The sequence below is a fragment of the Phoenix dactylifera genome, chromosome 8 (assembly GCF_009389715.1).
Source record: "Phoenix dactylifera cultivar Barhee BC4 chromosome 8, palm_55x_up_171113_PBpolish2nd_filt_p, whole genome shotgun sequence".
NCBI lineage: Eukaryota > Viridiplantae > Streptophyta > Magnoliopsida > Arecales > Arecaceae > Phoenix > Phoenix dactylifera.
This window is the reverse complement of record NC_052399.1, coordinates 11,941,717-12,085,895: the sequence shown is the minus strand read 5'-3', so window position 1 is coordinate 12,085,895 and position 144,179 is coordinate 11,941,717. Positions and strand designations below refer to the sequence as shown.

Below are 144,179 nucleotides of genomic sequence, written 5' to 3'. Positions count from 1 at the left end.
GCCATCTTGAGTTATTAATTTATTTTTTTAAAAACAGATTATCATAATGTTAAAACAAATAAGAGTTTGTTGTACTCATAGTTCTTGCAACTTGTATTTAATGGGCTAGTGGCCACAAAAGAGTAATTATCTTAGCCACCATTTATAATGTAAGAATCTAATAAAAGATTATATGAGATCTATATATCAAATAAAAAGTGACCCATGAATGATATTGATAGTTTATATAAGTCAAGTATCATGTGGAAACCTTTTTTATTTTTTTATTTAAAAAATAAAATAATTATCACCTCTAGCTTCTTTTTGAGATCTAGAAATGACTATGCTAATTTATTATGAATTTAATGAAATGAACCTAGATCCTTATTATTTCCATTATTGTGATCATTTGACTAAAATATAAATTTAGCATATTTTCCTAAAGGAAAGGTATGGTTACTGAAAATAATAATATTTTTTCCAAAACTAATGTTATTCTTTCACCATTTGACCAAGTAGAAATATCACCTTAGTAACGGGAAATGGGAATAAAATAGGATGAAATTCTAACATGGGTTGAAGCTTGACCAAAAGGAACCTACCTAATCCTTAAGGAACTTCACCCCATGATTTTAGACAAGGGGAATGTATGCAACGTTTCTTCTAGATGAAAAAATCAACATAGTTCGCATGTCCTTAAAATGATAGTGCAAGCTTATAATCATTGTGCAAACAAAATAAAAAGTAAGAATTAAATGATCTAGTTTCTCCATCATATATGCTCAATTAAGATAAATTCTTCTTGGATATAATTAGATTCTCTGAATCTTGTCATGTACATATCTTTTTTTGGCTAAAAAGAGTATGGTCATGGATCATCTACGATTTTGCTTTACCATACCATTATGCATTTTAATTCAAACTAGCCTTTTTTCAATTGTTTAACAGAGAGACTTATTGCCCATCAACACAACTCCACCGTCAACTGATTCATATGTGAAGAATCAATCCTTATAGAGACATATGTGATATATAGAAGCAAACCAGTCCAAAATGCATTCATCCTTCGATCTAACTCCATAGGTTACTAAGGGAACACTTTCAACATCATGAGAATTACCTCTACTACACTAGTATTGCTTTTCTAATCCTTTTGTTGCTAGATTTTCAATTTATAACCATTGGTCTTAATATTCGCTGGCTTATGACAGTAATGACAAGTCGAACTAGTATGTTTGGACTTCGATCTAAACTTTTGTCACTACTATCTGAGCTCGTTTCATTATAAGTTCCTCTAGCAACCAAGCCTTCTACCCGAACTTATAGTACTCCCATCTATGTGCTTCTCAATTAATTTTTCATAAGTAATGATGCTTTAACGTCCCCATAGAGAAGGTATCTCTAACTTAGAGGAAGGTTTCTCAAAAATACTTATATGAAAGAGGTAAAAAACACAACAAAGAAGAGCTTGATCTTCATCTTCAATTTGGACATCAATATTCTTCAAATCTATAACAAGGGAATTAAACTCGGAAAGATCAGATTTAATGAGTGTAACTACCGCCATATGCAGTATAAACAAGCATTGCTTCAAATATAGCTAGTTGGTGAGATATTTTGTCATATACAAGAACTTCAACTCGAGCCACAAAACCAACATCCATTTTCTCATTAGAGACTTTCTAAAAAACTTCATCAGATGTGCACAACTGAATCATAATTAAGGCTCTTTCATCCATATATTCTTTCTGCTCATCCGTCAAAATACTGGGAATTCTTTCTTTTCGAAGCACTACTTCTACAACCTTTGTTGTATCAAGATGGAACGCATCTTAATCTACCATAAGCCAAACTTATTAAAAGGATCGAACTTTTCATTTTCAAATTTTGTCAATAACTCAAGACCCAATTGAATAAGTTAGGACTTTGAAACCACTTTGTTAGCACATATCCGGTAAATCTAGATACCAAGGGCTCTTAAACAACAAAGACAAAAAAATCAAAAAGATAGAGATAAAGAAAACACAACATATGTAGATTTACATAGTTTAGCCATGAGCCTACATCCACGGATAAGGATGGAGTAGAGATTTCACAATAATCAAAAGGATGAAGTGCATGCATCTCAATCACTTTGTGACCACCACAAACCTCGCAAAAAGTTTCCAATCAGTTTTTTTTCTCTCTCCAAATTTATCAAGCGAAATCTTGGAGCAAGGAGAATCAAGAAATTCAAGGTACACTTAATAAATCTGTAATAAACTGAGTTGCATAGTCTTAATTTATACTAGTGATGACCATCCTTATACAATTCAGGCTGCATTCCTCTTCTAGTTAAAGAAATGCATGGCTTTTTAGAAATAAATGTGACTAGTAGAAATAATCATGAAAAAGCTAAAATCCTACAAGAGGTAGAACTAGAACTTAACTTCTCTATAAACTTTGCTTTCAACCATTCTGCCTAATTCTTTCCAGATTGGGGATATACTAGGACAATCTTTCTTAAAAAATTTTTTTGCTTTGGCTAGCCATTTTATTGGTCCAAGCGATGAAATTTAGTCTCGATTGCTCGGTATGCCGCACCATTAGAGGGTGGCTCCATGGTGTAGAACCTAAAAAGATACTCGATTTCAAAAAAAGAGCACCTTAATTGGGTATCGTACGGTTTGGCACATGATTTTGGCTTCTCAATATGGTGCATTTTGCTTCTAGACTCTATCCAGTCCTTTCTGTAGTAGCCAAAATGGTCCATATCAAGTCTAATGATCCTTCTAGATTACTGACAAGGGCTAGAAAACCCTAAACTCCACCAACTATAGGACCCCCACCTCTTCCCCATAAGACTACACCTTGAATTGCCTTCCTTCTCCTTCTTCTTTGTTTTTTGTTTTTTTTGAGGTTTTGCCACTATCAATGTGGTAGCGGCTAGTCAGTCCTTGTGGAAGATAAGGTAAACATCAACTCCACCACTTTGATTTTATCTCTCCTCACATGCCCCATCGACAAGAACCACCACCATCCTGGAGTTTGGCAAAGAATCGCTAAAAGTCAAGTCGAGACCACCACTCCTCTATTTGGCTATTGACCATATATTTCTTTGATTTTGTTTTTGTATTGATATGATCATGCTAGACCTCAGATTGAGGCATCTTAGAATCTAGGGTTTTCTGGTAGAGCCTGGTCATCGGCTATTGAAGCTGAGTCTTAAATCGCCATTAGAGTCAAGTCTTGTTTTTCCATATTCTTTTTTACCTTTTCCTTTCTATTCAGCCATGCTACTATTGCTTGTTATCAATCAGTTGATTGTGACAACCAACACCCCCACCTACCATGATTGGCTTCCTACAGGAATGTCTGGCATTGTCGACGCTTTTCAATGCATTTGTCAATGTAAAAAAGTGTCGCAAGTCAGATTTCTGACATTTTCTAAAGCATCGCAAAAGAGTCGGTAATGCTACCGTAAAAAAATAATTTTATGATGCTTTTGGTTCGCGTCATGAGTTATAATAAATGATACTTATAAGCGTCACTAATTGCCAATGCTTTTACAAAGCGACAGCACTAAAGCGTCTTATATTAGCGACGCTTATTTGCGCCGCTAATTAACGACACAAATTAGCGTCGCCAATGTATGTTTTAACGATGATTTAAAGTATCGTTGATATGAAAATATGACAACACTGTAAACTATTTTTAAAAAAAATATTTAAAAAAATGTAAAATTTTGTATACAAATATATACACCAAACACAAACATAACAGAAGTCATATAACAACACATGTAATATACATAGAAATAAAAAATATTTATATTGTCAAATATGATTACATTTACATTGTCAAACATGATTCAGAGTTAATTTATAACCCAATGTGCTTCAGAAAACATAAAGATATACACATAAAACTCCTAAAAATATGTCTAAGGGCTATCAGGGGTCCAATATGGCAACATCATCAACATCTTTATGACTACTAAAAGTATCAAAAACCTACAAAAAAAGATAGAAACTTTATAAGTTGAGAATACAAAAATCACAAAGTATTATAAATCATTAAGCTCACACAAAAATATATATAATAATTATGTAAAATATTCAAATAGATGTAGTTATTTATCTAAGGAGAGACAAACCTATGCAACAAGGATTCAATTATGTTAAGATGAGCCTCCAAATATTGTATTTCTGTCTGATGGCTCTGTCTCATCTACTCCATCTCCGTCTTTAGACTACGAACCTCTGCAATGCCACTACTATGTCTAGCATTTTGGATATATCTATTTATTGAGACAACTAAGTAGGGATAACTCCAATACCATAGCCCCTCACTCAATTATAATGCTATGGTCCCATCAATTTGGCAAATACCTGAGTTTCGACACAAATGGTCTGACCAGATGATGATGACACCTCGACATGCTCTACAATAAGGGATGTGGCCCTATCTTATATTTTTTAAAAAAAGGTCACATATTAATGTTTGATAAATTATTGCAAAAATCGATCATCCTGTAAAACTCCACCTCACCAGGCTTCTTTTCATGCTCTTCTGTCAACAACAAAAAGTATATGTTATATGATACATCATCCATGATACGTGATATATGATAGAATGTACACGGTTCATGATACATATTATATAATTCATGATACACATTATAGGATACATGATACATGATACATGATACATAGTTCAATATGAATATTAAAATTTCAATTTGAATTAAAGAGGTCAAAGAGTTTTAATAAGACTCATAAGTATTATGATACATGGTACACGATATATGATATATAGTTTCATTAAGAAGCATAAGTGTTTCAATATAAACCAAAGAATAATTGCCTGAGAAGAGTTTCACTATATGTGTTTCATTGAGTAGTTTGAAATATGACAGAGTTTCAAAAAAATATATGAATTCACCTCCATGCCTCGCATAATTCTTAGATCTTGATGTGTGAGGAACTGCCTGAGATGCTTGTGCAGCTCTACCAATATCGAAATATGTCTGACAAAAAAGTAAACAATGTAATATAATCGATATATATTTGCAATCTATATTAATAATAAATACAATATAAGATATTGAGAGAGTATACACAATATGTCCTCTCTTGAAAAATTAGTAGTGAACAAACTTTCTCCACTGATGAGGGTATACATCAGGAGGACAATTACAAGCAACTTCCTCCTCTATCATACCCTCGCCTTTGTAGTCCATCTTTGACTTCCCTTTATTTTCTTTCTATTTGCAGTTGAAGAACTTTAGCACCTAGTCATACTCTCTAGAGAGAGCATAAACTTACTCTACACCAAAGTAAAGAGCATTATAACAATATTAAATCAAAAATTATAATTATGATAGTTAACAAATTGACATATAATATCAAATTTAATTTCTTACTTGTACAACTCGTAGAAGCTCAACTTTATATGAAAGAAGCATATCATTCCATTTAGCATAGTTGAGCAGACACAACTAACCTTTCTACGCAATCGATCCTATAAAACTTGCTAATATGCTTCTATCCCTCTTGATGGGCTATCCAGTTCATTACATCAAATGACAATCTTCTGACCCTCACAAAACTACCACACATTTCTTGCTTGATGGGCCCCATCTCATCCTCACTCTCCCCTATTCATCTATAAAAAACACATAAAAAGAAAAATCATATTCAAAACTATTAAATATGCATTAAATAAATTAAAGTTAAATATAATAGAATATTTAGATCATAATAAAAAATAAAATATAATTTTTTAATTAAATTATCCTAGATCTGCAAGTTATCCATAATAACCTCCTTGCTTGGGTAATCAACAGGAGGCTCATGCTGGGATTGGAGCTCATGCTACCGGAGCTCATCGGGCTATTGGGGTAGAGATGGGCACTGGGCCGGGCCGCCCATGGCCCGGCACGGCCCGGCACGAAGCGGTGCCTAGCACGGCCCATTAAAGGGGGCCGGGCTGGGTTACCACTTTCTGGCCCGCGGGCCGAGCCCGGCACGGCCCATAAGGGCCTGGGCTGGCACGGCCCGCGAGCCAAGCACGGCACGGCCCGCGAGCCAGCCCGGCACGGCCCATAAGGGCCTGGGCCCGGCACGGCCCGCGGGCCAGCCCAGAACGGCCCATAAGGGCCTGAACCGGGCCTGGGCCGGGCCAGGCACGGCCCGTCCCCCTTAAAATAAATAAAAATAATTTTTTTAATAAATTAATAAATATTGAAAACTAAGAATTTATTAATATAAAGCCACCTTAATGGTGGGGGGTTTGACACAGACCCCTACCAGTTTATTAATTTAAATCAAAATGGTACATGAAGAGAGGTTTGGAACTTGGTCTGACCTCCAGAATACAATAAGAAAGGAGAAAAAATAGAGATGACTCACTTTAACAATTAAAAAAATAAAAATGTACAATTATAAAAAATTAAAAAATCTTACTAATCATCAATGATTCAGTATTCACTATTCAGTAGTATTTGTATCATCATCATCAGAGGATGTTGTATTATGTCCATCTTTATCTTGAAGTCTCGCCTCAGCATCCAACCAATCTTTGAAGCAGAGAAGCATCTCAACCGTTTCGCCAGTCATTCTACTTCTCTTTTCGTCAAGAACACGCCGACCTGCACTAGAAGCGGATTCCGATGCTACTGTGGACATCGGCACAGCTAAAATATCGCGTGCAATTGCAGACATAACAGGATATTGATTTTTAACACTCTTCCACCAAGATAATACATCTAGACTCTCTATTTGATTTTCATCATATGCAGACTGAAGATCATTTCATAAATAAAATTCTAGTTCACTACTTAAAGATGAAGAAGATGAAGATGAACTTGAAGCATGTGTGTGTTTTTTCTGTGCAATGAATGAAAAAATAGATGACGAACGAGAACTACTAGAAGAAGAAATAGAGCTTTGTACGGAGAATCTAGATCCACGAATTTTTTCATCATATATAGCATAAATATCATAAAGAAGTTGTTTTACCTCAATTTTAGCAGGTTCAGGATCTTGAATCATATTTTCACAGTATGCATCAAGTAAAATTAGCACGCCATTCAATTTAACTCTTGGATCAAATACAGCAGCTAAGTTATGCATAGGACATATCTTGTCCCAATACTCATTCCATTTAGATTCCATTTGTTCAATAATAGGCATTAAAACATCATCATATCTATGTTCTGCAAATTTTTGACTAATTATATATGCTTGTTGTAAAAATGAACATGAAGTTGGATAATAAATACCAGAAAGAACATTAGTAGCATTATAAAAACTAAGCAAAAAATCTTCCAAAATTTTTCCTTTATTCCAATCAGTTTCAGTCAATGGAAAGCCTAATCCACAATCATTAATATATGCACTTAATAAGTTTTTATATGGGTATGCATCATGTATCATGCTATATGTTGAGTTCCAACGAGTAATTACATCAAGTTTAAATTTTTTAAAATATTTACCATAATTTATACATAGTTTCTTAAATTCTTGAAGTCTTGATCTTGAAGCATGAATAAAAGAAACTGTATTTCTAATTTTTGAAATCACATCTTGAATCATGCCCATGCCAGCTTGAACAGAAAGATTTAAGATATGACATGCACATCTAATATGCAATAAATTTCCATTTAACATGGGATGCAATGAGTCCTTTAATAATGTAACAGCAGAATTATTATTAGATGCATTATCAAAAGTGTTACGGGGGAACTTAGCCACCATGCCCCACGTGACCGGCACGCGCGCCCAGGAAGACTACGGCTGCCCCTTGATCCAGCAATCCGACCTCGGGTCGGCAATCTCTTGACAACAACAGACTGTTCTCCTGAGGCACGCCGCGGCCCCCTGCTCCACTACTCCCTGCAACGGCCGAATCCGGCGCTGCCCCACGATCCTCTGTAACAACCGTACAAAGCGGAGCTCCACTATGCCCTGCCATGGACGTACCCGGCGCTGCCCCACGACGCCCTGTAACGGCCACGTCAGTGGCAACCCCATCGTGCCACACGATGACCAATCCCCAGAAAAACCCCCCAGCCTGATATATATGGGGCTGGGGGGGAAGGGGGAGGGTAAGCAAGATTCTCCATAGCATCATCTTACCTGCTACCTCTCCTTCTCCTTCGATTCCCTCTAACTTGATCGTCGGAGGGCCCCCACTACCCCAGTGGTGGTGCGAGGCTTGCTTGCAGGTTTTCCGGCGGAAGGTGGAGCGTAACCAAAGCAATTCAAAGGGAACCCCGTTCACACCGCTGTGCCAATCGTTCTCGGTTTGGACCCCCAGCAACAGTTGGCGCTAGAGGAAGGGCCCGGATCTCAGAGCGATCGTAATGGCACGGCGAGGTGGTCGTGGAGCTTCCAATGCTTCCGGTCGCGGGGCCTCTCGCGCCACTGGCCGGGAGGCCGCTGCATCTCCAACACGCTCTCAGCAACACTCCACCGCCCCACCGCCCATTCAGATGGTCGAAGCCGCCCAGTTCGACCAGCTAACCCAGCAGGTTCGCACCCTCGCGGAGGTGGTGCAGAATCTGCAGGGTGCGATGTCCCGGGCGCCGCAGCGGGCTCAGGAGCCGCCGCTGCCTGAGCGTTCGCCTGTCCTCCTCAACCCACGCTCCTTCCTCTCCCATGGGGAGGAGCGCCGGCGCGAGGAGAATTCTCGAGCACGCTCCATTCTGCCGGGACCTTCCCACCGGAGCTGCGCGGGGTACGAGAGGCGGGCCCGGGCGCGTTCCCAGACCCCCCAGTCCTCGAGGAACCCGCGCTCCAGTCGGTCCCCCTCTCGCCGCTCCTTGTCTCCCACCCACCGGTCGCGCTCCCTGGACCGGCGGGTGGACGATCTCCACCGACAACTCCAGGTCCTGAAGGGCCATTCCAAAGATCCCTTCGCCGACTTAGAGATCTCCTCCCAGCCGGCGCTCGCCTCGAGGATCCTGCGGACCCCGAATCCGCCGGGGTTCAAAATGCCGGCGATCGAGCCCTATGACGGGGCGGCGGATCCGCGGGATCACGTCGAGAGTTTCAGGACCCTTATGCTCCTCCACGGAGCATCAGATCCCCTTCTTTGCAAGGCTTTGCCGGCAACCCTCCGCGGCCCGGCGAGGGCATGGTTCGCCGGGCTGGAGGCTGACTCAATCCGGTCCTTCGACCAGTTCACTCGCCTCTTCATCACTCATTTCGCCGTCAGTAGCCGGCGGCGACTGGTCTCCGACTCCCTCTTTGATGTCCGGCAAAACGAGGGAGAAAGCCTGCGGGATTATCTTACCCGCTTCAACAGGGCTACGCTGGAGGTCCGGAACCTGAGTCAGGAGGTAGCTCTTTCAGCCCTGAAGCGTGGCTTCCGAAAGGGCAGACTCACCTTCTCCCTGGACAAACGCCTGCCGCGGAGCTTCCCAGAGCTGTTGTCCCGGGCGAACCAGTATGCGGACGCCGAGGAGGCGGCCGCCCACCGGAGCAAGGAGGCCTCCTCGGCGGCCGCCCACCGGAGCAAGGAGGCCGCCGAGATCCCTCAAAAGCTTGGGAAGAAAAGGCGGAAAGAGGCACGCCAGAGGAGGAGCCCGACGCCTCAGCGTCGGCGCAGAAGCCCGTCGCCGGCGAAGAACCACGGCGCCCCACGCCCTCGTTCTCCGCCCCGACGTTTTCACCGGTACACCCCTCTCCTAACTCCCCGGGCCCAGATCCTTATGGAGGTCAAGGGGCGGGAGGACCTCCCGGCCCCGAGACAGATGCGGAGGATCCCTGGAAAGAGGCCCTCCCGGGCATACTGTGAGTACCACCGAGACCACGGCCACGACACGGAGGACTGCTTCCAGCTTCGGGACGAGATCGAGGCTCTCATCCGCTGGGGGCGTCTCGGTCGATATGTGAGCGACCGACGTCCCCCCGCAGACCCGCGTCCGGCCGACCCGGCCCCTCCGGAGCCTCGGGAGCAGAATTGACCCGTTGCGGGCGTAATCCACACTATCACTGGGGGCTGCCCCCGGCCCGTGAGGAAAGCAGGGGGCTCGACGGAAGCGTTAGGGGCGGCCGTCGCAAAGAGGCAGAGGGTCGGCAATGTAATCACCTTTTGTGATGAGGATGTAAAGGGGGTTCAGACCCCCCACGATGACGCCATGGTGATCTCCCTCACTATGGCAAACTATGATGTAAGGCGTGTTCTTGTGGATAGTGAAAGCTCAGCTGATATCTTGTTTTACGAGGCCTTCCAAAAGATGGGCTTGTCCAGACAATTGTTGCACAAAATATCCACCCCCCTCATAGGATTCACCGGTGACGCTGTCCCGGCGGAAGGTGTCATTGAGCTGCCTGTGACTGCGGGCGTCGCACCCGCAGAAGCCACGGTGCGACTCGGGTTCTTGGTCGTCCGTGTTCCCTCGGCCTACAACGCTATCCTCGGACGACCCGGACTGAACGCCCTTCGCGCGGTGGTCTCTACGTACCACTTGCTCATGCGGTTCCCCACGGCGGTCGGGATCGGGGAGGTCCGAGGCGACCAACCGACCGCACGGCAATGTTTCCTAGCGACCCTCAAAGGGAAGAAGCCCGCAGAAGCCCTAAGCGTCGAGTTCCTTGATGCCAGAGACGAGGTGGCCTTGCGGCAGGGGGAGCCGGCCGAGGGTGTGGTCGAAGTTCCCCTCGAGGAAGGCCGCCGGGATCGGGTGGTCCGGGTCGGCGCCAATCTCGACCCGGGAGCTCGGGCCCGGTTGGTGGAATTCCTCCGAGCCAATGCCGATGTATTTGCCTGGTCGGCAGCCGATGTACCTGGGATCGACCCGGAGGTCATTTCTCACGCCCTCAACGTCGACCCGACCCACCGGCCAGTGAAGCAGAAGAAGAGACACTGTGCCCCGGATCGGATCCGGGTGGTCGACCAGGAGGTAGACAAACTCTTGGAGGCAGGATTCATAAGGGAGGTGAGTTACCCCGAGTGGCTGGCAAATGTTGTACTTGTCCGGAAGGCGAGCGGGAAGTGGAGGATGTGCGTCGACTATACCGACCTGAACAAGGCGTGCCCTAAGGATAGCTTCCCGCTTCCGCGGATAGACCAACTGGTCGACGCGACTTCCGGATATCAGCTGCTGTCTTTCATGGACGCCTTCTCCGGTTACAATCAGATAATGATGGCCCCACAGGACGAGGAGAAAACTGCCTTTATAACGGACCGGGGGCTGTACTGCTACAAGGTAATGCCCTTCGGTCTGAAGAACGCTGGCGCCACTTACCAGCGCCTCGTCAATAAAATCTTCAAAGAGCAAATCAGCCGGAACATGGAGGTGTACGTGGACGATATGCTGGTGAAGAGCCGCCAGGCAGACCAGCACATCGTGGATCTGGAGGAGACTTTCACCACCTTACGGAAGTTTCGCATGAAGCTGAACCCAGCGAAGTGCGCCTTTGGCGCTTCGGCCGGGAGGTTCCTTGGTTTCATTGTCAACCAGCGGGGTATCGAAGCCAACCCGGACAAAATCAAGGCCATCCAAGGTATGTCCCCTCCGACCAAAGTAAAGGAAGTTCAGGAGCTCGCTGGAAGGGTCGCCGCGCTCGGACGATTTGTGGCAAAATCGGCCGAACGCTGCCAACCATTCTTCAAGGTGTTAAAATGCCCAAAAGACTTCCTCTGGACTGCCGAATGTCAAGCAGCATTCGACCAGCTCAAGGAATACCTGGCGTCTCCTCCCCTACTGTCCAAGCCGCAAGAAGGGGAGATGCTCTACCTCTATCTGGCGGTCTCCCCAACCGCGGTCAGTGCGGTGCTGGTTCGGAAAGAGGCAAAGCTCCAGAAGCCTGTGTACTACATCAGCCGGGTCCTACGGGACGCCGAGACGCGGTATACGAAGGCTGAAAAGATCGCCTTCGCGCTGCTGACCGCGACCAGGAGGCTCCGCCCCTATTTCCAGGCCCATTCTGTCACCCTCTTAACTGATCAACCGTTACGACAGATCCTCAGCAACCCCGAGAATACGGGACGGCTAGTGAAGTGGGCAGTAGAACTCGGAGAATTCGACATCCGCTACTAGCCTCGACCCGCCATCAAGGCCCAGGTGCTCGCGGACTTCCTCGCTGAGTGCATGGTGCAGGAGGCGGAACCTAGACCGCCGGAAACGCCCAGCCTCGACCTCCCGACCTGGACGCTTCACATCGATGGGTCGTCGAACCCCGAGGGTGGAGGGGCCGGGTTGGTCCTTACCAGTCCTGATGGAGTGATAGCCGAGTATGCCTTGAGGTTTGGATTTCCAGTTACCAACAACGAGGCGGAATACGAGGCCCTAGTTGCAGGACTCAAACTCACTGGGGAGCTCGGCATCCGGCGTTTGAAGGTCTTCACCGACTCCCAGCTGGTGGTCGGGCAGGTCCGTGGGGAGTTCGAGGCCCGGAGCCCGACCATGCAGAACTACGTCCGGAAGGTGCAAGCACTCATTCCCGACCTCGGCAGTGTCGACATCCAGCAGGTCCCCAGAAGCGAAAATGCCAGGGCCGACAGATTGTCCCGCTTGGTGGGCGCAGAGGCACACAACTTGTCGAGGGCAATCTACCTGGAGACCCTGGATGTCCCGAGCATCGGCGAGGCTGGAGCGGTGATGGCGATTGATCCGGAGCCGTCTTGGATGGACCCGCTCGTCGCCTACCTCGCCGAAGGGATCCTCCCTGAAGACGAAGATCAAGCTCGGCGACTTGTCAGGAAGTCCGCCCACTACGTACTATATGAAGGGAGGCTGTATCGGACCTCGTTTACCGCCCCCCTCTTAAGGTGCCTCCGCCCCTCGGAGGCGGCCTACGTCCTCGGCGAAGTCCATGAGGGCGTCTGCGGATCGCACTTGGGGGCTAGGTCCTTGGCGCACAAGATCATGAGGCAAGGCTATTATTGGCCTACCTTGTTGGAGGACTCAAAGGATCACGTACGGAAATGCGACGCCTGCCAGCACCACGCCAACGTCCAGAGAGCCCCTTCTGTCCCCTTGGCACCAATCACCGCACCCTGGCCCTTCGCACAGTGGGGAATGGATATCCTCGGACCATTCCCCGTCGCTTCCGCCCAGCGGAAATTCTTGATTGTTGCAATCGACTACTTCACCAAGTGGGTGGAGGCAGAGCCGCTGGCCACTATCACGGAGGCGCAAGTCCGGAAGTTCGTGAAGAAAAACATCATTGTCCGATTTGGGGTACCCCGGGTCCTCATCTCGGATAATGGTCAACAGTTCGACAACAAGCATTTCCGTGACTTCTGCGAGGAATTCGGGATCGAGCATCGGTTCACATCTGTGTCGCATCCCCAAATCAACGGTGAGGCCGAGGTGACAAACCGGACAATCCTCCAAGGAATTAAGGCACGAATCGGTCGGACGGGGCAAGCTTGGGTCGAAGAACTCGAGAACGTCCTTTGGGCGTATCGGACCACGCATCGGACCCCTACCGGGGAGACGCCTTTCAGCCTAACCTATGGCACGGAAGCGGTTGTCCCCGTGGAGCTCGGACTCCCCTCGCCCCGGGTGGCTACGCACCGACCCGAGGCCAATTCGGAGCAACTCCGAGGAAACTTGGACCTCTTGGAAGAAGCGAGGGAAATGGCGCAGGTTCGGATGGCGATGTATCAGCGGAGGGTGGCCCGATATTATAACTCCAAGGTCCGACCAAAACTTTTCAGAATCGGAGATCTGGTGCTAAGGCGAGCCAAAGCATCTCAACCCGCGGAAGGTGGGAAGCTGGCGCCAAATTGGGAAGGCCCGTATAGGGTTCGCTGGGTAAACCGACCTGGCTCCTACCAGTTGGAGGCCCTAGATGGTCGAGAAATTCCAAGGAGCTGGAATTCCGCTAACCTACGAGTGTATTACCAGTAGAAAGACAAAGCCAGAAAGACAGTTCAAAAAATGTATAGTCCTTTTCATTTCAATAATTCCTGGTCACAATGGCGTGTTCGTGTGATTACAAAGAATTCCCAGAGGGGGATTGGGGAGTAAAGAAAGTAAGGAAGAGGTGGGGACTCCGTAGAGTTGAAGATCCGGGATCCCGAACCCTCCACCCGAAGCAGCTGCAATCCCACCGGGCGTGGGTGCTTCTCCCCGGAGGCGCCATCGACGCCTCACGCAAAAGACGAAGAGCCGGCGCGGACGAAGAAGAAGTGGACGAAGAAGGAGTTCACACTGCTCCTAGAGGAACGCCACCTCCAAAGGATATTCCGGCCCTCCCCAAGAGAAGGGGAGGGAAGGAACACAAGGGAGAAGAGCGCGAGGAGGCGCGATCCCGGATGAAGCGTCTGGCGCAGAGCTCAATCGGGAGGTGGGACGGAAAAGAGGGGGGATGTGATCCCGGATGAAACGCCTAGAGCGGAGTTCCACCTGAGAGAATCTCCCCGTTGATCCCAGATGAAACGGCTAGTTGGCGGAAGTCGCGAGGGGCGCACCTCCCGTTCTTCCGGCAGGGGCTTCCCAGCCACGCACCGGAGAGGAGGTCCACGATCCATGGCAACCTGAACAGCTCCGGCTTGGCAGGCTCCACCGCACCTGCACTTATATTTATAGCCAAACTGTGGCCCCCCGGTCGTTCCGATGCGGGTGGCTCCAATAAATGCGGGCGCATCGAATCCGGAGCCGTTCCGGCTCTCGAGGCGTATCCTCCCACGACCTCCTAAGCATCGTTCTCCTTAATTGCATTCTTCATGCAGGACACTCCGGGCGGCGTGTATCCCACGGCACACGTATCTCCGCACGCGCCCAGGCCGCATCCGCCTCGAAGAACGTGCGTATCGCGGCCGCTTAACTGGCACTCTTCGCAAGCAGCAACTGGCCGATCTGATTTCCCAGGTAATGCCTCAATTAGCATTTAATAGCCTTCTGGTGTTCCCCAGGCGACGCGTCGAGAGGAGGAGAAATACGATCGCAGCTGGCCACGGAGAAACCCCGTCGAGCGGCAAGTGATAGGCGCGCGACCAACGAGCGGAATTCTCCGAAGCTCGGCCTTTGGATGCCAGGCTAACCCGATGATCATCCCGGGAGCAGACTAGCCTGAAGCCCCGACCGGTCGCCTCGGCTTGCGCCAGCCTTGGCCGACCAACGAGCGGAATTCCCCGAGGCTCGGCCCTCGGATGCCAGGCTAACCCGATGATCATCCCGGGAGCAGACTAGCCTGAAGCCCCGACCGGTCGCCTCGGCTTGCGCCAGCCTTGGCCGACCAACGAGCGGAATTCCTCGAGGCTTGGCCCTCGGATCCCAGGCTAACCCGATGATCATCCCGGGAGCAGACTAGCCTGAAGCCCCGACCGGTCGCCTCGGCTTGCGCCAGCCTTGGCGACCAACGAGCGGAATTCCCCGAGGCTCTGTCCTCGGATGCCAGGCTAACCCGATGATCATCCCGGGAGCAGACTAGCCTGAAGCCCCGACCGGTCGCCTCGGCTTGCGCCAGCCTTGGCCGACCAACGAGCGGAATTCTCCGAGGCTCGGCCCTCGGATGCCAGGCTAACCCGATGATCATCCCGGGAGCAGACTAGCCTGAAGCCCCGACCGGTCGCCTCGGCTTGCGCCAGCCTTGGCCGACCAACGAGCGGAATTCCCCGAGGCTTGGCCCTCGGATGCCAGGCTAACCCGATGATCATCCCGGGAGCAGACTAGCCTGAAGCCCCGACCGGTCGCCTCGGCTTGCGCCAGCCTTGGCCGACCAACGAGCGGAATTCCCCGAGGCTCGGTCCTCGGATGCCAGGCTAACCCGATGATCATCCCGGGAGCAGACTAGCCTGAAGCCCCGACCGGTCGCCTCGGCTTGCGCCAGCCTTGGCCGACCAACGAGCGGAATTCCCCGAGGCTCGGCCCTCGGATGCCAGGCTAACCCGATGATCATCCCGGGAGCAGACTAGCCTGAAGCCCCGACCGATCGCCTCGGCTTGCGCCAGCCTTGGCCGACCAACGAGCGGAATTCCCCGAGGCTCAGCCCTCGGATGCCAGGCTAACCCGATGATCATCCCGGGAGCAGACTAGCCTGAAGCCCCGACCGGTCGCCTCGGCTTGCGCCAGCCTTGGCCGACCAACGAGCGGAATTCCTCGAGGCTCAGTCCTCGGATGCCAGGCTAACCCGATGATCATCCCGGGAGCAGACTAGCCTGAAGCCCCGACCGGTCGCCTCGGCTTGCGCCAGCCTTGGCCGACCAACGAGCGGAATTCTCCGAGGCTCAGTCCTCGGATGCCAGGCTAACCCGATGATCATCCCGGGAGCAGACTAGCCTGAAGCCCCGACCGGTCGCCTCGGCTTGCGCCAGCCTTGGCCGACCAACGAGCGGAATTCCCCGAGGCTCGGCTTTCGGATGCCTGGCCTAGCGCCGGAAGAATTTCCTGAGGCCTAACCCTCGGATGCCTGGCCTAGCGCCGGAAGAATTTCCTGAGGCCTAACCCTCGGATGCCTGGCCTAGCGCCGGAAGAATTTCCTGAGGCCTAACCCTCAGATGCCTGGCCTAGCGCCGGAAGAATTTCCTGAGGCCTAACCCTCGGATGCCTGGCCTAGCGCCGGAGGAATTTCCTGAGGCCTAACCCTCGGATGCCTGGCCTAGCGCCGGAAGAATTTCCTGAGGCCTAACCTTCGGATGTCTGGCCTAGCGCCGGAAAAATTTCCTGAGGCCTAACCCTCGGATGCCTGGCCTAGCGCCGGAAGGATTTCCTGAGGCCTAACCCTCGGATGCCTGGCCTAGTGCCAGAGGAACTTCAAGAGTCAGGAGTCGGCGAGACGCTATCAAGAGTTAAAAAGAGGAAGGATGAAAGTGAAATGAGGAAACACTTTGTTTGCATTAACTTTCGTTGCATCAGGGCCGAGACCCATACAACATGGCAAAACGCCAACATACAAAGAAAAGAACAAAGAAAAAGTACAGAGGGTCAGCTTGGAGGAACCCCTGGATCGGGAACGGCGAGCACGTCCGCGAAGGATAGGGAGACGGTTGGAGAACCGGCAGGCAATGGCATCGGAGGGGAGTCGAGGAGGGAGACCCCACTCAGGTCAATTCCGGGGTATTTAGTGGACACCCTTGCCAGGCCTTCATCGAAGCCTAAGGCAAAGGAGTCGGACCCCGCATCCGACATGTCACGGATGAACTCGGCGGACTGACGATAGGCCTGTACCGCCTGACGCCCGATTTCTGCGCTCTTCTCGGCCAGTGCCGCCTCCGCTCGCTCCGTAATCTGAGCTTTCGCTTCCATGACCTTCGCCACAATCCGCTCGTCCGCCTCGGAGGAGACCCTCAGCAGATCGGCCCGAGCCTCCATGTGCTTCGCCTCGGCAGCGACGCGAGCAGCCTCAGCCTCCTCCAGGCGCGAATGAAGCTCCTGGTTGCTCGCACGAGTCCCCTCCAAGGCCGACTCCAATTCGGCCATCTTGGCTTCAAGAGATCGGGTTCGGTTGCGGGCGTTGTCGGCCGACTGCTGGGCCTTCTCCCACCTCTCCCGGAAGTCGGCAGCCTTCCGGGACTGCTTTTCGGCTCGCTCCTCCGCCTTCCTGATCTCGCTTTCGAGACCCGAGGCAACCTTGAGTTGCTCCTGAGCCTCCAACAGTTGCCTCTCGAGGGCGGCGAAGTCGAGTGCCCGCTCTTCGGCCACCTGGAGCCTCGTCTCGAGGTCCCTGGTCGTTCTCCCCGCCGCAGCCTGGCCTCCCTCCTCTACAGCTTTCAGTCGGCTCTCGGCCTTCGCCAGGAGCCTCGCCTGTTCCTCGTGGCTCTTCTCCAGACGGATCATGTACTGGGCGAGCTAAGAGACAGGAAAAATGAGAGCGTCAGACGGGGATCAATAGAGCCTATAAATGACGAAAGCGACCAAAAGAACACTCACCGACATGAGGCAGACGCAGCTGGCAGCTCCGACTTCAGGGATCCTCATCTGCCGGACCTGCCTACGGTCACCCTCCAGCAGCACCGTCTCGATGAGGTTTCGGGCGCCGGCAAAAGTGAAGGCCGACCCCGACTTCGCCCCGGAGCCGGACGGTGGTTCTGCGGCCTTATCCTTACCCATTGCTTGAGGGAGAGTCATGCCGACCGTGCTCGGGGCGGGGGCCGCGCCAGAAATTGACAGGGTCCCGCTCGGCCGAGGCCTCGGCGCGCCCCTCCTCGTATCATCCGAGGCCGACCGAGTCGAAGGCCGGGCTGGGGACCGACCGCGTCCGACCCGGCCGTCTCGGGCGCGCCCGGATGACACCTCCGAAAAAGCGGTAGTCTCATAACCGGAGGGCTGATACGGCGTCAACTGTCGGTCCGAGCCCGCGGCGTCCCCCTGATCGGTGGGCCCGGACCCGTCTGTCGGCGTCGGAGTCGCCTGCTGGCGGGGCTTCTTCGCCGGTGGGACCCCGCTCGGAGGAGTCCGTTTCTTCCTCCAGACCGCTTCCAGTAGGGACGCCCTACTAACAGCCATTGCCCTGTCCGACTGCATGACGTCGTCGATTTCTGCAAAAAGAACGAGATGGTTAGAAACTGAGAAGCTGATGGAAAGAAGAAACGAAAGAGGAGAAAAGAGCTAAAAAAGAAGAAGTGATGGCGGGCTCACGGTTGGCGGGGACCGAGCTCAGACCGACGTTCACCAAGGCATCCTCGGAAATAAGGCGAGCCACCGGGGGGAGCCGGCCCTCGGCAACCAACCCCCTCAAAACGGCGACGCCATCGGACTCCTCCCTTGACAACCTCGATAGGCCGATCGGGGACTTCATCGGCGTCTCCCAGGTTGTCCCGATTCCCCAAGAGGGATCTACGTCGATGAAAAAGAAACGCTCCTTCCAGCCATGAATGGAGGAAGGAGCCTCCTTGACGAGGCCGCACCCTCGCCGCGCCGCAAAGCACCACCACCCTCTGTCCCGGGGGTGGCCGTTCAGGCCGTAGCATTCCCAAAAGACATTCAGGGTGGCGGGAACCTCGTGCATGCGGCAGAGAACCTGGAAGGCCGTCAGGGTACGCCATGAGTTCGGCACCAGTTGCGTCGGCGCCACTCTTAAACCTCGAAGCACCTGCACGACTAAGTCCGAGGGGGAAAAGCGGAACCCAGCCCGAAGGATGTCCTCATTAATGGCGACCTTCCCTGGAGGAGGATGGGACATCCTCTCCTCAGGCCCCGGGAGCGTAACGTTGCAGGCTTCGGGAAGGTGGTACCGGGCCACGAACCTATCTAGGTCTTCGGGGACCAGCTCCGACTGAATGCGGTCCGCTCTTACTTCGTCCATCCCTAACGGCCAGAGAATCTACGGTCAGGACGGGGTCAAGAGGGGAGAAGGGACCAGAACGACTGGGGTACACTAATACGAAAGGAGAAAGTACGGAGAGCCCTAAATTGAAGAGTGGGGCAACTCACCGGAAGGGAAGGAAGAACGGCTCCGAGAGCGTCAAAGGAGGAGTGAACGAACAGTCCGACAGCAACGGCAACAGCACAAGGGAGAAACTCGAGGATGCCTGTGAAGAGAAAGGCGGACGGGGGAGGGCCCCCGGTTAAATAGGCAGAAAGGCGGGTGACGCCTCGGTGACGCCAGAGGACGCCTGGCTACCGGAGGATCGTTCTCGCCCCAAAGGCGAATCGATGCCATTAAGGAAGGATGTCCGCCGAAATCCGCAGACCGCCAGATCAGCGACAACCGCCATACGCCATAAAAAAAGAGCGGGGAGCTCGGAGCGCGCGCGCCTTTCCGAGGGATGGCGGCAATCTCGAAGCATCACTCCCTTCACCCGTTCCCCTCCTGGTTCCAGGCTCGGAAGTGGGGGGCTACTGTTACGGGGGAACTTAGCCACCATGCCCCACGTGACCGGCACGCGCGCCCAGGAAGACTACGGCTGCCCCTTGATCCAGCAATCAGACCTCGGGTCGGATATCTTCGGCTCCGCAGTCCGACCCCGAGTCGGCTGCCCCTTGATCCAGCAGTCCGACCCCGAGTCGGTTGCCCCTTGATCCAGCAATCCGACCTCGGGTCGGCAATCTCTTGATAACAACAGACTGTTCTCCTGAGGCACGCCGCGGCCCCCTGCTCCACTACTCCCTGCAACGGCCGAATCCAGCGCTGCCCCACGATCCCCTGTAACAACCGTACAAAGCGGAGCTCCACTACGCCCTGCCATGGCCGTACCCGGCGCTGCCCCACGACGCCCTATAACGGCCACGTCAGTGGCAACCCCATCGTGCCACACGATGACCAATCTCCAGAAAAACCCCCCCAGCCTGATATATATGGGGCTGGGGGGGAAGGGGGAGGGTAAGCAAGATTCTCCATAGCATCATCTTACCTGCTACCTCTCCTTCTCCTTCGATTCCCTCTAACTTGATCGTCGGAGGGCCCCCACTACCCCAGTGGTGGTGCGAGGCTTGCTTGCAGGTTTTCCGGCGGAAGGTGGAGCGCAACCAAAGCAATTCAAAGGGAACCCCGTTCACACCGCTGTGCCAATCGTTCTCGGTTTGAACCCCCAGCAACAAAAAGTAATAGACATAATTTTATCATTAATATTATATGAACATACAGTTTGATAAATGGCATTTGAAATTTGTTGCCCAGAATGTGGAAAATCAAAAGCACGAAAAGCAAGAATACATTTATTTAATTGCCAATCATTATCAATATAATGAGCAGTAATGGCAATAAAATAATTACTACCTACAGATGCTGACCAAATATCAGAAGTTAATGAAATTTTTACATTTAAAGTAGAGAGTGTTTCAATTAAAGTTTGTCTCATTGCTAAAAAGTTAGTCATAGCTACTCTTCTAAATGTATACCTACTAGTTCTTTTGTAAGCAGGTTGTAGGTTTAATTGAACATATTCTTCAAAATTAAAAGATTCACATAAACTAAAAGATAATTCATCCTTAACTATCCATTTTACAAGTGCTTTTCTTTGATTTTCATGATTATATGCAAAATTACCTACAAGTGATCCCCCTTGTATATTAAGGGTACTTTGAGCATGAGAATCATGCATCCTATGACTCTCTTGATGTCTTTTTAAATGGCCTGTTCTCCCACTACTACTACAACTATAAAGTTTGGCACATTTTTTACATTTTGTTTTCCAGACTCCATCAACCATAATTCTATCAAATTCATTCCATACAGCACTAGTCCTCTTACGAGAAAAGGTTTGATCTTCACTCGGTTCACTAGTTCTAGAGGAACTAGGAACATAGGGTTGGGGATTAGTTACTTCTTCCTCAGAAACAGGAGGAATGCCAAAATGACTTTCCTCAAAAGATGACATATCTAAATTGATGAATGCAAAAATAAAAACTAACCACAATGAGGAATTGAGTAGAGGGTCAGAGGGCAGAGATAGAGCCGAGATTCTAAGCTTCCTCTTGTGCTCTCAACAGGAGTGACCTTCTCTTCTCAACAGGAACCTCCTCTTGTGTAGCACTTGAACACTTGCTAAATGCAAACTAAAAATTAAATTGCTAGAAGAGCACTTTAGAAGAGAGAAATAGTAGTAGTAGAGAAGGAGAGAATAGTTGGTTTGGTGTGGTGAGAATGAGGGAGGAAAGGGGTATTTATAGGACTCCAAAAAAAAATTCCCAAAATACCCCTCAAATTAGTCGTTTTTGGACTGTTGGGAGGGGTATTTTGGGAAAAAATCAAAAATAGCCATTGGAAACGGCTATTTTCTTCCCCCTGCCAGACGGGCCGTGCCTGTCCAAACGGGCCGTGCCAGGCACGGCCCGTAACGGGCAGAATTTTTCTGCCAGACGGGCCGTGCTTGGACCTGTTACGGGTCGTGCCTGGCACGGCCCGTCTGGCAGCCCGTAATGGGCCGTGCCTGGCACGGCCCGTCTCGTGCCGTGCCGGGCCCGGCCCGCCAATCCACGGGCCTAGGGCCGGGCCGGGCTTGGGTTTTTGGCTGAGCCAGGCACGAAGCGGGCCGGGCCAGGCACGGCCCGTTTAGTCCGTGGCCCGGTGGGCCTGGGCCGGGCCGGCACGGCCCGATGCCCATGACTATATTGGGGCTCGTGGGGCTGCTAGGACTACGTGCTACCAGAGCTCATCGGGCTATTGGGGCTCGTGGGGCTGCTGGGACTATAGGGATTAAATGGAAGATGATCGAGCCTAACAATGTTGAAACTCCACATCTTTGAATTGTTGCTCTCAACGCATGATGTTACCTAGCATGCATAAAAAAAAATCAATATCAATTAAATAAAATTCAATATTAAATGGATTGCTAATAAGAAATAATATTTATTAACTGAATATGATAAGAGAAGACAATAATTCATACAATGTATATATCATAAATATTGTTTACCATTAAGAATCAAGCATTATTATTCTCTCCTTCAGCATCCATCCTAACCAAACTCATTGTAGCATTTAGTTCATCAGTTAGCACAGCATTATAAGGTATACATTGAGTATAAGTCTCATCATCCTCTTATTCCAACCCTTTTACCATATTATACAAGTTTCTAGATTCAGTCTTAATTATAACAGCCCATTCTTTATGTTTTGAGTCTTGCACAAAACATACTTGTCAAGCTTGAGATAAAAAAATGAATGGGTCAGCATCTTTTAATAACACCAGTATGTGTCAACCTTAAAAAATTTAGAAATGGAAACCCATTTGTATCTTGCCTCAAACCTCTAGGTGAGTTTATATCCACCCAATCACAACAGAATAATACTATCTTAAACCTTTCATAATAATCCGACTCATAAATATCTGTAAGGGCACCATAATAAGTTTTTCCATTTGCTTCCATCATAACTCCATTTTTTTCGGATATTTCTAAATTTCTCATGCGCTTTAGTATGGAATTAAAACCATTTATGATAAACCCATTATATCTATTGACAATATTGTTTGGACCTCGAGCAATGGCTATTAATTCATCAGAATAATTTCTCTCCATCATCGTTGGTATCGAGAAAACATAATTCAACTAATGATTAAATATTCACTGTTAATGTCTACCGAAATTAAAACAAACTAATGTGTTAAATGTTTAACCTATTTAAAAAGCCATTCAGAAAATAACTCAACTAACCATTGTTGCTCAATCCTTGAGTTAAGATGAATGTTATGGTTGACTTGTCGCTGAGCAACTAAAAATTTTCTGCACAATCAAAAAATCATTGGTTAAGAATATTATATATGATATGACATTAAATTAAATTATCTTATAACCATACTAATCTGCAATACTCGGATATTATGTCACTATGAAGTAAAATATAATGATGTGCTTGTGCCATCAATTTTTGGTCAAGAACAACACTTTCAACCTTCTCCAGAATGCTTCCACTGGATGAGAACTTGTAAACTTCTACATTCTATACAATGTGACAATTTCTTTGAGGTCGATTGAATGCAGTCTCTACACTTTGAAGATATCTTAAACAAAATATCAAACACTCCTTAGTAATATATCCTTCAGCAATCGAACCCTTGGAATAGGCTTGATTGCATATATAATCCTTTAAGTTTACAAGATACCTTACATAGAGTTTAGCAAACTAACCTCTCAATAGGATATATCCATCGGTAGTAAATCGGTCCACCAAGTTTAGCTTCTGAATCAAAGTGAATGAGTAGATGAGCCATAATAGTAAAAAAATTCAGGAGGAAAGATATTTTTTATATGGCAAAGTATTAGTGCAACATTAGACTCCAAGTGATCATGCTCTTGAGGATCAAGAACGTTGGAACATAATATCTTAAAAAATGATGATAATTGAAAAACAATGCAAGAACTTGTTTTGGCATTGACGATCTTAAAGCCAGTAGAAAGATATCTTGCATCAAAATATAATCTTCATGACTTTTAAGATTTGAAAGTTTTTACTGTTTGAGATTGACACATCGTGAAATATTTGATGCATACCCATTAAAAACCTTCATATTTTTCAGAACTGATAGAAAAAAGATTTTCTCTCTAGTAGATACTGTGTAACATGTAGGTGGTGTATAAATTTTATCATTGGCAAGTCCTTTCGAATGAAGCTTTTGTCTTATACCCATGTCTTTCAAATCAAAATGTACTTTTAAGTTATCTTTGATATTTCCATCAAGATTTAACAATGGTCCAATCCAGTTATCATAAACATTCTTCTCTATATGCATGACATCAAGATTATGCCGAAGAAGATTGTACTCTCAATATGATAAATCAAAGAAAATACTCTTTTTTTATAACTGTGTAACAGCTCTTTGTGTAGATGCTACCATTATGTCATCATCATTTTTCTATCCATATACAATGTCATTATTCTCAAAAAAGATGTCAACATCCTCAAAAACCCCTGCATCAAGATTGCTAGTAGTGATCTCCTCTATTAACCCATCATTCATTAAGCTTCCAACATCCTCCCTTCCTCTTTTTTTTGAACATTTGGAGACCTTACAATAACTGTAATTGACGCCAAGCATTTGTCTAAGAACTTCAGTTCTAGTTAGTGGAATAAGGATAGATCGCAACTCTATAGTACCATCAAACAGATCACTATGAAATTGAAATATATGGTTTGCTTCTAACCATCGACAATGGCTCATATAATAGAATTTTTCTCCAAATTTTAACCAATATGATTGAGCTGAATCCCCACAAGAAGGACATGCAATGTAACCTTTAGTGCTCCATCTGGATAAATTAGGATATGCAGAAAAATCATTGATAGTCCAAATAAGAGATGCCCGCAATTTGAATGTTTGGCTAGTGAAATCATGAAATGCATCAAGACCCTTCTATAACATTACCTGGATCCTTATCACTTGGAACAACTATTAATAAAATAAGTAAAGACTAGTTCATACACATCCATAGTGACAAAGTACAAGGAATCAAAACAATCGGCCAAGTATTGTATGTAGAACTCATCGTTCAAAATAAATTGAACCCATCAGTAGCTAAACCCAGCCTTAACATTGCGAACATCAGAAGTAAAATTGTGATGCCTATCATCAAATAATTTTATGCTTAACTATCTACTGGGTGTCTTAACATTCTATCATTTGTATGACATTCGTCATGCCATCTCATCGATGAAGTTGTTTTTTATGATGCATATATTTTTTTCAATCTAGGTATGAGAGGAAATTACCACAAAACCTTGGCCAATTTTTTCTTAGTACATGTAACATCCACTTTATTCAACAAATCATGCTCATCTTCTTCATATTTTTTCCATCGTGAAGATCCACGCATATGGCATAACTCTTAGTTAATATTTTTACTATGGTATAAAGTACAGTCATTCGAACAACTATGTATCTTCTTATATCTAAGATCTAATTTTTTTACTAGTTTTTTGGCTTCATAAAAAGATGATGGCAAAGTAACACCTTCCAAAAAAGCATCCTTCAATAATTGAACCAGCTTAGTAAAAAACTTACTTGACCACTCATTCAAATATTTCAAATAGAATAAATGCATAAGAATTTTTTTTTAAAAAAAAATTTACAATCTGGATATACTTCTTGAACCTCATCTTTTTTCAAGTTATGGTACCGAGCTGTCTCATCATTAGATAAATATATAGATTCCTCAACATGCATAGAATCAGTAAATGTACGTTCATCATCTATTGTAGCTGCTTCTTATCCTCCACTAAAATCTGTTAAATTTTTAATATCATGTCTAAGTCTCTAAGTAAGCCTCTTATATTATTTTCTTCTATAAATTTTTTTTCATATTACTGGATCTAAAACTAAAGGTGTGTTCTATATAGGAGGGTTGGTTACATGGAGATGGAAACATTAACTCTCCATGAAATATCCATTCATTATAATCTTTTAGAAATTCATTCCACACCAAATATTCATCAATAACTTTTGGAGTGAGAGAAAAATAATTTACATATTTTCAACGTGGACATAAAATATTTCTACATATTAGCTTTCTCAAAAGCAAATTTAATAAAATTCTAAACTCCATCCAAATATTTTTTTGCTGGATCTCAACTTATTTATCTAATTTTTGTTCATTCTATTAGAATATTGATTGAATTGCAACTTATCTAAAAAAGATAAATAAAATTAAATATTTAATATTACATTCCATAAAAATTTATAAGGAAAAGAACTTAGCAAATAACATACACTTTATAAACTTTGATTTTAGTATGTGTATTAAATTCTCGACGCATGAGCCATTAAATTGGTAAAAGATGAGAGGACAAAAATTTTTGTTCTTATCAACACATGCCAGCCACATAATACAAGTATCTACTATTTAACATAATTCAACATATTGGGATGTATCCATATCATGCAATAATAATGGTTTTTTACAAGTGATTTCAAATACTCTATCAAGAATAAATTTGATTTCTGATACATATCTGCTTAAACAATTGCTCGTGGTATGTGTACACTAAACAACTCACTACTTCTATTTCTCAAAAAAAAACTCGTTGCTCCTAAAATCCCCCAATTGTTACCGTTATTGTGATATTCCGTACAATTGAGTTCTGCTCAACTTGGGAAGCTAATTCATTAGATATGTAATTTGATCATTCTTGGAAAGCAACTCTCAATAATAGTTCTGGATTTAAGTAAGCCACAAAGTGGCCCCTAATGTAGTTGATTTTTTTTTTAAATAATGTTGATGAGAAGATGATTGTAAGTAATTAGGTAAAGAAGAAATCATTGATTTGTTCAAAGAAGCTGACTTTAATATGGCTATTGAAACTCTTACATGATTAATCTCATTTGAACACTCGCTGGTAAAGCAAATATGCAGTTTAATCATCTTGGATTACGTAGGACTACAACTAACCATTTCATCTTTCTTGTATTCTTCCAAAAAGCAAAAGAACAACAGTAAATATTACAAGTGCCTAATAGTTTCATCAACTCAAAAATGATAAAATTAATTGCAACAGAACCAAAGTGGCTTAACAAATTTCTTATTGCAATGATTTTTCTTAGCAGTGGAGCATCAAGAAACAAAAACAAGAACTTTGCAATCCAATATAATCATAGACAGAAAGAAAGGAACTGCTTGTGCAGATTAGCAGTGAAAGTAGCACGGAGTCCATTGACCAAACATTCCATAAAGAAATTATAGAAAGTGAAATTCTCGAAACAAAACAAACATATGGACGACTCATCTGATGGATCTCAAATAAATGGGGGGAAATTCAGCAAAAAATAAGAGAACGGGGTGATATCTAAAACACGACTCAAAAAAAGTCAAATCAAGAATCACCATTGAGGAATCGAGTGCAATCCACGAGGAAAATCGAGATCTCGATGGCACTATCCTCAAAGATCTGTCATGCATAAAAAAAACCATTTGGGGATTATTAGGTCATCATGCAAATATACCACCAGACGAAAAATCAATAGAGCTGACCTGAGATCCATGGGGCGGCAACAACGTCATCGACGGAGGAGGATAGTCGGCCGAAGTTTTGAAGAACACTGCTGACTGGTGGTGGCTACGGGCGAGAAGGAGGAGGAGGATGAGGAGAGCTTGCGAAGGAGGAGAATGAGGCCAGTGGAGAGGCAATGGTGGGTCGGGCAGCAGTGGAGAGGCTCTTTGGAGGAGGAGCTCGGCTTGCGGTTGTGTGAGACAAACGGGGATGATAGTGGGTCGGGTAGGGATTTGGGGGGATATATGGTTTCCAGCAATGCTTATAAGTGTCGTCATGTTATTGGCTTCTGACGATACTTATTCGTATCATCTTATCTCTCTAATCCACCATCAATGCCGATAAACTATCTCCGATGCATATATGCGTGTCGGCTAATTCTTGGCTTTCGATGATGCTTGACAAAAAGTATTGGTAAAACTCTGTAATCTATTTCTGACATTTTTAAGCGTTGTAATATACCGATGCTACCCAAAAGTATTGGCAAATTTTAGCACAGTAACCATATTACCGATACTTCGTTCTAGCTTTGGTAGATTATAATCAGAATTTTTCATCTTTCTGTAGTGGCCCCCTTCTTCCCTTTTCATAAGAGGCCAATGAGACTTCTATTCCATCACCTTTTCTCTCCCATTACTGCTCTCTTCTCCTTTTTGTCTCTCTTATTCTCTCTTTCTCTCTCTCACTCTCTCTAGATGGGTGGACTTGTGAGGGTCCCTCCCTTGTGATCTTGGTCGACTCAGGCAAAGGATCCTAAATTGCTCTAGTGGCATGTGGTGTGTCGGACCCCATATGCCCCTTGTCGGGCATCCCTGGATCCCCCATCATCAACCTTTGTTATGTATCATTACCCTCGTGTGACTCTCATTTCGAGATTTGACTGATTGGATTACTTGATTAGACTAACTTGGACCACCAAATGCTGCCATTCAGCCAGTTATGTTCTCTTCTTTCAACTCTTTCTCCTATTTTTTCTACTCAGTACCCTTTCTAATTATCATACTTGATTCTAAGTACGGGTGCAATCATCTAGACTAAAAGAAATCCAGCAAGGGGCTATTGCACTATAGTTTGTAAATCGATGTTTTGCAAGGAAAATTTCCCAATATATTTGGATTTATATGTGTACTAGCAAGGTAAGTAATGATCCATCTTTCATGATTTTTTTAGTTAATTAATATAAATTTTGACATCAAATAAACTAAAATCAATTTACATGCAATTTATGGATTTTATGAAACTGTGTTTTGAGTAGAAAATAATTTTATAATTTGAAATCAATATTTTTATTATGGAATATTATGCATGTTATTTATAGATTTTGTATGAAATATGTATTTTTTGATTGGAATATGATATATATTATTCTGTAAAAAGAGCTTTGGTATATTTTGCATTTCGCCAATGGAGGTTAAAATATTAATACTTTGATTATTTCATGACTTGATTACTAAGTGCCCTCTCCATAAGGGTTAAATGAGGTATAGACCTTGCCACAAGGATAAGATAGTCATAGTCAAAAAGTTGTTGAGTTGAACATGATATTTTCAAATTGGACTTATGAATATAAATATAATTATTTGAGCAATACTGAATGTTTTGGATTTGTTATTATCGGTAAGAATACTTATTTAATTTATTACATGGATTATCTGGTTAAGATATTTATTATTTACTAGGTTGTTCATGTCATTACCCAGTCTCTTCTTTCTTTATAGATTTTGAGAATTAGTAATTGAGGTACTACTATAGGTGTATGATTAGAAGCAAAAACTGATTGTACCGATGTAAGTTAAAATTGGTATTACATTCATAGTTTAATATTGGATATATTTTTTAGGTTTCTTGTTTTGCTTTAGTATTTGAAGAATAGTTGATGCATGACTCTTGAGAACAAAATTCTAGACATATCTTGTTAATTTGAATTTATCAATTATTAAAATTTGGATATTTCTCGTATTCTTGTGAGAAAAGTGTTCTATGTTGCCACATCCTTATCTTCCAATTTTGAGTCAAGGATTGGCAAAATGATTACTAATCTTTTGGATAATGGGGATGGAAAACTGGTGGAAAAATATATAGTATTTCATTTTTCTCGAAAAAAGTTAAGGGAATTGGGGGGGGGGGAATAGAAGCAGGCTAGTTTTTTCTTCTTTTTATTGAAGCTAACTAGCTTCAAGGTTTGGAGACCAATCATGTAATGCCGACCTCCAGAACTTTTTCATTATATACAACAAGGGGTGCAGATGGGTTGGGTTGGACCGGGTCATGAGCGACCTCGACCTAACTTGGTTCCTCATTTGGGTCCTAATATTCGACCCAGACCCAACCCAATAAAAGATTAAGTTGGGCATTGGGTCGGTTCCACGACTAAAATTTTTGACCCAATGAGTCATTCAGATCGGGTCGGGTCTATGTATAACCTGATCCCAATCCAAAATATTCAGATCCAGATTAGGCCTGGGTCACATATATAGAGTTCTAAAATGAAAAAGTTATATTTGGACAAAAGAAAATTCTAAGTCATCATAAGATATGATTATCTCTTTAGAAATATGTTATAACATATTTAGCATGATAGGTTTCTTTTTTCCAACAAGACTCAGAAAATAACTTAAAAGAATTCCAAATGTTGAGCATTCTCTATAAATTATATAAATTAGTATGTTTAAAGATGTCTAAAAGACTGAAATAAAGTATAGATAGAATGCCAAGTCAATCACAATATTAATCTATAATTTAAATATCAAATTTCAGTCTAGCATGTGCAATGCGAGAAGGGAGCTGCACTTTTTCTTTTTTTTTTCTTTTTTTTTCTTTTTTTTTGCGCGCATGAACTTCGGTCCAAATTAGCTGGGCCTGGTCCACTTGACCAGCCCAGGTATAAAAATTGGCCCAGAATAGAGAAAAAACTGAAGACGCATGCGCTCGGCATAGTCATGGGCATCGGGCCGTGCCGGGCCGGCCCGGCCCGGCCCAGGCCCACCGGGCCACGGACTAAACGGGTCGTGCCTGGCCCGGCCCGCTCAGTCAAAAACCCAAGCCCGGCCCGGCCCGGCACGGCCCGCTCAACCAAAAACCCAAGCCCGGCCCGGCCCTAGGCCTGTGGATTGGCGGGCTGGGCCCGGCACGGCACGAGACGGGCCGGGCCCGGCACGGCCCATCACGGGCTGCCAGACGGGCCGTGCCAGGCACGGCCCGTAATGGGTCCAAACAGGCCGTGCCTGGCATGGCCCGTCTGGCAGAAAAATTCTGCCCGTTACAGGCCGTGCCTGGCACGGCCCGTTTGGACCCGTTACGGGCCGTGCCTGGCACGGCCCATCTGGCAGGGGGGGAGAAAATAGCCGTTTCCAACTGCTATTTTTTGGTTTTTTTCTCAAAATACCCCTCCCAACAGTCCAAAAACGGCTAATTTGAGGGGTATTTTGGGGAAAAAATTTTGGAGCCTATAAATACCCCTTTCCTCCCTCATTCTCACCACACCAAACCAACTATTCTCTCTTTCTCTACTACTACTATTTCTCTCTTCTAAAGTGCTCTTCTAGCAATTTAATTTTTAGTTTGCATTTAGCAAGTGTTCAAGTGCTACACAAGAGGAGGTTCCTGTTGAGAAGAGAAGGTCACTCCTGTTGAGAGCACAAGAGGAAGCTCAGAATCTCGGCTCTACCTCTGCCCTCTGACCCTCTACTCAATTCCTCCTTGTGGTTAGTTTTTATTTTTTGCATTCATCAATTTAGATACGTCATCTTTTGAGAAAAGTCATTTTGGCATTCCTCCTGTTTCTGAGGGAGAAGAAACTAATCCCCAACCCCATGTTCCTAGTTCCTCTAGAACTAGTGAACCGAGTGAAGATCAAACCTCTTCTCGTAAGAGGACTAGTGCTGTATGGAATGAATTTGATAGAATTATGGTTGATGGAGTCTGGAAAGCAAAATGTAAAAAATGTGCCAAACTTTATAGTTGTAGTAGTAGTGGGGAAACAGGCCATTTAAAAAGACATCAAGAGAGTCATAGGATGCATGATTCTCATGCTCAAAGTACCCTTAATATACAAGGGGGATCACTTGTAGGTAATTTTGCATATAATCATAAAAATCAAAGAAAAGCACTTGTAAAATGGATAGTTAAGGATGAATTACCTTTTAGTTTATGTGAATCTTTTAATTTTGAAGAATATGTTCAATTAAACCTACAACCTGCTTACAAAAGAACTAGTAGGCGTACATTTAGAAGAGTAGCTATGACTAACTTTTTAGCAATGAGATAAACTTTAATTGAAACACTCTCTACTTTAAATGTAAAAATTTCATTAACTTCTGATATTTGGTCAGCATCTGTAGGTAGTAATTGTTTTATTGCCATTACTGCTCATTATATTGATAATGATTGGCAATTAAATAAATGTATTCTTGTTTTTCGTGCTTTTGATTTTCCACATTCTGGGCAACAACTTTCAAATGCCATTTATCAAACTGTATGTTCATATAATATTAATGATAAAATTATATCTATTACTTTTGATAATGCATCTAATAATAATTCTGCTGTTACATTATTAAATGACTCATTGCATCCCATGTTAAATGAAAATTTATTGCATATTAGATGTGCATGTCATATCTTAAATCTTTCTGTTCAAGCTGGCATGGGCATGATTCAAGATGTGATTTCAAAAATTAGAAATGCAGTTCCTTTTATTCATGCTTCAAGATCAAGACTTCAAGAATTTAAGAAACTATATATAAATCATGATAAACGTTTTAAAAAATTTAAACTTAATGTAATTACTCGTTGGAACTCAACATATAGCATGATACATGATGCATACCCATATAAAAACTTATTAAGTGCATATATTATGATCGTGGATTAGGCTTTACATTGACTGAAACTGATTGGAATAAAAAAAAAAATTTGAAAGATTTTTTGCTTAGTTTTTATAATGCTACTAATGTTCTTTCTGGTATTTATTATCCAACTTCATGTTCATTTTTACAACAAGCATATATAATTAGTCAAAAATTTGCAGAACATAGATATGATGATGTTTTAATGCCTATTATTGAACAAATGGAATCTAAATGGAATGAGTATTGGGACAAGATATGTCCTATGCATAACTTAGCTGTTGTATTTGATTCAAGAGTTAAATTGAATGGCGTGCTAATTTTACTTGATGCATACTGTGAAAATATGATTCAAGATCCTGAACCTGCTAAAATTGAGGTAAAACAACTTCTTTATGATATTTATGCTATATATGATGAAAAAATTCGTGGATCTAGATTCTCCGTACAAAGCTCTATTGCTTTTTCTAGTAGTTCTCGTTCGTCATCTATTTTTTCATTCATTGCACAGAAAAAACACACACATGCTTCAAGTTCATCTTCATCTTCTTCATCTTTAAGTAGTGAACTAGAATTTTATTTACGAAATGATCTTCAGTCTGCATATGATGAAAATCAAATAGAGAGTCTAGATGTATTATCTTGGTGGAAGAGTGTTAAAAATCAATATCCTGTTATTTCTGCAATTGCACGCGATATTTTAGCTGTGCCGATGTCCACAGTAGCATCGGAATCCGCTTTTAGTGCGGGTCGGCGTGTTCTTGACGAAAAGAGAAGTAGGATGACTGGCGAAACGGTTGAGATGCTTCTCTGCTTCAAAGATTGGTTGGATGCTGAGGCGAGACTTCAAGATAAAGGTAGACATAATACAACATCCTCTGATGATGATGATACAAACACTACTGAATAGTGAATACTGAATCACTGATGATTAGTAAGATTTCTTAATTTTTTATAATTGTATATTTTTATTTTTTTAATTGTTAAAGTGAATCATCTCTATTTTTTCTCCTTTCTTATTGTATTCTGGAGGTCAGACCAAGGTCCAAACCTCCCTTCATGTACCATTTTGATTTAAATTAATAAACTGGTAGGGGTCTATGCCAAACCCCCCACCATTAAGGTAGCTTTATATTAATAAATTCTTAGTTTTCAATATTTATTAATTTATTAAAAAAAATTATTTCCATTTATTTTAAGGGGGACGGGCCGTGCCTGGCCCGGCCCAGGCCCGGTTCAGGCCCTTATGGGCCGTTCCGGGCTGGCCCGCGGGCCGTGCCGGGCCCAGGCCCTTATGGGCCGTGCCGGGCTGGCCCGCGGGCCGTGCCGTGCTTGGCCCGTGGGCCGTGCCAGCCCAGGCCCTTATGGGCCATGCCGGGCTCGGCCCGCGGGCCAGAAAGTGGTAACCCAGCCCGGCCCCCTTTAATGGGCCGTGCTAGGCTTCGTGCCGGGCCATGGGCGGCCCGGCCCAGTGCCCATCTCTAGCTCGGCATGAAGGAAGCAGACTCCCGATGGGACTCCTTCCTCCCGTCTTCATTGGAGGAAAATTCGATGCCGAGGCGGATTCTCGGTGCCTCCTCCCACTCTATTTAAAAGGTTCTTTCAAGGTCATCACTACCAAACACGTCGCCAGTAGTCCCCTTCTTTTTTTCTTCCGTATGACACCATCCCTATTTTGTGGATTTTTCTTGACCGGCCAGCATTATCGGAGCCTTGCCGAAGTTAGCGGTGCCGCCACCCTCACCCTTCGCGAGCCACTGTTGATGGATGGGATCTCATCGGGGGATCGCAGAATTTTGAATGGTAAGCTACTCCCCTATTTGTAGATTTGATTCTCGGCCTTGTTTCTCTTTTTCCTAGCATTTCGCGCTACTAGCGCTTGTCGCCAGAGCTTTTGATCAGCCGCCTATGTCGTCTCATGGTTTCACCAGAGCCTTGATCACCGGCGCATGGGTTAATCCCGATCCCCTGTTTTCTTTCTTTCTAATGCCAATCACCGGTTGTAGGACCACTGGCGGCACCGCCGTGGCCAGCACCATCACCGGCCACAGCCACCGCATATTTTAATGAAGGGGACGAGCATGAATCCCTTGTTTAACCAAGAAGCCAAGGAGAGAGAAGAAAAAAAAGGAAGAAGAAAAAAAAAAAAAAGGAGAGAGAGAGAGAGAGAGAGAGAAGTAATGGTTCTCTATCTCCTCTTTTCTCTCTCTCTCTCTTCCCCACTTTCTCTCCCTTCTTTCTCTCTACAAAATTTCTCTACTGGGATTTGCTAGAACCTAGAGAAGGTCTTTTCCTCAATAATTTGGATGGCGTGCGGAACCCCACCCGAGCCCAGGCCAGGCGCTACTAGATTGCACCACCAATACAAACCTATCATGTTATTTGCATCCTGACATAACTCTTGATTTGTAGTTGACCAAATGTCGAGTACTTTTGCTTGGCTAGCCCTATAAGAATGTTCGAAATCAAAATTTTTTCTTAATTTATCAGCAAACTATAAATATTTAATGAATCGAATCATTTTGATTTATAATATTTAAATATGTATTTTTCTAGAATATTGTATAATTTTTAATTGAATGTATTGATTTTGATGTTGCATAATTTTATAAATCTTACGATTTGGAATATTAAACATATTTTTGAAAAAAAAAATTGATTTGAGACGAATTTGGATCTGCAGCCAAATTATATTTTGATGCCCTATCAGTAGAGATTGTACATTGGTATTTCTGTACCATGTCGGTAGAGGTTGCATGTTGGGACTTTAATACCCTGCTAGCAGGGATTGTATGTTGATACTTCAATAGCATGCAAGTGGAGCTTATATATATGCTGGTATTTTGATACTCTACCATTGGAGATTATATGGTGGCATTTTGATTATTACTAAGCTTATGGTCTGGCCGAGCCATCGAGTATAAATGTGGTCAGAGTTTCTAGTTGTTGAGCTGAACTTAATGTTTTGAAAAAAATTGATCTATGAACGAAATTTGAATTTTGAAATGATTGGATTCGCATGCATATTGTTCTAATATATTGTATATTTAGATTCGATTTTGAATTAATGTACTTGGCTTGCCTATTTTCAGTATATTATTAATTATCATATTAATTGATTCATCTAGCTAAAGTGTTCATTATTTACTGGGTTGTCTAGCTATATTCTACTATTTTTACATTTTTGGAGACTAAAGACAGCATTCTGTCATCTTTATTTAGATTAAGTTTTTATTAAAGTTGATGCAAGACTTTAGAATATTATTATTTTTGTGAGATATTCTATTTTGATTAGTTATTTAAATTAAAGTTTGAATGTTAATTATTTAAATTTATTTTGCTGCTTATTTATGAGATCATGCTGACATGTCTTGTATATTTGTAAGAAGAGTTTTCTTTAGGTATGTGGCGGTTGCTGCGAACCCCGGCTTGTGATTTCAGGTCGGGGGAGTGACGGTATGCCTATAAGGTCCACATATGGATCAGTACTAATAGTGCTATATATCCATGTTAAAATCCAGCGCATGTGATCCATGCAACTTCTAGATAACTAGGATTTCATTTAGAAAGGCTTGCAAAGAAAATTGTTACCAATTTTTAGATGATAGGGATGAGAAAATGATGGGAAAATATCCAGAAGTTAGATAAGGGAGTAGGAGGGGACGTGCATAACGCTCTCGTTTTCTATTCTTTTTGGCTTAGAAAACACTGAAGCCACCTAGCTTCATACTTTAAGACCGTCACACTAAAGGAGCCATACTTTTTTTTGTGGAACAAATCCACTGAAACTGCCCTCAAAGCCTCTTCCAATCATATATTAGTAGAAGTAGAGTAGATAGTTAAGATATTAAAACGCTCTTGAATTTATAAAATTATTTTTAATCATTAATTTATCCTGTTGATTGTATTTTATGGGCAGTCGTTAATCAATCTTGTACGAAGTTATCATACATGTTTAAGTAGTCCTCGTTGTTATTTTATTATATAATACGGGTATGATATAATTAAGTAGCCGATTACTTTATTTTGTTATGGTTTATATTTCAATTTTGATCGTTTTCAACTTAAAAATTGATTGATAAAAAAATCCTGAATGGAAACAATTCCAATATGGATCGGATTTGAAGTGTTAATCCCTAATTGAACACAGTTCGTTCATACATTCCATTATATAAATCTATATTTTCTCAGAAAATATTATATATTGTCCTTATATAACATATGGTCAATGTTTCTCATTTTTTTTATAGCAATGAAAAATAGAGGACATTATAATTATAATTATTGAAGAAATAATCTAATAGGGGAAGGCTAAAAAGGGTTGCGTGATGCAATATACCATCCAATTGTGTGAACCTAAATGTTAAGCTATGTATGCTTAGTTGAATACTTGTTTTCCTAAGTATATATGCTTACAAGATAGCACCTATTAGTATCTTCTATTAATAATTCAAATATGTTGTTTGCTGATCGGATTTATAAGTTGAAACGGAACAAAATATCAAATAAGTTATGTAAACATAAAGTTTCAACCAAATCAATAAATTAGGTGTCATTTGTCATCACTTTTATTTTCTTATTTTTAAAAATAAAAAATAAAATTTTTGGTTCAATTTTATTTCTAAATTTTTAAAAAATATAACCATAAAAATGGTAGCAGCAACGACGGTGCTACCAATATAACAGTAATGACATTAGTGATGGTGCTACCAATATAACAGTAATGATGGCGATGATATTATAGTCCATAGTATTAGTGACGGTAGTGGTGGCACTAGCAGCAACGACGGTGCTACCAATATAACAGTAATGACAATGGTGATGGAGATACCGACGATGTGACAGTGACAGCAATGATGGTGATAGTATGGTAAAGGTTGTGGTGGCGACAGATGTAGTAGGATTGGTAGCAATAATGATGATAGTGGTAGTGTAAGACCCCGGAACTGGGCCCGGTCCAAATGACCGGCCCAGTCCCAAAACTCCGGCCTCACGTGCGACGCACGTGAGGCGACGGGATGGATTGGTTCCATCCCGAAGAAGAAGGAAACCCTGTTTTTAGGGCTTCCTCTCCTCCTTAAGACCACCGAGAAGAGCCGCCAGGGAGAAGGGGGAGAGATTTTCTTCGCATTGCCGGAGAGAGAGAGGAAGAGGGAGAGCCAAGTAGCACGGTTGACCTTTTTCCTTCATTGCCGCCGGAGAGGAAGGGAGGCGTCGGATCTTCATCGGGGCTAAGGTAAGTTTTTTCCTTCTCCTTGCTTGGTGATTAGCCATGGTGGGTGGTGATTTTGAGCCGGCCGATCGCCGAATTTTGGCCCAAAAAGGGATGCTTCGCTTCGGCTAGAGGCATTAGCGCCGGCGTGCTCGCCGCCGCCAGCCGCAGGGGGTGGTCGGGCTTGCTCCGCCGCCTCCTGCCGCCGTCGGGGCCGGCCACCATGGCCGCCCCAGAGTCCGACCGAGAGGGAAGAAGAAGAAGAAGGGGGAGTCACGGGACCCCCTGTTTCACCGAAGGAGAAGAGGGGGAGTCGGGAGAGAAAAGAGAAGAAAAGAAGAAAAAAAAAAGGGAAGGAAAGAAAAGAAAAGACAATAATAATAATAATAGTAAAATAAAGGGAAGAGGGTGGTCTACGGGTATGAACCCGAACCCGAACCCGAACTCAGGGTGCTAGGCACTCCTGCAGAGTCGACCATGGGGAAATATTAAATTTAAGTTTTTATATATATTATGATTAATTTTAAAGAAAATATGATTTTTGGATATTAGGTCCTGCGAGAAATTTGTGAGATTAATTGGATTTATTGTGGATCGCGTTCAATGTAAGTAATGAACTGCCTTCTCTAGACTTTTCAATTATATAATATTATTTTTGCATCGAATAAATTATTAATGAATTTATATGTGATTTATGAATTTTATGAGATGATGATTTGAATGAAAAATGGATATATGAATTAGAATAATATTTTTCGGACTATTGTTATATTACTGTTTTTGCATCGTATATGCATATTTAGATCGGATTATGATATATCTATTATGTTACAAAAGAATTTTGATGTGCATCAGATTTAGAACTCTCAGCCTGGTTATGTTCTGGACCCTGCCAATAGGGGGTTATGCATTGTCAATTCTGGCCCCACCACAGGGTATAAGTGTGGTATTCTGGCCCCCTCCGCAGGGTATAAGTGCGGTATTCTGGCCCACTCCGCAGGGTATAAGTGCGGTTCTGTTTCTGGCCTAGCCACAGGGTATAAGTGTGGTCGTAGCTAAAGGCTGATGAGATGAATATAATTTGTTTCGAATCAGATTTATGATTATGTATATAGATATTTGAAAAAAATACGAATTTTAATGAATTTGTGCTTGAAAAAGAAATTGATTATGTTATTATGTTGATTCATCGTAATTTGTATTTATATTTTATGTTATTATATGAATTGACTAGTTAAGGTGTTTATTACTTACTGGGCTGTCTAGCTCATTATACAATTTCTTGTTGTTTTACAGATTCTGAGAACTAACCTATCGGGGATTTAAAATGGAAGAGCGACTAGAAGAACTGAAGCACAAGTTATCCTAGATTAGGCTTTATTTAAATTGATGTTTTATCTTTATTGTTCCGCTGCGTATTTAGAACTGTGAGACTATATAATTTGGGTCAGTCAATGGAGTAAGATTGCATTTATTTCAGCTGAATTATTTTAGTTACATTTTTTTGAGATTTGGTTGAGATGCCTTGCATGCTCGTGGGGAGAGTTCCCTACGGGTGTGCGGCGGTTGGCGCGGACCCCCGGCTCGCGATCTCGGGCCGGGGGCATGACAACTTTTATGGTATTAGAGCATGAATGGATAAATTCTAAGATAAGAAAATCTGACATGACATGAGTGTAGGTGGGTAGACACTAGGGACATTGGGACGTTAGTTTATGATGATTGTAACAACCATTCTATGTACTTGTAATGAACTGGTAAGCTTATTATTGGTATGCTGCTATCTGATAGACATAGATCAGGATGCCTCCACGTCGGACGAGAAAGACTACTCGCAAAGCTACTAATAAGGCACCCAACCCGCAAAATGACAGCACACCCCAACAAGTTGGTAACACCCCTCAGCAGGAGAGAGTCGTCAATCCTGCTAGTGATACTCAGACAGGATAACAAGAGCCGGGCCTAGGCCAAGTTATGCAGACCATAGTGGGCCTTATGCAGATGCAACAGCAGGTACAACAGCAGTTGCTCCAACAACAAGCGCAGTTGTCTCAGACACAGCCACAGCAAGGACGAGGGGAACAGTGTGAACAACGTAGCAATATTGCTGAATTTAAGAGGCTGGCTCCTCCAGCTTTCAAGGGGACTACAGAACCGTTGGAAGCAGACAATTGGCTTACAGAGATGGAAAAAGCATTTGCTGTCTTGAGATGCCAGGATGATGAAAAAATTTTGTTTGCATCATACATGATGCAAGGTGAGACATTCAACTGGTGGCGGATGTTGGAACATAAATATGAGCAGGATAGGGAGCCACTCACTTGGGCAAAATTTCAAGGAGCATTTTATGATAAGTATTTTCCTCGGAGTGTAAGGACGCAGAAAGAGCAGGAGTTTATTCATCTAAAGCAAAGAAATATGACTGTTGCAGAATATGAAGCTAAATTTACCGAGCTAGCCAAATTTGTTCCAAAGTTAGTCGAAGATGAACTAGATCGAACGCATAAATTTGAGATGGGACTAAAGACTGAAATTAGAAAACAAGTGGTACCTTATGAATTGACTACCTATGCAACTGCGGTAAATAAAGCTTTAATAATTGAAAGGGAAGTTAATGATGAACGGTTGGAAAGGGAAAGAAATCAAAAGAAGAGGAACAGGTCAAATGAATTCCTGGGGCAAAGCAATGAAAACGCCGAAAGTTCAAACAAGAAATCTACGAGTGACAATCCTAAGCAGATGAATAACAATAAATGTTCCAGATGTGGTAAGGCTCATGCAGACAAGGATTGCTATTGGAACACCGGCGCCTGTTTTAGATGTGGTAAGATAGGTTATAAAATTGCAGACTGCCCACAAAGAAACGAGACTAGACCTACTCAGGCAATGGAAGGAAGCCAGGGGCCAAAGACTCAAGGAAGAGTATTTACACTTACACAGCAAGATGCACAGGCTTCTGATGTGTTGACGGCAGGTATTAATCTAGTCCCAATATTTATTTATATTTATTGTTTTGCCATGCCCATTGCTCTTTGTTAGACAACTCATTATGCTGCTAGAAAGGATTAAATAGTTACATAATATTTTTTTTTAGATTGATTATCAAAAGAAGAATATAAACTTTTAATTTTCGAAAGTGTTCACACGGAATAAGACATAATAATGAATGTACCAACAAGCAAGTAATTCTAGAAAAAAAAAAATCTAGACTTGACACGGGTATGTTGAGGTTTAAATCAGAGTGTGCAGAGAAAGTATGGTGAATAGAATTATTTGACATTGGTCAGACAAGACGACTTGGATTTGAAGAGCGTTATGACTTGATTTGGAAGAAGTATTCTCAACTTTTTAAAACTGCAGGAACGCAAATTTCGGGGACGAAATTTTTTTTTAGGAGGGTGGGATGTAAGACCCCGGAACTGGGCCCGGTCCAAATGACCAGCCCAGTCCCAAAACTCCGGCCTCACGTGCGACGCACGTGAGGCGACGGGATGGACTGGTTCCATCCCGAAGAAGAAGGAAGCCCTGTTTTTAGGGCTTCCTCTCCTCCTTAAGACCACCGAGAAGAGCCGCCAGGGAGAAGGGGGAGAGATTTTCTTCGCATTGCCGGAGAGAGAGAGAGAGAGGAAGAGGGAGAGCCAAGTAGCACGGGTGACCTTTTTCCTTCATTGCCGCCGGAGAGGAAGGGAGGCGCCGGATCTTCGTCGGGGCTAAGGTAAGTTTGTTCCTTCTCCTTGCTTGGTGATTAGCCATGGTGGGTGGTGATTTTGAGCCGGCCGATCGCCGGATTTTGGCCCAAAAAGGGATGCTTCGCTTCAGCTAGAGGCGTTAGCGCCGGCGTGCTCGCCGCCGCCAGCCGCAGGGGGTGGTCGGGCTTGCTCCGCCGCCTCCTGCCGCCGTCGGGGCCGGCCACCATGGCCGCCCCAGAGTCCGACCGAGAGGGAAGAAGAAGAAGAAGGGGGGGTCACGGGACCCACTGTTTCACCGAAGGAGAAGAGGGGGAGTCGGGAGAAAAAAGAGAAGAAAAGAAGAAAAAAAAAAGGGAAGGAAAGAAAAGAAAAGACAATAATAATAATAATAGTAAAATAAAGGGAAGAGGGTGGTCTACGGGTATGAACCCGAACCCAAACCCGAACTCAGGGTGCTAGGCACTCCTGCAGGGTCGACCATGGGGAAATATTAAATTTAAGTTTTTATATATATTATGATTAATTTTAAAGAAAATATGATTTTTGGATATTAGGTCCTGCGAGGAATTTGTGAGATTAATTGGATTTGTTGTGGATCGCGTTCAATGTAAGTAATGAACTGCCTTCTCTAGACTTTTCAATTATATAATATTATTTTTGCATCGAATAAATTGTTAATGAATTTATATGTGATTTATGAATTTTACGGGATGATGATTTGAATGAAAAATGGATATGTGAATTAGAATAATATTTTTCAGACTATTGTTATATTACTGTTTTTGCATCGTATATGCATATTTAGATCGGATTATGATATATCTATTATGTTACAAAAGAATTTTGATGTGCATCAGATTTAGAACTCTCAGCCTGGCTATGTTCTGGACCCTGCCAATAGGGGGTTATGCATTGTCAATTCTGGCCCCACTACAGGGTATAAGTGTGGTATTCTGGCCCCCTCCGCAGGGTATAAGTGCGGTATTCTGGCCCACTCCGCAGGGTATAAGTGCGGTTCTATTTCTGGCCTAGCCACATGGTATAAGTGTGGTCGTAGCTAAAGGCTGATGAGATGAATATGATTTGTTTCGAATCAGATTTATGATTATGTATATAGATCTTTGAAAAAATACGAATTTTAATGAATTTGTGCTTGAAAAAGGAATTGATTATGTTATTATGTTGATTCATCGTAATTTGTATTTATATTTTATGTTATTATATGAATTGACTAGTTAAGGTATTTATTACTTACTGGGCTGTCTAGCTCATTATACAATTTCTTGTTGTTTTATAGATTCTGAGAACTAACCTATCGGGGATTTAAAATGGGAGAGCAACTAGAAGAACTGAAGCACAAGTTATTCTAGATTAGGCTTTATTTAAATTGATGTTTTATCTTTATTGTTCCGCTGCGTATTAGAACTGTGAGACTATATAATTTGGGTCAGTCAATGGAGTAAGATTGCATTTATTTCAGCTGAATTATTTTAGTTACATTTTTTTGAGATTTGGTTGAGATGCCTTGCATGCTCGTGGGGAGAGATCCCTACGGGTGTGCGGCGGTTGGTGCGGACCCCCGGCTCGCGATCTCGGGCCGGGGGCGTGACAGGTAGAGATGGTGGCGCTTGTAGTAGTAATAGAGGCAATGATGGAGGTGGTGTTAATGGTTATGGTCAAAGACGCAAGGTTCTAGTCTTTGAATATAGAGGGTGTAAGAATTTCTTACTTGTATTTTCTAGAAACAAATAATAATAATAATAATACCAAATATATTATGAAACAATAACTATATTCACCAAATCAGGCTGCACATACTAGTTCATATCTATTATAACTATTTGTAAGGCAAAATATGTAACATGGCTAGTTTTTGTGAAGTTATAGATTATGCTTCTGTAACCAGATAATAAGTCATCGCAATATCCTATAAACTGTATATTGTTTTTCAACCAAAAGGTATTTTTATTTATGAAGGCATGGTAGAGTTTATTGAGAAAGAAAAAGCATGGAAAACCATGCTTTATCGATTGTGATTTCCATGCCGACAGCTTTTCCGACAGACCAGAAACCTAGACATCTTTTCAAAAATACTACCTCCTGTGTGTCCCATTGTGGCAAATGTATATTTTTTTGTTTTATGAAACCAGGTTGTTGGGCCAGGTATAAAGTATCCACAAAAGGCCTTATGGGACCAATGGTAATAATAAAACCTATTAAATAATTTTGAATTGTATTTTTCATTACAGGATTATGAATAGAATAAAGATTGTATAATTTTTGAAAAAACAGCAAAAGAATTAAATAAAACATCATGAAATTTTAACAGCAGATCCAGTTTATTTTTTGTCTCCCATGATAAAAGTTGAAAACACTGCAGTTTCATGGAATCGTAAAATTTTGGTATTTAAAGATGGATTCATGGAATAACTATTTTTATTAGATTTCCATTTATGTTAAGATCCTTTCTTAAAAATCCGAGTATTTAAATGGATGGGCTTAAAAGTATATAAGCACCACAAGAGCTCAAGGGATAGAATCTTGAATGAGTAACGGCATATGGATTAGTAAGCGGGAGTGTAGAGGTTTCAATAGGCAAGAAGGATCAGTAGGGTCTATATGGCATATTAAGATCTATCTAAAAGGTCCATGAGTTTTAGATAGGATCTTAACAGCTGATATGAAACTCAGTTTTTGGTTAGCATCAAGCCCCTTTTGAATCTGTAATTGATCATGAAAACTTAGGACTTCAAATATTTGAAGTTAGACGCATGCTTTTGACGAATATAGCCTGTGATATTTGCATAATCATGGAAACAAGGGCTGCATGCAGTCCACCTGCAAGACTCCAGTGCCTTGATAGTAATAAGATACTCTAATTCGGATTATGCTGGATGCCTTGATGGTGGAAGGTCAACAACATCAGGATATATATATATATATATATATATATATATATATATATATATATATATATATATATATATATATATATATATATATATATATATATATGTATGTTCTTGATGGCAAAAGGAGCCAACTCATGGTACAATGGAAAATAGTATTAGAGAAGTGCACTGAGAAGCAAGTGCACAAGCCTTGCTCTTAAGCAATTTCATCACTGTGTTGAAAGTAAATGGTTCTAATTTTAAGACCCATGAAGATAACTTGTGATAACAAGGCAGTTGTGCTACTGGATGTCCGATACTTGGACATTAAAGAAAGATATGCTGGAAAGCTGGTTCCACTGGAACACATTTATACGGACAAAAAAATTGATGTTCCCATAAGTAAAAAAGTCTTGTCAAAAAATACTCAGGGAGCATGCTGCTTAAATGGAGTCCTACAAGAAGGTTTGACTCCATTGTTTCATGGGAGTTTTAGGTGGCATCAACAATTGGGCGTATGCAATCATTTATCCTATTTATTTTTTTCTTTTTTATTGATAATAAAGTTCTATTTATTTACTGTCTGGGCGTACAAAAAAAAAGTGTTGCTCTCATTTGATATTATTTTTTTTGAATTAAAATATGAAATCCGATACAGAAAATATGTTTGGTGTATATATATATATATATATATATATATATATATATATATATATATATATATATATATTGAGATTCTTGTGAGAGAATGTGAAGTTTGTTTATCCTCAACAGAGAATGTAAAAATGCACATATAAAGGATTTACATGCGTAATAAAGAAACATCCTCAGCAATAAATAAAATTCTGACCATCATAAAGGATTTATTCATATTTATTCTGATATTTTTATGTCATTCAACATAAGAGTAAATTGACTTCTATAATGTGATGCTAGCAGTATTAATTGGACCAAAGAAAGAACACTACTTGGACTTGGACTTTTGATTGGGCTGAGATTTTCTAATTTTATTTGTTGAAATGAGTAGCCCCTCAATAATGCTTTTATTTTATTTTGTTTATCAACAACCCAAAAAAAAATATTACTCAAAATTATTTAAAAATGATAATTAGTGGTGCAAAATCATGTGAGGAATGTTAGACCTCATGTTGTCTAGGAACAGCACATTTTGTTCCATGAAAATGCAAATAAAGCAAGGTTCATGGGACATAGACCTACGATGTGTGGGACACAGACAAATCTAAAAAATAGAAAGTTCACCCTCTTCTTACAATTGCAAAACCTTAAAAAACTCCCCATCCAATGCACAGTTGTAAGAGAAGAGGACTTGACCAATGTTCAATGAGAGGATTCAGCATCAAGAGGATAAATTAGTGCTAAGAGGCATGCCTAGATCCCTACCCTTTTGTCAATTCAATTCCATGAACAATTCTTGCATTGTATGATTGCTATTACTTATTTTTTTTCCAAATTCCAGCAGAGCAGCCGGCACATAATGTCTTCTTCTATGTGTCTAAGATCATGACAGAGTCCTCTGGGACTGCAGTGGGCATCCATAGGATCCCATCTGCCAATATACCTTACCACTGCACCAGCATAATAAAAGTGATGAATAACTTTAGGTTTAGACAATTGGCCAAAGAGATCACCATGAAGTACCAACCAAAAGAGCAAGCAGAGTGCAAGACCACTATATTTTGGCTCAACCTTCCAATCTCACTCCAAAAATTGAAACCAATATCACCACTGTCACCACCACCACCATCACCGTTGCAGTCTTCCTTTCCATTTCCAATAATATAGTGTGATCAATCAACATCATCATCCATTGCAGTCCTAACAATAACATGATGTAAACTATCAAAGGAAACCCATCCATTAATTACATTCCCCTTTTATTTGTCCTACCATCCACCTCAAAAAGAAAGCCAGCGTGTGGGTACTGCAATACGGTCCCCCACAAAAACAAAATAAGAGCAGGGATGGCTTTTGGCAGCCTGCCCTTCACTATAAAACACTGAATCATATGAAGATTTCGGCAACCTTTCACTTGCCACGCTTTTCCAATCACTAGCCTTTTTGACCAAAATTAAAAAAACAAAAAAGGAAAAGAAGTAGAACAAGAAAACAGCACATTGGAGATCTTTGGCCCCTGTCCGAGAAAGTGCAGGTGGCCTACATGCAGGAGTCATTGATGGGCACGTGCAGATGATGAGGAGCTCAGCCTATGAAGGGGTATTGGGCTCCGGCTTGGCTGCAGGGATTTCATTTTGGTGCTGAGACTGGTAGATGGTGGTGGCAATGGAGATTGGTATAATGCATAGGGCCTTGGACTGGAGGAACTGCATGGCTGCTCCAACATCTTCCATAAGCTTCATTACCAGCGCTTCCATGCCATTGTTCGACCACTTATCCCACACCGGCTTCCTGCCTCCACCTTCACCGACCTTCCCCTAGAGATAGATAAATGATGGAGAGCATTAGAAACATAACATACGCTGTAATGCCGGTCTGGCAGGAATTTTTTTCCCATGCACAATGACTATTAAAGTACACATGCAAGTCACAAGCATACACATGGTCAAAGAGACAATGGAAAGAGTTAAACATAAAGATATTCAATAAGATGCTTTCTGTGCTCCTTGAATACAGATCAGAAGAAAGGATTAGCACATCAACAGGCAAAGTCACAGATACACTTGCATGCAGAAAGAGAAGTGAGGATAAGAAACATAAAAATATGGTCATTTTCAGATGACAGTGGGCAAGAATTTACTTCTAGTTATCACATGTCACATCAACTTGAAGTCATAGTGTCCAAACTGGTACCAATAAAATCATATGTCAGCAGATTCATACATACGATATAAGCCATACACAGGTCCAACAAACGACGGGGTTACACGGGCACCCAGATACCTTATACATATTGTATTCTATATGAGAGTGAGCAATCTTGAAACCTTTTAAATGATCTACTCCAGTTTCACCTTGATAGTAATATAGATACCCGCTACAAAGTACCATTTTCCAACTGCAATGCCCCCTCTATAAATCTTGTTATCATAATCAGAAAACATTATATTTGAAAACGTAATCCTTGATTTTATGCAGATGATTCAAGTGATATGTGACAGGTTCTCTTGACCACTTATCCATGTACAAATTCAAAAGAAAGATGCATCATGATAATTAACTTTAGCTGTAAAAGATGAGCTTATTAATGAACTTTGCTCTAAATGTTTAGAAATTATAACCTTAAGATAACCATCAAGACTTGCCACAACTATTTGTGTTGGAATCTTAATTCAACAGGCATTTAATTCAACTATCTTGAAATTTATGTAGATCTAATTTCAGTGAGAATGTAGACAAGCAAATTTCTCATTATAAATAAAGCTTGAGTCGTTTTAATGCTTGAGATGAACTGACCATTGGAGGCACTTAAATCCAGCTCCATCAATGAACTTTGCCCTCAATTTTCGTTTACATATCATAACCATAATATAACTATCAATCCTTGTCCCCACTATATGGTTGAATTTATAAATCCTCATTCAAAAAGCATTCCGACTCGCAAATTTATCTAAATATAACTTCACCAATTATTTGGGCAAGTAGATTGCTCAACATAATGAGCGCTTATTGTGATGCTTGAATTGAATAAATCTAACCATGGAAGCAATTCAAATTATTTGTAATGGTTGAATCAAAGGAGACTGATATTAGTATAATCTGTTGCAAATTTAGCAGGAAAATGTTTCATTAAAAAAAAAAAGGCCCAAGTTTGACATGTTAATTAACTGCCCCGAATAATCAAAAATGTTGTCAAGGCATTTCATCCTTCAGTTTCTCATGCCATCTCCCAGAATCCTCTCATCATGCTTAAAATGAACTGCAAATCTATCAGATCCATGGTGTGTTCACTTGAAAATGAATAAATTTAAATTAGTGACAGTATATATCTATGTTCATAGTTTCCTATTCAGGCACTTGTGCAGCTAGCAACAGATTCAAGTGAGGGAGAAGACAAACTAAGCACTAGGATGCGGAAGTATCTAAGTCTGATCTATGTCGTAAAATTGATAAACAAGTATATACATATGTCGTAAAATTGATAATGAAAATCTATGTCACAAAGTATATACATATATACATATATAAAATTGATAAACAAGCAGGTTTTGGTGCCATCAAGACAACACAATCAAGTTGGTTCCAAGCCCGCAACTACTAAGAAGGAAGGGTGTTCAGTAGATTATAACATGCAAATGCATGCATCAGTCACTGCAAACAGATATTGCATAATAACTTATGCATCAGGCACATCTCAAACAATTAGCAGAAAGACAAGCCACATACTGGGCGAAGCATATTGTGGTCACTCAGGTTACCACAATTACCTCAACTGATGAGAGTGGGATATCAGCCACTACCTGTGCCACAGCACCAGCAACCCTGAGTCTGCTCATACTTAGAACCTGCCAATATGTAAATAAAAACTTCTGAATTAAATCATTAAAAAACGAAACAAATAAATCTAATAAAATCACTCAAAAAACTAAATTACCTTAGAAGGAAACTCTAGTCCTTATGTATAAGAATCCAAAACTAAGCTACAGATGCAAATGATATGCACCTCTGGCACATCAACTTCCAGAATATTGACTTAGATGGCGCCCAAGTGATCAAAGAGAGAGAAAAAACAATCCTATGGGTTGAGAACCAGAGAAATTTATACTGCAGGGCTGTGCCACTTGACCTCAGCACTTTCCAGAATCTTGTTGATTATTAATGGTGACTATTCTCAGGAGCTGCTAGTCTTTTTTAAAGTTAAAAATGCAAATTCTAGACTTTACAGATCATCTATAATTTTTATATGGACACTGCTGAATATAGTCCCACCACTTCATCTGCAATGATGTGGTTTGCTGATGCAACTAGTGGAGTTAGTTAGACTTCTACATTCAGTTGGGCCCTTGCATGAGATTTATATGAGATGGTAGTGATCATCTAAATCATTAAGGTTCAAATCAATGTAATCAACAATTTAATACTGGTGGAGTCGGTATGATGTGTGCATAAAAGAAGGCTATAATGTAAACTTGTTTGGGACAGTTCAGTAGGAACACAAAGGGAGATGGTATAAAGCAGATAGAAGTTGTTGAGATGGTTGGTGCAGGTTTGGTAGGAAAATCAATGCAAGTTACAAATAATTTGCTGCTTGATGTTCAAGTCAAATAGCTAGACTTCCAAGGTGCTGTAAATTTACTATATAGGGCAAATGCAATGATCAAGGAGAACGTTAATGCAACAGCATGCATTATTGATGAAATCCAATATATTTCTTTACAGATTGACACCATGTTCATGCACACTCTTGAATCTGCCTCAACTATTAGCTGTTTAGCAGAATGGGAATAAATAAATTATTTTGTTAGCATGACACTTTTGGTCACATGATATACCATGAATCTCAGTCCTACACATTTTTGAATGGAATCACCATCTTAGAAAGTACAATCTGATGAGATCAGCATTACTAGACTTACCAACTATACTTAAGAAACCTTGTTCAGATTAGGCACAGGGTGCATCATTTCTCATGCCAGGCAATGCTAATGCAATGGTTCATCAATATTAGGACAAAAGTTTCTAGAATGTATGATCAAACCAAATGAAAACATGATTATGTAGAAAATATGAGTTAAAAATTTGATATTTAAAACATTGCCTTGGTCTTCAACCACATGCATCAATTATAAAGAAAATACCCTCACTTGAAGCCTCAAGATCTTTACATAATCCATAATTTTATCAAAAAGCACGAATAAATTGAATATAAAAAGTCTGACAAGTAATGCAAAGGTAAGGGGTTTTTTTTTCATGGTCAAAGCAGCTCATGTTTTATCTTAGTAACTTCGGTCAACTTTTGACAGCATAATTACACTTGGTTCTCTAAACCATATCCTCAGATTAAGACTACTAGATCAAATGATCAAATGATGACACAAAATAATCTTTGGTTCTTGCATCATTGTGTAAGTAGCCCATGTTTTTCTCAGTAGTGATGTTAGACAAAATAATTGCACTTCTTCTAATTTACATAATCAGATTATAACTTCTTAGCCAAAAGATATTTTTTTGGACAATATGATTCCCCTTCACCAAAATTATAAGCTAGAACACTAGGCCATAAAACATTTTTCGATATGTTAGTAGACTTTGTAAAGATGACCAAAATTAGCAATTCACTTGTTTGGCACAAAGTAGATGCACCAGTTTTTACCATCAGGTGCAGTAAGAAAGAAGATATTATTGTGGAAAAAGAATAATAGATGAAGTATGTAAAAAAAATAAAACCTGAAAAGATTCCAGGTACAACATGAGTTACGGTCACATGTAACATTGCATAAAAAACACTAAATTGAAATAAATAGAGTAAAGAAAATTATGGAGAAGCATGTGCAATTTTGGCATTTGATTTTCAAAAAATTTCAACGTAACATATAATAGTTAATTTCCTTTTTAACCATAAATATAAGTATAGTATGCACCCTGTACCAAAACAGCCATAGAACCATTTTTCCACTTTTTATCTCAGTACGCCTCAGTAGAGGGCAATACGAGGCTTGTATTGATCCGAACATGAGTTTCATACCAGTTCCAACCTGGTATGGTACAGTACCACGGTACCACCCCTTTCCAGGTGGTTTGGTGTGGTATAACAGTCCATGATTAGGATAGACATAGTGACAATATGGCTATGTTTGTCATTCATATTAATGCAACACATAATGGAGTAACACTTAATATATAAGTAGTATAGTAGAAGCCTCAAATGAATATTTTGAAGAGCTAGACATATGTGTGTTTGTCCCATCAAATGATATTATTGACTTAGAAAGATAATGATCTGTGATAAAACGTTTCATTGTCAATTCCAACAACTAATTTAAATTAGTTTTATGAAAACTTGTGTCACCAACTACCAAGGACAAGAAGAGAATATAGAAATGATACTCCTAGATTGGCGAGTTGGAAGAAGAGTTGATCTTTTGATCCAACCAGCATGATCACCATATGCATGATCACCATATCGATGAAAATTATCATTTATGTTTCATGTGAAAATAAAGAATTTCATAGTTTATACTACTAAATGCTTTTTGACATTTCCCATGGTACATGTACTTCTTGTTGTTTCCCCTCCATTTTAAATAACTACAAGCCTGTTTGGAATCATTGCCAATTTCCAGTCTTTGATTTTTGTTTCTAAGGCAAAACGCACGTTTAGTTACCCCATTCAATTTTTGAATTTTTTTTGAGAATTGTTTCCAAGATTCTGGAAAAAATGAAAGCTATCAAGCCCAACTTTCACCATTTGAAAACATAAACCACCCATAGCCAACACCACCGCCTTCGTCGCCACCACACCTGTTGGCCCTTGCCACCACTCAACACCACCTGCCAGCTGCTGCCACCACCATTGGTGCCACCATCGGTCATTGGCAACACCACAGCCAATGCCACTCACCAATCATCATCGTCGCTGCCACGACCACCACACAATTGCGATCACCACAAGCCACGTGACTACCAAACAAATTCTGGGTTTCAATTTTCAAAAAATAGAAACTGGTTTTGGGTTTTCATGAAAACTAGAAATCGAAGCAAGAGAAATGGAACCTACATTAATTATAACTATTGTACTAAGGTTTCAACTTCTTTAAGTCCATCACTTTCTAGTATGTTCACCCTTTACACTAGCATTATCTAAAATTCAGGTTTCAAGTTCATTTCTATCGAAGGCCACACCTATCTAATTATGAGCTTCCTAAAATAGTTATGCCAATACTATGTAATACAATGAAATGATGCATCAAAAATTTAAAGATATTATCTACTTCTAAGTTTAATTCTATTTACACCGTATTTTAGCTAATGATGGTGCTACATGCCTATTCAACCATGCGGTAAAGGCCAAGGCAGGATAATGATGAGAGGTCTCAAGCCAAGTATCCTGATTATAGCTGTAATTGGGAGGCCAAAGTCGTAACACTGTATAAGAAAATAGATGGAGTAAGCTTGAAGATGGCTCAGCACGGGATGCCGTCCCATAAACAAAGGAGCACATTGATCAAGGCAAGTCTAAATATTAAAGGTGGGCCAAATGAAGACCGGCTATGGCAAGTTTGAGGCCGATCAGGTATGATGATTTAGGAGAGCCTCATCTATGTGACAAATGGTACAAAATTTGGCAATTACCAGAACGTGGGTAGTGGGGGATGGTTAGCACCAGTTACCAGAATTGTCAAAAGAACTGGAGGTTGTTGTCACTAGGAATGGGCGGTTATTGTATTATTTGTCATGTTTTATATATAAGAGGATGTAATTTGATGAAAAGGACCCTTTAGCCAATCCACAGCTCATTGTTATCTTAATCTTTACCTTGCATTTATCTTTAATTCCTATGCTTTAGTTACCTTCATTTTTCTAGTTTCTTCATAGCTATAGCATAGAATCGTATCCCCGACCACATCCTATCTCCTCTTTCAAGAAGATGGTATTACGATAGTAAAAGTTCTTGAAGATCAAAGCACTAGGACCTGCGCTACCAGCCCTTCTCCCTATCTTCTGTCTGATTATCGGACACTAATGGCATGCCCGCATACTTGAACCTGCTACGAGATGCTTTCACTGTCTATATCCCTCCACTGGAGAGGATTTCCTGGCCAACAAATTCCTAAAACAACTTTTTTTCCTCTCCGGTTTACAAAATGTAATTTATATATTTTCTTGATTTGTAATGCTCATGACTTAAGAATTAATATGTTTTCATGACAAATATTAGGTATTAGCACCACATTGGCATTAGAAAAAAGAAAACAAAATTTCTAAGCCTTAAGCCTATCATATATGACCCCCTCTCCTATCTTCCTCACACATTTTACTACATTTATCAAATGGGCATGATTAGCATAAGTTTCTAAGCTGAATTTAGTCTATGTTAACTTTAAGGAAAAATTACAAAGACACCCCTTCAACTTTTTGTGATTTGCACTTACACCCTCAAAACTTCTATTTTTTTTCAAGTAGACCCCAAAACTTAAGATTGGGTTGCAATGTACCCTAGTTGTCCATCTCCATTAGAATTCGTGAACACATGATTATCATGTGACATAACTTCAAATACTATATTCCATAAGTACCCTTTCCTCCCAAATGTTTTTCTCTCTTTCTTTCCACTGGTTGGGTTTTGCCCAACCCGGCTTGGTGTGGTGAAGACATGGAGAGGAGGAGAGAATAGAGGGAGTGGACCCGCAGCTGCTTGAAGAGCAACGAGGAGGAAATAAGCAAGTGAATTTACAACCTATTGTATCTACATTCGAAGTCAAGCTGCTTGTCCTCGATTCTTCCATCGCCAGATTTTGGCATCCGCTCATGCGATCTCATCTTTCTCGCATTGCTTTTTGTTAGGTATCTATTTTCGAGTAGATAAATTACAAGATACAACTCATGGTAGATGACAACGGTCCGAAACCACATGAAATCATTTCTAATTTTGATACACTATTTCAATTGTGCCCTAGCCCTAGCCACTGTTTCGCTAGATCCGTCTATCTCATATCTCGGTGTAGGAGTTCACTGTTACAGTGTATCCCTCCAAAATTCTAATCTTGTTCCATTAGCTCCCCTGATCCACCGAATGTATCCCTATCTCCCATGGTTCAATGGCAGATGTACAAATTCCATCAAAATCAGAGCTCAAAGAATTGAAGGGAACACAATTCCCACTACTCAAACCTCATCTATGAGCCATCTTATAAATGCGTAGAGAAAGGAGAGATTTGTTTTGTTTTAATTGTTAGATTCTAGTCTTATTTCTTGGATCTCTTTCTTTTGACTTTTTCCCTTGTTTTCTTTTAGCTATTTTTACTTGGATTTTTTTGGGGGCTGTTGAGAGAGAGAGCAAGGGGAAAGAAGAGGTAAATATCGCGAACATAAATATAGAGGGGATATTGAAGGAGCTGTCAAGCGATGGGCAGGTGCCAAAGATGAAGATCATGTGCACGCTGGGATCGGTGTCGCAGTCAGTGCAAATGCTGAAGCAGCTGCTGCAGATAGGGATGAATGTCGCCCACTTCAACTTCTCCCATGGTAGCCACAAGTATCACCAGGAGACTCTCAACAACCTCTGCACTGCCAAGCAAAACACCCAGATCCTCTGCACCATCATACTTGACACCAAGGTCTCCCTTCTCTCTCTCTCTCTAATCTTTGTCGGTAGCCATCTTGGTGTTTTTGGTACATTTGATTGTGAGGCAGATTATGTGATGCGACCAAATTTTTACAAGACACCCATCATCCTCAAGCACAAGATGGCATTATAGAGCTTGTTCAAAATATGATAGAAGTCTCACTTGAAGCCAAAACAGCATGATCTCATTACGGAGCTTGTTCACTAAATTCTAAAAAGTCAGATGACTAGCCAGAATGGAGGAAGAAGTGAAAGAGACTAGTTGGATGCCTGGCCTACTAATTTTCCCCAAATTTGATTTTCTTCCACCAGTAACCTTCGAGGGTAAATTAGTCATTTCATTGCTTTCATTAACACCATTAAAGCTTGAATGGATGGCTGGGGTACATTGCAACCAAATATTAAGTTTTGGGGTCTAATTGAAAAAATCATAAAAGAGATCACGAAAAGTTGAAGGGGTGTCACTGTAAATTTCATTAACTTCAATTAGATAGTAAACCTATGAGAAAGATCATGGGTAGTGGCAGTTATTCTAAAAGTAAACCAGCTGTACAATTCAATATTAAAAAAACACAATTATTCTTACTTTTGATGAAGTTATAATGTGCCTACATAGATTAACACAAGATTTTTTTTATGTGAAGTTTTGAGTCTCTACTAGAATGTCAAGGATGTATTTATTTGAATGTACATAGAAAACAGCAACTGCCCCACCTATTTAATAACTTTAGTTAGATGTAAGGTATTGACTATTGGAAAAAATAGATAAGGTGAACAAACAGGAAACCATATCATTCAAGGTTCTATGTCTTGATCAGGCCCCATACTAGTACCTGACTAGTATAGTATGATATGGCCTACATTGAACCATATCAAAAATTCAAACCATGTTAGTGCATGCTAGCATATGCAATAAATGTAAAGAATGAAATGAAAGGCACCTCAATTTAAGGAAAATAATTATGTACGAAATGTAGTATAAATTACAGTAAGGACAATGTTGCATATGCAATATAGCTAACAATGACTTAAAAGCTCATAACACTGTATCTAATATCTCCAACTTGATGATATGCTTTATGTCATGATCCAATGACTATTTTATCATAGAAGCTTTGTGAGGAGGCAAAGCACCATTATTGAAGACCGAAATTTGAATGAAGGGAGAGCACAAACGAGATCCAACAAAGAACATAATATCATTTCAGTTAAAGAACATATAATTTCATAGAAGCTTCTATGAGCATATACATGCAACACAACAACTTGAATATATAAATACAACAAGAACAACTTGAAGACATCACAAGAGGAAGATGAAGAAAAGCCACTTTTACATCTAATATTACTTTTTGTTGATCAATTTCACAACAAAGAATGCAAAGAGAAAATAAAGGAGAATAATTAATGACCTTGTGAGAGCCGGGGACCAATTCTTGTAACACTCGCGTTCTTTCAACTATTCTTTCTCTACAAAGCTGCATGCAGAGAACAAGATCTAAGAAATCCTATCATGAATTAAGATGCATGAAAACATGGAAGCGCACATCTATGCATGTATAAATAATCTAAATAGTAGTACTAAATTGAAATATAGTAATATCCATCTATCTAAGCTACATGCAATTTGACCAATTTCGATGAGTAATGACCAATTATCATATTTGCTCTCCTAAATCCATGATGGAATAAGTTGGAAACATAGAAGAAATTTAACTAGATAGACAAGGTGGCAGGAGTAAAGGGTGCCATTATTGCGTTGTGTGATAGTTGAATGCGATGTTACATAAGCACTTGGAAAAAAATGCCAAGTGCCCAAGTGTCTTCAAGCGTCGATCACAGCATCCTCCACAAATTTAGGCATGGGGACATCGCATGTATGTGTGTTTGTGCACAAGGTTCGCTGTACCGATCGATACCGGTCGGTACCGAGCGTACCGTACCCGTACCGATGGGTACCGGTATCGGTACACCAATGTCGGTACGCCCGGCGTACCGCATACCGTACCGTACCGACACTCGGTACGCCTATACTAGTGCGGCACCGGTACGGGGTTCGGTACCGGTACGGCGAACCTTGTTTGTGTATGTGTGTTTTGATAGTTATCCAAAAAGGAGAAACTGAAATGGGGAAGGAGAGTCATATATGCTGTCTAACAAACAAATTAATAGAACGGGCATGAGTTTATGAGTTGTTTAATTTTTGCAATAGGCACATCAAAGATTACTTAAGATGTGTTGAGATGCTTATATTGACAATTGAGTGTATATTTAAAACATAATAACACTAGACTTAAACTCTTAAAGTGTCCATCTAATTGTGATAAATTTATATCAAATATAAGGACACTTTGTTTAAAGTGACCAAATAACCTGGATAAATTATCAAAAAACTAAGGACACTTTGCTCGAAGGGGTCCACATAACCTTTCTAATTTTATATTAAAAATACAATGGCAATTTGCTTAAAGTGTCCAGTACTTGGAACTAAAAGTCCCTTGTCTGATTCTCCAAATTAAAAGTGCTAAGCAAGATTCGCCGTCTCAGCACCGGACCCCGTACCGGTGCCACACTAGCACTGTGTTGGTATGGTATAGTAGGAGATCTTTCAGCATATCGAGGGTCGCTACGCCTCCCATGCCGGGTATTGGTACCTGTAATAACCCCAAAATATTTTTTTTTATAAAAAAGGATAGAATAGTCATTTAAAATTGATATGAGGGGTAAAATTGGAAGGAATGAAAAGATAATGGCATAGTTGTAGATGCGTTGAAGTGGTAAGGGTAAAATTGAAAAGGAATCAAAAGTTAATGGCATAACCGTAGATATGTTGAAGTGTTAGGGGCAAAATGGGAATTTAATAATATTAAAAAAAAGGGTGAATAGTATCTTGATGTGATTTAATTGGAGGGTTTGAGCTGGCTTTTGGAATGAAACCGAGAGACAGAGAGGGGAGTCTCAGGCGTGAAACAGAGAGGAAAGAAAGAAAGAAAGAAAAAGAGAAGAAGAAAGAAGAAGAGGAAGGGGATTCGAGGAGGAAAGGGATCCCGGTTGCACTTCCAGCTGAAGGGAAAAGTGTAGATCTCTTTCTCCTCTACGCAAGGACCTCGATTTCCAAAAAGAAAAAGGTAAATATCCATCCCTATCTAGTCTTTTGATGACATTAGGCTATACAAAGGGTGGATATAGTCTAGAGGGGTCGGATAAGGGTTGTAGAGGCGGTTAAAAGAGGAAGAATCGGATTTTGACAAATTTTTCCGGCACTACGGAAAAACTGTGTCGAAGTCCCAACTTCGGCGAATTATTTATGGGGCCAAACGACCTCCGATAGCAATGCATGTTACCTCTTTGGAATCCCCTATGAGTGTAGAATGTTAGGTAAAAATTTCATCAAATCTGGAGTTTGGAAAGTGGATCAAACCCGGGATGAAGTAACCGGCTGTCGGTCCGGGTTACTGTTCATCCGGGTGGAAAATAAGGGATTTCATGCTATAATAGAGTATTAAGCCTAGATCAAGCTAAAAGGGACCTTGTACTCATGCAAGGGAATCCCTAGTATACATAAATGATGAGTTAATTAATAGAAAAAGAAAAAAAGAAAGAAAAGAAAAGATTTAGGGAACGGGGGAGTTGAATCAATTAAAGTTCCCTATATTATAAATGGCACGTAGATTATAGCCCTTGATACAGGACTAAATGTATTATAAATGCATGTCACAGTTGGGCAAGAAGTTAGGGAGCAAGAAGAAGAAGCCCCTACTGCCTACCATAAAGTTTTGGAGGCGTATCAGGGCTGTGCCAGATTGACAGGTGAGTGGGAGTCATGTACTTTGCACCATGAGCATCCTTAATTCATTTTCATGAATGTCGCCAAGTGTGAATTGATTCCACTTGAGCATATTGATTGATATTGTAGTAGATTCCTCTATAATCTTGATTCTCTATGCTTGATTATTCTGTACATGCATGTGAGGGAACATTGAGAGGAATTACGAGGGGTTGATGAGTAATCAAATTGATTCCGAATTGTGAAATGATTTCTTTTGTAAATTGATTTCATTTCCTCTATTTCAAAGATTTGTAGAGCCTTTTTAGTGGTATATTGAGTTGTATTGCACTTCCTTTACCCTCACTCCTAACCCTGATGTTAGTTTATGATTGGGTCATGATCGAGTGAGTGGTAGTCTTGATCATACTCCTTTTTAGTAGAGTATTGGGAGGGTGCATTATGGCATTTATGCATGGCTTGGCAGTATCTGCAGGACACCTATAGTCGATGGGGTTGAACATCGGCCTTTGTGCACATAGTAGCCTTCTGGGTGGGCGGAGCCCAGTCCCTTCCTAGGGGGGGACACGGCCCTAGGCGTAGGATCGGCCGGTCCTACGACTTATATTCTGCTTGCCGCCGGGCATAGTAAGACCCCGCGAGGTGCAGTATGGCTTTCCGCGGATGTAGAATTCCCGCGAGGTGCCGTTTAGTATGTAGATGTGAGATGGATTTCTGTTCTGGATACTGGCCTGCATTTATATGATCAATGTGGTGTCTTATCCTGCATATGCATGTGACAGTGGGGAGTTGTTGCTGGTTCGCCTGGGGCGTAAAACCCACCTCCCGACAGCTGTCTAGCATTTACATTATTAGTATGGTGTCTTATCCTGCATATGCATGTGACAGTAGGGAGTTGTTGCTGGTTCGCCTGGGGCGTAAAACCCACCTCCCGACAGCTGTCTAGTGGTGATTTACATATTGGTGTGGTGTCATATTCGATGTATGCATATGGCAGTAGGGAGTTGTTGCTGGTTCGCCTGGGGCGTAAAACCCACCTCCCGATAGCTGTCTTGTTGATGATTCAGCCTATTGACGCCTGATTTATATGATTCAGTACTATGACCTGTTGAGCATATTCATGAGTAGCATATATGTTGACTTGATTATTCCATATATGCTTCAGATGAGTTGATATTGATTGTGGTGATATTGATGACTTACTCCATATTCTCTATGTTGAGATCATATTCATCTTGTTATTGATCTTGAGATTTCACCTCGAGCCATGATTATATCTGGTTTCATGTGCATAGTACTCTCTACTCCACTCACTGAGTATTTATATACTCACTCCCCAGTTTGGTGTTTTTGATTGCAGGGCAGGTATTGTATAGAGAGGAGCAGGATTAGTGGTTGCCTGCTAGCTGTGCCGCTCCATAGTATAGTATAATGTAGATAGAGGTTTATACATTTTGGTGTATTATAAACCTTCTATTATATATAGTGCATAGTTACAGTCATAGATCCTGTTGTGGATATGGGTTTGACCATGGATGGATTGGGAAGCATGTATATATATGTGTGCAGATCAGTTGTGTGCATGTGATAATGTATTGCTATATATTGTCCAGGTTTATTATGTGACAGATTATGTGATTGCTGCTCTGACAGGTAGTGTGTTATATGTATTGAGATAATCCTGACAGGCCACTATAGGAAAAGTGATCATTTTGTGCATGCATCATGCCAAATTTTTCAAGAATTTAATAATGATTAATAGGTAATAGGGTTCTACGTAGTGGCTGGTGGCCTTATGCCTACCCGCACCCTAGGACCGTCGCGACGGCCCGCCGGAAACGGGGCGGGGGTCGTGACAAGAGGTGGTATCAGAGCAAAGGTTAAGAAGAGTCCTGTCAGAGCAATAGGGTGAGTCAGGATTAAGTATAGGATTATACTATGGAGCATAGGGTTTTTCTGTATGTTAATTTATGAGTCATTTACAGTTCAGTAAAATATATTATGACTCAGTGTGTAACGACCGCCCTCTCTTTTTAACTCTTTTAGAGACATATAAAGAATACCTCCAAGGAGAGGATCTGCTCGTCCTGGAAGGAGGATGGAGCCAGATATAGCATTGGATGCGGGTTCTGCACATGTCGAGCCCCAAAGAGAAAAATCTCCTCCTGCTGATAGACGGAGGGTTGATGATCAAGGAGAGGTAGGAAGTAGAGATGCATTGATGGAACAGTTACTGGCGGAGAATCAGGCTCTGAGGGAGCAGATTGCTCGGGGGAAATCTCCTGCCCCGTCAGTAGTATCCATCCCACCTCCTGTACCTGTCCCAAGAAGTTTGGCCAGGCGAGCTCTAGATGATGAGGGGATTACTGTACAGGAATTTCTGAGGCTCAGAACCCTAGAGTTTAAGGGGGAAGTATGCTCCTTACATCATCCCCACTGAAGCTGCCAGGATAGAAAGATTCAGGCGGGGTCTGATTTCCCCGCTTTATAATGCAGTATTGGCAGTAGAGGTCCCCACCTTGTCTAGGCTGATTGATAAAGCAAAACAGTGGGAGACCAGAAACAAAGAGGAAAGAGCTGAAAGAGAACAGAGAAAAATGAGTATGGGGAAAGGGCAAAGCAGTAGAAATAGATCTGAAGGAGTAGATCTCTCGGAGGGCCCGACGGAGCAGTCTGTATGCTCAGCTCCACCTGCCCCACGTAAGAGGAAATGGAGGGAAAGAGGTCAATCACAAGATACTTTTCTGCCATCAGTACCTCGTCCTCCGGTCACTATGGCCAGAACGGAATCCAAGTTCCAATCATGGCCAGTATGTGGCATATGTGGGAAGCAGCACCTGGCAGATGCAGAATGGGTCAGGGAGTGTGCTACAGATGTGGACAGCCGGGTCATTTTGTCAGAGAATGCCCGCAGGGTGCCACCCAGCAGTTTGTGTCTTTGGCATCCTATCCTCTGTGCAGATGGACAGGCCTAGTAGTAGGGAGCCTGTAGGCAAAGGTAGAGGTCAAGCACAAACATCACAGCAGAGTGCTGGACCATCTCAGCCATCAGCTCCAGTAGGCAGAGGGCAAGGAAGGGTGTTCACGGTAAATCCACAGGAGGCACGGGCATCAAATGCAGCTGTGACAGGTATGCTCCTCATTGATAAGATTAAAGCTAGAGTGTTATTTGATTCTGGAGCTACCCATTCATTTGTGTCCCCTTATTTTGCTAAAAAGTTAGCTAAGGATAAGATATTAATGCATATTCCCTTAGCTATTAGTACACATGTAGGGGATAGTATAAAAGCGAAGTATGTTTATCCTACCTGTGTGGTAGAGATAGAAGGTAAAACACTCCTAATTTATTTGATTCCCAATACCACACCGAGCAGAATATAAAGAGCAGATACACTCACCCCTTCGAGTAATCAGGTAATTTACTCTTTTAAATTCGAGGACGAATTTTATATAAGGGGGGGAGGATGTAATAACCCCAAAATATTTTTTTTTATAAAAAAGGATAGAATAGTCATTTAAAATTGATATGAGGGGTAAAATTGGAAGGAATGAAAAGATAATGGCATAGTTGTAGATGCGTTGAAGTGGTAAGGGTAAAATTGGAAAGGAATCAAAAGTTAATGGCATAACCGTAGATATGTTGAAGTGTTAGGGGCAAAATGGGAATTTAATAATATTAAAAAAAAGGGTGAATAGTATCTTGATGTGATTTAATTGGAGGGTTTGAGCTGGCTTTTGGAATGAAACCGAGAGACAGAGAGGGGAGTCTCAGGCGTGAAACAGAGAGGAAAGAAAGAAAGAAAGAAAAAGAGAAGAAGAAAGAAGAAGAGGAAGGGGATTCGAGGAGGAAAGGGATCCCGGTTGCACTTCCAGCTGAAGGGAAAAGTGTAGATCTCTTTCTCCTCTACGCAAGGACCTCGATTTCCAAAAAGAAAAAGGTAAATATCCATCCCTATCTAGTCTTTTGATGACATTAGGCTATACAAAGGGTGGATATAGTCTAGAGGGGTCGGATAAGGGTTGTAGAGGCGGTTAAAAGAGGAAGAATCGGATTTTGACAAATTTTTCCGGCACTACGGAAAAACTGTGTCGAAGTCCCAACTTCGGCGAATTATTTATGGGGCCAAACGACCTCCGATAGCAATGCATGTTACCTCTTTGGAATTCCCTATGAGTGTAGAATGTTAGGTAAAAATTTCATCAAATCTGGAGTTTGGAAAGTGGATCAAACCCGGGATGAAGTAACCGGCTGTCGGTCCGGGTTACTGTTCATCCGGGTGGAAAATAAGGGATTTCATGCTATAATAGAGTATTAAGCCTAGATCAAGCTAAAAGGGACCTTGTACTCGTGCAAGGGAATCCCTAGTATACATAAATGATGAGTTAATTAATAGAAAAAGAAAAAAAGAAAGAAAAGAAAAGATTTAGGGAACGGGGGAGTTGAATCAATTAAAGTTCCCTATATTATAAATGGCACGTAGATTATAGCCCTTGATACAGGACTAAATGTATTATAAATGCATGTCACAGTTGGGCAAGAAGTTAGGGAGCAAGAAGAAGAAGCCCCTACTGCCTACCATAAAGTTTTGGAGGCGTATCAGGGCTGTGCCAGATTGACAGGTGAGTGGGAGTCATGTACTTTGCACCATGAGCATCCTTAATTCATTTTCATGAATGTCGCCAAGTGTGAATTGATTCCACTTGAGCATATTGATTGATATTGTAGTAGATTCCTCTATAATCTTGATTCTCTATGCTTGATTATTCTGTACATGCATGTGAGGGAACATTGAGAGGAATTACGAGGGGTTGATGAGTAATCAAATTGATTCCGAATTGTGAAATGATTTCTTTTGTAAATTGATTTCATTTCCTCTATTTCAAAGATTTGTAGAGCCTTTTTAGTGGTATATTGAGTTGTATTGCACTTCCTTTACCCTCACTCCTAACCCTGATGTTAGTTTATGATTGGGTCATGATCGAGTGAGTGGTAGTCTTGATCATACTCCTTTTTAGTAGAGTATTGGGAGGGTGCATTATGGCATTTATGCATGGCTTGGCAGTATCTGCAGGACACCTATAGTCGATGGGGTTGAACATCGGCCTTTGTGCACATAGTAGCCTTCTGGGTGGGCGGAGCCCAGTCCCTTCCTAGGGGGGGACACGGCCCTAGGCGTAGGATCGGCCGGTCCTACGACTTATATTCTGCTTGCCGCCGGGCATAGTAAGACCCCGCGAGGTGCAGTATGGCTTTCCGCGGATGTAGAATTCCCGCGAGGTGCCGTTTAGTATGTAGATGTGAGATGGATTTCTGTTCTGGATACTGGCCTGCATTTATATGATCAATGTGGTGTCTTATCCTGCATATGCATGTGACAGTGGGGAGTTGTTGCTGGTTCGCCTGGGGCGTAAAACCCACCTCCCGACAGCTGTCTAGCATTTACATTATTAGTATGGTGTCTTATCCTGCATATGCATGTGACAGTAGGGAGTTGTTGCTGGTTCGCCTGGGGCGTAAAACCCACCTCCCGACAGCTGTCTAGTGGTGATTTACATATTGGTGTGGTGTCATATTCGATGTATGCATATGGCAGTAGGGAGTTGTTGCTGGTTCGCCTGGGGCGTAAAACCCACCTCCCGATAGCTGTCTTGTTGATGATTCAGCCTATTGACGCCTGATTTATATGATTCAGTACTATGACCTGTTGAGCATATTCATGAGTAGCATATATGTTGACTTGATTATTCCATATATGCTTCAGATGAGTTGATATTGATTGTGGTGATATTGATGACTTACTCCATATTCTCTATGTTGAGATCATATTCATCTTGTTATTGATCTTGAGATTTCACCTCGAGCCATGATTATATCTGGTTTCATGTGCATAGTACTCTCTACTCCACTCACTGAGTATTTATATACTCACTCCCCAGTTTGGTGTTTTTGATTGCAGGGCAGGTATTGTATAGAGAGGAGCAGGATTAGTGGTTGCCTGCTAGCTGTGCCGCTCCATAGTATAGTATAATGTAGATAGAGGTTTATACATTTTGGTGTATTATAAACCTTCTATTATATATAGTGCATAGTTACAGTCATAGATCCTGTTGTGGATATGGGTTTGACCATGGATGGATTGGGAAGCATGTATATATATGTGTGCAGATCAGTTGTGTGCCTGTGATAATGTATTGCTATATATTGTCCAGGTTTATTATGTGACAGATTATGTGATTGCTGCTCTGACAGGTAGTGTGTTGTATGTATTGAGATAATCCTGACAGGCCACTATAGGAAAAGTGATCATTTTGTGCATGCATCATGCCAAATTTTTCAAGAATTTAATAATGATTAATAGGTAATAGGGTTCTACGTGGTGGCTGGTGGCCTTATGCTTACCCGCACCCTAGGACCGTCGCGACGGCCCGCCGGGAACGGGGCGGGGGTCGTGACAGTACCGAACCGGTATGGTACAATACACCCCATACTGCCAGGTTTGGGCCGATACAGAGAACCATGGTCCCAAGTGTTGGCAATTTGGCACCTTATTTGCTGACATCAATGGGATACTACAAAGTAGACTGTCCAACCATGTAATATCGTGTCATTCCATGTCCAGAGTACCCAAAAGTGCGAACCCTTCTAAATACCTTAAAAAGGGGATCGTCTAGACAACAAAGATTACATGTCTTTCATGAAACTTTGCAAGACATCATTGATTCATTCAATGTTTTAAAGATTATAATGATCTACAAGAATGGGGTTCTATGCAAATAAGATGAGTGCTTTAAGAATGAGAATGTTGAAGTAGATCTATCAAAAAACTTTGTAGCGATAGAAACAAGTGGATAGAAAAGGAAACACAAAAGTATTATGTAATGAAGTACTATAAATAGATTGGGCACAAAAATTACCTAGGCCTAATTAATACATGAAGCTTGAATGTCCTTCTAAAGGTCAGGGAAAAAGAGTGTAAGATAAAGGATAATTTCATGAATTAATTTAGTTGGAGCTAGAAGCAAGATAAGGGCAAAGAGATGTTCATAAAGTCAGCATGATATAGTCAGGATATGGCATGTTTTTTTATTGTTATGTTTAAGGCTTATGCTTACCATAAAAATTTTATGTTTCTTTAACCAAAGAATAGCATTCTTGTATACATCATAACATGATAAGCATGGACAAATTTAGCCAGTGTGTAAGTAGAAATATGGAATTAACTTTCAAGTTAAAGCCACGTATGAAGAAACTCTTATATTGCTCAAAAGGTTTGGCAAGTAAGGTAAACCAAATCTTGCCCATTAGTCATTACAGATATTACTTCTATATTAAATAAAAAATTATCAAGTTTAGCATCAAATTTATCAAGTTAAAATAAACACATCCATAGTCAACCACAACCATCATGATCATATTGATCATTCTTCTTAGCTATTTGAGGTTGGCTTTAAATATCATTCTTCATTGATAATTCCAAGATTCAAAGCTACCTTCAATGTTACTTCAAGCCTTCTATAATCTTATGTTGAAACTTCCATCCGTATTAGTTTAGGTTTTGCCAATGTTGTTAAGATCGGGATCAACTCATTAATCATAGTGGGTTGGGTTCAATTGTATCCATCGGAGCACAGAGCATATGATTTTTCTAACTTCTTCAATTTTTTAAAACACATAAGAAATGCAACAGTTGAAATAAGAGTTGAATATGGAATAGATAAATGAAGAATGTAAAGATCATACAAACAAGACATCTAGTTTCCACCAATATAAGCCCATATGAACAAATATTGTGTTTGGTTATTCAAAGATAATTATATAATAGCTATCAATTCAATTATCATTTCATTGGAATATTGGAAAGAAAAAAGGATAAGATTCTAATATATGGTTGTACAAATATGAAAATTTGCATCTTATATTTAACCCCATAAATTTGCATCTTATGGTATAATTCATAATACAGAACTAGATCCTATTTTCCTAACCGATTCTGATCCAATGATGAGATCTGGATAGTTTAAGGGTCACTTTGATTCGGATTGTAAGATTTGATCATGAAACATAAGATTTTACCAACAATAGGTTTTGACATTATTCGAGACCTTCAGTGCAGATTCAAGCATCTCTCCTTACTAAAAGGATTTTCATTGTCCATTGCTTGTTCCATCTTGATCAAATCTTATTACTTTGTCCTCAATTTTTGCAACTCACATGCCTTATCTCATATGCTCAAACCTCATTTTGCCCCTCTATAGTGTTTAACAATCATCCATCTCACCATTACCATTCATCTCATATGCTTGAACTCACTTTATTGCCCAAGATTTTTGACATATCATATGGCAAATATAACATTTTCTTAAGTCACCAAGGCATGTGTTAGTCATGAAACACCCTAGAAGCACCTCCAATCTTCATGTACCAACTCTAGTTCTACTTTGTCTTCGTCTATACCTTCATATATAAAAGGTAATGGATCTGACCAAATAATGGTATTTTTAGTCTATTTCCATGGAAATAACAATCCATAGCAAGATCTACCATACTGGTACCGGTCAGCGTACCAGTGGCAGCCCAGACCGGTATGTACCGGTCCCGTATCGGTCTGTACTGGTACGGCAGTCGTACCGGCCGATTTTTCAATCAAAAGCTTCCGGTACCGGATCCCATGCTGATCCACCGGTCTCTGCCTGGACCGGTTCGTACGGGCCGGTACGGCATACCCTGATCCATAGTATACGTTTTCATTATCCTAATTTTTATTCATTTTACTTTTCCACGTGATCAGTTCTTAAATTAAAATCTAGAGGACCGTTTTTACTCATCAACTTAGATACTACAATATAGTTCCATATTTCAACACAAAAAACTGCAATTCCTTTTCAACTTCATTTTAGAAAGATTGTGTCTCATTCTTTCATGAATAATTCACATGAAATGAAATGCCTTTCCACATTATGAAATCTTCAAATCTACCAATAAATTTCTTTATAATTTTTCAGCTTTAAATTATTTTACCTCAATTTGTGCAACACCAATGCTTTATTTCGGTTAGTTATCTAAATCTCCATCTTGAGCAGTTCATTATGAAATCTTCAAATCTACCTACACAACATTTCTATTCAACTTTTTAGCTTTAAATTATTTTACCTCACTTTGTGCAACACCAATGTTTTATTTCATTTAGTTATCTAAATCTCCTTCCTATACAATCCATTACGAAATCTTCAAATCTACCTCCACATTTCTATACAATTTTTCAGCTTTAAATTATTTTACCTCTAATTGCGTAACACCAATGCTGTATTTCGGTTAGCTATCTAAATCTCCATCCTGATTAGTTTAATAGTGCAACAATCCTAGCATTCTTTTTCCTAAGAAATATAGAGATGATACTGCCATGAAGGTCTGAGCATTTTTACATATTTGATGACACTTAGGCCCTATTTGGCATTGCTATAGCTAGTAGAGCTTTTGTCTATAAAGTCTTGGACAATAGATCTTTGGATAGTAAAGCTTTCGTTGGTAAAATTTTTAAATAAAAAGCTTTATGTTGTTTGATATCTACATTTTTGACGTACTATTGAACTTTAACATTTGTTTGATAGAAAAACTGAGAAAGTACCTTTAGTATCAAAATATGATAATAACGAAAATTTCATAGTTCTTTCAATTATCTAACTACTTGTTCAATCAAAAACTATAATTATAAAATATTTTTAATTTATAAATTAATGTTGATATTTTAATCTCAATAATACATTTTATATTTATTATAAAATATAATAATTTTTATAATGTTATTATATCTTATAACAATATTATTATCATATAATAATATTATATTATTATAATATAATTATTAAAATATAGTAATAATGCTAGTAATGTCATATTATAATAATACAATATAGTATAATATAGTATAACTATAATTTTGTTATATTATATAGTTATTGTATCAACTATCAAAAAGATATTATTATAAAGTATTATTGAATTAAAAATATTTTTATATTTTATCTAAATAATATAATAAATAATAAAATCATTTTTGGTGGATGATTACCAAATAACAAAGAAAGCAAACGTTTGAAACTCAAAATTCTTAATTGCATGATTATGGAAACAAAAATATACAAAGTTCCATTATTATACCAATAAAAGTATTTAAATTAATTTTACAATACAATCTGTTATAGAGACTTGAACCTTGGTCTCTCAAGAACAAAAAGCTTTCCGACATGCCTCAAGTAGAGCACCTTTTTCAGCTTTTAGATGAAGCAAAAAATTGTTTCAAAATTTTTACCAAACACCTCAAAATCATCCCCAAAAAAAAAGCTTTTGGCTATCCAACAAATATTTTTTTGACCCTCCATGTGCAATGCCAAACGGGGCCTTAATAAACTTTTCTTTATAAATACAGATGAGCTACTTATACCAACATAGTGTACCTGCTGAACGTTGTGAAGGTCCGTGGCTTAGTCCCACCTTGCCCGACATGGTGCAGACACGAGAGCACTAAGTAATTCATCCATTTAGAGGCTACAATAAATAAATAAATATCATAACATAACAAGACAACAAATAAGAAAAAGAATTAGCAAATCCCCGTCAACGTCCTGAGTGTCACAAAGAACAACCATGTTGCACATTGGAACACGTTAAAGCACACCATAGACCAAGGGCAAAGGACCCCAAATGCCACTAGGTTAAACAACACATGGCAAACTAAATCCCATCATCACCTCGGCTACAGTGAACGGAGATCCTCAGTAGGGGTGCAACTAAGCTAAGCAGTTTGTGAGCTGTTCAAGCTCGACTCGACCCGATAGTTATCGAGCTTGAGTAGCTCAGATAATTTTTGAAGTCTAGCTTAAGTAGCAAAATGGTCAGCTCGAAAGCTCACAAGCGTAGTCAAGTATACACATTTTTAATAATATTATATTTTATTTATGATATATAGATTATTAATTTAATATTTTATAATATAATATTATATTATATTTTGTTTTAACCATATTTTTTAATTACGACCAAGGCTCAAATTTAATCTTGAATTCAAGCTCGAGAATGGCTCGGTTGATATTCGAGTCAAGTCGAGTCGATGACAAGTATTGATTTTTTTGATCAAGTCGAATTTAAGCTTTAGATCAAGATTCGCCATACTACCATACCGTATCGGATGTATGGTACTAATATCGAGCCAGCATCCAATCTCGTATCGTAGCAATACTCGACATGCCTCATCATCTCGTACCATACCGCATACCGATACTATAATAGAATGATACTAGTATGGGATCTGGTATCAAGACAACGAACTCTAGCTTAAACATTAACGCTTCATCTCGAGTCGAGTTTCGAGCTCGAGTGTTTTGAACCAAGCCGAGTCAAACTTGAGCCTCTAGTTAATCAACTCGGCTCGGCTCCATTGCATCATCTAACACAAAAGGGAGGTGAGGGGATCCGAAACAACCAAGAACGCCGGATTAAAAGACAATCAGGGATGGGGAAAAAATCGGTGAATATTCATGGAAGCTTACGGACCTAAGGTGGATTAGGGCGAATTGGATGAGCCTGGACCAAATCTCTTCCCTGCAATGAAAAATGAAAAATAAATTTAAAAAAACCAAAAGTCAGCCTCCAAGATGCAAATGTCCACGAGTCGCTTTTTTACTATTTTGCGCGAAATAAAGAAAAAGAATGGAAGCATAAATAAAAAATAAAAAATTAAAGTAAGGGCAAATTGGTCATTTAGACAACCTGTACACCTTGAGAGAAGGAAGACCAATGGGACAGGAAAGTTAGTTTGATAAGACGCATTAACCCTCCCCAAAATTTTTAATTTTCAAAAGTAACTTGTAATGCCAAATATGCCCTTTAACATTTCAACAATGGCGAGCATGTCCCACCAGCAGATGGTGCCATTCCATCAAGTCCTAGGGGCAAAATAGTGAAATAGGGGAGAGACGGTCCGCTCACCGCCTTCGCCGGAACCTCCGGCCTCGGGCTCAGCCCCAGAGGGAAGACAGAGGCAGTGCCGTCGCCGGCAGTGAGGTGAAACAACATCCCGGCGACGGCGGCATCCCCACCGCCGTACGCGGGAACGGAGAAGATCTTGTCGGAGACGTCGTCGGCTATACCGTCCGGCAGGGGGGGCGGCGGGTCGGCCATTTCCGGCGGCGCGATGGCGGTTCTCCGGCCAAGGAAATGAGCGGTAGACCGAGCGGAGGGAAGAGGGGAGCGGCCACCGAATCCTTAAAGGGCATCGAAGGGAGAAGAAAGCGAGGGGAAAGCAACCGGTACAATGAGAGAGAAGAAGAAGAAGATGGGGCGGCGGAGAGAGAGAGAGATTTTGTTTGTTTGTATTCTCAGCGTGGGGTTCTCGAGGTAATAAAAAGGTGGGAGGGGAAGGAGAATGGGAGGTGAAGAAATCCAAAAGCGTTGGAATTCTTTTCCTTGTTGTTTTATAAAATGGGCAGGTGGGTTTGGACTCGGTAGGTTTGAGTTGATGATGGATCGGAAGAGTCAGTTTGGAGATGGAGGGCTTGAATGATGCTGGCCAAACTTTGCATTGGTCGATCTATAAAATATTTTAATTATTATCTATAATTATAATTATTTTTATACTATATTTAGTAAAGATTAACAAAGATTATATATAATATATGTTTAACTACAGTATATAGTACTGAATATTGTTTTAATGTTTGAATAAAGTATATTTCTTAAGATTTTTCTTTTCATTAAATTTTTTAAATGAACTGCTCGTTAGTAACTAAAAGATAGCTTTGAGACTATCATAGCCGGTTTGAGTTTGACTCCATTATAAAACAAGACCCGACTCCCAAGAGCTAAACTCGTTAACACCTCTACTACTATTTGAACTATCAAATGGGAAAAGAGGGAGAGAGAAAGAGAGGAAAAAAAAAGGCACCTAATAATGTGGAATATTGTGTACTTGCACTTGCTTTATTCAGCTTCAGTGGTGCCATTCTTTCAAGAACAAGATGACATGTTGAGTCCTATTTAAATCTTAGTTTGGGAATGTCCCTGGACCCTAGGCTAGGAATTGCGAGAGTTTGGTGCAGATAGACACAGACATCAATAGCAACCATGCAATGCCATTTGTCGTCACTGTTTGTAAAATGATGATACCTCATTGTCCTGTTGGTAAAATTTTCTGGGTATTATATTTCTCTATAGCTGTGCAGCCACAGAAATCCTGTTCTTGTTTTTTTGTTTAGTCTGAAAAATAATGATCAAGGCATCATCCATCATTTCAAAAAAAAAAAAAAAAAAAAATGCTCGTGTTGCTCGAGGAATTTACATACACCTGTTCAAGTGAATATTGAAATCATGTGCAAGTATCGATGGCAGATTTTAATTACACATCTTTTACAAAAGATGGGTTAAGATAACAATATTATAGCTATTAAATGGTCGTTCTAATAATTTCAGCATCCCCATTATGCTATTTACATAATTAATAAAAAAATGTAATGATAGTTATTTTACATTAATTCTCATTTTTTTCATCATAATAGACTGCTATAACACAAATAATAATCATTATTTTCATTTGTATTTTCTTTTCCATAAATAATATTTATTTTAAATTTCACTTTTTCCTTTTATCTTCAAAGTGATTGCACCGTCCAAAAATATATATATTGTTTTATCTAACAAAAGGAAAGAAAAAATAAGACTTGTTATTTTCTGCCATTGCCTGTTATTTTTTGTTATAATATTATTATAATGATTAGTATTTTGATAATTATCTCAATATCAAAAATTAAAAATTATTCACATAACAACTGTTGCAGCCAATACAATGATCAATAACAGCTTTGGTGGAAGAGCCTGTTCTAAGCATTATGTCAAACTTTGATTAGAAACTGGCTATGTTTTTTTAAAAAAAAAATCGATAGAAGAGGCGCCTATGGAATGGGTTTCACGATGGAGGGTAACCATTCCCAAATACCCAGAACCTTTCAGACATTGACGAAGGCGAGACCTAAGTGAAGGTTAAGTTTGATCCAAACCATCAAAAAAAACTTGAGCAACTTAACAAGCAGGGACCTTTTCAGGTTCGCATGCAAGCATGTTATGTTAAAACCTAGCCATTTTTATTCTCAAAATTATCTTTTATGCTTTGTTCGTCATGAAATTCAATTTATAATTTCATCGATCACTTGATTTCATTTCCTTATAGCGGACTCATATTTGGAATTTGATGCAAGTGGAGCCCCTTCTAACGAATTAGATGCAAAATGACTTGCATCAATCCATGTCCATGCATTTTGAGATTTCATCCCTAACTGGAGTTGGAGAATCATAGGACGGAAACTCTCAATTGCCCTCATCTTTTTGTTGCAACACCACCCTTAAATCCTACGCAGTTTCACATCATAGTAAAAAAGAACTCATCAAAGTGGGGCAAAGCAAATTGATTTAACTTGGCAAGTTTTTAAGTTGACCTGATAAAACACTATTCAAGTCATTTGACTGCAAGGATAGCTGAATGATAATTCTGTCCATGTTCACAAAACTCTATTCAAGTTTCTATTTATTCCTTTTTCTTTTCATGCAAATGGCCAAAACAGGTCCCTAGATATTAGACCTTCCTCGCCACCTAGGTCCTGTTGGACCAAGTTACTGGTATGGATAGAGCCAGCAACCTAACACCTTCCATAGAAGACAGAATATGGAAAAGTCCTTGGTACTCAGTAGGCTCGACATCTCCAACACCGACGGCGTTGATCCGATCGGCCCAAGAGAGGACGGGGTTTGAGCAGCGAGCAGCAGTTCTTCAGAGTCTCTTACTCTAAAAATATTAGGGACAGAGCATGGGAGCAATTCAAATCCTGTTCAAGGCATTGGACTTGATTGATCATTGAATGATAATTCTTACCATGCCCTAATACATGCATTTGAGACACCTGCGCCATGCAAGTAACATGAGACCAAGCACTACCAACATGAGAGCCTAGTCACCAAGGCCACCATCGTGATTGGCATAGCCTTCAATAACTAATCTAAACCACACAGACCAATGCAGTAGCTCAGCATGATGAACAAATTAACAAATATCAAGTGGCTGGTTTTCTGACATTTAAATACATGCATCTCAAATTGAGCCATCCAAGTCATACCAACATCATGCCTGTTCATGAGAAAAACACCATGCGTAAAGCCTACCAATTTTCTGAAAGCTCCATCCGCCTTATGCCAAATTGAAGTTGGATCAATCACTTTCTGGATCATGATTTGCACTAGTGAATTTTCATTAAGCCCAAAACTACTTACAACACTGCATTAATTTTTTGCCCCTTTTAAATCTACATCTGAAAGCAATTAGGTCGCTATTCCTCATGGAAACATGCTATGATTTCACAATATCATCCCTCTTCACAGTAAAGTCCCAGAGGTCGCCATATTTCTCATTGAAATCCCAAATATCCATGGAATTGTAATCAGCTATTAACTTGTCGCGGGCCCCCCTCTCCATGTTGTAGATCTCAGGCTCAAAGTTATGAGGTTTATCTGGCTTGGCCATCTCTATTGCACAAAATACTATAACAAAAACAGCTGCTCCAATGTACAAGTATTCTCCCTGCAGGGTGAAATTTGACCAAAATGACATTTAGATGCACCTCAAAAAATTATCTTATTGTTAGATCCCAAGCCTTTTCTTGGAGATAAATTCAAGGGTGCAATGCTCTAGAGTCTGAAAAAACACATGCAGAACAAACTGCATATGATTGTAAGGACAAATCAAAGTCTCCATTAATATTAAATTGCATTGTGAGAAAAGCTGTTATGTTGGATAAATTAGCAATTTATTCTCATCTTGTACTATTAAATAGTTCTTCTGAGAAGCAAATTACAAAATCATAGTTGCACTGAAATATTATCTAAACTCTGAAATCCATGACATTTCTACTTGAAAAATGTTATAATAGCAAAAAATTAGTCTTCCATTTGGAAGACATGTTCCTTCATCTCATATAGGTGGAGTCCTATGGCAGACTAGATTTCTGTTAATGTGGACACAAAAGTATTGCATGTTATGTTTCTATATAAGCCTAGTCATACTTGAAAAAGAATTCCCAAGTCTCCCAATCATTCTCTTCCCCACATGTTACCAAGCCCTTTCTTTTCCTATCATGCCAAGGAATCTTTCTAAAGAAAGTTAAAAACCAAGTTCCTAAAAACCATGATTTTAATTTTCAAGAGAAGAAAGAGGAAAAAAAATAACTTTTTTAAAAACAAGTCAAGGACTGCAATTTTTTAGGACTAAAATTTTTGGTATTTTTAACGTTTTTCGATTTGTGCTTTGATGCAGAGCAAAATTTCACATTGGACCATTGTCTAAACACCTTCAAGCATGGCAACGCCTTTTGCTCTAGACACCCAAAATCCAACCAGAGACAGTAAAGATTTCATAAGAACAATGCATTAAAAGTTCAGATTTGCTCAAAGAAGCATTAAGAAAAGAAACAGCTCAACAGGAAATTTTGAACTATAGAGCAACCTGTTCACCCTGAAATAAATAAAATCCAGACACATCCCATCTTGGGCTTCTGTTTATACCTCTCAATAATAATTACTATATTAATGCCATATCTATATTTCTTTCTGTTATTCAGGAAGGACATCTCCCTCTCGCCACCATGGATTTTTACCCAGAAATAATTTAGGAAAAAATTTTCATACCGGTGCGTGGTAAGCCAAACCAACAACAATGGCGGGAAGAAACAACCAAGATATAAGCCCTGTAAAGAGATTGGAATGCCAAAACTCACTCAGCATGTGATCTTAACACTGGTAACATGACACTAGATGATATTGGTCCTATACACGGACACAAAGAAAATGATCTAATTAATGTCAATCATCTACTATACCTTGAAAACCAGTAGGGGGTTCTGCAGCTTGATACTCCTCCACAACAGCTTCCCAGAAGCCACCTACATAGTAGATCAGAAGCAAAGTTCCCCTTTTTCAGGCAAGTATGCAATCCTATAGTCAACTTGATAGAATATGAACTCTTTGACTACCGTTTACCATCCCAAAATTAAATTTGTTTTCCTACTGTGAGTTGCATTAAGAAAACTACAGAAATGAAATGAATACATTAGTCAAGCACTTGTGTAACAAAATTTCATATGCTATGCACTCAAGCTAACATGCATGCTGTGAGGAATGGAACAAGAGGGATAGAAGACTGGTGAATCCCTCAAAAGATAACCCTTTGCCTGGCATGTGTAATCCCACAATTAAATTCATTTTCCTAAAATGAGGAATGGAATAAGAAGGTATCAAACATTTTTTATCCCCACATGTGCATGTAGAAAAGTTGTCCAAACAGCCAACAAAGGAATTCATAAACCAAAAGAGTTAAAAAAATGCAGGAGTAATTGAGACTTAATTGCTTTTCACCTCAAAAGAAGGAAAAAAAAACAGGCTCAATTGCCTCTTGAAAAGATCAAAATAAGATTTAGCCTCAGTATGGAGGACCAATTTAAAATGGTATAAGACAATCCAATCAAGAAACATCCAAGAGATTTGACAAGCAAAGTTTGTTTTCCACAATCCAAGTTTGAATAAAAGCAGTCTAAGAGCAATACTCTAATAGTTTGGAAAATGCTAAAGATCACCCACCAGATCATTACTCAATTTACCAGTTTGATGTGGAAGTCAGTGATCCCTGAGCTGTAGGCAGTACCCAATTGACACTACCGACCTCCCCATATTGCACCAGTCCCTGAATACCATGTTAGTCCAGTGAACTTAGCAGTCATCTGATGGGTGATCGGTAGCAGTATTCTAATGTTTTCACTCATATGCACTGATCCTTCTTTAAATGAAAAAAGAAACAAGGTATAAGTACATAATTATTACCCACTCGCAACAGAATTAAGAGGTTGGCAAACTACCAGTATGCGAACGAAATACGAATATCTAAAATTTTAGCCAGAATAGAATACAAAGAGCCAAAAAGATATAAAATTCTCCACAGCAGCATTAGAGAAGTAACGTATGCATATCATCTTCAGGTGCATCCAATCTCTGAAGCCCCTAACCTGTTTAGTGTGACTCTACTTTAATTTAGCAGCAGAAAACCACCTTTCTTTCACAAAAGAAAAAATATCATATTTTCAACATCAAGTTAGTCGTTAATTTTTGCCTCTCATGTGATTAAAAAAAGGTGAAGATAATCCCTTGTCTATATAATCTATACAATAAAATAAAAAAAATGTACCTAAAATCCCTAAAAAAAAAGGGAAAAATAAGTGGCAATCCAGTACTAACTAAAAACCCTAGTCGCAGTGAAATCAAAAGCAAGATTACCTTCATTTCCTTCGAAATAAGTGTGGTGTCCATCATACTCCCCGTACTTAAAATCTTCCTGAATCCAATAAAAAAAATCAGAATAACAAACACAAAAATCGGAATTTTCGTCCGCTTAGTTTAACTCCAATAACTTCAATTAGGAAAGAATCAAGCTCACAGGATCGACACCGTTTGTCCGCCAGCGGTCGTGTGGGTCCTCGTCGAGGTCGGGCTCGATCTCCGTCAGCCCGGCCTTCAGCCGGGTTGAGCTAGGGTTCCGGCGGAGCTCCAAGCGGAGGAACCTCGGGTCTGGGGCTAGGGTTAGGGTTTCTCCGGGAGGAACCCTAACCCTAGCTCTTATCCGGCGCTTTCCGGACGCCGCCGGCGCCGGCGGGAGGGAAGCGGTGGTGATGGTGGCGGCAGGAGACGACGTGGAGATAAACCTCATGGTCTTGTTTTTGGTTCTCTGTCATCTTATTTCTGCCTCATCCTTCCGGTTTTAGTTAGTTGGGATTGGGCGCGAGTCTTGTACAGAATTGTGTTGGTGTGCTGATATGCACTGACCGTCTGATTATTATCGGACGGAGAAGGGTTGGAATTGATGTCGTTCTGTGCCGTTGGATCTTGATCGGACGAGCCTTCCGTTTTCTTCCATGAAAATGGGAAATAAAAAAGAGAAGGAATTTTGACTGATAGGGAGGAAATGTATCCGTTAGCCTTATCCTCTCCGAGCAGGTGGTGGGTCCACATAAAGCATGTGGGAAACACGTGCTGGGATCTCTTCCCTTGCGGTCAAGGTTCAGCGTTATACCTATCAAAAAATAGCAGCGTTATAGCCATTATAACAGTGTTACCCAGGACCGTTATGTTCCGTATAATAATAAAGAAAAGATAACAGCCATTACAATATGAGAATCGATTTCTTGTAATATAAAAATAATGACCATTATTTTCTCTCTATATATATTCTCTAAATAGAACATATTTTTTCGACATTTAATTATTTTATTAAAATTTCATCCAAAATGATTGTATCGCCCGCAAAAATTAATTTTTTATGAATAAAAATATAGAAATTGTTATTTTTTCCATTATCTCCATTTATTTTCCATTATAATGGTATAAAATGCAATTTTGTAGGCAAAGAACGGTCATTGCAATAATTATATGAATTATATGGTTAGTAAGACTACTATAAGCGATATATATTTGCTAATAGGAGACTGCAATGGTATATAAAATTTTCTTTTAGGAAAGACATTATATCTCTTTTAATTGGTTTGTTCATTTTTTTTATTATTTTGCATCTAAGTATAATTTTAAAATTATCATAGTATAGGATCCATTGTTTCCGGCCCTTTCGTTTAGTATAGTTGGGCTTTTGTTTAGGAAGAAACTTCATCCTAAGGTTAGTCCTTATTTCATTATTTGTTTCTTAGGGCTTTTTTTTTATATACTCTAATCCTCCACTATAAAAGAAGTTATTTCTCCTTTTATTTTATCCTCATCTCTTTACGTACTTTCACAGAAATGCCCAACTCTATTTGAAACTATAATTTAGAGGCCTTACCTCTGTTTCATCTAAGTACAAAAGTAAGAAAGAGTTCGAGCTCTTCTAGCAGCAAGGTAGATAGCATTAATAGCCGGTGGGCATCCATTGCCGGCGATGACCTGACTCGTCTCATTCTCTTCCACCTCCCCATACATGAGATGATGGCCATGGTGATGGTGCCAATAATAGAGGTCATGGTAATGGTGAAGGTGTTTTTGGTGACAATGATGGTGAAGATTGGAGAGTGGGTCATCAGACAAGTAGGTAGGAGGATTAGAAGAGTAGTAGTAAGAGGAGATGGAGAGAAGATTTGGAGAATTTTTTTTTCCATTTTTAATTTGGCATGGGCAAGAATATATTATAAATTTTTGCATATTATAATATTTATATGGGTTGATTAATGGAGATACTTTGTCCAAAATTAAGTTCAGACACCTTTGACACTTTTTAAAGATAAGGATGTCATTGTGTCAGAACGGTATCAATGAAAGTGTGTTTTTCCTTGGGCGGTATTCTATTATTGTGTCCTAGTGGTGCAGTGTACTCTCATTATTTCTCGCAGCTAGGTTGTGGGTAATGTATCAGTTCAGGTTTGGCCATATTTTTGCTAAGCCAAAATAAACGCAATATCCAAACTAAACCCAAGTCCAATGGAGGTCACTCTACCAATACCCAGTACTGGTTCCAAAAATAATCAGGAAGTAAATGGTAGGAGCGCGTATGATTGAAGGAATTGGAATGGAAATTTAGAACATGCTTTGCTGGTTTTATACGGAAAGGAATTCTGTCCTCCAAATTTATGATTTCCTTTGACTACTGAACCACAAAAAAAAAAGGTTCTCATGATCAACTCACTAAAACTAATATTGTGCTCTAAGCATGAGTTAGATTCCAATCCAAGCGCTTATATCCATGCATATTAATACAAATTTTGTCTGAAAAAAAAAAAGAAAATCTTTCTAATAGAACTGCAAGTCTGCAAGCAGCACTAAAGAAGAGATAACCATAATAAAGAAAACGTTTTCTTTCCTCATTCACGTTAGAACTCCATTCAAAATATCATCACTTGAATGAGAACATCTTTTGAAAGGATTTGAGGGTGGTTATTTTCGAAGCAAAGAAACAATCTCCAAAGCAACATTTCCCAGCCTAAAGGCATCAATATTTTCCTGGCGCAGTGGCGATTTCTCGTTAACATCATGGAAAGCAGACTCACAATCATTGGGGGCACCTGCCACCATGCGCATATCTTCTACAGCCTCAACATAATCACTGCTAAAGAGATGCATTTCAGGCTACACTGGAAAACACAACCAGGGCTTTTTGACACTGTTAAGAGCCCTAGGGGAATAAAGAAGGCGAGAAAACGGAAGGCGATCGGAAAACCCTGGGTCTGAAAAGCCCATGCAGCCGTGCTTACATATCTAAGTCGAGTTGAAGCTTCGGAGTGCCAAGGGCGAAGTTGAGAGCAGCATGATTGTAATGTCCGGGCCCAATACAGACTGGGCCCAATACTGTAGGGCCCAGTTTGAGGGTATTGGGCCAGGGTGAAGGGTTAGCAGGCCCAGAAAGAACAGGCTCCCATCTTCCCCGAGGGCTGAAAAGACAGGATCACAGATGGCCAACGGAGAGACCCCCCACAAGCATGCACCACCAGAGCCCGCCACCTCCCTCCTCCTCGGCAGCTGGGCCTTGAGCTGGCCTGAAGAGGGGGGGTAGCTGGTGGCTCCCGAAGCCTTGAGCAAGGAGAGGATGCCACCTCTCCTTAGGGTCAAATCCCAAGCTTAGTTTTTATAGACCTAAACCCTGCTAACCCTAATCTTTGATATACCCTCCTAAGCTCCTACCCCTCTGATATCCTGTACCAGAGAGCTAGATCTCGGAGCTGGAGGTGGAAGGTGCCCCACAGCCCTAGAGGAGGAAGGAGGGACTGTGTACCGGTGACACCACGCTACCCCGACCGACCACGACAAGGTAAGGAGCAGGCAAGTGTGATTCTTTTTTTTAGGTCGGAAATGGGGAAGGGAAGAAACCCTTTGTTCGATGTTTCGCCTCTCTGTTCCATTTATGAACAGAGGGGAGCACATCGGCACAAGGAGAAAGATCGGGCAAGAAGAAGAGAACAACAAAACCCTAGGTCAGACCCACGGGCCGCGGGCCGGACCCAGGAAGCCCAAGCCCAGGCCCGGCTGCCACCCGGGCCGAGCCCAACCGGACTCGGCCTGCGGGGTGACAGTCCCCAGCCGCTGCCGCCCTAGGGCAGAGGGGCAGCCAGGGGGCCGCCGGTTCTGGCCGTGCCGGCGACCAATGCGGCCCCAAGGCCGCCAGCCTCCGCCCCCGCCTCTCCGCCGGCGAAAGGGTGGCGGTGCAACTCCCATAAAGGAACCCACAAAAAAAAGAGAGGGGAAGATCGATGCTTACCTCGGGCCACGGCCTCACCTCGCCGTGGCCGAAGGCGGAGAGGATCTTTCCCGGAGGAGGTCCCACCTCGGACCCATCTTCCGACTCCTCTCCTTTCCTCCGGCATCATCTCGAAGAAGGGGGAAAAAGGGGTCCCGACCCCATGCCACCATCACCCCGCCTCCCTGGTCGCCGGCGAGAGGAGGAGGAGATGTCGGAAGGGGTTCCGGCGGAGGTTAGGAGGGAATGAGGGAGGCGGAGAGGCCGAAGAAGGGAGAGGGGCGCGTGAAAGAGGCGGAAGCCTCTGGAACCCCCTGGAAAGGACCCTTAACGGGTCTGCCTAGCGGGTCAGATCCGAGTCCGGATCCGAAACCCGCTAGGCCTAAATCCGAGCTCAATCAGATTGGGCTAAGTCTGGACGGGCCCAAACTGCAAATTGGGTCAAATCCGAACCGAATTAAGCCCAGATTGATTTGGGTCCGAACCCAATTAAGCTGGATTAGATCCAGCAGACCTAATTGATTATGAATCAGGCCCAATTCAAGCCCAATTCAACTGACAAAAGGTCGAATTGACCTTGGGCTAACCCTGACTCAGGCCCAAATGAGCCACATCGACCAAATCAGAGGACTCAATTGGCTAGAAAGGGTTGGACCCAATTATAAATGCGGCCCAATCCTTTAATTAAAAACCCAATCAACCCATGTGGACCTAATCTGGTTTTAAATCGAGCCCCAAAGGCTCTAAATTGGGTAAATTGGACTTGGGCTAGATCCTTGGATGGGATCCAAGCAAGTAAGTTCATAATATGATGAACTAAGAAATTTTATAATAAATAAATGGGGAATAATGTAATCCCTATGATGTTGTTTTAGGTGATTAAGGATTTGTCACTTGAACTCGAGAAATTTGGAAAGCGAATCACTGTAAGTAATCTACCTTAATCTTATCGTAGATCTGGTATTACGTTTTATAAGATGAACCAGTATTTTTCATATAATTTGAATTGTATACATGATTTGGGAAGAAAGTAAGTAACATGTTCTAATCCTGTTGTGGATCATGTCATGTTATTAATATTTTCTCAGCATTTTTTTTAAGGATATATGTTTCATGCATGATATGTTACAATGCATAAGCAACTTGCCTGATCTCAGAAGCTATGGCCATGTATGCAACATGATTATGCTGATATTTTAATCATGTATGTAAGTTTATAAAGTCTTAGCTAGCCAAGAGGCACTATAATGGGCTCAAAGATGCTACTGATCGAATGCAACTGAGCTGGCCTTGCTAGTGGCCGAGAATAACTTCGCTGGCCTTGCTAGTGGCCGAGAATGACTAGCTGGCCCCGCCAGTGGCCGAATGGACTTCGCAGTAGCATCCGAGAGAATGGACCACGGTATGCCGGGGGCACGGTTTCATATGAATACTTTATGAAAATGATATTTGAAGCATGATCATGAGGCTCATTTCAGAGCCTGGGTATATGAGGCGGGTGTTTCCAAATCCTGCAGATGCGTTTTGGGGAGAAGCAAAATCGGTGAGGGGTGAAGGACGCTTGCGTGAAGCCCCGGAACCGGCCAACATCTGGCAGGGGAGCCCCGTGTTTCCCCCTCATGTAGGCCCGATAGTCACGTGCCCTGCGAAGGCGGGCCGTGACATTTATGAACGTGCCTGGCCAAAGCATACATTGTTTTACAACGGGTTTTTGAATATATCCTTATGAAATATTGTATTTTGCTAAAACCGCTATCTCCTTTAAATGATGCTAATCGCATGAATTCTTATGTTTTATGAAAATTCTGTTTGACTGAAAAGACTGCTTTGTTTTCCAAGCATACATATTTTGCCATGATAAATTGTGAGATAATACGCATGTCAGCTTCTCAAACCCTGCATAAACATGGTTACCATTATGTTCGATCCGGTAAGATTATGTATGATTACTTAATGAGCCGTGTAGCTCATATCCGTTCATTTACTTTTTCTTTCAGATCCTCATCACTGATAGCTGCCAGAGACACGTTAATTTGGTATCAGAGCTTCTTTCTTTTGGGGTAAAGCAAGTATACTTTTGTGTACATAAACTACATAGAAGCTCTGTATTTGGGTACTGACCAGCATGTTGTATTAAGAATGCTTTCATATGAAAAGATTTGATTGGTTTGACTACCCTGTTACCCAGGTATGAGGCTGCGTGCTATTGTGGGCGGTAGTCGGCAATAGCACGGCCGTGTCACGGATCCGGGTCCGGGGCGTGACATCTAGTGGTATCAGAGCAATAGGTTAATCATGAGTAAAAACGTTAAGTTTTAATAAGGAAATGGGTAGTTTAGTCTCATTTAGTGAAATTTCGCATAATTCGAAAGAAAGAAAAGATTTTTTTAGTTGTATCATCGATCAATCACGAAAATTGCTCGATGCAAATATTTTGATAGGAGACAATGAGCGACAAAAAGATGTTAGAGCTAATATAAAACTATTCTAGGGACATGATTGTGACATGTTGTGGTATCAGAGCTCTAGGTTTAACAAGACTATAACCGTAAAAATTTAGGATAATGGGTAGTTAAGAGTATCATAATATATTAAGATTTTCATAATACCTTAGTCGAAGAAAGCAATTTATTTCAGTTTCACCCTAAACTCTTGACTGCTAGGTAGCTATAAGAAATAGGGAATACTCAGACATTTACCCTGATGAATTACCGGAATTACCCCTGGTTGAGATATCGAATTCACCATCGATCTTAGGAGAGGGACTCATCATTAAGGCCCCCTACTGGGCGATTCTTGTTAAGCTATGAGAACTGAAATTTTTAGAGGGAAACTTTGTCTACCTAAAAATGTTCTTTTCAAGGGTATTACCCAATTTGGAAGACACGGCAAGTTAAGTCCTCGCTACATTGGCCCATTCGAGGTTCTTGCTAGAATAGGCAAGGTTGCCTACAAATTGGCCCTATCTTCAGAGCTATCAGGCGTACACAACGTCTTCCACATCTCCTTGTTACGGAGGTACATTCCGGATCCCAGCCATGTGTTGCCACACGAGCCTCTGCAATCGAAAAAAGACTTAACCTATGAGGAAGCTCCCCTGCGCGTCATAGACAGAAAAGAACAAATCCTACGAAGGCGCACCATTCCCTATGTTAAAGTTCAGTGGATAAATCACATCGAAAGGGAAGCTACCTGGGAGCTGGAAGATGAGATGCGCCAAAGTTACCCTCAACTCTTCGAGAACCAAGGTATGTTTAATTTCGAGGACGAAATTTATTTAAGGGGGGAAGGATGTAATGTCCGGGCCCAATACAGACTGGGCCCAATACTGTAGGGCCCAGTTTGAGGGTATTGGGCTAGGTGAAGGGTTAGCAGGCCAAGAAAGAACAGGCTCCCATCTTCCCCGAGGGCTGAAAAGACAGGATCACAGATGGCCAACGGAGAGACCCCCCACAGGCATGCACCACCAGAGCCGCCACCTCCCTCCTCCTCGGCAGCTGGGCCTTGAGCTGGCCTGAAGAGGGGGGGGGGGTAGCTGGTGGCTCCCGAAGCCTTGAGCAAGGAGAGGATGCCACCTCTCCTTAGGGTCAAATCCCAAGCTTAGTTTTTATAGACCTAAACCCTGCTAACCCTAATCTTTGATATACCCTCCTAAGCTCCTACCCCTCTGATATCCTGTACCAGAGAGCTAGATCCCGGAGCTGGAGGTGGAAGGTGCCCCGTAGCCCTAGAGGAGGAAGGAGGGACTGTGTACCGGTGACACCATGCTACCCCGACCGACCACGACAAGGTAAGGAGCAGGCAAGTGTGATTCTTTTTTTTAGGTCGGAAATGGGGAAGGGAAGAAACCCTTTGTTCGATGTTTTCCCTCTCTGTTCCATTTATGAACAGAGGGGAGCACATCGGCACAAGGAGAAAGATCGGGCAAGAAGAAGAGAACAACAAAACCCTAGGTCAGACCCACGGGCCGCGGGCCGGACCCACGGGCCGCGGGCCGGACCCAGGAAGCCCAAGCCCAGGCCCGGCTGCCACCCGGGCCGAGCCCAACCGGACTCGGCCTGCGGGGTGACAGTCCCCGGCTGCTGCCGCCCTAGGGCAGAGGGGTAGCCAGGGGGCCGCCGGTTCTGGCCGTGCTGGCGACCAATGCGGCCCCAAGGCCGCCAGCCTCCGCCCCCGCCTCTCCGCCGGTGAAAGGGTGGCGGTGCAACTCCCATAAAGGAACCCACAAAAAAAAGAGAGGGGAAGATCGATGCTTACCTCGGGCCACGGCCTCACCTCGCCGTGGCCGAAGGCGGAGAGGATCTTCCCCGGAGGAGGTCCCACCTCGGACCCATCTTCCGACTCCTCTCCTTTCCTCCGGCATCATCTCGAAGAAGGGAGAAAAAGGGGTCCCGACCCCATGCCACCATCACCCCGCCTCCCCGGTCGCCGGCGAGAGGAGGAGGAGATGTCGGAAGGGGTTCCGGCGGAGGCTAGGAGGGAACGAGGGAGGCGGAGAGGCCGAAGAAGGGAGAGGGGCGCGCGAAAGAGGCGGAAGCCTCTGGAACCCCCTGGAAAGGACCCTTAACGGGTCTGCCTAGCGGGTCGGATCCGAGTTCGGATCCGAAACCCGCTAGGCCTAAATCCGAGCTCAATCAGATTGGGCTAAGTCTGGACGGGCCCAAACTGCAAATTGGGTCAAATCCGAACCGAATTAAGCCCAGATTGATTTGGGTCCGAACCCAATTAAGCTGGATTAGATCCAGCAGACCCAATTGATTATGAATCAGGCCCAATTCAAGCCCAATTCAACTGACAAAAGGTCGAATTGACCTTGGGGTAACCCTGACTCAGGCCCAAATGAGCCACATCGACCAAATCAGAGGACCCAATTGGCTAGAAAGGGTTGGACCCAATTATAAACGCGGCCCAATCCTTTAATTAAAAATCCAATCAACCCATGTGGACCTAATCTGGTTTTAAATCGAGCCCCAAAGGCTCTAAATTGGGTAAATTGGACTTGGGCTAGATCCTTGGATGGGATCCAAGCAAGCAAGTTCATAATATGATGAACTAAGAAATTTTATAATAAATAAATAGGGAATAATGTAATCCCTATGATGTTGTTTTAGGTGATTACGGATTTGTCACTTGAACTCGAGAAATTTGGAAAGCGAATCACTGTAAGTAATCTGCCTTAATCTTATCATAGATCTGGTATTACATTTTATAAGATGAACCAGTGTTTTTCATATAATTTGAATTGTATACATGATTTGGGAAGAAAGTAAGTAACATGTTCTAATCCTGTTGTGAATCATGTCATGTTATTAATGTTTCCTCAGCATTTTTTTTAAGGATATATGTTTCACGCATGATATGTTACAATGCATAAGCAACTTGCCTGATCTCAGAAGCTATGGCCATGTATGCAACATGATTATGCTGATATTTTAATCATGCATGTAAGTTTATAAAGTCTTAGCTGGCCAAGAGGCACTATAATGGGCTCAAAGATGCTACTGATCGAATGCAACTGAGCTGGCCTTGCTAGTGGCCGAGAATAACTTCGCTGGCCTTGCTAGTGGCCGAGAATGACTAGCTGGCCCCGCCAGTGGCCGAATGGACTTCGCAGTAGCATCCGAGAGGATGGACCACGGTATGCCGGGGGCACGGTTTCATATGCATACTTTATGAAAATGATATTTGAAGCATGATCATGAGGCTCATTTCAGAGCCTGGGTATATGAGGCGGGTGTTTCCAAATCCTGCAGATGCGTTTTGGGGAGAAGCAAAATCGGTGAGGGGTGAAGGACGCTTGCGTGAAGCCCCGGAACTGGCCAACATCTGGCAGGGGAGCCCCGTGTTTCCCCCTCATGTAGGCCCGATAGTCACGTGCCCTGCGAAGGCGGGCCGTGACATTTATGAACGTGCCTGGCCAAAGCATACATTGTTTTACAACGGGTTTTTGAATATATCCTTATGAAATGTTGTATTTTGCTAAAACCGCTATCTCCTTTAAATGATGCTAATATCATGAATTCTTATGTTTTATGAAAATTCTGTTTGACTGAAAATACTGCTTTGTTTTCCAAGCATACATATTTTGCCATGATAAATTGTGAGATAATACGCATGTCAGCTTCTCAAACCCTGCATAAACATGGTTACCATTATGTTCGATCCGGTAAGATTATGTATGATTACTTACTGAGCCGTGTAGCTCATATCCGTTCATTTACTTTTTCTTTCAGATCCTCATCACTGATAGCTGCCAGAGACACGTTAATTTGGTATCAGGGCTTCTTTCTTTTGGGGTAAAGCAAGTATACTTTTGTGTACATAAACTACATAGAAGCTCTGTATTTGGGTACTGACCAGCATGTTGTATTAAGAATGCTTTCATATGAAAAGATTTGGTTGGTTTGACTACCCTATTACCCAAGTATGAGGCTGCGTGCTATTGTGGGCGGTAGTCGGCAATAGCACGGCCGTGTCACGGATCCGGGTCCGGGGCGTGACAATGATCTGATTTGTATTATATATGACGTGCCTTGTACGAAAGAGAGGTCCTTCTAGAGGATGACTCTGTGATAATTATTGGATGGATCCTGCAGACTTTGGAGGGGAGTTAGCGATTACCCCCACTGCTGAGAGATATTAGGGCCATGGGCCATAATGAGCTGGTGATCCAGACAAAGCATGTGTTCAGAGAGGCCAATAAACCTGCGGATTGGGTGGCTTCGTTTGTTGCCAATCATTTGGAGGACCATCTATGGATAGAAGTGACGAAGTTGCTTAGTGCGCTCCGGAATGTTTTGTTTTTTAATTTTCGTGGTTGTGTCTGTACATGTTATGTATGATCTTTCATTTTAGCAAAAAAAAAAAAACTTCGGCAACCAACGGGTATTTTGATGTGACATAAAATGTTTCCATGCACATCACATAATGGACATGGGCCATATCACGAGTCACTTGGCTTCACACCTTAGACCACCACTTCGGTGGTGGTGGTGGTGGACTAACCCTATGTACGTTCATATATATGTTTATATATATAAAGTTCATATATGTTTAATTTTGAATAGAAAGCGATCATAATTTTTTAAGATTAAATGGTAAAAATATATTTCTTATTTTGCAGTATTCGGCTATTATTAGAACAAATGCATTTTATCAAAGTTTCTATGGTAATAAAAGAAAACAGATGGATTAACTTAAAGTTTGAATAGGGAGAGAGAGTCCAACATGATTTTAAGTGGGTTTAGAGAGAGAAAACGTGAGACATTAAGACTCATGTTCCAAACCTCATAAGCATAACATTGTACTTTTATGTTAAATTTTTAGGGAGGGCCAAGTTAGTTACAATGTCGCCTCTTAAAATTTGGGTCTCTTAAAATTTGCCAATTTTTTAGGGAGGGTATGCAAAACTAGTTAAAATTTTTTAGGGGTCAAGTTTAGCGCAACATACAGGATTTTGAGAGAGTATATGGGGAAGAGGCAACTATTAAGGAATTTTATAAGGCCGCAGCAACCCATCTCCAAACAAAAACAAACTTCTTTTGTGTTTTGCGAGAGAGTCGAGGCCTTATTTATTTTTAATATATATATTTTAAATATCACCCCTATCATATATGCAATTCTTAATAGTTATTTCATTTGCAAACTATTTTCTCTCGGGGATTTCAGAGTTTGAAACCTATTGGTGAGTGGTGACCTTATGTGGTAGAGTCAAAAAAGAAAAAAATCCTCCACAGCGTTTCCTAATTTTCCTTCCTTCTTTGAAGGATTCTCTACCTTCAAAAAAAGTAGATATGGAACACAATCTTTTGAAATCTTTTCCTTAATAATCTGCACAAAAAAAAAAATCTCCTGCAAATCTCTGCCCATTAATCATTACTTAAATGGAGACATGGTTATTCATTGCACAGTTGCAGACCCTTGTGGGAGGGAAGCGGTGGTGATAATAATAGTCTAAGGGAAATCCAGGAGCAGCAAGCAAGCACCAAGCATGAAGGCCTTTGCACTCCTCTCCACCCTCCTTTTACTCCTCCCCTTTTCCATTGCCTCCTTGGAAGAAACATGCAGGAATGTAACAGGAAGTGAGGAGGGTTACAACTTGTGTGTCACATCCCTTCAGGTTGTTCCCGGGAGCCGGACGGCTGACACCAAAGGCCTTGCAGTCATCGCAACACAACTACTGGAGGCCAACTACACTCACAACTTGGACAAGGCGAAGGAGCTGCTCAAGGATGAAGGCTTGTCCCCTTCGATCACAAAAGCACTGGGAGTGTGCTCAAATGTCTACGAGCCGGCATCTCAAAGGCTGCAGACGGCTATTAACAAGCTCAAGTCCGGAAACATTGCTGAGGCTGTGGAAGATATGCGCAAGGTGGCAGGTGCCCCCAATGACTGTGAGTCTGCTTTCCATGATGTTAACGAGAAATCGCCGCTGAGCAAAGAAAATGTTGATGCCTTTAGTCTGGGAAATGTTGCTTTTGCAATTGTGGCTTTGCTTCAAGAATAATCGCTCCTAAATCCTTTCAAAAGATGTTCTCATTCAAGTGATGTTATTTTGGATGGAGTTCTAACGTGAATGAAAAGAACAAAAACGTTTTCTTTATCATGGGTATCTCTTCTCGACCTTGAGATAGTGCTTCTGTTTGTTGTTCTATTAGAAAGATTTTAATTTTTTTTCAGAGAGAATTTTTATTAATATGCAGGGATACGTGTTTGGATTGGATTCTAACTCATGTTTAGAGCACTATGTTAGTTTTAGTAAATTGATCATGAGAACCTCTTTTTTTTTGGATTCATAGGTTGAAGGAAATCATAAATTTGGAGGAAAGAATTCCTTTCCGTATAAAACCAGCAAAACATATTCTAAATTTCCATTCCAACGCCTTCAATCATACATGTGCTCCTACAATTACTACCTGATTATTTTTGGAACCAATACTGGATTGGACATGGGTTTAGTTTGGGTCTTGGATCTGCTTTGGCTTTGGAAAAATACGGCCAAACCTGAACTGATACATTACTCACACCCTAACTGTGAGATATAATTAGAATAGACTGCAACCACAAGGACACAATAATACGAGACCAGTCAAGGAAAAAAACACTTCCATTCTTTCTTTCAAGTAAACCTTTGTGAAACAATGACGTCCTCATTTTTAAAAAGTGTCAAAGGTGTCTAAATTTTATTTTGTGCAGAGTATCTCTATTGATCAACCCATGTGAATAATAAAATATGCAGAATTTTCTAATATATTTTTGCCCGTGCCTAATTGAAAATGGAAAAAAAAATTTCCGAATCTTCTCCATCAGATTTTATCTAACCTGTTGCGGATCTGGGGTAGGTACAAGTAATGATAAAATCCGCTCCAAAAGCAATTAAAGAGAGGAGAATAAAACAAAAAGAGAAATAACTTCTCTTATCATGGAGGATCCGAGTCAAAACAAAAACTCAAGAAGCAAATAATGAAATAAGGGCTAATCTTAGGATACAATAGAGTAAATGAATTTTTCCCTAATAAAAAACCAAAATAAACTAAGTGAAAAGGAAACAGTGGATGCTATACGTTCGCTATGATAATTCTAAAACTACACTTAGATGCAAAAGAATAAAAAAATGAACAACCAAATTAAAAGAGATAGATCGGCTTCCCTAGAAGAGGACTTTGTGCACCATTGTAGACTCCTAATGCCCATTCCCAGGCTCTTTTCATCATCATATTTCTGTCAGGCCCATTTGCGGGAACCTCGTGTTGCGCCATTTTTTCTGTAAGCCATCCTTTTTGCAGCGTAAATCCTCCAAAACTGATCAAGTGCCAACATATTAGTCCTCATTAGTGGGATCTTTAATATAATCAGGATGAGAATTTAAAATCATCTCAAATCAAAATCCTTTTTCATAATATGTTTCATATTTCAGTCTAACAAAAGTATAAAAAATCATGCGGTATCAAAATCGATCCAGCATAATCCATAATAAGATCAATACTTCCAATCATGCATCATTATAGTATTCCAAGATAAAGTATATTCAATAATAAAATATCGTTGATCAAATTCATTCATCATAAATAGTATGATATAAAATTTATTAGGGGTAATTAATTCCCCACCCTCCAAAAGACCACGCTATAACCCAATTTATTAATATAATAACTTATAATTTGCCGATAGCTTATCAAGTTGTCAAATTCATCTCTCTGGCGATTTCCGACCTTGAGGACTTGGGATCGGCGGTGGAAATCAAAGAGAAGTTGAGGGATGGGATTTATAGGGGTGGAAGTGAGGGAATCCTGTGATACCGGACTCCTACGTGGAGTTGAAGAAGAAAGCGACTCTCATCAGGAGTCCGCCTCCTCTCCTCTACTTGTGCAACACACATGTACCTCAAGTTATTTATTTATTTATTTATTTATTTATTTTGTGTGTGGGCTGATCTAAGTTCCAGGCTGGTTAAATAGGCTAAGCCTAGTCTAGTATGAGGCCTCTAATTAAATGGCCGGAGTATTACAATTTCATTAATGCAGCACTTTTTAGAAAGCATACTTTTCCTTAGCATGAAAAGTTGTGCTAACACTTTTTAAGTGAATAGCTTAGGTGGATGATCTATTCTATAGAGGTAGGTAGCCCGTATACAGAACCTTTGAGAAGCTAGTGATTTGATATATTTATTGTAGAACCACATAAACATTCTCATCTACAACTCCTTGGTTTATCCTCCTATGGACTCCCTCTCTTCTTCTAGTGGTGAGTCACCACATAGTTTGATAATTTATTTTTAAGAATTATGAAGGGTGGTCCTCTTTTCCGTTATTTCTTTCTGCTAATATTTTTGCTACTCTTTTTCTATACATTTTTGTCTTTTAAATATGCCATGCTAATAAAATACTATAATCTCAACTATCATAGGGTCCCTTCTTTGTATACGTGAATATCATATGAATAATGCATTTAAAAATATTTTGCTTTAGAATAGTAGAGAGTAGCTACTCTGGTTCTTTTGGAACACATATCATGTTCTAGTTTTAAAAATTATATCACTTTTTATTCATATGCCACATTCTATTCCTTTTTTTTTATTGTTAATATTTTTTAATTAATTATAATTAGTCATGGCTATGTCCTATTTAGTATTCCTTGCAAGCGTACTAGGATATTTTAATTATTCTAGAAAATATTTAAGCTATCAATTTGTAGTATTATATTTGCATTATGACACTTAAAATACTGGTATCTATTTTGCATTATTTCACATTCTAGAATTTATACATGAAAGGCATGTTTTCGTGTTACGAACAATTTTATTCTTTTGAACCATTAAAATTGTTATTATAACATATTAATAATCTAATATGAAAAATTATAGTGGTATTTATTGAAACAATGGTAGACACTAAAGTTATAATAGTTTTTGGGCATGCAACTACATATAAAGCCATGAAGAAGTTAATGCAATCATGCTATTAGATTTCTTTTTCTCTCCTTCTTTATATTTAGTTTCTCATGCCCCCAAGCTATGAAGCTTGATATACATTATTGACAATTTTCCTGATAGCTTGAGATTTTGGAATAATTAAATTATTTACATAGAATTTGAATCATAGTCTTCACTCACTTTGGTCATTGTTATCCCTCCAAGTGCATGGTCTGGGTTGGGTTGAATGTGAGGGGAACAAAGTGTTAGGCTTGATATATATTGTTGACCTTGGTCTCGACGGCTTAAATTTTTATAGCAAATTGATTATTTACAACATATATATCATGTTTTCACCATTGTTACCAGCCACTTAAACAAACAAAGAAACAAGAAAAAGGGATAATGGCAATTCCACCCACCCATTCAGACTATAGACCTCTCTGCGGATGTTGACTTTACAACCTACACCTAATTTAGAACAATGAGAATGTAGATTGACCTACTAATTACTAAAGAAGCATAAAAAGAAATACTAAAAGGCATAAAAGTCCATGTCGATTCAAAATTCTCAGGCCATGTCTTGTGTTGGGGGTTGCGTCTAGATCCTCATTTGATGGCCTCCTCCAGCATTTACAGAGAAAAATTTCATATTAGTTTATTTATGAAAAGCTACATTTATGTAATTACTTCTAGCAATAACCATTCCTGATGGTGATTCCTATACATTATTTCTTGGTAGTTACTTATAGAAGTTTTCTCCAACCAGAAAAAATATCTTATAAGTGCCTTTCTCCATGCATGTATACCACTTGTCACACTCTAGATATGTAATGTGTGAAAGTCAGTTTAAAAATTATAGATAATCAATTAATTAGAATACAATTTTGACAATAATTAAAAGAAAATCAATTAAAATATTGTTTGATTGTTAATCAAAATATTGTTTGATTGATAATTTGAAAAAATATGATTCAAATAGAAACCATCCAAGAAAAATTATTTGCTATAAATCTCCTTCCAATATAAGATGAAGAAAGTTTCCTTATATCTCTCTTTTCTTTTTTGGCGAAGTTCTAACCCGCTCTTGAAACCATCTTGATAATCCATATCTTAGTGCGTATTTTAGTTATTCGAAGTTTTATTATGTTTTCCTTTTTATTGAGTGAATTATATTACAGATCTTGTCTTTCCTATATGATGAATCTCACCTTGAGCCTATTCTCTTTGCAATAAATTGTGTGAGACTCTAGAGAGACAAAAAGCTCTCATTAGTGAAGCATGGGAGGAAGCAAAAAATCACAATGCATTCACACTTTTGTAAATAATCATTTACAGCACACTAAATGCTGAGCCCTTCAATAGTGGGCATGCAAACAATTCATGAAAGGATCAACCACCTCCTCTACTCACCACTGCACACTCAATTGTTTTAAAATTTTCACATGGCAACGTAAATTAAGATGTAATGGTGGAGGTAGCATAAAGAGGGATATGTATGGGATTCATACCATGTTTGATTGAGGGAAAATTATTCGAAAGTCTATTCTCAACGAGTATGGTAGGATCGAACATATTTACAATTCCATTCAGGGGTGATGGAAATTTTTAACATATTTTATATATCTTTTATTAGAGTAAGTATATAGAAGATTTTGACTGGAAAGGCCATACATAATGGAGATATTATCTATAATTGTGAAGTAACATATGAGTCAGAGGTGGACTGAAATAAAATTAGACTCCAGCAGTCAAAACCGGATGCAAAGAAAGAAACAATAGTCAGGAATCCAACTTTAGAATATTTGAATATAGGGACCCGTAAATAATTCCCCTTAGACAATATTAGGGGTGCCTATGAGGTTGCCTTGGGTTCGAGTTTTAGTAAACCCAGACAAGATCTATTGGTGTTTTGGATCTAAATTTTTTTCCGCATCTGGATCAGTGAAGGATCGGGGCAGGGTTCAGCCAAAAGTATCATAAAATTTATTGGGTTTTTGGGTTAGATTGAGGTACGTTAGGTTCCTATTGTCTTCCAAATAAATATCTTAGATAATTAATCATGTTAAAAACATCCATGTTTTGAAAAGTTTATTAATGACACGTCCAGTTACATGCTCCAAAATTTAAATCAGGATCCATAAGCCCTTGATAGTTGACTGTATATTAATGATTGATAGAAAATTGAAAAGATACAAATCTAAAGAGAAGTAAAAGCACCCAAATATGTTCAGACATAGGATTTATTCTCTTTACTCCAAGTTGTAGAGAAAATCTTATGTTCGAGATTTTATAAATTAAAGGTTATAAAAATAAAGCTAATATTATATATAAATGAGCCGGGTCACTACTCAGGACTAGATCGGGCATGGTCTAAAAACTTCAATCACAATACTAACCCAAAATTTATAATTGGTCTAACTTTGAACCCAACCCAAACCATTCATTGCCTGGTTGTGGTCAGGTTTGGGTTGGGGTGGGGTTAAGGTTAGTTGGGTTCAGGGTTTGTAGGTTGGAGTGATAGCCTTGGGCAAAATATGAGCTGGCCTTGGCGATTGAAGTGTAAGGATTGGTTTGTCCTAATAAATTCCAGCATAATGTTTTTTTTATCGAATATCTAGAAGTTACAATCTAATATTTTCCGTTTAGATGTTCAAGTTGAGACCATTGTTTAAATTCTCATTTAGCTGAATTGAAATTTGGCCAGGTTATCTTGACTAGTTTTTGGAGTTGATTTTTTAGCAGACTCAAGTTTGCGTAAAACTTAGATCTTGGATCAGTATTGACTTAAGCTATTTCACCAAGTTATTTGAAACTTGGTCCAATAGTTTAATTTAAACGCTACCTATAGTCCATCTCAGTATCATCTTTTCCTAGATTTTCGCTCAAAGCAACTTATTGGATATTATCTTTTAGTATACTTAGTATGAAAATATAACAATATAATTGAAATATAATGTCTTGGGGCTTCAAATCCTCCCCTACTCAAAACCCCATCATCCACAGGATTCGTTTGGTTCGCGGGAAGTATTTTTCCTCTTAGGAATATGATTCCTGGAAAACAAATTCTTAGGAAGAGGATGCCTAGGAAAGTACTTTTGGCATGTTTGGTTGACCATGGGAAAGTGACAAATTTCCAAAGTGCTTATGTTTGGTTGGTCATCCACTTTCCCCTTAATAAAAATTAGATCTTTAATGCCTCTTTAATGCTTCTTTAATGCTGAAGGGTCAATTTGGGAAAAAGTAAAAATGGAGTGATTCCCGCCTCATGGAAAAGTAGCTTTTTTATGTTTCTCATGGAAAAGACTTTTCCATGAAATGTGGGAATCATATTTCCATGGGAATACAACTTTTCCGTCTCTCTCCTTTGAAAATGTCACGACCCCCGCCTCGTTCCCGGCGGGCCGCCGCGACGGTCCTAGGGTGCGGGTAGGCATAAGGCCACCAGCCACCGCGTAGAACCCTACTACCTATCAATCATCAATAAATCTTGAAAAAATTTGGCATGATACATGCACAAAATGATCACTTTTCCTATAGTGACCTGTCAGGATTATCTCAGTACATACAACAACACTATCTGTCAGAGCAGCAATCACATAATCTGTCACATAATGAACCTGGACAATATATATCAATACATCATCTCAGGCATATAACTCATCTGTATAAAAATCTGGTTCCCATTCCATCCATGGTCAAACCCATATCCACAACAGGATCTATGACTGTAACTATACACTATATACAATGGAAGGTTTATAATACACCAAAATGTATAAACCTTTATCTATATTATACTATACTATGGAGCGGCACAGCTAACAGGCAATCTCTAACCCTGCTCCTCTCTGTACAATACCTGCTCTGCAATCAAAAACACCAAACTGGGGAGTGAGTATATAAATACTCAGTGAGTGGAGTAGAGAGTACTATGCACATGAGACAGGATATAATCATGGCTCGAGGTGAAATCTCAAGAGCATATGAGCAGTCGTCAAGAACAGGGTACACATAACTCAACATAAGAAATAAGGAGTAAATCATCACAATCTCAATCAACTCATCTGGAGCATATATAGAATAATTAAATAAGTATGTATGATAACATGAATATGCTCAACAGGTCATAGTACTAAATCATATAAATCAGGTGTCAATAGGCTGAATCATCAACAAGACAGCTATCGGAAGGTGGGTTTTACGCCTCAGGCGAACCAGCAACAACTCCCTACTGTCACATGCATATGCAGGATAAGACACCATATCGATAATGTAAATGCTAGACAGCTGTCGGGAGGTGGGTTTTACGCCCTAGGCGAACCAGCAACAACTCCTCACTGTCACATGCATATGCAGGATAAGACACCATACTGATAATGTAAATGCTGGCCAGTATCCAGAACAGAAATCCATCTCACATCTATATACTAAACGGCACCTCGCGAGAATTCTACATCCACGGAAAGCCATACTGCACCTCACGGGGTCTTACTATGCCCGGCGGCAAGCAGAATATAAGTCGTAGGATCGGCCGATCCTACGCCTAGGGCCGTGTCCCCCCTAGGAAGGGACTGGGCTCCGCCCACCCAAAAGGCTACTATGTGCACACAGGCCGATGTTCAACCCCCATCGACTATAGGTGTCCTGCAGATACTACCAAGCCATGCATAAATGCCATAATGCACCCTCCCAATACTCTACTAAAAAGGAGCATAATCAAGACTACCACTCACTCGACTCCGACCCAATCATAACTAACATCAGGGTTGGAAGTGAGGGGTCAAGGGTGTGCAATGCAACTCAATATACCACTGAAATGGGCTCTACAAATCTTTGAAATAGTGGAAATGAAATCAATTTACAAAAGAAATCATTTCACAATTTGGAACCAATTTGATTATTCATCAACCCCTCGTAATTCCTCTCAATGTTTCCTCAAATGCATGTACAGAATAATCAAGCATGGAGAACAAAACATAGAGGAATCTACCACAATAATTAATCAATAAGCTCAGGTGGAATCAAGTCACACTTGGCAACATTCATGAAAATGAATAAGGAATGTGCTCATGGTGCAAAGTACAAACTCCCACTCACCTGTCAATCTGGCACAGCCCTGATACGCCTCCAAAAATCTACAGCTGGCAGTGGGGAACTTCTTCCTCTTATTTCCTAGCTTCTTGCCCAACTGATTCATGCATTTACAATACATTTAGGTTTGTATCAAGAGCCATAATCTACATGCCAATTATAATATAGAGAACTTTAATTGATTCAACTCCCCCGTTCCCTAAATCTTTTTTTTTTCTTTCTCTTTTTCTTTTTCTATTAATTAACTCATCATTTATGTATACTAGGGATTCCCTTGCATGAGTACAAGGTCCCCTTAGCTTAATCTAGGCTTAATATCCTATTATGGCATGAAATCCCCTATTTTCCACCCGAATGAACAGTAACCCGGACCGACAGTCGGTTACTTCATCCTGGGTTTCATCCACTTTTCAGACTCCAAATTTGATGAAATTTTTACCTAACATTCTACACTCATAGAGGATTCCAGAATGGTAACATGCATCACCATCGGAGGCCGATTGACCCCAAAAATAATTCACCGAAGTTGGGACTTCGACACAGTTTTTCCGTAATGCCGGAAAAATTTGTCGAAATCCGATTCTTCCTCTTTTAACCACCTTTACAACCCTTATCTGACCCCTCTAGACTACATCCACCCTTTGTATAGCCTAATATCATTAAAAGACTAGATAGGGATGGATATTTATCTTTTTCTTTTTGGAAATCGAGGTCCTTGCGTAGAGAAAAAGGAGATCTACGTTTTTCCCTTCAGCTGACAACGCAATCGGGATCTCCTTCTTTTTCTTTTTATTCTTCTTCCTCCTCCTCCTTTCTTCCTTTCCTTTCCCCTCCTTTTTTTTTTTCCTCTCTGTTGCCGTCTCAGAACCCCCTCCCTCTTTCTTTCTCTGCTTCATTCCGTGAGCCCAGCCCCATTTAAGTCCCATCAGAATACTATTCACCCTTTTTTTATATTATTAATTTCTCATTTTGCCCCTAACACTTCAACATATCTACTGTTATGCCATTAACTTTTGATTCCTTCCAATTTTACCCCTCATATCAATTTTAAAGGACTATTCTATCCTTTTTATATATATATAAAAAAAAATTAAAAATTTTGGGATTATTATAGAAAACTCCAACCAAACAAGAGGCATCTCATTACTTTTCCGTTGACCACACTTTTCCCCCTTCTTTTCCCGCGAACCGAACGAGCCCACAATTCTTTCACCCATCCAATAACCCTATTGTTCCCTATTCCTATTATCATTGAGCGGTCCTGTTAGCCAACATGCAAATAGTAGTTGATAGCATGTCAAATAATTATCATGTATGTATGTACATATTTATGTATCATCTTTTTCTAGGTTTTCACCGAAAGCAACTTATTGGAGATTATCTTTTAGTATATTTAGTATGAAAATATAACAATATAATTGAAATATAATGTCTTGGGGCTTCAATTCCTTCCCTACTCAAAACCCCATCATCCACAATTCTTTCACCCATCCAATAACCCTGTTGTTCCCAATTCCTATTATGCATTGAGCGGTCCTGTTAGCCAACATGCAAATAGTAGTTGATAGCATGTCAAATAACTATTATGTACGTATGTACATATTTATGTATCACCTTTTTCTAGGTTTTCACTGAAAGCAACTTATTGGAGATTGTCTTTTAGTATATGTAGCATGAAAATATAACAATATAATTGAAATATTATGTCTTGGGGCTTCAATTCCTCCCCTACTCAAAATCCCATCATTCACAATTTTTTCACCCATCGAACAACCCTGTTTTGTTCCCAACTCCTATCACGCATTGAGGGGTCCTGCCGGCCAACATGCAAATAGTAGTTGATAGCAGGCCGTTGAAATATTATGTCTTAGGGCTTCAATTCCTCCTGCACTCAAAACCCTGTCATTCATAATTTTTTCACCCATCCAACAACTCCATTGTTCCCAACTCCTATCATGAACCTGATGACCAACATGCAAATAATAGTTGATAACATGTCAAATAATTATGAATGTATGTATGTATTTTTGAATTGACTTGACTCGGCTATCTTTTGAGTCAGGTCGAGTTTTTAGGCTTTTAAACAATGATTGAGACTGCATTAGATGCCAGGTCTCTTTTTTCATAGAAGTTCCAGCACAATATTGCTTAAGGTAGATGTTAGCATCTGATTTGTCTTTCAAAATAAGTTCAGGTGGAGGCTGAAGTGGGTGTCAACAGCCATTATTCTTACAGCGAGTCTGCAATTTCGATTTGGCATGAGAGACTACTGTCCCAAGGAGCAGCAATCAGTGGAAAAATTAAGTCCTATAAAAACGTAAATTACGTAGATATTGATCTTTTGTTACAAAATCATAGTGCAATCACGAAACACAGATCAGATCTCCAATACACTGATATAAAAGGCTTCAGGGAGTGAAACAATCCTTGTTTAGTTCATCAGTCATGCACTTGCAATCCTCCAGGGTTTGGAAACAAACAGTTTGACTGCCCTATCGTACAAAACTAGAACTACATATTTGCCCTTTCAGCCTTGAGACAGAAACCAACGTTTTCATGCGCTCTCTTTTGTAGCAGATGGTTTCAGTTCCATCTTGTCATCATTGCTGTTAATAACCTTTTGTGCCTCAATTGCAGGGGATTCCCTAACATCTTCGGTTTCCTTTTTCAGTTCTGCCTCAAACTCTTTAGCTGCCTGCATGTAAATGTAACATACAGTGATCAGAAAAGAAAAAAAAAAGTGGTCAAGAAGAGGTATATATGCAGTTATAAGCATAAAAGCATGGAGTTAAGGGCAATCAGATGCATGCCAATTCGATAGTGTAATCACAAGTAAAGGTAGTGTATAAACATGGAATCCACTAATTCAGAGAAAATTATTGAATTACAAAAGTAGCTTTTGTAGGAAAATATCAACAAAAAACTTGATGGAAGCTATTAGAAGAGCTTGAAAATGAATTTTTGTCCGAGGGCTTAACAGATGATAAGGTAGAATGATGAAAATAGAACCCCTAAATCCTGACTCAGATGCGTGAATGCTTGCAAGTTCAAGCTCTCCAGTCATCAGCTTGAATATGATCTAAAGAGGGGACTAGTTTACTTTCTAAAGAGGACCTTTTCCCATCTTGAGGAGATATTCATTTGTTTACTGTCAGACAGGAAGAAATATGTCTGAACTTGGGAGTCCTTCCTTTTATCAATTATAACATGCAGTACTTCTCAGACAGCATGAGAGGATTTCACTACTTAATCTAGGACGAGTTTAGGCTGCCAGAGGTGGCAAATGGATTATAAACTGCAAACTGTGAAATTTCTACTAGCATATTGTTACTTGTTAGCAGAAACATTAGACCTGAATAGTTGAAATCAGGAACCATATGGCTTTTCTCTGTAGAACGTCACTAGACTTTATTGTTTATCCTCCTCATATGCCATGGGCAATAAAGAGTTCAAAAATTCAAAATGCAGACTCATGTATTACTCACTTCACAACTTCCTTGTGTTTTTTTTTTTTAGGAGTTCGCATGCTCCTTCTATAATCAACCAATTTTATGACGTACTTGATTAAAATCTAAGATGCATCAGGTGGAATGACTAAATACATGAATAAGATATCGTTCATATGTGATCATTTTCAGCTACAAAGTCGGCAATTTCATGCAGTGGTCTACATTCAATAACAATTTATAGCTTGATACTCAAGACACCCTTAAAGGCAGATTTGTGGCTAATGAAGCATACAGTTCACATACTCAAGTAGACAAACAAAACATATTCAATTTTAATTAACAAATTTTCAAAAGTACCTTCCTTTTCAATATGATATAAAGACCGAGCACCTTAACACCTTACAGTAGCAGACCAACAGGGATGCTTCAAACAGTAGGTAATGAGCAAAAATTTCCTGGAATCTACGAAATCTATTTTGAAGATCATGGGTCAAAATTGTCTATGGGCACTATCACATAGCACAAGAGTCACATTTCCCATCTATATTATTCAATTTTCCAAGAAGCAACATAATAAGGCATTGTTCTACACTTAAAAAGGACACTAAATATAGTTGATCACTTACCCTAAATCAGGAAAAACATGAGACTTACTTTCTAATCACTTTTCTTTCCCACCATCATTTGTCCTTACAATTTTTATACAGTTCAATATTTTCCCTTTCAAACACCTAAACATGTCCTGATAATCATAACAATAACCATCATGCCTTGACCCCTGAGTTTTTTTTTTGTTGACTTTTGCAGTCCTAACAACCGCATCCTTGATAACAAGTTTGACTTGTTTTTTCTAATTTTTTAATTTGAACTTCTTTACATTCTTTAACCCCCCCCCCTCTTCCACCAAGGAAAATATGTTGTAATAGCAATGAATTTAATAACAAGGCGAATGAATGAACTTCCCAATGATTGACTTAATATCGATGAACTTAATGATTGGCCTAATATCTTTGGAATACATTCACATCTTGGGAATAAAACAAATAAAACATAAGTATGGTAGAGGAGGTGGTATCTCTTTCTTGGACTTGATTATAAGAATAGAATGTCCCACTTATAAGAAAAGGAGAGTGGACCTCCATATCAGTTAGCAAATTAGGGTTCAACCTTTGGTGAAGGAAAATTGAACTGCTCAAAAAAAGTGCAGAGCACATGTTTATCTACAATCAGCACATGCATTCAAAAAATTTGTGATTCCTAATTTCTTGAAGTAAGTAAAAGAGTATACCCAAAAACGATCATGCCCATCATATTTGACTGATTTTGGATTCCCCATCTTTGAAGTTTTACCTGACTACATTCTTTTTGAAATTTGGTTGATGTTACCTAGAGAAACTACGATAAAATTGATCAGATGTAAGGGCAAATCCAGCAAGGTGAAACTCAAAGATGGGTCCTATATTTGAGATGTAAATCTTTGGATCTCGAACAATATCTAAAATGGGTACAAATCAGAAATATTATGTTTCGGAGAACCCTTGGACACGCATCAAGTTGTTCTATGATTAATAATTCAATGGCATGATGGGATGTTTTAATTTGATTAATTTCTCAGAAGATACTAAAATAGTTGGATCTAAGTTTGTTTATGTTTTATGATTTCAAGATCAAGATCAATGATTTGGATTCTCTATTTTCATATTTTACAACAATCTTTTTTCCTAGTAGCTTTATTTTTACAGACAACTAGATGCATAGGCAAGGGGTCTTAAAAAAAACATGGTTTTGGCCTGCAGGTGGTTTAGATATTTTTGATCACATTGGGTTTAGACCTTGACTTTGTAAACCTTAACTTTGAAATTCACGCAACCAGATTTGTAACATATTGTCATCCTTATTGTAGCCTACCTCTATCCATATGTATGGATGCATGCATTTGCGAATGTACATATGTATGTATCTATGTATGCATTTATGTATGTATATGTACATTTGTTTCTTTTGTCTTCATATTCCTTCAGGTCCATAGGGATTTCATTCTCCATAGTACTTATTCCTCGAGATTCATGACATTAAAGGTCTAGATACTTGTCCTATCACCTTCATGGAAACTTCAAAGGTAACTCCTGATATGCTTCCATCCATTTAAGAATGTCATCATGACAAACTCTTCATTATTGTAGACTCCCCAGCAACTTCAACTCAACCAAATTTTTTGATGTTTGACAACATGTTCAACATTTTCTCAAAGTTCTCTAAATGATATCAATTATAGCAATCATATTTCAATCCTCTCAAGTATCAAATCTATAGTTGGATATTCCAATAAATCCTGGCATCCCACTTTGGTCACCTTGATTACGAGAAGTGGCCACATTAGAATTAAACAACAATGTCCTTTTAGGCAAGATTGGCCCTACCATCATCTCCATGGTCACCAAAACTAGTACTTCTGCCATCAATCAATTTTGACATTTGCACCAAGCAATCAACTATTTTATATCTATTTGACCACCTTCTAAACAACTATAGGTATTTTTCATTTTACTCCAATACAATTCTTTTACCACCAAGATAGTGTAATAGTCCCTATAGGCATCTTCTTTTGTAGGACCAAGCTTCCTATAATTTTTTAGGGCTCCCTATCTCTCTTGTTTGCTACCATATTTATCATTTTCAGGCCACAAAACTATCTTCTATGTAATGGTTCACTTGACTTGCACTCTCATCTGAACGAACTTATTCTCAATTTTCACAAGCTAGCCATGTATATTTCATTGGCAAATCAGCTCCACTCAATTTTTTTTAAAAATATAGTCCAAACTTAGCCCTCAAAATACAATCACTGTCTTTTTCACTAAGAGGATTTCACTGAACATATTGCATTCATGAATCTTCTTGCATCCCTTATGGTTCTTCTAGTCATCTTATCATTTCCCTTCCACAAAGTAACTTGTTACAGTGAATTTCTATGCCTAGTAGCCTTAATTCAGTCAGAATAAATACACTTTAACCAAACTATGCATTCCATTGACAACAATCCAAACTACATTTGAATATTTATACATTATCTCTTTCTACATTGTCCTGAAATCCTCAAGATATTAAGGCTAATCATTTCCAACAAATCCCCTCACCCCATGGTTGTTCTGAATTCCCTTCCTAGTCTCAGGTATCCTGACCCAAGACCTTACCCAGAAAGGCTAGCTAGAAGGTTGTAGCTTGGGGTCCTCGCCCTACTTAAGCACCCAAGAACTCCCCAATACACAATAAAAGTGGGACTAAACACATGCCCATGCAAGCCCCCACCAATGCCCCCCCCTCCCGTGTTTAAGCCTTGAAACCAAGGTCCGCCGTACCGGTCCGGATCGGCGTACCGGTGGCCGGCCGGACCGGTACGGTACCGGTCCGGACCGGTACCGTACCGGTCCGGACCACTTTCTTTCCCATCAAAAAAAAAAAAAAAACCACAGCGAGGCGCTGTGGTTCCCCCCCCCCCAAAAAAAACACCGTACCGGTGCGAACCGGCCGGTTCGCACCGGTACGAGGCCGGTACCAAGCGGTACCGGCCGGTACCGGCCGGTACGGTCTCCGTACCGGCCGGTTCACAGAAGAAAACCGGAAATACCGGTTTTCATCTGTGTCCGGTACCGGTCAGGGACCGGACCGGTACGTACCGGCCCGTACCGGCCGGTACGGACCGGTACGGCATTCCTTGCTTGAAACCATCACCAGAGGAGGGTCTAACCAAAAACAAGAATACCATGACTAGCTCATGGTCAACTCTAGAAGGACCCGCTTTGCAGTGTCCCTTAATCACACATGGTTATAGGCTAGGTTTTCTCTGATAACATTTCTCATGACCCAAGACCTTACTCAAAAAGCCTAGCCAAAAAAAATTGTAACTAGGGGTCCTTGGCCTTGCTTGAGCATCCAAGACCTCCCCAAGGCACAGCAATGAGAGGCTAAACATACACCCACATGGGTTCTCAGATGCCATGCATTCTAAACAATTTTGAAATTGTTTTGATAGAACCTATTACTTATATTGCCCAAAAATCCTTGCATTCTAAGCCTAATCATTTCTCTCGAATTATTTTTTCTCCACATGGTTGTCCCTAAAGCTTGCTTTTTAGTCTTTAATATCTTGTATGAAACTTAATTATAATTCTTGTTGAGTGATGGTTGCTCAACAACAACTTGCATCACTTCCAACATTAGCTTGCATTTTAATGTTTGCAAGATCACTATTTTCAATGGTCACTCAATCGTACACACTATTATACTATGCTGGCAACTAGGAAATGCCGTACCAATCAGTACCGGTGTGTATTGATCATACCATACCGTATCAGTACTAAACCGGGATACGGTATATGGGGCATATCAAGTATGGGTATGCCCAACCGACCTCCATACCAGTGTACCGATATAGTAATAATTGGTACCAGTAGAGGGTCTAGTACTGAAACGGCGTATCTTGCTGGCAACTATATCTATTATATCAGCCTTATAGTTGTATATTAAGGCTATGGTTGCTAATCATAAGATATGTAGCTCCTTCCTGTGCCCTACTAGAATGGCTTGGCCACTACCTTCTCGGGACAATTGCACCATGTTTGCACCACCAAAGCTCTTTTTTTTTTTTATAACAATAGGTTTGTTGTTGTACCTTACCTAACCTTAATTTTAATGGAGCTCTTTTATTATCTCTTTCTGCCTTCTTAACAAATCTATTGGAGATCTTATGTTGATCCATCTTTATTATTGTAAATTTCTGCGCTCCAACTCAAGTTTATTGAAGGGAGAGATCAAAGAAAAACAATGGAGCAGTAGATAACATACATAGAGATCAAAGGGAATCAATTAGTAGCATAGACATACTTAGCAGTATGAGTTTATAAATAAATTCTATAAAATAGAAAAATCACATGTACAGTAGACATGCACTCCCTAGTCTCTACCATAGTACTTTAATAATAAAATGTGGGTTCTAACTCCAAGTCATTTTATATATTTCGCTTTATGCACAAATAAGAATTGTGTTCACTCCATTACCTACTTCTAAGGTTTTAAAAACAAATGACACTAAAAAAGACTTCTAATATCCTGTCTTAAAGTATTTTTTAGATCAAATCCACCCTTCATATGAGAATAATAATTATTTTTTTTTGCTTAGCAGGCTGTTGTCTCCTCCATAACTATACATCTTTAGCTTTATTAGATATTAAGAATTGCATAGACTCCACTACTTTCTATGGAGGTTATGGAAAGAAATGCTAACCACATAAAACTTTCCACTATCTTGATGATTAAGCATGGTATAGACCAAAATCGTCCATGCAAATCAACTGCAACCAGAACAGTTGGCTATTTTGTGACTATTATATGGTACCTACTCCACAACAATCCTTGGAAACATCATGTTGCGTCAAATATCCTAAAGAGCCATACTTCCCAAAACAATGCTGCCATTAGTTTTATTGACACACCCATTTTCAGGATCATAGCTGTTTTGAAACTTAAACACATGGCTATAGCAAGACATAACACAGTTGCAGAATGACCCATAAGCCTCATTCACAGCTGTATAAAGTTGGTCACCAAAGTCCTTGTTGACAGGTTGCAGCCTTTCTTAAATTAGCTTCCTGGCCCTGCTCAGACTGCTTTCATCAAAGGATGAACCATTATGGATAGTATCCTTTGTGCTAATGAAATATTGCACCTTTCCAGAAAGTCAGACGTAAACGGAGTGGTTTGCAAGTTGGACTTCTCTAAATCTTTTGATAGAATTTTCCCAAATTATTTGCTTGGGTTACTCTCTTTCAGAAATTTCCCTCCAAATGGATCTCTTGGATAAAAAATATCCTTCTTTTTGGAAAAATTGCTGGGAACATCAATGATGAGATTGGTAACTGATTTGTTTTGCAGATAGGGTCATAGACAAGGAGATTCCCTCTCTCCCTTATTGTTCATCCTTGCATTTGATTATCTTTGTAAAATGCTTAATGCAGCATCATTGGCTAAAATTTATGAAGGATTAGGAAATCTTTGGATTTATGGGGGGACAAAAATTGTTCAATATGTAGATGACACTTTGATTTTTGCTTGAGCAAGAAGATAAAGTTTGGCGGTTGTAAAAATCATTCTTTAGTGGTTTGAGCTGATTTCAGGGCTTTCCATCATTTATCGGAAGAGTTCAACTTCATCCATTGGGCGAAGATCTAAGGTTGAGATCATAGTCTACCGAACCGGGCCGAACCGCCCAATTAGGCCTAAACCGAGCCGACCCGGTGCGGGACCGAGTCAGTTCGGCTATAGGGTTCGGAACTGAACCTGAACCAGCCAGAATGGGTCCCGAACCAGTTAGTTCCATGCAGAACTGGTCCGAACCGGTTCTCTCTCCCTTTTTCTCCCTTTTTATTAGGCCCGTTAACGAGCCGAGCCGAGCTCGAGCCTGGAAGGCTCGGGCTCGGCTCGTTTCACAGAATCTTGGGCTTAGGCTCAGGTTCGGGCTCGGTACCGAGCTCTGTATTGAGCTCGAGCTCGGGCTTGCTTGGCAAAGCAAAGGCTCGGGCTTGAGCTCGTAAAGCTCGTTTCAATTACGAGCTCAAGCCCGAGCCCGAGCCCGAGCTTGAGCTAGATAACAAAGATCCAGTATACATTAAACACCACAACCAGTATAAATTATTGACAAAATTCACCAAACATATTTTTTGACAAAATGATCAAGTTATGTATTAACCACATCCAAGCACAAAGGCAATGACAATCAAAAAGAATTTAAATAGTTTAAGTGAAACCCCAACAAACTAAAAAACATCCCATACAAATCAAGTTCTACAAAAGAGTTCAAGAAACACAATAAACATAATAAATCTCAAGTTCTCAAGTAGTCTAGTTTAGACCAGTCTCTGTGTTCCATTGCATAAACTCTTAAAGACTTCTAATATCCTGTCTTAAAGTATTTTCTAGATCAAATCCACCCTTCATATGAGAATAATTTTTTTTTTTTTTTGCTTAGCAGGCTGTTGTCTCCTCCATAACTATACATATTTGGCTTTATTAGATATTAAGACTTGCATAGACTCCACTACTTTCTATGAAGGTTATGGAAAGAAATGCTAACCACATAAAACTTTCCATTATCTTGATGATTAAGCATGGTATAGACCAAAATCGTCCATGCAAATCAACTGCAATCAGAACAGTTGGCTATTTTGTGACTATTATATGGTACCTACTCCACAACAATCCTTGGAAACATCATGTTGCGTCAAATATCCTAAAGAGCCATACTTCCCAAAACAATGCTGCCATTAGTTTTATTGACACACCCATTTTCAGGATCATAGCTGTTTTGAAACTTAAACACATGGCTATAGCAAGACATAACACAGTTGCAGAATGACCCATAAGCCTCATTCACAGCTGTATAAAGTTGGTCACCAAAGTCCTTGTTGACAGGTTGCAGCCTTTCTTAAATTAGCTTTCTGACCCTGCTCAGACTGCTTTCATCAAAGGATGAACCATTATGGATAGTATCCTTTGTGCTAATGAAATATTGCACCTTTCCAGAAAGTCAGACGTAAACGGAGTGGTTTGCAAGGTGGACTTCTCTAAATCTTTTGATAGAATTTTCCCAAATTATTTGCTTGGGTTACTCTCTTTCAGAAATTTCCCTCCAAATGGATCTCTTGGATAAAAAATATCCTTCTTTTTGGAAAAATTGCTGTGAACATCAATGATGAGATTGGTAACTGATTTGTTTTGCAGATAGGGTCATAGACAAGGAGATCCTCTCTCTCCCTTATTGTTCATCCTTGCATTTGATTATCTTTGTAAAATGCTTAATGCAGCATCATTGGCTAAAATTTATGAAGGATTAGGAAATCTTTGGATTTATGGGGGGGCAAAAATTGTTCAATATGTAGATGACACTTTGATTTTTGCTTGAGCAAGAAGAGAAAGTTTGGCGGTTGTAAAAATCATTCTTTAGTGGTTTGAGCTGATTTCATGGCTTTCCATCATTTATCAGAAGAGTTCAACTTCATCCATTGGGCGAAGATCTAAGGTTGAGATCATAGTCTACCGAACCGGGCCGAACCGCCCAATTAGGCCTAAATCGAGCCGACCCGGTGCGGGACCGAGTCAGTTCGGCTATAGGGTTCAGAACTGAACCTGAACCAGCTAGAATGGGTCCCGAACCAGTTAGTTCCATGCAGAACTGGTCCGAACCGGTTCTGTCCCCCTTTTTCTCCCTTTTTATTAGGCACGTTAACGAGCCGAGCCGAGCTCAAGCCTGGAAGGCTCGGGCTCGGCTCGTTTCACAGAATCTTGGGCTTAGGCTCAGGTTCGGGCCTGGTACCGAGCTCTGTATTGGGCTCGAGCTCGGGCTTGCTTGGTAAAGCAAAGGCTCGGGCTTGAGCTCGTAAAGCTCGTTTCAATTACGAGCTCAAGCCCGAGCCCGAGCCCGAGCCCGAGCTTGAGCTAGATAACAATGATCCAGTATACATTAAACACCACAACCAGTATAAATCATTGACAAAATTCACCAAACATATTTTTTGACAAAATGATCAAGTTATGTATTAACCACATCCAAGCACAAAGGCAATGACAATCAAAAAGAATTTAAATAGTTTAAGTGAAACCCCAACAAACTAAAAAACATCCCATACAAATCAAGTTCTACAAAAGAGTTCAAGAAACACAATAAACATAATAAATCTCAAGTTCTCAAGTAGTCTAGTTTAGACCAGTCTCTGTGTTCCATTGCATAAACTCTTCATCAACCTGTAAATTAAACAAGAAACCGGAAATTATAAATTGAAAAACCAACTACTAAAAGATATATTAAATACTATAAATGATACTTACATTTGATGACTGCTCCAATCCAAGCTCATGACGCAACCAATCTCCAGTACAAATCAAAGCTTGTACAGTCTCAGGCTTCAAAGAGCTACAATATCGATCAAGCACTCTACCTCCAGCACTAAATGCAGCCTCCGAAGCAACAGTAGTAATAGGAATGGATAGTATGTCCCGAGCCATTTTTGATAAATAGCGAAATTTTAGGATATTGGCTTTCCACCAGTTCAAAGCATCAAACTTGTCATAGGCTTCATCACTAGGCTTGTAAATACCTTCTTCTAGATATATGTCCAACTCAGTTTTGTTTGCAGGAATAACATCCCTATGTTGTTCAGCCCACATATCAAAATCATCATCAGCCCTTCTTTTTCTTTTCAGTTTGGAGGAGGTACTAGTGATATTGCTAGCACTAACATTTATTTGTCCCTCTAAAGATACATATTCTTTGTCGAGCATATCTAAAGCTTCACGAACATCATCAATATGGCGTTGAAAAACATCCACACCATAAATTTTTGGAAAACAAAATATAATGAGCCGCATTTTATAGCGAGGATCCAAAACTGCTCCAATTGCCATTAGTAAGTTACAGTCTCTCCAATACTTCTCAAATTTTTCATTCATTCTTCGAGTCATGCGCATCACAAAATCTCTAGTATCGAAGGACATATCATTTAATTTCTTCTTCACTCTCCATATTTCTTTAAGGAACAAATTTGAAGTTGGATATTGACGTCCTGAGAACACTTCTGTGGCTTCATTAAAAACTTCCAAAAATTTTGAAACCTCTGTAGCTCGTATCCAGTCCTCCTCGGATGGTAGCCATTTATAGTTGGAGTTTATTTTCTTGTACATTGGAAACACCGGTTTGAACTCCAATGCTGACTCTAGCATTTCATATGTTGAGTTCCATCGAGTAGGCACATCAAGTTGAAGAATTTTAGAGGTTCACAATTTCAACTGTTTAACAATTTTATTAAACTTATAAAGTCATAAAGGAGACATCTTCAGATATTTCACACTTTTACTGATATTCTCAATTACATCCCGTATTTCTGCTAAACCATCTTGTACCATTAGGTTCAAAACATGTGCGCAACAGTGAACATGAAATATTTTTTCATTGAAATAAAGCTTTTTTTTTATTGCAAAATTATCCCTCAAGATCTTGACTGCTGTGTCGTTCGAAGATGCATTGTCTAACATAATAGTGGAAATCTTATCTTCAATCTCCCATTCAGTTAGCACTGAAGAATACAATCAGCAATAGTAATTCCTGTGTGGGGAGGTGCCAAGCTACAAAAATTTAAAATTCTCTTTTGCAACTTCCATTTAGAATCTAAAAAATGTCCAGTAAAGCAAATGTACCCTATTATTTGATTTGAGACCCATAGATCAGTCGTTAAGCTAATTCGATCAACATTTCTTAACATTGATCTCAACTTTTGCTTCTCAATTGTAAATATTTTCATGCAGTCATTCCTCAAAGTAACCCGCTTTATTAGCTCAAATTTTGGGTTAAGAGCTTTAAAGAATAAAAGAAAGAACTGATGTTCCACCATCCTAAAAGGATACTCATGCACTTTAAACATCTTTGCAAGAATCTCTCTTACCTTGTCTTTATCATACTTGTAAGTTGCTAACATTGCATGACCTTGAGTAACCTCAAAAGACAATAAGCTTTGTTTTAACTCTTTGTCTTCGCTAGACTTAGAAAGTTTTCGAGGCATGAAGGCTTTTAAATATCTTTTAAGATGAGTTGTGGCACCCCCCTTCTTCCATGCCAATTTAGCACTACAATGATTGCATTTTGCCTTTATGTTGCCATCTACTATTACAATTTCAAATTCAATCCACACCTCAGATCTCTTGCTCCTGTTTGGCTCATCCCAAGATTGTTCTATACCCATTTCTTCCATTTCATCCATTTCATCATCTTTATCAATAGTATTTTCCAATTCAACAATTTCGTTTGCACTATAAGCTGTAGAGGCATGTTAATCGGATTGAGGTTGGCCATCTGACATTTCTTGAAAAACATAAACAACCAATCAAATTACATATTTAGTACATAAGCATGCCATACAAAGCCTATTCAAGGCCAAAACAAAACCACACAAAATGACAATCAATCTAAAACAATACCCCAAATGATATTGATTCGAATCAGACCACACAAAATCCTTCTCCGCTTCTCGCCGTTCTTGGCAGCAAAACAACAAAAATAAAACGGCTAGATCCCGGTCCCCGGAGTCCCCAGGGGCCCAGCCCCTTGCCCGGTTGCCCCTTGCCCAGTTGCCCCTGGGTTGGAAGATTGAAGTCAAAAAAAAAAAGAAAACCGAAGGTTCGGAAGTGGGAAGCTCACCTGAGAGGGCGGAGGGCCAAGTCGCCGAGAAGGAGAACTGGAGAAGAGACGCCGTCATGCCGGCGATGCCGCCTCCCTGATCCCTCGTCACTCCCTTCGACCGAGTGCGAAGTGCCGGCCCTACGGGGAGGACGTCGAGTGGGCCAGTGGCGAACGGGTGAAGGACGGAAGTCAGAACTCAGAAGAACAAAGGGAAAGGAGGGAACTTGGAAGTCAGAACTCGGTGTCAGCGACGGGGAGGATGGAGGAACCGAGGAAAGGTAGGGGAGAGCGAAAGCTAGGGCAGACGGAGAAGGAGGTGGGGAAGAAAGATATTCGAAGGTGTCAAGGTGGGCAGCAAGTCGGGGTTCCAGTGTTAAGTCATGACTCACGAGCTCCGTTTGGGCTCGTGAACTGCTCAGGCTCGAGCTTGGGCTCGGGCTCGTTTGACTAACGAGCCGAGCTCAAGCCAAGCCCAAGCCAAACTCGAGCAGCTCGACTTGTTAACAGCCTTACTTTTTATATATTGGGACAACTATTAGGAAGGCCTGACTCATGCCTTCATTGATTTCTTCTTCAAACCCCTCATACGGCCAAAAATGCGACGATTCAAGAAGGATCCAACCCAAAATAAGGTATGCCTCTTTTTTCCTACCTCATTTTTTTTCTTTTCTTTTAAAGCAAAAAAATTGCCTTGAAATTTGTAAAATGAGGGAAGATCATGCCAAAATTTTTGATTTTGATAGAATTTTATGATATGTTGTAAATTTATGGATGATCTACACAATCCCACAAAAATTTTTAATTTTCAGATTATACATAATTTTTAAATTTAAAATATATTTTTGGATTAAAAATTTTAAAAAATAAAATAAAATTTAAAAAAATGACTATAAAATTAGAAGCTTATTTAGAGGCATGCAAGTTACTCTCCAACTAAATTTGGTGTCCATTTATTCAAGTTTTGATGCGATCATGCACATCGTAGCCTAGGTCTAAGTTTTGTTGCTGACATATTTGGATACGCTCCTATACAATCGTATTATTAGCCAGAGGGCATCTCTCAGAGCTAGAGATTCAGCTAGAGATCTGAAAGTGGTTATAACTCGGAGCACGTTCTATATGGAATGAGCGTACAGGACTATAGTGTCGCTTGTTTAGAGGGGTAGGCTGATGTACCTTCTGATTATGCTAATGATTCGGATATCTATGAGAGGCATCGTCACTCGACGAGATTTTCGATATCGATATGTATGTTATACTTTAAATATATATAATTAATTATATTATTTTATATTTTGTATCTCACTAATTGATTTTAGGATATTTCATGTTGCTTCTTATAGCATGCAACATCTCACTAATCATTTTATTTTTTGTATCACTTTAAAACAACAAGATGCATCATTTAGGTTGTATCGGAATCATGGAAACATCAAAAAATATTAAAAAACATCAAATTATACTTAAAATTATAGAAAAAATTGAAAAAATTAATTACCAATAAATCAAACTTAAAAAGCATTCAAAAAAAAATGGTCGGTAACCGGCATGCCTCTACATACCGTATGTCGGTACGGTACCGAACCGGCCGCTGACCGGTATAGGTCCGGTACCGATTCGGCGGACCATGGCTGGGATATATTGTGCGAATTGGCTGAACTGTCCTCTTGTGCCTCAAAAGGAACCAATTGGCTCGCACGAATTCTGAAAGCTAACAACATTCAACCAACCTGCATGGCCTATAATGTGAGATGACAGTCATACTCCAAACTAGGGGATTGAGGTTCCACAGGTCTGAGATGTAATGTAGCATGACCATCTCCGAAGCATTTCTTAGCACATGGAGCAATTGGATTCCTTAAATGCAGTTCTTTGCATCATTATTGACAGCAAAGACATACAAGAAGTTTCATTTCCAACCCTAAAAGTAGCTTTCAAATTAAATGATGTCAGCTTTGGCCAGGAGACAAGTACTAAATCAACTGATGCCCAGAAGATGGTTGAAGGCAAGAATGCGAAAAATCTCCAGATAAACTACTGCATACAGTGCAAGGAGATAGCAAAATGTAGCTCAAATGTTATCAGATAAACAGAAGGGCTAATTGGCTGAAAAAATATTCTGCATTACCAAAGGATATAACAAAGATGATGCATAAAGACTTCGAGATTATTGCTTTGTACAGCCTAGATTGAAAAATTAGATTTTGCTATAACAATGTAAAAATACTAAAAAGAACGTAGAGATATCCTTTTTGAAGGCAGCTGCTCTATGTTAGTCAATTAATCCAATGACTAAAATCACCTTAGCAATAAGACCCAAATTGACTTTATATAGATACAGTTGCTAGTGGTTTTATGCAGTGGCTAGTAGTTTCACCAACCGAGCTTCAGCTCAGGGGCCAGATCCCCCTCATTCCCATCAAGGGGTTACCTTGTATTATACCTCAGGATATTCAACCTTCCAGAGATTTTCCCAGGCCAAAATCCTGGATTTACATGTTCGTGTCTTGGGAAATTTAATATGAGGGTAAGCTTCTGGAGAAGCCTCTGCTGGTAGAGCACTTGCATTATGACATACTCACAGTCCATTGGATTGAATACCTTGGGTTGCCTTTGTTTGGTGGTAAATTATCCATATTGTTGCTTCAAAGGATTGAGAATAGACTGGCATCCAGGAAAAGTAAGCATCTTCTTTCAGCGGGCAGCTTACATTGATCAACTCTATTCTTGCATCTCTTCCCATGTACTTCATGTCTCTTTTCAAGCTCCCGATCTACGTAATATAGAAGACCGACAGATTCAGGAGATCCTTTCTCTGGACAGGTAAATCTTCATCTCATGACATTTCCTGTAAAGTCACTTTAAGGATCGTTTGTCTACAAAAAGAGAAAGTGGGCCTTGGAATTAAGGATCTCACTCAATTCAATGATTCTCTCCTTGCTAAATAGGGTTGGAGATGTGTTTCAAATGATCAAGGCCTTTGGAAAAAACAAGTTATGTTTGCTTATCACAAAAGAGTCAAATTATCTATGAGTTGAAAACCTCCTAGACAATGTTCTAGCATCTGGAGGAATGTTACTAATTCCCTTCTTGCCTTTTGGAATAGAATTCACTTCAAGGTTGGAAATGGGTAGAGCACACTCTTCTAGAAGGACAGTTGGATCTGTGATGCCCCTCTTCAAATCGTATTTCCGGCTCTTTATATTATAAACAGAAGGAAAAATGGAATGGTGGCTGATTATTTCAATTCCAGAATTTCATCTTGAAGGCTCAGACTACCAGCTCAACCTTTGTTGGAGGTCCAATTGCAATTCAATCAACTCTCTCTCCTTTTGGCTCAAGTAACTTTGGATTGGCAAGAAGATGAGGTGGTGTGGAAAGTGGATAGTAAAGGTGTTTTTTGAACAGCTTCTATATATCAGTTTCTCAATACTAGAGGGATTAGATGTCAATTTGCTTCCTCCATCTGAAGCCTAGATTGTGCCACTTAAGTTCAAATGTTTCCTCTAGAAAAAGAAATTAAATACAAGGGACATTCTTAAAAGAAAGACTGGTAGGAATTTTGGAGGTTGTGTTCCATGTCATCAAGCTCGGGAATCTGTGGATATCTTATTCTCTACTTTTTCCCTTTTCTCTACCATTTGGAAAGGGATTTGCAACTGCCTTGGAGTGCTTCACCCCCAATTCTCTTTTAAGAACTTATGTGTGGATTGGAGATTCAGAAATTTCACAAAATCATTTCAGCCTATTATTCTTATGCTGCTCATGGCCATGATTTGAGCTTGTTGGAAAGAAAGGAACGCACATATTTTTCTTAATAAACAATCGTCCATCATCTCTACTGCTCACACGGTCTTCACATCTTCAATGATTGGTCAATATTATGCAAGCAAATGCCCTTACCAGCATTTGGGAGGATTTGGAGCAAAATCAAGGATTTTCGTACTTCTCTACTTGATTCTTGGATCTCCTTCCTTAGTTTCTTGGCTTTCTGTAAGGGTTTGGAGCACCATTTGGTTGCTGTTTGTTGTTAATCATATTCTGCCAAGAAGGCTGCAGAGTTTCTGATTAAAGATAGCATATGGTGCAGGCAGAGGACATTAGTGCTGGGTTCAGCTGCCAGTTCCTTATGATCTTGAGTTTAATTCTTATTTTCCATTATCCTCCCATCTCTTCTGTACTTTCACCTGGTTTATTTTCATGTTTTTTCACCTGCACCTTGAAACCTTTCTCTGTTCATCACTATGATGTAACTTCTTTTTTATATCTAATAAATATCAGTCAATATATATATATATATATATATATATATATATATATATATATATATATATATATATATACACACACACACACACACACATATACATACTTGGAAGATGCTTTCAATCTAAGGTTGAGCATACAAGCCTCCCAGATGAGGACGTCAGCAAGAATTTAAACTCTGGTCCTTGGCGAACCTCAATAACAAACTTAGAAGGGAGACAAACCAAAGCCCAAAACACAAAAGAGGAAATTCAGAAGAACCATCAACCAACCCCCAAATTCAAGTGATAGATGATGACTTCATAGTTTCTGAGATAACTTTATATATATTTTTCTTTTTTTTCCTTTTTGTTGATTTCAATCCCTTAAAAATTACTCTCTTTTTTTGGTCCGACAATGATCCCTCAGGGCCATGTAGGAACTAATTGATCCCAGAATATGGCAAATTGATAGTAATTTCAAAAGCTGCAAGGCTGCCGATACATTGCCTGCTCAAAATGTCAAGCAATTTAACTCATAGGTGCAAAAGATTACATCAATCATAGATCAAGTTTCGGTATAGAGAACATCAAGAGCACATCAAAATAACATAACAGATCCCAGAATTACCTATTTAACCGACGTAATAAGTGAAAGAAAAATGGGAATGCGTTCGAGAAACTAAAGAACTGTATCATTATACTTAAGATATAAGCGATTGAATCGAAAAATTTCAGAAGAGGCCGAGAAATGGGGAATAAATGGGACCTGTTGGAAGCTCTTGATGGTCTTTCCGAAGCTCTGGCCGACCACCGGGATCTGAGAGGGGCCAAAGACGAGGGCGGCGACACCAGCTATGACGGCGACTTCCGGCACCCCGAGGCCAAAGAGGCAGCGGCATCTGAGGTCCCTCCGCCTGCTACTCCTCGCGGCCAAGCGGACTCTCCCAACGTTGCTGAAGAAGACGGAGTTGGAGGAAGAAAGGGAGGCGCGGGGACAGGAGGAGGGCTTCGTTGGAAGGGAGGCCGACATTACAGATGCAGTAGAAGAAGACATCGCCATCTCTCTCTCTCTCTCTCTCTCTGCTCGCAGTCTTTTAACTTTTGCATCAGTCTAGTAAATTCTGGTGTGAATCACGTGGAGAATTCTGCGTTGACTATTAAATTCTAAATTTCTGTATCAGTATACGATTTTTATTTCTTTTATTTTTTAAAATTTTGAGAATAAAAAATTCTTTGGGCCATTCGTCTGAGTAGCTAATAAATTTGTATTTAAAATTGATAATTATATAAAATTTATTTTATTATTTTAGAGTTATTAAGGGTGATACGAGCCCTATGTTCTTGTTCTCTCCTCTTTTTTTTTTTTCTTTTTTTCATCATGACACTACCCGTGGTCCAAGCCACAGGATCCATGACCAGACTTAGATCCACACTATGGGACCTCGACATGCCGGGCCAAATCAAATCAAAAGATTATGCATGCACAAGACCAAAATTTTACTAAAAGTTTGCTCCAATCCTTCCGTAGAGAAGCATAAGTATTTGATGTGTTAGATCATGTGACCGTCTTATGAGAGCATATAAAGGTTATATAAATTTCATATTTGGACCATTAATCTTGCCAAAAAAAAAACCTAAACACAAAAAGATATTGCAATGAGAGCTTCCTGTTAGGGGGGCTTGAATTTAGTCCCACATCGGCTAGTAGCGGAAAGGTTCCGTGCCTTAAATGGGGGGTGGAAATCCTTTCCTCTCGAGGGCCCTTTTGTGGGATAAAACCGTGAGGAGGGCTCCGGGTACGCAACAGCCAGGAAGGGGCGCCTTCTCTCTCCATTGACTACCCTCCAGGACTGTGGGGGCCCGTTGGGGTAAAACCTGGCCGGAACCTTCCCGCTGGGGGGGCTATGTTGTGGGGGGGAGAGGGCCTTGAATTTAGTCCTACATCGGCTAGTAGTGGAAAGGTTCCGTGCCTTAAATGGGGGGTGGAAATCCTTTCCTCTCGAGGGCCCTTTTGTGGGACAAAACCGTGAAGAGGGCTCCGGGTACGCTCGACCCCCAAAGCGGACAATACCTCGGGAGGAACGCGGCCCTCTTTCTCTGCTAGCTTAATGTGGGCTAGGCTATTGTGTGAGGCTCCGGCAGAATGTCATCCCCGCAACACTTCCAACTCCAAACTCGAAAAACTAGATTGAAGGTGTAAGACAAAAAATCTTTCCTATTTTTTTAAAAAATAAAAAAATAAATGGATGAGCCAACTATAGACTATTTATCTGTAAAATTGCATATGTATGCATATAACATCAAGTTAATATAATTCCAATATGTAAGAATAGAGTGAACCTCATCCAATACAACATGATTCGTTTAGATGCATCTGGAGTCAAGCTTGCCAAGCTAGCAGTTATTAGCTCTAAAATAAATAATTATATTTCTAATTAATAAGAATTAATTATTTCAAAATAATTTATTATAGTTTTAAATTTTTAAAAGTTGGAGTATGAAGCGGCTATTATGTAAGTGTTGCTGGACCAGCCACTTGCCTCCCTCACTGTGATATCCAAATTTCATATAAGATGGTTGGGAACCTAGTTTTTCATGGTAACATAAAAACAATCTGAGGTATATTATCATTATAATAAAAACAAATCTATAGGAAAAAAATTGTTGATTGGAATGCATGATAGAGATTCTACATTCAAAATTATTATCGATGCTCTAAACCCACCACTCGGGCGAGGCATGTGACATAGCCGTACAACTTATAGGACATCACACTGTAGAATATGCAAGGCCTAGAGATTTAAACAATAACCCGTCAATACCAGAGAAAAATAAAAAGTATAAACATTATTTGAAATAAAATAACTGATAGGATTTAAAATGAGGGAAAACCTATTCCTCCAACAATATTAATATACCAACCCACATTCCAAAACGATAACCACAAATAACCATAATTCACAACCAACAAATATGCATCTTTCAACTAGTCACAATGATTCCAAAATTCCAGGAAAAAAATATCTAATATATGCTAAGGGTTCCTTGAGTCTATGATCCAAGTATCTTGCTGTTCTAAAAAATATTAAAGAAAAGATATGAGCTTGACAACATAGTGAGAATCATTTTACATATACCTGTGAATATAAATTTGTATATAACAATTAATAACAGCCACCATACAAACAAGATAATCAATACAATATAGATAAAATATTGTTGCCATGAAATTTCAGATACTAGTTAAATCAATAATTAGATTCTCAAATAAACTACATAAAATGTTGCAACCGATCATCACATATCATGCAACTAAAACCATATCTCAGTCCAACAGGTATTCATATAGAAGTCCAAATTCATTCCATAACTCTTTAATGGAGTTCAAACCCAGAAGATATCCAAGAATGCACAATAAGAGAATACAGTATTGTCTTTCAATCATCTACGACCATATTTCTAGCTTTTGAAGTGGCAAAGATGTCGTCAAGTTTTCAGCCCCTTGATCGAGCAAAGATATTTTCAGTCTATGATGGGGCAATACTATTGCCACATTTTCAGCATGTTATGAGGCAACCATGGTACCATATTTCTAACCCATGTTGGGGCAATGATGGAAACATGGCTAGTCGAAAGCTCATAACAAATGAAGGAAACATGTATGTATTTCCAACCTATGACTGCTTCCAAGATGTCAAACTATTGCTCCCTCATCCTAAATTTTAATAGTAGAGTTACTAATTGCAACAGTAGAATGGTTCTAACAATTTTATTGTTGAAACATGATGCACCTAAGAATGTTGAGTTGCTCATATTGTGAGCACAATCATGACTTCTTAAAACATTGCATAGGAAGATGGATACAGATCTCCTTTTTTTTCTCCTTCTCGTTGTTCCATCAACAATTGATGATAACACACAAGACAACCCCCCCTCTATTGTTTCTCTTTCTTAATTTATCATTTATAAATCTTTCTTCAACTTGGCATGATGATGATTGTTAATCAATGTATTGGAAATGTGAAAGGAAAGGTTGGTTAACATCGATCATGAAGTTCTAGCTTAAAGCTGCACATGAATCGGAAACCCTGGATACAACAATTTGTTCAATAGTGCTGAATATTGAATTTCACAAAAGATCTCCATCATCACAAATATTGAATAATGTGTACAGGAAATTAAATAGAGGTCTGTATGCTATCATATTGATTTCTTCTGACTTTTGATAACTATATGTGCTGAATGGTACATACAAGACAATTGATTTAAACCCCCTTGTTATACTAAAATTAAAAATTAAAAAAAGTTAAACATCGTCAAAAGCGACATTCCCCACCTACTTTTTAAAAATTATTTGTTTACCTTTATTTCATCCAAACTCTAAGGAGCAATTGCATACCATCCAAAACAACATAAAGTCATTTTTTTGGAGGCACATATAAAAATATGCCAAAAAATCACATTAAATGTATAAAAAAGCAACCAATTCATGGAAGAAATGCCCCATTAAAATCCAAAGGACAAAATCAAGTTGTCATCTCCTTATTGACCACCTAGACATTATGATTAGTGGTGGTATGCTAGAAAATTGTACACAAATTTTCAATTTTACCTTTGATTAAAGATAGACACATAAACCGAATAGTAATGGTGAATATATTGCATAAAACCAAGGATCATACAAAAACACAAATAGAGGTATCACCTGTGTGGACTGATTTTATGTTCATATCTTTAATGACATCTTAAGTTGACATCATAAGTTGATGCATGCGTATTTAAAATTATTTTGTATTGCGATCAAAACCTAAACAAAGCCGCATTGAGAACCTCAATTATAAATCTATCATTTCATAATAGATTGCTCAATATCTTTTAGTAATATGCGAGTATTCAGGCATAGGATGGTTCATGTGTGAAAATTATGTCTATGATGCTATCATATTTGTAAATGACAATTAGATGTCTGTACATCCAAGATTATTCATGCATATTACACATTTCAGAAAAAACTATAAGATAGGCAAGATAAATGACAACCTTTTCAAAAGAATTGGAATATTTGAAAGATAATTGATAGATACAACTAAATACTTTCAAATTGTAAATGACAAGAATCTCTACTCAATTTGCACGGTAATATAAGGGATAGTAGTTCAGTTTTCATTTCATGCACTACATTAGGATTAGGATGGACTAATGAGAATTCGGAGCATAATTTAACAATCAATCACTTCTTTATCAAGGATCTTTTGATTTCACCATAAATCCATATGGTGTCACTTTGCCTCGTATAACGCCATTAGGTTGGGATGAGGATTTACTTAGGGTTGACAATTAGGTCAGGTAGGGTCAAATATGGGTCGGGTTGGATGTGGGTTGGATCAAAAATTATCAACCAAAATCTGACTTGTTTATCAAATAGATCAAAATTTCAAATCTAAATCTAACCTACTTATTAAACAGGTAACTTGACCCGACCCATATAACCCATTTATTAAACAGGTTAAACATATTAGACGAGCTTTAAACAGGTTAAATAGATTTAAATAAGTTAAATAGATTAAGCAGGTCAGGTTAAATAGGTCAGAAACAGGCTAAGCAGGTTTCAAATAGGTTAAATAGATTTTAAACAGGTTAGACGGGTTGGATCATAATTCGACTTAATTATTAAACGGGTCAAAATGAGTTAAACAAGTCAATGATTTAAATCTGAACCTAACTTATTTAATAAACATATTTAGACAGGTTGACTTATTTACGATCCAAATCTGTTTATATCAAACCCAAATTTGCTTAAAGCAGGTCATTCGTGGATTGAGTTAACGGGTCGGGTCATCAATTTCTACCCCTAGATTTATTTGGTTTTAAAGAGAAGATGAGTGCGGTAACATTATTACCAATATCTAAAGATAACAAACACCCATTTAGATGCCTAAATAGGTTATCCAAGAAAATATTATTTATTTGGTTGGTATTTGGATTATTTTAATAGCTGTGAAGAAGGAATTTTCTTATTAGAGAAACCGTAAAGAGCTTATACAGGAGTGTGGATATCATAAATCACCTTGCAATGGGTATTTACCATGTTAAAATTAGGAGATTAAGTGCACTAGGTGTCACACCCCCGCCTGCGTGGGGCACATGAGGCACCCAGTGCCCACGTGGGGGCCACATGAGGGAGGAACACAGGGCTCCCCTGCTAGATATTGTCCGGTTTCGGAGCTTCACGCAAGTGTCCTTCACCCCTCCCCGATTTTGTTTTCCACCTATTGCGTCTGCAGGATTTGAAGACACCCGCTTCATATGCCTAGGCTCTGAAACGAGTCTTTCCGATGTGGGACTATTGGGCCTCACACCCTTTCCACCATCGGACAAGAGCCGTCCTCGGCTCTGATACCAAAATGTCACACCCCCGCCTCCGCAAGGCACGTGCGGCACCCAGTGCCCACGTGGGGGCCACATGAGGGAAAAAATACGAGGCTCCCCTGCCAAATATTGTCCGATTCTGGAGCTTCACGCAAGCGTCCTTCATCCTTCTCCGATTTTGTTTTCCATCCAAAACGCATCTATAGGATTTGAAAACACCAGCCTCATATGCCCAGGCTCTAGAACGAGTCTTTCCGATGTGGAACTATTGGGCCTCACACCCTTTCCACCATCGGACAAGACTCGTCTTCAGTTATGGTACCAAAATATCACGTCCCCGCCTGCGTGAGGCACGTGAGGCACCCAGTACCCACGTGGGGGCCACATGAGGGGGGAACACAGGGCTCCCCTACCAGATATTGTCCGGTTACGGGGCTTCACGCAAGCGTCCTTCATCCCTCCTCGATTTTGTTTTCCACCCAAAACGCATCTGCAGGATTTGGAAATACCTGCTTCATATGCCCAGTTTCTGGAACGAGTCTTTCTGATGTGGGACTATTGGGCCTCACACCCTTCCCACCATTGGACAAGAGCCGTCCTCGGCTCTGATACCAAATGTGCCTCACGTGCCCTGCGCAGGCGGGGACATGACATTTAGTATCAGAGCCGAGGACGACTCTTGTCCGATGGTGGGAAGGGTGTGAGGCCCAATAGTTCCACATCGGAAAGATTCGTTCCAGAGTCTGGGCATATGAGACGGGTGTCTCCATATCATGTAGATACGTTTTGGGAGAAAAACAAAACCGGAGAGGGGCGAAGAACGCTTGCGTGAAGCCTTGGAACCGGACAATATCTGGCAGGGGAGCCCCGTGTTTCTCCCCTCATGTGGCTCCCACGTGAGCACTGGGTGCCTCACGTGCCTCGTGGCGTAACATTTGGTATCAGGTGTGAGGCCCAATAATTTCACATTGGAAAGACTCGTTCCAGAGCATGGGCACATGAGGCGGGTGTTTCCAAATCATGTAGACGTATTTTGGGTGGAAAACAAAACTGGGAAGGGATGAAAGATGCTTGCGTGAAGCCCTAGAACCGGACAATATCTAGCAGGGGAGCCCTGTGTTTTCCCTCTCATGTGGCCCCCACGTGGGCACTGGTTGCCGCACGTGCCCCGCGGAGGCGGGGGCGTGACATTTTGGTATCAGAGCCGAGAACGACTCTTGTCCGGTGGTGGGAAGGATGTGAGGCCCAATAGTCCCACATCATAAAAACTCATTCCAAAGCCTGGGCATATGAGGCGGGTATCTCCAAATCCTGCAGACGCGTTTTGGGTGGAAAACAAAATCAGGGAGGGGTGAAGGACGCTTGCATGAAGCCCCGGAACCAGACAATATCTGACAGGGGAGCCCCGTGTTCCCTCCTCATGGGGCCCCCATGTGGGTGGCATTGGGTGCCTCACGTGCCCCGCGTAGGCAGGGGCGTGACATTAGGGGGGCTTCTTAGTCGAAGCATAGTCTCATCTTTTCTGACTCTACTTGTCACCTCTAACTTCTATTATCTCGGGATGTCTCAATGGGTTTATTCAAAGAACACCTCAATCAAGCATCCAAGTTTATGCTAAAACGACTTCTCAACAAATTTACGCACTATAAACTATGTGGCAGATTTTTATTGGCTATACAGCAACAGGCATTCAAATCCCAACTCCACGACATAGGGTCCCCCTTCATCCAAACTTGGCTGGCTTTGCATTCAAGGAGGGCTAAGCATAAACCTTCCCAAGCAGCAGTTAGCTCGGCAAACGGAACCGAGCATTTAGGCAGCTTGCGACAACATGCATGAATGAGGTGACCAAGACCATCAAGAGGAATGATATCCGGTATAGTATCGGTACGATACGGTACGGAGTTTTTTTGGCATACCGAGTATTGTGGTTCAAATTTGCCATTTTGCCCTCCATCACTGACACCGAGTATCAATACGCCATCCGTACCGGATACCAATACCGAACAAATACAATACAGTACACTCCATACCGTCTGGTTCGAACCGACACTATATATCTTGCAAGTAACTAATATTGGAAGACTCCCTATTAAGATTACTCCAATACATAGAAGAAGTACCGAAGGTGGATATCTGCTGGTTCGAAATAAGATCTGAGTTTTTCTTACCACTTCTTTGGGCGAAGAGACCAAACCTTGCAAGATTCCTTCATTTCTGCACTTCCAAATGAACCCAGTCAAATAGGGCAGCTTTTAACGTTTTACAATTAATTATTTTATTTCTATTTTATATTATTAGCAATATTTTTCCAATAATATTCCCCTCATATTTCTCAAAAATCTTATTCTCTTGTGCACTTCAAAAAAAAAAAAAAAAATTGTTACAAGGCCATAGCAGGGTACCAGAAAAGAGCTCTACTTAGAGCTGTCATGGCATGTCCCATGGGATGAGGGACTGGTGTTCCATGCCTCCAGACAATCTCGTCAATTGCACTAATCTCAACGTCCGGTTAGGCCATCGTGCCGGTGCTAGCCAATCGTGACCATCCATGTTTAGCGCAATGACCGGGATTAAGTGGCGGCTACATAATTTGCGATCGATGTGCCGCGGTGGGCTTGCTCTATTACGAAACATGACGGCAGGAATGCTCTCATTCATATCCGTAGAAGGCTCGCACGCTATTTTTACCGGTCTCACGGAAGGGAAAAGAAGCTGGAGTTGGCTTCCTCTCTCTTCCTCCAATAGAGAGATGGGAATCCCTTCCGAGATGGGTGACGCCTGGGCGAACAAGAAGAGATCTTTCGTGGTCGCATCGCCAAACGAACAGTCCGAGAACTCTGTCCGAGGTGCAACTTTTCCAAATTTCCTTGTTCTTTTTTACCCCTTAACGAGCAGATGTCATTTGCCTTCTTCTCTCTGACTAAATTTTGGATTTGGTAGGAGAAATACGGGTCTCAATTGAAGAATCCATGCTTGATTCCGTCAAAATTTTGATCCCAGAACTGATGCAATCTTCTGTTCTGATTACTTTAAATTTAGAACATACTCTTAGATTATCGAAGGTGTGATGTCTGAAAAGAAAAGAAATGTTTAAATTAATTCTGTTTATAAGTTGATGTTTGAAATTGGATCTTCTTGCTCTGATTTGTTTTGCTTGGAAAACTCCACAAACTCTTTCCTTGTTAATAGCAAACCCCTTTTATATATATATATATATATATATATATATATATATATATATATATATATATATATATATATATATATATATATATATATATATATATATATATATATATATATATATATTTGTTTTTTCCTTGTCAACTGTACTGTGCTAGGTTATATGACTGATAGAACCCATTGCTTCTGTAATCCTACTTCATGTTATGCTTTATTTTTTTCCTAAATATGTTCTGTTAATTTGAGACGATCAAACAGCAAGAAATTTTTAGGGTAACCAAATGATTTGTAATACACCTGCTAAATTCCATACAGATTAGACCAGCAAATTAGGCTTTTGACACCACCAGCAAGCTTTCATCTTAAATCTAGTAAATCCTTTTCTCTCCAACTGCACAAAAGAAGCCGGGATTTAATCTTTTTCGCTGGCTGCCATGCTCATATGGTGATGATGGATTGCTAATGAAATTTTGTATGGAGTTTATTTCATTGATGAAACTTTCAAAAAAATATTATTTGAAGAAATTTTCTGTTAATGGCATTCTAGTTCCGCAATCTAGTTTTGCCACAATATAGTATTCTCTTTGTCTATGTTCTGATTCTCGCATACACAGTTTTCATGTCAAATTCTGTTATGAATGCCTTCTTATTTATTTTGTACAATGTTCCTTTTTTGTGGGAGGAAACCAGGGTTCTATGTATAATCAAAATAATTTTGTACTATCAGTTAGACTATTTTAAATCTTAATCAATTACTTGTGCCCCTGCTCCCTGATTGTGCTCCTAAGGATTTAATTTTATGGATGTGATGAAGATTGCTGCCTTTCTTAAATGAAAGGGTCCTTTATACTGTTGTTTCCTGAATTCAGACACCAATGCTTTTACTTACTTTTGTTGTTGTTGACATCTCTCCTGCTTCATCATGGATTCTTTGTTCTGTTTGGTTTTATACTTCACTGGGTATTTATCCCTGTGGATTTCTTGACTTCTGCAAAATACCTTTTTCCCTTTTTTTTTTTCTTGATTATAATGACATTTCTTCAATCTATTGCTTTATAATAATTTTAAATGTTTGAGTATTACAAGAAAGGCATCCTTTATATTACTTATACGATGCATAGTAATTCTTAATGCTAATTCTTCTTGCACCATACAGATTGCTACTTACTAATTTACTTTTTTTTTGTTTATTTTTGTGATTCTTGTATACAGAAGCAGTTCAGGCTGCATTTAAAACAGCTGTAATATCTGGTGCTGTTGCTGCAGTGCCAACGGTGTGTTTTCTATTCCATTTCATTTTATTTCTTCAGTATTTTGAACCTTTTCCTTCTATTTCTAGTTATTTGTGGATATTGAATTGTATTATAAAGTTGCAATCTTTGCATAAGTTATGTAGTATTTATTTTTAGAGGATGTTCTTTCCATTTGTCATCATTAAAAAAAAATCTATATAGTGAGAGAGAATTTACTTGAGCCATTCAAGTTCTTTATTACATTAACATTGTTACTGTTAAAAAAGATTTCATTTGATCCAAAATTTATTGTTTCTTTCCCTCTCCTTTCAGTTTCCTAATTCGTTTACATTTTGCAGTTGATTGGCTGCCGTGTCATTCCTTGGGCTAAAGCTAACCTCAATCATACTGCACAAGCGCTCATCATATCAGCAGGTACTATGCAATGAGGAAACTTATTTTTGCTGGTGGTTTAATTTTTATTTTAACATAAAACTGTAATGCAAATAAAAAAGGGCATCCTAGTGCTCAAGGTTTCTCCCATTGCGGGGTTCGTGAAGGGTCAGATGTACACAACTTTACCTCTGGATGCAAAGAGGCTATTTTCGTGTTTCAAACTCATGATACCCAGGCCAAGATGGAGCAACCTTACCATTGCGTCAAGGGCCGATGTAATACAAATGCTGCAACTTAATATGAATCTATGTTTTACTATGTGATGTGGAGGAAGTGGTAGTGGTGATGTTTTATGTGGTTGTTTTAACTAATACATTCGAATAAGTGCATCACATAATAAGAATACAACATTCCTGTGAATATCTCTTACATGATGCAAGGTTTTAGGAAGTATGGTAAGTGATATAAAGTTTCAACTGCAGAACAATTTATGATGTGAACTGGTTCATGATTGTGTTTGTTGGGAGCCTGTCAATTTGCTATAGATTTGTGGGATCCAAATGTTTAGGATGATTCACTTCACTATTTATCGGGCTGGTGTTACCAGTTTAATTTGATGGTGGAGTTACTTATATGACAGATCAAATATTCTTTTGGAAAAATTGTGATCCTAGGAGAGTCTATATAAAGTAAATCATAAGAAAAGTAAATATAGTCTATAGAAAGTAGACTATAAGAAAATTAAATCTGCCTCTCCTGCATAGGAAATAAGGCATTTAAAAAAATGAAATAATATTTAACAAAATTTGGTGCAAATATTTTTTTTATTTTAAACAAGTATAAGCTGGAATGTCTAAAATCATATGCAAATGCCTATTAGGACAAAACGCCTGGTTTACATGATTAAACTATTAGGATAAAAAATCTGGTTTACATGATTAAACTTTAGTTTGTACTATTTCTATACTAGTATTAGCTAACATAAAAAAGTTTTGTTTGATACTAGCATATACATACATATACATGTACATAAACGTACATACATACGCACATACACACAAATATATATATATATATATATTCATCCTAAATAATAAGTTAAAGAGAAATAAAATTATCAGTGCCCATAATCTCTAAATAAAGATCCAAATTTTGGGTCTTTGCTCTATAGGTCTTCATTAAATTTGTTTTTTCTTTTGGCTTCCTTAAGTTGAAGATCATGGTGTTTACATCAGTACTATGTGTGGTTTTTGATGTTAAACATCGTTATAACATTTTATGCACTAAGTGTTTGTGATATTTACCAAGTCAATCTACTCTTTAACTTCAAAGCTTAGATGACTTATCTTGTCGTTCTGATTTCAACCAGTTCTTTTGACTGTTTTGTGTTATTCCTCCAACATTTGAAAGGCATCTCTATCTTATTTCTTTTCTTAACCTTTTCAACATTTGTTGCTCAAGGTAGTTTTTTCTACATGCATCATTGAATCTCCTTGTGTCAACCTTTTCACTTGATATATTACTCTCTGTTGCCATTAGGGGTGGCAATCAGATCGGGTCAGACATAAACAGGTCGGGTCAGAAAATTATAAACCTGAACCTGATCTGTTTATTAAACAGGTCAGGAATTACAACCTGAACCCGATCTGTTTAATAAATAGGTCACCTGACATGACCCGTTTAAGAAAAGGAAAGGGCGGAGGAATGGGAGGGGAAAAGACTCGAGAGAGAGAGAGGTGGGAGGGTAAAGGAAAAAAAAATTACATGCTCATCTTCCCCGATCGGCCTCCCTCGCCACAGCTGCGCCCGAGCCGCCAACTCGCACCGCCCGCGGCCTCCGCCTTGCCGCGCCGCCACCAGAGCTTCATCGGTCGAACCATTGTCTCGAGATCTGTCGCGACCGCTGTTGTGCCGCCGTTGCTCATCTTCCTCGATCGGCCTTCCTCGTCGCGGCTGCGCCTGAGCCGCCACCCTGCACCGCTTGCGGCCTCCGCCGTGCCGCGTCGCCGCCGGAGCTTCACCGATCGAACCACCGCCTCGAGATCTGCTGCTATCGCCGCTGTGCCGCTGTTGCAGCGCTGCACTGAGCCGCCACTGCTGAGCGCCGCTGCCTCCGCCGAGCGCCGCTGCTTCTGCCGCTTCGCCACTCGGATCTAACGCCACCTCGCGTTTTCGATTGGACGCTCCACCGCCTTATCCGAGCCGCTCGCCGCCCTCACTCCTCCGCTCGCCCGTTCGACCACCACCCACAGTGCCGTCCACAACAAGAAAGAGGTGGGGGGTTGGGGTTCTACCGTTCTAGCAAGAAAGAGAGGTGGGGGTTGGGACTCAGAATTTCTTTCGACAGGAGAGGGAGAGGTGGGAGGCCAGGAGGGTTCGACGGAGAGAGAGAGCCATGAAGGCCTAGAGGGTTCGATGGAGAGAGAGATAAGGAGGGTTCCGTCTATCTCATTAATCACGCTGGAGCAGCTAAGGCTAAGCATCGCTTTCCTTTGGGCCGAGGCTTGGGCCGGCCCTGTCTGATCCAACCGGATCCATATATTAAACGGGTTAAACAGGTCAGACATCTAAAATATGTATCTGACTCAATTAACAAACAGGTTAAATAGGTCAATCTCTTTACGACCCGAACCTGTTTAGGCTAAATCCGAACCTGTTTATGGCGGGTCGAACATAAGTCGGGTTGGCGGGTCGGGTCATATTTTGCCACCCTCTAGCTGCCATTGATTCTGGGCTGAGGTCTCAGGTGACCCTGAAGTCGGCTAGAAACGAGTTGAGTAGGTTGGCCGAGGTGTAGGGGGTGGATCTCCTCCGGATATGGTATGCAAAAAGTCCGCTTGTTGGAGACTTTTTGGCGGAGAACCCTCCGATGCCTAAGTCAAAATAGAAAGACAACAGTGTGGAAGGAAGAGAATTTCAGCAGAGTATCTTCTCTAAGAATAATATTGCCTGTGTACCTCAGGTCCCCCCAAGCTCTCCCTTTATATAGGAAAACCCATTTTATCGTTATTTGGCCTGATGTGGCATGCAATTATGGCCAGATAATGACTGGTAGTACGATCGAGGCGTGGGTGTCAGTCCGTGTGGGTGGCGAGCAACGCTAGTGGGGTGCAGGCCATGGTGCTACCACGACTGTGGACTGCCAGGGTTGTCAGTTGTTGGGACTGTCAGTCCTTGTCGACACATGTTGATTGTTCTCCTCGACTGATGGCTCCTCGGTCGGAACCAAGGTCACTCGCCTCGGTTAGTCAGCTCCTCGGCTGGGGCTGAGGTCGCTCACCTCAGGTGGTCAGCTGCTCGATTGGGGCCGGAGTTGTTCTTCTTGGTTTATGTCCGAGGTAAAAGGGGTAGCTTTGGCCCAAGGTCGAGGTATCCAATATTTTCTCCAACACTTTCTCCTCCACTTTTGAGGCCGAGCTGCATCTTAGTTCGGATGATGGAAGTCATGTCATCACCTCGATTGAGGGTCGCGCTTTTATCTGGGGCATTAAATGTGTCGATTAGTCTTCTCAGAGCATCGCCATATCCAAGTTGTCTTAAGGTGTCATCATTGCAGGGTTTTTCTCGAGGCGTTATTAAAGCAGCGATCCGGCGGATCGCTTGTGCCATACCTCGAGCTGACATATGACGTGATCTGCCTGAGTAGCCGAATTGGCGCTTTCATCAGGGCCGTCTGCACCTTTATATAAGGGCATCCCCTCTTAGTTTATACTTCTTGTTTTATCTGTTGCGCCGTCCGTGTGCTCAAGCGTCCATGCTCTTAGGTGGTGCTCCGACGAAATCCTTCGTCTCCGGCTTTAGCATCCCCATGCTCCTCCATTTTCGATGGGTATTCGCTTCTTTAGCTGCTTGCCCCTTCTCCTTGCTCTTTCTCTGTCTTCTGTGTCTCGTCCTTGACTTTTTTCTCGATCTTTTCTTTCATCTTCTTCTTGCCACCATGAGCAGGGTTGAGGTCAATGCTTTGAAGGAGACTCAACCGTCTGACCGCTCTTCTCGAAGTCGGCAGTCGTTGCCTCTGCGTGAGGCTGAGTCCTTATGCAGGAGAAAATGGACCTCATCCGAGCACATCTTGTGCTCCTCGAGTTCACCTTTGAGCTCGCTGGTCTAGGTGACCGGGTGTTGAATCCACGTCCTCCTCGGCTCGAATTGTATGAGGAAACTCTACAGGTCGGGTTAAGCCTTCCTCTCCATCCCTTTTTCGTGCAACTAATGAGGTCTTACGACCTCATCCCAACCCAGCGGGTGTCGAACTCCTGGCGGATTTTTGTTGGTTTCCTTTCTCTTTGTCTTCTCTAGGGTATCCAAGCCTCGATCCCCCTCTTTTGGGGATGCTTCACCTTGATGAGGCATCATCGAAATAACTAGTGGTATTTCTTTCCTCGAAAACACTGCGAGCTGCTCCGAGGTATTCCCTCTTCCATCCACGGATGGACCGGGAGGTTTTTCTTTATCCACCTCGAGCAGCCATGGAGGTTTGAGAACGAGTGGAGGATACCTTGGAGCAGTTTGAATTGGCCCCTGAGGTTGTTTGATAATGATCAAAGAGCCTTGGACAAGCTTCTCCAGTCTCGGTCCGAGATTCCTACTCTGCGGGAGTTGCTGTCTGAGGAGACTTTGATTAAAGTCGGCCCGAGTTCGGCTGACCCTCAGAGTGAGTTTCTCTTGATTTTTTTCTATTTTTGCACCTCAGTGTCATTAACTAACTTCGTCCTCAGTTTTGCAGCTCTTGCCACCATGAATATCAATCTTGCACTGATTCGTGAGAGGAGAAAGATGAAGAAGAGGTCGGTCATGGCCGTCGAGGGTGACGCCTCTTAAAGAAAAAAAAGTCGAGGGGGGAGTCCTAGGCTCCTGCTACTGAAGCTCCTGCCGAGGCCACTTCTGAAGCTTCGGTGCCTACGGTCCCTCTAGAGATGTCTGTACCTCAGGGGGAGATTATAGAGCTCGCAGAGGTCGAGGTTGTTCAGCTGATCAGGTTGGCCTTTTCGGAGGGGGTCGTCCTCGCCCAATCCTGTGCTGCCACCACACCTCCACGCCAACCATCTCCCGAGGTTCGCGCCTTGGGTCGATTGGATCCAGGTCCGTCCGCTTCGGCCAAGGAGGGCCCCTCAGCCTTGGCCCATGCCTCTGGGACCTATTTTCTGAAATAGGCGGTCGAAGAGTCCAACTCGGCTCTAGAGTCTCCCGAAGTGGCGAGGAAGCTGGTTCGAGCCATACAACTTCACTCACCTCGGTTGGTTTGCTCCTCGGCCAGGGCTGAGGAGCTCAACTCGGGTCGTCAACTGCTCGGCTGGGGCCGAAGTTGTTCTCCTTGGTTTATGTCCGAGGTAAGAAGGGTAGGTCTGACTCGAGGTCGAGGTGTCCAATATTTTTTCCAATACTCTCCTTTTGTAGAGTTGCTACTGCTCTGATCTGCCCAAACTTGTGATCTTACAAATAACTTTGCTACACATGCTCAGCTGATCATTTGGGACTCAAGTATTATTGTTTGCTCCTCATCATATATTAATAGGTATGCTTTCTTTATGTAAACAATCTTCGGTACCCCTATCACGATTTCCATATAGCTTCAAGACTTGCAATTTTCACCTTGCATAGAACTTTGTTTTAATCCTGGACTTCTCTATTCTTATAGTCAGCATGTTGAGATTTTTGACATCTCTTGCCACGTTTTGCAACTTTTGGTGGCTTGTCTACCCATGTATTGCTTGCTTTCAGATTTGTGTCTTCAATATTCATGCTTGCATTGTGACTCCATATCTTGCACCTTGTTGGTTTGTTTTAATGATTTTATGCCAATTGACTTTATCTGCTAGCTCAGTTACCGCTGGGCTACATGACTAACTCTGTTAGTATATATATTTTTACATATACCTGTCATAATCTTTTAGGTTTATTGGATTTTGAGTCGTTCATCAAAAAACAAAGCACCTTAAAGCATGCTCTTCTGTGGTCAATGGCTATGCTCTTTATAGCTTCTTTGCTACCATGTCAGCTTGTTTAAGGACCTAGCTTGCTTTTGTACTACTACTCAGCTATTTTGGATTTTTACGATGGTTGTCTTTTCATTAGTGGTTGAGGCCCTGGACATCTTTTCTCCTTGTCTTTGGACTCATTACCTTACCCACTACTTTCTGTAAATTCCCATTTCTCCCTTCTGCAATTATTTACTTTATGGCATGTTCACTTTTCTCTTGGCAAATGCCTAGTGTGATTTTATGGTAGGGTGTTTGCTCTAGTGGTTGGGTTGGGGTATAAGAAGTTAAGAGTTTGTTTTTCTCTTGGCAGTTTTTTAATTTTAGTTTTCAAAATAAAACCGTGGTGTGATATCCAACTTAAGTTTGAGGGTGGGTCTGTAGGAGTAAATATGGCAGCCTACTGTATATGACGTGACATAATTTACTTTTCCAATTTGTATATCTTCATTCTTTGCATTCATCAATAAACAGATTTATATTATAGAGTTTGTTTATGGGTTTCATAATGACACTCCTTGCGATGTCTTTCTTAATGTCATTGAGTTCTTTGTGACTTTATCTAGGCTTTATGCTCTCAGGGTTAGTCTATTTATTGCACACAATAAGTTCTCAAGTTTTAGAAATAATCATCTTAAAAGAAAGGAGGATTGAAAAATCGATCATTTTAACAATTAGGTGCTGTTTAATAAAATGAGGGATTGTCTAAAGTAGGATCTAGACTCCTTTCTGAGAGGCAAGTTCAGCTACAGGCGGTCACTCAATCACACCTTCCCTACCAGCCCTTTTCCTGTGCTTTAAAAAAGTTCTTTTTTTCTTGGTCAGAATCACTTCCATAGGTCCATGTCCATCCCCCTTGGATAATTAGTTTTTCCTATTCAAATATATCCTACAACTAAAAAGGGTGTAGTTTAGTAGCTTAATATCTTTCTACCTCTCTCTCAAGAGCATCCTCTTGCTGGACTTCCCGGTTATTGGAGGTCTCTTGCTTTTCATGCTGTCGGGTCAAAGAGGGAGGAGTGAACCATTAAATCCTTGACGATAAATAGGTTTATGAGGCGGATAGGAATGCTTAATCGCGTGCAGTATGAGGTGAACTCAATTATCCATTTCATGGTCCAATCACTAATAGATCTTTTTCTGGAGAAGGGGCACCGTGGGAGGACACTTGAAGTGTTAACATGATAGCATTAAGAAAGTCCTAACTTATTTAAATTTATCAAGAATTGTTGTGTGGATATCTGTAGAGGTATCATGCATGCAAACTGCAAGTGCATTGTTTCTTTTGGTGGGGCAGTAAACAATATTAATCACCCATTGCTTGATTTATCAAAGAAATTTTGGCCACTGTAAAACTTGTGTTTGATTTATCAAGCATCAATACTTGTTTATGGACTGAACTGTCGATGATTTTTCATGATGTGACGCATGGCAATTGTTTACTCCAGCTACAGTAGGAGAGATCTGGGGAAAATAAAGTGCTTCTGGACTCACAGGGTGAACAAATTAATTCGGATTTGACGTAATTATGGAGATTGAAGTACAAGTACTACAGGTTGAGCAAGTAGTTTCTTGATCAACATCTAAAGCAACTGACTTTCTGTCGTGAAATGCTCAGCCATCTAGTAGCAGGAAACTTTTATCTAGGGTGCTGTATCAACTGACAGTATTATTATTTGATCTGAGCCTGGTTTGAGAACTTTATAGTTGGTATCAATGAATTTTCATGAGCACGTTTCTTGGTCTGTTAAAGTAGTAGCCTTTTTTTCCCTTCTTAATATGCTTAAATTTATTCTTTTGGAAAATGATTTCTTGTCACATCTATGCTTGCTAAATCATAAAGTTTTCACATGAGCAGATAGTAACTTGTGCTTTTCTGTTTGGCAGCTTCCATCGCTGGCTTCTTCATCACAGCTGACAGAACTATTCTACAGAACGCCAGGGAAAATACTATGGGGAAGTATGATAAAACAACTTGATGTGGACCCTCCCTGCTGCAGAAAAGCTTTGATACTATAAGAAGGTTCAACTTATATTCTAAAGAATTGATGCATGAGATTGTCCATGCCCTTCAAGGCTGTTGAGACAAAAGAGAAATAAAGCACGGTTCATGCCTTTCTCCATTTGGGTTCTATTCTATTCATAGCTTTTTTTGAGTTAACTATTCTATCCTCAGCTATTCTATATTTCTATTCATAGCTGTCGTGTAATGTTGCTTAGTGGATATTGCATGAAGCAGTTGCCTGGGGACACTTTTGAGGGTTTCTCCGACTTTGACCTCTGTTTGATTTGCTGCTGTCATATGTGTAACCAAATTGAAAGCTAGTGTGATAAAAACTACATTTTGATGAGGTAAGTGTTATACATTGCCTTATATGACAACCACAGCCTGTTTTCTGACAGAGTAAAATGCTTGTGAATGAGATCCGATGGCTCCCAATGCATCATACTTGTTGCATGATACACTGGAAATTTGATTTCTGTTCTGGGCTTCTACATCCCCCGTCCGATCTTATGCTCCAATTTTCATATATGGTGATCTAAACCACTTCCGAGATAAGTTGGTGCTGCCTGTGTTGGTGCGACATGAGCTCAAGGATTTGGATTGTGTGCCTGATTTCTGTACCACATCTGATAAATATATTTTTGAAGTTCTACTTTTCCCTGTTTAACCAATTCAAAGGCATTTGGCTGTTATAATATGATGTTTAGGTTTTCTCTCTCTCTCCAGCAAATTTGTGGGCCTTACTCCCTATGTGATTAGTGTTATCTTTAACTAGCTTTCCCTTCATAAATACATCCTCTTTTCATGAATAAGGAGAGGGGCACCTGTGGTGCATGTAGGGGGGAAAAGTGTAAAATCTGCAAGTAATTTGAAACGGGCATGGATGGAGCTGGAAGAAAGGTAAAATTGATTAAAGAAAATATGGAGGAAGTAGTGTTAAGATCCATGCCAGATTTTTTTCCCCCTGTAAAACTGTCTATAACTCATAATTATTGTGCATTAATTTATTTATATGAATTTAATTAGTATAAACTGACTGCCCTAACTCACCCTTTTTAGAATAACATATATGAAAAAGTGCACCGAAACAAAGGTTAGGTAAGGTGTTTATAAATTCACATGATTAATAAATAAAATATTTTTGATCAAATGGGATTTTAGAACTATCCAGATTTCTCTCACGGCCTTTGTGCCACAGTATCGATGTAAACTACCACAAGTGTTAATACTTAAATATATGACTTGTATTTTTCTTCCTTGAACTCAACCCCCAAAAAAAATCAAAATGATCTATATAAATTATTTTTTAACTGCTATCACTTTATTCATGTATTGCAGAAATTTGGATGGACTTCCCTACCTTGCTCTCAAAAATTATATATATATATATATAATTTATTAATTTTTCTATACTAACATAACATTCGATGGAGATAGAGGCAAGTCAAGCAAAGTCTTGCAGATGTTGGTTAGCTTTCTTGTGTTGTTGACACAGAAAGCTATAGTATAGCATATGAGAAGTTCGGATTTCTTATTGATCAGCTAATGCTTGTGTTTCATTGCAGCATGCCAAAGGATACCAAAAAAGAGGATGTCATCTTTTGAACATCAAGTCAATATCCACTCTCTTTTTAGTATGTAGAGATTGTGAGAATTACCTGGTGTCTACTTTCCATAGTTATTTATTCATCTAGTAGTATGAAGATGAAGATGCAGACCTTGGAGTTCTTGTTGACAGCTTAGCCTTCTTAGTGATCTCATTCCTCGCCCCTCAAGTTTTATGGCTCTGATTCCTTGACACAACTTGATTTCTTAATTTATTTGCAATTAGTTAATACAGTTGCTTTTATGTTATAGACCTTATAAATTTTGTGGGGCTACTTGCTAAATACTTTAGCATCGTTTTTAAGTCATCGGTGGGACAATAGAATCTTCAAATTTTCGCCGTCAATGCATTAATTCCTATTATTTAGGTGTCTCAAGAGTGCTTCATCATGATATTGGCACTGTACATGAAAGTTGTAATCAACCTGTTGTCTCTGAAAGTTCAGATTCCATATGAAGAATGCATTTGTTAATTTGTCCATCATTTGTGGTGTTTCTGTTTTAGATAGTTTGTATTTTTTTTTCTTTATGAATCTCTTGATTTACAAATGAATCGTTGCTTAATCTCTTATCATGGTTTTGGAGCAATCCATGCATTCATCATAAATAATGAAGGCCAAGACATGAGATTCATGATTCTTGTTGGAGCATAGCAACCCCTGTGAATATAGCTAGATTTTATTATGAATTCTTTTGGAATTCTTAAGTCCACTACTACAAATTTGATGTATAACATTGTATTATATGCATTACCAATGTATAAGGGGGTCAAAGTCGCCTTCTTGTGCCGTACCGCGTATGAATATGGGTTCGGTACTGAAATGGTGAACGTTGGTTAGTTTTGTAGATCAAAGCATACATTTAACAGGAGCGATATTATGGTTTTTGCATACAATTAACACTGGTGATATTCTTCATTGGCACAATTTTTATGATTTTTAAAACTTTTTTTCGCCAAAAATATTGCAGATCTGTTGATCCCTGCTGCCCCTTTAATGAATTTGGGTTTGTCAATATTTCTTCTCACTAGCCATTTGAACCTTGGTTGCAGCTCAGGCTTTCAGCTAGACTGGGAATCCTCCTAGTTATTGCTTGTGAATACTAGCTGATGTTCTGGTTTCATGTATCCTTTTGGTGCCTTAGAGAAGGGAGCTTTTAGAATTTGATTATCCGGTTCATTTCTCTTACATATAATAATTTGAGGATTAGGAATGAATCCTGGCTGAAATTATGGTGAAGGTGAGGCTTGAACCCAAGTTGTTGGTGCCAACCCCAAAACCTTTACTTACCAATTGCACTCTAGAATATAGTATGTAGGAACTGCTCATGCAAAATCTTAAAAACCAAATTTGTTTCCAAGTCGTACCTTCGCCCAAATCATTTTCTATTAAACTAATCATACCCCCAAAGGTCTAAAATTTGGAATCGAAGGAATTTTTTTAAAATTATATATGATTAATAGTCCATTCATCTGAGAAGGTCGATGGCTAGGTCAGGTTGTTTTTCTTTTGTGATAAACACAATAATAAAGAAAGTAATTGAGACATATCTTGTAAGATATTAATAACTGTTATGTAGATATGAAACATGTAGTAAAATAATAGATGGAGAGAAGGAAGAATTTATCAATTGAGGCGTGATTTCACTGTCCTTAAGAATAGATCGCGTCCCTCGGAGAATGAATCTCGGTGTAGCAGGTAATGGCGGCCTATCCTTCAGGATACAACAACTGGATCACTCCAAGCGCACACTCGCAGATGTAGTGATCTTGTCGAACAGAACAGAGGAGAGTATCCTCTCGGGAACAGAACAGAGCAGAGAGAGATTTTTATTTTATATATATCTCTATCGGATCTGATAGGGTTTAAAAAGAAATGAAGAGGCGTAATTTAAAAGACACGTCGTTTTACCAAGGAGGGGGTCACCCTGCGCGTGATAATCGCAACGCGCCCGGTTAAACGTTTCCGGATCGGATTCGCCAATTTTGGCTTGGACCTCCATTGGGCTCATGCGCGCATGGACTACTTTCTTTCTTTGCTTCACCAAGTTAAAAGGTTGAATGCTATATAAAGATCTTTTGAGTTTTGTTCCTTTCCAATGTGGGACTAAAAGAAAGTACACTAGACAAAAAGACAAAAGACAAAGAAGGGCAGATTCGGAATTTTGAAATATTCCAACAAAACACAATTTAAATGTGAAACATACTAGAATAAGGGTGGTTGCAGAAGCATGGTTTCATTGATGGTTTAGTTGGATCGCGTGTCCACCTAAAAGCTTGGGCAAGTTAATTGAGTGGTTATGTGGCCCAAATCCAACCTATTTCAGTAGCATAGCAGGCATAGCAGGCATCTTATTTCAGTAGAGCTCATATTTGTAGGTTGGTCCAAATAAGGAAAGCCAAGAGATAGCTCTCTACTTAATTTTGAACTCTAAAGAGTGCAACTCCAATTGAACTAGAACCCTTCATCTATAAAAAAAAAAGCTCATGGACCAAGTGCACATACAAGGCACAAGCTCTCTGGTCTCTCTTCTCCTTCATCTTTTCACATTTCCTGCCCAGCCGGATCAGCTTCGGCGTTTGGCAAAGTTTTGGCAGCAACAATTACGATTACTAATTTAAATCTTTCTCTCATAATTAAATAACTAGAAATCCTATTATTCAATATGGATTGAGCTATCGTCAAGCTAGATCATTTAGATCTAAATTAGTGTCATAATGGAAGATAGGTGGTAATCAAATTGAGCTGGAATCCCTCCACATCTATCCAAAACAAGATCTCAATACCTGCATACAAAGGCAGGCCTTGTGAACATAACTCTTGGGTAGAATTTTGCAGGTGTTTAGTCCAAGTGAGATTGACTTGGACCCAACCTAGATAGATTTTTTTTTTTTGCCGATTTAGAGCCTGTTTGGATAATCTAACAGAATTTGAACTAAATTTTCTGCTGGATGGACTAGAAAGTCCATTTGAGCATGGCCCATATCAACTCAATTCCCCTTCTAGACTGACTCATGTGGGAAGGGGAAAGAGATTTCTATGGATCTTTTTTTTCTTGCAGACCAACAGATCCACATGCAGGGATTTAGGCTAGGACTTTGACGAGCTTTTAGAAGATGCAGGCTGGGTGAGCCTCCAGCAGCTCCGATTGCTGCAGAAATATCCAAACCGTATGCATTTGCCTGCATGTTTGAAGATAAGGATGGGCTCTTTCTTATCTTATCCCTATTGGCCACCCATTCCCTCTTCTTTCCCTAACCAGCCCTCATGCAGGACCTAACCAGACCAATGTCAGTCTTTAAAGTTCTTCCAGCGCTTTCTCTGGACTGGACCAAAATTCATTAGGTAGTGGGGAAAAATCCACCATCCTAAGATGACTTACCCAGTCCTCATATTTACACTAGTTGTCATTTCTCCATATATTTGTTGATAGAGAAGAGCTGCCAACTTCTTCCAACACCCAGCTTGGGCTGGTTCTAGGATTTGGTAAATTTTATTATTGGTATTGTCTATGGACACTGCTTTTCCAGCTTTTGTAGTGACAGCACAAAAGTTTTTTGAGGGGTCATGTGTTTGTTCCATTGATTCTAGTATGTGATTTGACGATATAATTTGAGGGGCAAGCACAATCTTTTTGGACCCTACTTCATGTCTCATCAGACTGTAAAAGTTTTAGAGCAAATCGTTAGTAGAAACTAGCATACAATACCTGACAAGTAGAAGGTGCCAATTAGCCTGCTTGTGATGGTTATATAGCATGTTTTGAGAATCAATATTCAAATATCTCCTTCATTTAGTGTGCAATCAAAAATCTCTTGTTAGCCTGATTTTTTATGATAGCATACTATTGCGTCAGGCAGGAAGAATAATAAAACAAGAAGAAAAAAGAGATAAAAAAATAAAAAGATACAATATTTATGTGGTTCGATTTATTGACTTATATTCATATGCAGAGATGATGCAAAAAATTTACTATAGAAAATTGGAGATTATAGAGTAAAAGGTTTTCTCTCAAATCCAAGCCTCAAACATATCCAATCTCTGTAACACTTAATTATTCTCTTCTTTTAGAGTTGAACGAGATACATATAATAAAGTAAGCTGATCTGGACTCAAACTGGTATCCTATTATAATTAAGTAAGTCATATATATATATATATGTATATATATATATATATGTATATGTATATATATGTATATATATGTATATATATATATATATGTATATATATATATACATGTATATATATATGTATATATATGTATATGTATATATACATGTATATATATATGTATATATATGTATATATATATATGTGTGTGTATATATATATATATATGTATATATATATATATATGTATATGTATATGTATATATATATATATGTATATGTATATATATATATATATATATGTATATGTATATATATATATATATATATATATATATATATGTATATGTATATATATATATATATATATATGTATATGTATATATATATATATATATATATATATATATATATATATATATATATATATATATATATATATAAAATAGAGTAAGTCGATTTGAACTCGAACTAGTATCCTAAAATAATCAAGTAAGTCCGGCTTGCCAGGGCTCCACCTCCATACCCTTGGCTAACTAATTATGCAGCTCAAACAGAACAAGTATGGTGGTCGAGGGGGACCTTTTTGTCTGTTTAGAGGTTGTGTAAACTCAAGACATATTCAACACATACTATTTCTATCAAAGATTGTTGAACCGAACCGAATCATTCGGTTCAGGCCGTACCAAGCAAACCTAGTGGAAAATTGGGTCGATTCAACCTATGGAGTCGGTTTCAACCCTGAACTGGCCGGAATCGGTTTCGAATCAATCGAAACCGGCCGAAAAAAGATCCAAATCGAAATCGGTCTGGAACCGACCGGTTCCGTTCAAATTCTGTGCGAACCATCCAATTCACATTGAGTCGACCCGATTGTGAATCGAGCCCTCTCCCCTATCCTTTCTATGTTTATAAAATGATGTTGGGAAGGCCTTTCCAACATCATTTGTAAGCGGCAGAGAGCTTTCCGTCTTTTCCAACATTCTCTCACAGCGAAAATCATACCAATTCAGCACTTCAGAAGAAAGATCTAGACCTACATAAGGTATGCTTCCTCTTTCCTATTTTATTCCCTCTTTTTTTAAAAAATAGCTCAAAAATTACAAAATAAGGAGAGATCATGCCAAAATTTTAGATTTGGGCTTGATTTTATTATATGTTATAAATTTATGGATGATCTATATAATGACATAAAAATTTTTAAATTTCAGATAATATATAATTTTTAAAAATTAAATATATATTTATATATATATTTAAATAAAAAATATAAAAAAATAAAATTAGAAGCATATTTAGGGGTATAAAAAAGCTACTCTCTAACAAATTTTGTTGTCCATGTATTCAAGTTTTGATGCGATCATGTGCATAGTAGCCGAGTCCTAAATTTGTAAAAAAATAAGAAATAAGTAGCCTATGATGCATGCTCATAGGCCTAAAAAATATAAGTAGTATCCATTATTGGGTTCTATATGGATCTAAGCTGAAATTAATTTTTTAAAATATTAATATTTAAAAATTATTTTTTAAAAAATAATTAAAATTAAATAAATAATATCAAAAATTATAAAAAATAGTAATATGTATTACATAATTCAAAAATAATTTTAAAAGTAGAAAACATATTTTTCTAAATTTTATCATATTTATATTTTTAAATTTAAAAATTATTAAAAATATATAAATATAAAAATATAAAAAATTAGTATTATGTATTAGATAAATGAGATGTATTTTTTGACATTAAAAAAATTATTTTATTAATGAATTTTTGCTATGTTGAAATAATTGATAAACTTGTAGGAATGAAGCCATGAAGAAAAAAGGAGCTAGAGCGTGACATTGGTTGGGATCATAAGCAAATGCTCTCGGGTCGACACTGGTGCAACATAATGCTGGTTCAGAGAGATTCCATCTTCGGCAGCAATCCATGATTTAGATCCATATACCTTCCCTAGTAGAGATTCAAAATAGCAGAGGATTGACACAATGTTGAAGAAGAATAAAAAGAAGGTTATGTAGAGAGCTATTTTTCTACTTCAATCGCATTCTAGCGAATGTGACAGATATACGTACTACAGGTCTGCCATTTCCACCATTCAGGCTGTCGGCTTCAGTGTAGATCCTCCAAGCCCGAAAGATATCTATGATGAGCTTCTTTACAATGAGGAGAGCTAGGAAAATGGATTGTCTCATATAAGAACAAGTGGCCCACATATGGACTGATGGTGATGGGTGATGGTTGGATCGGTTCTACCAGGCAGAGTATTATCAACTTTCTGATATATTGTGATGCGAAGACTTTTTTTCACAAGTCGGTTGATGTTTCTGATCAGGTGCATGATGCCATGTACATCCTCAAATTGATGGAGGAGGTGATTGATCGGGTAGGAGAGGAGAATGTTGTACAAATCATCACTGATAATAGACACAATATAAGGTCATCTGGTAGATCTTGATAGAGCGATGGCTACATATTTTCTGGACCTCATGTGATGCATATTGTATCGACCGCATATTGATGGACATTGCAAAGATTCGTAGGGTGCAATAGAGAGTGGAGACAGCTCAAAATATTACTAGATATATTTATAATCATATATAGGTCCTTTCATTGATAAAAAGGTATGCAGGAGGAAAAATCTTGAGACCAAGAGTCACACGGTTTGCTACCAACTATGTTGCACTTGATAGCCTCCTTAAGAAGAAAGTAGCCCTACATCAGATGTTTGTCAGTCCCGAGTGACAAAGTAGATATGCGAGGGCCGACATTGAAGGGAGCATTGTCAAAGACTTGGTAATGAGGCAGACATTCTGGTAGCGGGCCATTGCGATAGTAAAAGCTATTAGACCATTGTATGAAGTGCTTTGGCCTGTGGATAGTAAGAGATACCCCCAAATAGGCTTCTTGTATCACATGATGGAGAAAACAAAGATTCCGTTCATGGAGACAGATCAGACGTATGCCCACAAGTATATCGACAACATTAAGCAATGGTGGAACTACTAGATGGGTAGAGACTTGCATCTAGCAGGTAAGCAAGAACATTAAAATTAAACTGCTCCTATACTTGTACAATTTTACTAAGATAATAACGAACTCTATTTGCAGCATACTACTTGAACCCTCGGTTTCAATTCACCATAGCTGAAATCGATATGGATGATGAATTTCTGGCCACTCTGCATAATATGATTTATAAGATAGAGCCTAATTTGGAAATTGCGACTCTATGTCTAGAAGAGATAAATTAACACGATTCTTCAGTTATTGACATAGTACAACACAATTCTTTTTTATAGACCAAAATATTTAGAGAAGACATCGACAACTTTGGAGTCTCGACAGTTGTCGTAAGTAAGAAAAGTATGAATCTAGGTATGTTACATATTAGGATATTTACCTGGCATTAGATAGTTACTAATATAGTACTATCTTATATATAATTTTTTTAATATTTTTGTAACTGAATGGTGGATTCATTTTGGATTGTCCGCAAAAAATCTTAAGCGGCTAGCTATCTGGATCCTCTTCCAGACGGTCTCCTCAAGTGGCCATGAGCACAACTAGTTCACCTTTGCCCTCATCCACAGCAAGCAGAGGAACCA

General features: G+C 40.2%; 7 protein-coding genes and 1 long non-coding RNA gene across 13 annotated transcripts; 4 read left to right on the top strand and 4 right to left on the bottom strand.

The window, feature by feature from the left end:
* The first annotated feature begins 33,599 nt into the window (after positions 1-33,599).
* Positions 33,600-38,822, top strand: LOC113461134. The gene is made up of 2 exons (XR_005512788.1): positions 33,600-33,934; positions 38,640-38,822. It is a non-coding gene; the product is annotated as an uncharacterized LOC113461134 (long non-coding RNA).
* A 522-nt stretch (positions 38,823-39,344) lies between these two features.
* On the top strand, positions 39,345-43,289 carry LOC120111712. The gene is made up of 3 exons (XM_039129572.1): positions 39,345-39,923; positions 43,183-43,195; positions 43,282-43,289. The coding sequence occupies exons 1-3, from the start codon at positions 39,345-39,347 to the stop codon at positions 43,287-43,289; spliced, it is 600 nt and encodes a 199-aa protein (XP_038985500.1).
* Positions 43,290-45,726: 2,437 nt separating this feature from the next.
* LOC103695763 (transcription factor UNE12-like) lies at positions 45,727-71,231 on the bottom strand. 5 transcript variants are annotated; one of them, XR_005512785.1, is made up of 5 exons: positions 69,958-71,231; positions 69,523-69,570; positions 55,597-55,662; positions 48,327-48,404; positions 45,727-46,376 (listed from the first exon to the last, which is right to left on the bottom strand). XR_005512785.1 is itself a non-coding variant. In XM_008777172.4 (4 exons), the coding sequence occupies exons 1-4, from the start codon at positions 70,147-70,149 to the stop codon at positions 46,149-46,151; spliced, it is 531 nt and encodes a 176-aa protein (XP_008775394.2). In that variant the 5' UTR covers positions 70,150-70,787; the 3' UTR covers positions 45,727-46,148. The 5 variants fall into 5 exon arrangements, 2 of the variants coding, with proteins under 2 accessions (XP_008775394.2, XP_008775393.2); XR_005512786.1 differs by lacking the exons at positions 69,523-69,570; positions 69,958-71,231 and adding an exon at positions 68,427-68,855; XM_008777172.4 differs by lacking the exon at positions 69,523-69,570 and having other exon boundaries at positions 48,360-48,404; positions 69,958-70,787.
* Positions 71,232-73,040: 1,809 nt separating this feature from the next.
* On the bottom strand, positions 73,041-76,804 carry LOC103695762 (photosynthetic NDH subunit of subcomplex B 5, chloroplastic). Its single transcript, XM_008777170.4, has 5 exons — positions 76,493-76,804; positions 76,333-76,390; positions 74,886-74,948; positions 74,695-74,753; positions 73,041-73,591 (listed from the first exon to the last, which is right to left on the bottom strand). The coding sequence occupies exons 1-5, from the start codon at positions 76,760-76,762 to the stop codon at positions 73,361-73,363; spliced, it is 681 nt and encodes a 226-aa protein (XP_008775392.2). The 5' UTR covers positions 76,763-76,804; the 3' UTR covers positions 73,041-73,360.
* An 11,413-nt stretch (positions 76,805-88,217) lies between these two features.
* LOC103718030 (pectinesterase inhibitor 12-like) lies at positions 88,218-88,868 on the top strand. Its single transcript, XM_008806663.2, has one exon. The coding sequence runs from the start codon at positions 88,257-88,259 to the stop codon at positions 88,770-88,772; it is 516 nt and encodes a 171-aa protein (XP_008804885.2). The 5' UTR covers positions 88,218-88,256; the 3' UTR covers positions 88,773-88,868.
* A 10,194-nt stretch (positions 88,869-99,062) lies between these two features.
* LOC103718024 (sec-independent protein translocase protein TATA, chloroplastic-like) lies at positions 99,063-116,808 on the bottom strand. Its single transcript, XM_008806657.3, has 2 exons — positions 116,457-116,808; positions 99,063-99,465 (listed from the first exon to the last, which is right to left on the bottom strand). The coding sequence occupies exons 1-2, from the start codon at positions 116,748-116,750 to the stop codon at positions 99,325-99,327; spliced, it is 435 nt and encodes a 144-aa protein (XP_008804879.1). The 5' UTR covers positions 116,751-116,808; the 3' UTR covers positions 99,063-99,324.
* On the bottom strand, positions 108,850-111,358 carry LOC120111574 (zinc finger BED domain-containing protein RICESLEEPER 2-like). The gene is made up of 2 exons (XM_039128946.1): positions 109,100-111,358; positions 108,850-109,015 (listed from the first exon to the last, which is right to left on the bottom strand). The coding sequence occupies exons 1-2, from the start codon at positions 109,988-109,990 to the stop codon at positions 108,968-108,970; spliced, it is 939 nt and encodes a 312-aa protein (XP_038984874.1). The 5' UTR covers positions 109,991-111,358; the 3' UTR covers positions 108,850-108,967.
* A 7,851-nt stretch (positions 116,809-124,659) lies between the features above and the next one.
* On the top strand, positions 124,660-135,233 carry LOC103718023. 2 transcript variants are annotated; one of them, XM_026808823.2, is made up of 5 exons: positions 124,660-124,908; positions 126,458-126,519; positions 126,837-126,912; positions 126,993-127,148; positions 134,736-135,233. In XM_026808823.2, the coding sequence occupies exons 1-5, from the start codon at positions 124,662-124,664 to the stop codon at positions 134,825-134,827; spliced, it is 633 nt and encodes a 210-aa protein (XP_026664624.1). In that variant the 5' UTR covers positions 124,660-124,661; the 3' UTR covers positions 134,828-135,233. The 2 variants fall into 2 exon arrangements, with proteins under 2 accessions (XP_026664624.1, XP_008804878.2); XM_008806656.3 differs by lacking the exon at positions 126,993-127,148 and having other exon boundaries at positions 124,661-124,908; positions 134,736-135,231.
* Positions 135,234-144,179: the final 8,946 nt, after the last annotated feature.

Excerpts from the sequence above, each read along its gene's own strand:
- LOC120111712 (XM_039129572.1), top strand. The coding sequence starts at position 39,345 with ATGCAACAGCAGGTACAACAGCAGTTGCTCCAACAACAAGCGCAGTTG.
- LOC103695763 (XM_008777171.4), bottom strand. The coding sequence starts at position 70,149 with ATGGCCGACCCGCCGCCCCCCCTGCCGGACGGTATAGCCGACGACGTC. Across the intron at positions 48,405-55,596 it reads TGGTCCCCGGCTCTCACAAG|GTTCTAAGTATGAGCAGACT; the intron begins GTCATTAATTAT and ends ACATATTGGCAG. Across the intron at positions 46,377-48,326 it reads TCCCACTCTCATCAGTTGAG|GGGAAGGTCGGTGAAGGTGG; the intron begins GTAATTGTGGTA and ends ATCTATCTCTAG.
- LOC103695762 (XM_008777170.4), bottom strand. The coding sequence starts at position 76,762 with ATGAGGTTTATCTCCACGTCGTCTCCTGCCGCCACCATCACCACCGCT. Across the intron at positions 76,391-76,492 it reads GGACAAACGGTGTCGATCCT|GAAGATTTTAAGTACGGGGA; the intron begins GTGAGCTTGATT and ends TATTGGATTCAG. Across the intron at positions 73,592-74,694 it reads GTTTGGCTTACCACGCACCG|GGAGAATACTTGTACATTGG; the intron begins GTATGAAAATTT and ends TTCACCCTGCAG.
- LOC103718030 (XM_008806663.2), top strand. The coding sequence starts at position 88,257 with ATGAAGGCCTTTGCACTCCTCTCCACCCTCCTTTTACTCCTCCCCTTT.
- LOC120111574 (XM_039128946.1), bottom strand. The coding sequence starts at position 109,990 with ATGCTAGAGTCAGCATTGGAGTTCAAACCGGTGTTTCCAATGTACAAG. Across the intron at positions 109,016-109,099 it reads GATTGGAGCAGTCATCAAAT|GTTGATGAAGAGTTTATGCA; the intron begins GTAAGTATCATT and ends TTTAATTTACAG.
- LOC103718024 (XM_008806657.3), bottom strand. The coding sequence starts at position 116,750 with ATGGCGATGTCTTCTTCTACTGCATCTGTAATGTCGGCCTCCCTTCCA. Across the intron at positions 99,466-116,456 it reads CCATCAAGAGCTTCCAACAG|GCAGCTAAAGAGTTTGAGGC; the intron begins GTCCCATTTATT and ends ATTTACATGCAG.
- LOC103718023 (XM_026808823.2), top strand. The coding sequence starts at position 124,662 with ATGTGCCGCGGTGGGCTTGCTCTATTACGAAACATGACGGCAGGAATG. Across the intron at positions 124,909-126,457 it reads GTCCGAGAACTCTGTCCGAG|AAGCAGTTCAGGCTGCATTT; the intron begins GTGCAACTTTTC and ends TCTTGTATACAG. Across the intron at positions 126,520-126,836 it reads CTGTTGCTGCAGTGCCAACG|TTGATTGGCTGCCGTGTCAT; the intron begins GTGTGTTTTCTA and ends TACATTTTGCAG.